Source organism: Tasmannia lanceolata, unplaced genomic scaffold (assembly GCF_043159265.1).
Source record: "Tasmannia lanceolata isolate RefF3 unplaced genomic scaffold, GAP_Taslan_0.1 ptg000012l, whole genome shotgun sequence".
Lineage (NCBI taxonomy): Eukaryota > Viridiplantae > Streptophyta > Magnoliopsida > Canellales > Winteraceae > Tasmannia > Tasmannia lanceolata.
This window is the reverse complement of record NW_027518689.1, coordinates 25,909,859-26,054,037: the sequence shown is the minus strand read 5'-3', so window position 1 is coordinate 26,054,037 and position 144,179 is coordinate 25,909,859. Positions and strand designations below refer to the sequence as shown.

The 144,179-nt window shown below is 39.6% G+C and overlaps 2 protein-coding genes and 1 long non-coding RNA gene across 3 annotated transcripts; 1 reads left to right on the top strand and 2 right to left on the bottom strand.

Moving 5' to 3' along the window:
• Positions 1–50,347: 50,347 nt before the first annotated feature.
• Positions 50,348–109,453, top strand: LOC143887137 (tryptophan synthase alpha chain-like). The gene is made up of 9 exons (XM_077391242.1): positions 50,348–50,549; positions 58,515–58,661; positions 58,744–58,809; positions 65,740–65,848; positions 86,101–86,177; positions 94,967–95,044; positions 102,614–102,691; positions 108,483–108,542; positions 109,235–109,453. Exons 1-9 carry the CDS (start codon positions 50,367–50,369, stop codon positions 109,367–109,369), a joined length of 933 nt encoding a protein of 310 aa, XP_077247357.1. The 5' UTR covers positions 50,348–50,366; the 3' UTR covers positions 109,370–109,453.
• A 19,168-nt stretch (positions 109,454–128,621) lies between these two features.
• LOC143888674 (uncharacterized) lies at positions 128,622–128,948 on the bottom strand. Its single transcript, XM_077393104.1, has one exon. It carries the CDS (start codon positions 128,946–128,948, stop codon positions 128,622–128,624), a length of 327 nt encoding a protein of 108 aa, XP_077249219.1.
• A 10,257-nt stretch (positions 128,949–139,205) lies between these two features.
• LOC143887524 (uncharacterized) lies at positions 139,206–140,754 on the bottom strand. The gene is made up of 3 exons (XR_013254222.1): positions 140,741–140,754; positions 139,911–139,985; positions 139,206–139,244 (listed from the first exon to the last, which is right to left on the bottom strand). It is a non-coding gene; the product is annotated as an uncharacterized LOC143887524 (long non-coding RNA).
• Between the last annotated feature and the right edge of the window lie 3,425 nt (positions 140,755–144,179).

The following is a 144,179-nucleotide window of genomic DNA, read 5'->3' as shown; positions in this document are numbered from 1 at the left end:
AGGGTCCGGATTTCATCTTAAAAGTTTTGGGTTTTTCCTATTATTTTTGATATTTTGCCTTTGGTGTTACTTTTCCTTTGCTTTTCTTCATCTGGGTCTTTTGATTTTCCTTGTATTATCAGTTGTCATGTTTGTTTTTGTATAATTGAGTTCTCAGAGGGCCCTTTTTAAATCCATTCGATAAGAGCCCTCAAGAACCATTATATTGTGTTTGGGTCTTGCTCTTCTTCTCTGGCAAATATAATTTCAAGTACCATTTAACCTGAGAAGAAAGAAAACAAGAAAACAAAAATGTTCATGTAAAAATATGGGACGGGCTTTTCACCATGCCAAAAAAAAAGTGACTGGCCTACGGCACTCCCAATGTTGTTCTAACCATCAGTTTGTAGCACTATTCAGGCCACTATAACATCTGCTACAAAATTTGGTGGATTTTCCTTACCTTTTACTTTGAGAAAAATAAAAATTTTCTAGCATTTTTAAATCGACCACCATATGTCTTAAAACGACCCAAAGACAAATGGGCTCAATTGATCCAAAAACAAAATAGGGCAGTGATAAATCGACCCCTATATGTCTTAAATCTACGGTCGATTTATCACTGCCCAAAATCCCGGGTCATATTTGTTCTAGTCGGGTTGGGTCGGGTTCAGGTCAGGTTCAGGTCGAGGAAGTTGAACTGGAGTCGGGTTTGGGTTCGGGTTCGTGTTGGATCGAGTTGATCCAACCCGCATAAAAACCCAACATTAAAAAAAAAAAAAAAAATTGACTGCTCGTTCTCTTTTATCTTTTGGTCCGTAAGCTGGGTTCTGTTTTATTTTCTTAGAACATAAAAACCTAATACGTAAAATGGGATCAAAAAAAAGTTTACGCCCATTTTTCTGGCCATAAAATTTGTTTTACACCCATTTCACGCCGAAAGTTACAGAGCCTTGTAAATTTAAACAATATTTATGGAGGAATTGAAGTATGAACCAGGGAAAAGTGGCAAGCTTTTGAAAGTTCGGCCGCTTTGGAGCTCCGAAGTGCTAGTGTTTTTTTTTTTTTTTTTTTTCCAGTTGGTGCCCTTCGCCGTTGGATTGGGTTTGTGGGTCAGGTCTATTGAGACCTTCTGTACCATATTTCGGATATTGATTTGTTGTTGCACCACCAGCACTGAAACCGTACTGCACAACAAATCCGGCGAGGCGAGCAAGTCCCCGATCACCCCTAACTCCGGGCACTCGCTCCAATCGGAGAGCTCATCAGTGAGCACCAATTTGGATACATGTTCCCGGCCGGTCATCAGTGAGCTCATCAGTAACCATCTCCTCTAAATCTCTCACAACATTGTCTCTATAAACGATACTATCATTTCCCTCGCACTTTAACCGAAATTTCTCCACAGAGGTGTCGGTCGAGCTGCCTTTCCTTCTTGCGATCCTTACTCTCTTGCCCCGAAAGGAACCTCACCACAGTGAGGCTCACTTGCGGGTGGTTGGCCATTCGGGAGGCAAAAGAAAGTGCCTCCAGATCATCGGCCCCACCCAAGAATATAAGGGCAATGCGGTACGAGAATTGACCTGTGGCGGCCCACAAGGGTGCTCTACTGAGACAACCACGATCAACGAGGATCCCGATAGAACAAGGTGCCTTTTCGAGAATGTTAGGGTTCACAATCGGTAAGGCCTTGTTTGTCGCACCCATCTGGCTGTCAATTGTCTGTTGCTTGTGGAAAGGGAATATTATGAGTGACACCTTCTTATCCAAAGCAAGCTTGCGTATATCTTCATGCATAGTCTTGAAAGGGGATACAATGGTGAATGGCTCCCCCCCTTGTGTTGCTCATAATTTAGAAAGGCATTAATAATTGGGTCGCCTTCCGATGTTGTGAGCTATGAACATGGGTGCGGCCCGGCCCACGAGTTGGACAAGGTGAATTACATGCACACAGATGGGGCTTTCTTTTGTGGAGTTCGAGGCTTCGAGTAGATTCATAATGCTAGGGACACTTTCTTCTCCATGGATGTATGTTAGTATGCGAAGTTCGGTGTGGGGCTTCGAGTGTTCTATTGTTCTCTGACTGTAAGTCATGAACTGCCTTGAATTGTTCGTGAGGATACTCACTAGAGGCTTCGCAATGCCAGTCACAATCACCGTCGACACCATTAGAGATGAAAAAAAAATATTATCTATGTCCTGAAAATATTACCACAAAATCCTTAAGTAAGATTCTATTTCAAAATTAACAAATTAATAAAAAAGGTTTTGACCATCCTAGCAACAATGTTAATTCGGATGATTAATTACAAATCAATACCAAATTACTGTATGAAAAACCATTTTAATGTTGAGGATCAGAGCTCCTTCTATGTTCCTACTAAGCACATGAAGTTTTTTTTCCCCATGATTTTGGGCCTCTTTGCTTTGCATTTTTGTTGCCCCTCTCTATCTTTGCTTGATTTCTTGCTGTCTTCTGACCTTATGAATCTTTTCTTCCCTATAGGTGATGTTATACGTTTGATGAGATATTATAATTTTGAGAGATTACAGATATTCTATTAACAAGTAATACATAATTATTATTCTTGTTAGTAGGATTAATGATGGCTTGAAAGATTCAAATAGGAAGGGCCTTCAACTAGTAATACATTATGTATTAGAAGGAGAGGAATGCTAGAGCTATTTAAAAATCGTGCCAAAGGCCCTATATTCTCCTGTACAAAGATTATCACCATCATTAGATCTTGGGTGAGGGTTCTCCTCCTTTAAAATTCTATTCTACTTCTGATCTCAACAGGTATTGGAAGGAGATACATTCCGAAACTGAGAGAGTGGTGCCCGCTTCTCCTGGATGGAGTCCTCCAAACGCTGGTTGGCTTAAAATTAGTTGTTTATAATTTCCTATCTTTGTCACTTGTTGGGTCTAACAAGTACCATGGAAATAAACACAGGTAAAATAGAGGTCCTAGTTTTAAGTAGATTGGAGTGAGAATAAGAGGTAATGAAAATAATGAATAATCTGCTTAGCCATGTAAATGAACAAAAAGGTAAAATATTAAGAAATAAGGTATATCGGTCCTCTACTTGACTGTTGATAGTAGGCTAGTGACAGATTAATGGTTGCCAACCTCATAGAGCAGTGGTACGGGTGTAATTACCAATATAGAGAGAAAGAGGAGAATGAGAGGAAAATGAGAACAAGCAACATTCCTAAGAAATCCAAGCGAAATTTAGGCTTTTTGTGGTTTTGGGCTTGGATATATTATAAATAGGAGACAATGGTGACACATCAGCAGCCATGCAATGCTTAACCAGGAGACATCTCTCGGAGTCTCTAGGGATTTCAATGTTATATTGGCAACCAAATAAGGAGTTTTGCTGATGTGGCACCCAAATACCAAGCAAAACCCCTAAGTCATTTTGGCTTTTGTGCAACCAAACACACCCTAAATGAAGATAGATGTTGGAGATACAAAACTGATGCCTTGGTGTAGAAGATTGCAGGGAAAGAAGACAAATGGGAGTTTTGCTTATGCGGCACCCAAATATCAAACAAAACCCCTAAGCCATCCTGGCTTTTGTGCAACCACACACACCCAAAATGGAGATAGATGTTGGAGATACAAAACTGATGCCTTGGTGTAGAAGATCACAGGGAGAGAAGACAAATGGTGAAAAGATGATGCAATTAAGACAAATTTTAATTTCTGACCATTTTTTAAGGGGAAGAGGGAACTTTGGAGAGGGAGTTTTGTAGGGTTAGTTATGAGTGGCATGCTAGTAAAGAAATGAATTTTTTCTATATTAGGATAAATACATAAGTATGGGTTTTCTGGGGAAGAAAATAGGTTTTAGATGGAGCGTCCATCGCAAAAGGCATTTCACAGATGGTTTGTTGCATGTGAGAGCAGCCACCTTACGAATGAAGACAAAACCTGCTGAAAAGTGAGCTGTGTGAGAGCAGCGACCTCATGAGCAGTATGCCTAATAGTGGACAATCTAATAGCTATGGTTTCTGTAGCTTCTAGAAAATAAAAGATTTACAGATCATTTAGTATTTATACTCAATATTAGGTTAAGTTTACCCTAAACACTAAATTGACCAATTTACCCTCAGAATATAAAAGATTTACAGATCATTTAGTATTTATACTCAATATTAGGTTAAGTTTACCCTAAACACTAAATTGACCAATTTACCCTCAGAATATGAAGTTTTTACAATAAGGGACCAGACAAAAATGCCCCCCCACATGGTGTTTGGGGTATTTCATGAAGCATTTATATATTATCTCTTGATACCCATTTGCAAATGAAAATATCTATTTTTATTTTTATTCTTATTCTTATTCCAAATAAAGAAACCCACATTTTAATGTAAGTAGTCAAAGCCTTAAATTCCTCTATTTTTTTAAAAAAATATGTCTTATTCATCTGTCTAAAACCTCTCTTCTTTAGAATGTCCACTATTACCCACACCGCTCACAGTTGGAATATCAAGCTTGCCAAGAACTCCCAGTGGAAAACATGCAATATGGGTAATAGTGGATAGACTGGCCAATTCAACGTATTTTTTGGCAATCAAAGTTAGGTTTACATTGGAAAGATTGACCGAGAGGTAAAGTGAAGAGATTCTAAGGCTCCCGGTTTGCGTTGTATTAGATAGAGATACCAGGTTTGTTTTGAGGTTTTGGGAGAGCTTACATAAGGCTTTGGGAATCAAGTTGGATTTCAATACCGCCTTTCATCCATAGATGGATGGTCAATAATAAAGAACTATTTAGATATTGGAAGACATGTCTAGAGCATGCTCTTTTGGCCTTTGGTGGTTCTTGGGAAGATCATTGGCTTTAGTAGAATTTGCATACAACAACAGCTAACAGGAAAGCATCCAGATGGTACCTTAAGAGCAATTATACAGAAGAAAATGAAGATCCCTTATTTGTTGGAATGATGTAGGAGAGAGAAAGATTTTAGGTCCTGAGATCGTACAACAGACAGTGGATAAAGTTCAGTTAATAAGAGAAAGACTTTGTACGGCCCATAGCAGGAAAAAGGCTTACATTGACAATAGAGGGCGGAAGCTAGAATTTGAGGTGGCAGATCTTGTATTTTTTAGGGTGTCTCTACCAAGAGAGTTATGAGATTTGGAGTTCATGGGAAGCCGAGTCCCAGGGTATGTCGGCCCATTTGAGACCTTGGATCGAGTTGGAGAGTTAGCCTATTGAGTTGCTTTGCCGCGAGTTCTGTCTTTAGTTCATAACGGATTATATGTACACATGTTGAGGAAGTACGTTTCAGACCCCAGTCATGTGATTGAGCCAGCTCCGTTGGAACTCAAAGAGGATCTGACCTATGAAGAGCAACTGATCCGCAATGTTGATTAAAAAGATCAGGTTCTAAGACACCGCATCATTCCCTATGTGAAGATCCAATGGAACAACCATCAGAGCGGGAAGCCACTTGGGAACTTGAGAAGGTGATAAGTAAAAAAGTACACTTATTCGATACTTAAGGTATGTTAGTGTTCATGTCAATTTCAAGGACGGATTTTTTATAAAGGGTGGGAGGATGAAATACCCCAAATCATATGGAGTGTATTTATGTCTGGTCACTTAATGTAAAAACTCCATATTCTGAGGGGTAAATTAGTGAATTTAGTGTTTAGGGTAAACTTAACCAAATATTGGGTATAAATACTAAATGATCTATAAATCCTTTATTTTCTAGAAGCAATAGAAACCTTAGCCCAAGTGGAGAAAACCCTAGAATGAGAGAGGAGTTCGAGGAGAATCCATTGCAGGAAAACTAAGACTAAGTTGAGAATCTGATTATTTTTGCGACGTTTTATAGTTTTCTGTTATTGCGTAAGAGTATTAGGTTATTTTTAGGAAAGAAAGTCATGATTTTCATTTTCATCCCATCGCCCAGCACGTTTTGATGATCTTGTTGGGATTTCCTCGTCAAAAGCATTCCAACAGGACTGACCTCGCACGATTCCGATGGGAGATGAAGTAGTTATGACCATTTAAAGACGAAAAGGCAAAAATACTGCTAATGGAGAAAAAACCAGAATCGCCTCGGTCGGTCTACCGAAGGAGTGGTTGGTCAATCGACGGAGAGATTATGTTTCTAAAAAATTTTGGTCGGTCGACCGAAGAAGGGGTCGGTTGACCAAGCAAGAGGTTCTGTTCAGGGGTATTTTACCCCAATTTGAGTGCCGTGGGCGCACTCCCTTGCGTCCAAAATTGATGTTAGATCACCTTAAGTGTACTTAAATTATGACAACCTGTGTTTGATAGAATTTTTTATTTTGATACCCAAAGGATTGGAAATAAACCCCTCTTTGAAGAGTTGTTCACAGTTTGTGAAGGCACCGAGAAAGGATTTTCTATAAGTGATTGTATATTTTATCTAGTAGTTTTTCTATGTGCAGCCCCTAGAACAAGTTATATGAAATAAATTGTAAGTAATTGTATTTGATTTCGAAATGGTTATTCCTTCGAAGTCAATTATTCACATGGGGCATACTCTAAGAGACTGAGACATAAAATGGGTGCGAATTATCCTATAGGGGGTGCGAATTATCCTATAGGGATCACATCATTATCCAAATTAGACATTGGATTCTTTTGTTTTGTGAGTTGAAACTTTTTGTTTCTCCACTTAAAGTGTAGGCTAAGGGGATTAGCAAAATTTAGGTTATTTATTCTTTTAGGTATTAGTTTTGGGCTTTGTATTCATCATTGCCAGGGTGATGGAGTCATCCCAAGCTCTCTTTTAGGAGGACTTGTTTAAGTTATGTAGCATCCCTTTCTCTTCATTTTAGAAGACTTTCTAAGTCTGCTTATCATATAAGGGTGTCTGTTGCTTATTTTTGTTTCAATGTTGTAACATGCTTTTGTTTAAATAAATAGCTATTGAATTATTTATTAGAGTAGTTATAACGATGGTTCAGATTGTACCAAAGTAGATGATATAGAAAAGATTGATACAACCTACATAATTCATAAAATTTTAGTTTCTCTTTGTCTGCTCCTTTTGGAATTAGAAGCTAAAAAAGCTCATTTTTCTTGCATCTTTTATCGTCTGATACTGCTTGAAGACCTCTAATTCAAGTGTCAACGTGATATCATGTTGGTGTAACCTTATTGTCTTGAATCCGTGAAAGATAAAATCACCAAAGGTCAAAGCATAAAGCTAGAAAGATACTTTACAAAAGCGAAGTGGACCTAAGGCCTAACAACATAGAAAGTTCTTCCACATTCTTTATCAAGATCAATTCTGGCAACACTAAACAAAACTCCAAAATTTGGTAAACCTAAAAATCACATTATTTTGGGCCTAATATGATTCATATCAGAATGGATTCAAAAAACAATATATGATATTATTATGATTCATATCAGTTGGTTGATACAGCCAATTTGACACCATACTGGCCCGATAAGGGTATGCACTCAGTTCAGGTGGATCTTGTAGCATATTTGACACGCGGGATTCAGATTGCTGCAAGCCCAATACAAGTTGGTGATACATATCGTTTGGGAGGTATTCCAAACAATGTTACTTATAGGAAGTTTTCCCAGTCTATTTTTTTTAATAGAGCTCGCCCAATCTTTGTAAAAAAAAAAGAATGGTAGAAAAATGCCATAATGGAAGGAAATATCAGTATTGTATCGCCCATATTGGCCAATATGTATCCTTATTAGTCTAGACTGATACGATATTTAGGGGTCGATATTCGTCGATATGGCAGATACATATCGTCTAATTGGTCGATACATATCATTTTTATCTTTGGTCGATATGGTAACCAATACCAATATTTTGAACCATGAACTCCATAACTAAGTTTTCTACCTCCGAGACCCAAGAATTATGTATTTGGCATATTATTGTATATTGGACAATATGTCCAGATCTCTATGATATCAACCCTATTATCATGTATTGTCTTATAGAAAATCCAAGATTTATTATCACATGGTGTCCTCATTCAAAAACTAGAACCAATAGTTTAAATTCTTGTTGGTTTTAATCTTCAATGTTCTCCAAATCCAGTCCATCCAATAGTTATTTAGCTTTAAAATCCTCCATCATTTTCTATATCATGTACACCATAGTTTTGTTGTGTTTCTTTTATGTGTCTTTCTATTTTGTTTTCACTTAAGTCCCTCACTAATGGCATCCTTGTAATATGTATCTTTTTATGTTAAGTAAAGGGACTGATGAATTTTCTCTACTCCTTTCTCTCTCTCTCTCTCCCTCTCCATTGTTTTTCTTTCTTTCATATTTTACGTGGTAATAGAGCAAGACAGCGAATCCTACAGGTGAATCATAAGATCAAGATAAGGTACACTGAGTTTTATTCTTCTTTAAAAAACTGTAAACCAGATCCGAGGGGTTCTCACTATGTCTGTACAGCCATATGTCTAACATCATCAATCATACGGCCACCAATCATTGAGGGGTGTACTAAAATTTCCTTCAGGTTGGTTGGATAGATCTGGCTTTTTAGAGGATTGTAGTTTTTTCCTTTTTTGTGGAATTTGTTGTGGTGTTTGACTTGTGGTCAGTAACTGAGAATCGGATGATGCTTTCGAGAGAAGAGGGTTACGATTTGGAGGGATGTCCTACGCATTAGAAATGTGTTTAGAACAGGTTGCAAGTTCAGAGTGTATTCTGGAAGGCGTATCAGGTTCTGGCATGATATTTGGTTCGCAAATGAGCCCTTGGGTTCACTATTTCCAGATTTACTGAGAGTGGCTGCAGACAAGAATGCTTTTGTGTGCGACTGTTTTGAAATTTTGAAGGAGAATTAGAGGATCTATCTTCCTTGTTTGAGGTGATCGAGAAATGCTATATTAAGAAATCCAGTGAGGATAAAAGATCTGGATTTGGAATTCCTCCGGAATCTTCTCTGTGAAATCTGTATATGCTAAGATTGTTTCGGGCGGTGATGATTCTTTTGTGGCTAAGTGCCCCCCTAGAGTGTCATTTTTTGGTTGGTCTGTTAGTAGTGGGCGTATCCAAACCACTGAGTTTTTGAGAAGAAGGGGTTTATGGTTGATTGATCACTGTCCGTTATGTCTGGAGGATGGAGAATCTATTGATCATTTGTTTATGCATTGTAAAGTAGGAAGGGTGATATGGGGTTTAGTCTTGGTAAGATTTGGTATCCAATGGCTTTTACCTCAATCAATCCCTATTCTTTTAGAATGTTGGGATTTTGTCCCTTGGAAAAAGAAAGGGTAGGTGCTGTGGAGAATTTGCCTTTTAGGTCTATGGTGGTCGGTATGGAAAGAAAGAAATGGTAGGGTTTTTGATGGAAAAGCCTGTTCAGCCTTAAGTATTTATCAGAGGATTATTGCTCTATCTATTCAATGGGCGAAGAGTCTTCCAATGTTCAGATTCGTGTCGGCTTATGATTTGTGGGAAAGATGGGATTTCATCTGTATGGAAGGGTTAAGAAGGCCAAAGGCAATTCAAAAGTGGGTTCCGCCGCCCGTGGGTTTCTACAAGCTAAATGTGGATGGAGCATCCTTCGGAAATCCGGGTTATTCAGGTTTTGGTGGCTTGATGAGGGATCATGTAGGTGTTGTGGAGTGGGCGTTCTCCGGTCCGAATGGGATTTCTGATTCGTCAGAGGCTGAAGTAAAAGGAGCGTATTATGGTATCCTTCACATTGAAAGACATGCCTTGGATAAGGTGATTGTGGAAGGGGATTCATCCAATGTTATCAGATGGCTTGCTGGTAAAGCTCCTCCTCCATGGAGATTTCTCAGCCTTATTGAGGAGATATCGGATTGGGTGTCAGGATCGGAGATTTCTTTTGCCCTTATTAGAAGATCGGCTGATGAAGAAGCTGATGGTCTAGCTATATCTGGGGTCATTAGGCAGGGTCTAGAGTGGCTCGATTATTTACCGCCTTAATTGTATTTTGTATGTTGTTTTTGTTTTTCTCTTCTTTCTGCTTTCCCTTTGTATTTCGAGGACCATCTCGGTTCCGCTTTATCAATATTTTCGCCATTTCAAAAAAAAAATCTTTACATCTAGTCCACCTGGACATGAATTATTGAGTTTAATTATTCTTCCAGGAAGTGTCAATTCATATGCAGGAACTATAGAAAAATAAAAACTCTCTTGCCTCTTAATAGGCGAATTACAACATTAAAAGCTCACAATGACTCCCTAAAAATAGCAAAAGAAAAGCCCTATGGAGTGCCTCTTGACAAGATGTAGAAATACGTGATCAAGGAGGTTTTTGCTTTTGAAATAAAACTTGAAGCTTAAAGAGAAATGGGATTTGATCTTTCTCAAATGTTCAAAAGCTTGTAGAGATAAGTTTTAATCATGTATATATAGTGTATTTGAAAATATGACCGTTTAGGGTAAAACTGTAAATTATTGGCTTCAAAAAGTCAAGCAGAAAACACCCCAACGGCTAGTTTGCTCGACCGCGGCAGTCGATCGGGCTGCGGCGGTCGCCCGCCCCTATCGGGCGCCCTATTCTATTTTAAAATTTCTTACCGTCGCGGTCGACCGGCCACATGGCGGTCGCCCGGCGAGGGCTAACTGTTTGCTCAAAAAATTTGACTCCAAAACCTATCCCGGTCGACCGACCCACGGCAGTCGCCTGTCCAAACCATATAGGATTGTTCTATTTTGAAACAGACACATATCTGCGGTCGCCCGGACTAACCCGGTCGACCAGCCTGAGTGAAATTCCATTTTAACTTTAAAATCCAGGGGCTTTTGGAGTGCCACTCTCTCATCATCTAGATCCATCAATCCTCATCTCAACAGACCTTGAAACTTGGTCCCCACATCTCTTCTAATACCCTCTCTTTCATATATTATCCTACTCATCCTTCATTTCATCCTATTATCTCACATCCGGTCATTACAGATTTTTTTATTGGTTTTGGGATCTCTTTACTCAAGAACTTTGTGACCCATGCTCTCTCACATCATATACAGCAGCAGCAGTAGCAGCTGAATTGCACTCAAATTTTGAAGCCTAAGTCCCTCTTCTTTACCGAATTTCGTTGGGGATCACATCTTTGAAGGCCGAATTCCTTGAAGAAGAAATTCTCGTTGTAGAATCCTTGGAGCTCGGATTTCTTGGTAGATTAATTTCTTCAAGTTTTGATTGAATTAATAACATGGTATGTCTTCTATGTTCTTATTTCCTTGCCTTAAATTTCTAGTTTATTTTGATTTTAGAATTCCAAGATTTTTTTTTTTAATAATTTGTTTCAAGATTTACATATTTTTGTTTGGTTAGTGTATAACCTGATGGATATTTAATTGAAATCTTAATTAAATAGCCGTCAGGACGATTAGGATTGAGTCCTGAATCCATTGGCTCTAGGTATTTTTCGAATCTTTTGGACAAAGCCATAAACAATTAAAAAAAAACTGTTTTAAAATAAAAGATCATAAACAGGATAACCCACTTTCAATTGAATCACACACCCACCTTTCACTTTGATAAAAACACCCCTCTGTTTTCTAAAGTGATATTCACAGCCCCCACTTCCAAGGGATATTTGCAGCCCAAATACTCATTTTTGTAACTAAAGAATCAACTTTTGCAGCCCACTTGACCCTCATTTGATAACAATAACCCCCATTTTCAAATCACTAATAAGAACCTTCCCTTTCACAATGATAACAACAGCCCATCTTAATTTGATATTAAAAACAGCCTAGCACTTCCATTTAATGTTAATAACCCAATTCAATTCATTCCCAAACAGCCCACCACTTTAATTGATAAACACAACCCAATATCTATAGCCCACTTTAATTGATAAACCCAACCCAATTTAAATAATAACCATAGCCCCTTTTCCAATTATCCCCAAACATCCCGTTAGAATCCAATCTCATCAATAAGCCCATTCAAGCCATTTTTGATAATCACAGCCCATTAATCATTAAAAGACAAGAAGTAATATGACAAAACAGGGTGGTGCCATGCCAATATCATTCTCGCCATAGTGTTGGTTGCCCGTTTTGTGAACCGATTTTGAGCCTCTAAACGACCGATTCAAGAAAATTGGTAAACTACAAAGTTGTAACCCTTTGAAATATCTTTCCAACGCATATTTGTATGTTAAATTTGGCTAAGCAGTTAAAGAGTTATGACAGTTTTAGTGGGCTACATTTTTTAGGTCTTTAAATGGTTAAGGTTTTGTCGAATTTGTGCAATTGTCAAAAGATGGTTGTGTTAATGTCATTCTCAAAACCAAAATCGAAACACACTAATCTAAAATACACCCAACCTAAAAGTCACAAATCTAAAATTCATCCATTTAAAATCCACCGATATAAATCCGTTAAAAGCCATTAACCAAAAGACCACTAAAAATCACAAGTGAAACTAAAGCTTCCAATTAAACAACTTAAAAGACACTAAACACACCAGAATATCTCCAGATAACTAAAAGCTTCAAGAAAACTCTAAAAGTTTCAACAAACCCAAATGAATTCGAGATTCCTAAGAGCCTGTGGATTCAAAATTCCTTTAGGAACCTTTAAAGCCCATTTTAGGAACACTTAGGTCAAATCGAATTTTTGGTCTTAGGGTGTCCTAGAGTTAGGGAGTTCAGCCTCGTCACGACCGATTGCTATTATTAGCAATTGAGTCATAGATCTAGTTACACTAGTTATCCCTTTTTTCATAGGACAAGCCTAATTACTTAGGATGTAGGTTCACCTGCATTAGTTTAAGGGATGTCTTGCACTTAGATATGACTATATAACATCTTAGATGAAGTCATAGGATAATAAAAGCTACTCAACTTGAACTAAATAATCTCTCTTAAACTGTTGAAACAGTCCATCCAATCTAGTCGGTGTCCTAGATGAATTAGGCATAAGTAGCTTAGTTTAGGTGCACCGAACTACGATCGACTCTGATTCCAGTAAGGCTGGGATACTAGGCAACTTTGGATGCTTTGAATGGCATACCGAGCCCGAGTCTGCCTACAACAAATGGTGGGTCTGCCTACCACAAATGGTGGAATTTTGAATATTAGTGTTTCTAAATTCCTAACTAAATTAATTAAAATATATAGGATTTTCCTCAAATTAGAATTTTAGGAGAACATTCACTTAGATTGAATCCAAACAAATTAAGAAAATTAAGATACACATTAGGGAATACATTGAAATTAGATTTTAGGATGCATGTCATATAGTTCACACATTGATTTAGAGTTAAATAAGCCATTTAAAAGAAATTCAAGAGAGTTAACTTTTGGAATTGAATACCGGATTATCGGGCAAGAATGGTGCTTGTGGTGGTAATTCCCCATACCTTCCATTCTCGTAATCAGGTAGTGAATCTAGATTTCTGGTCATTTACGAATCCTAGATCTCTTATCTTGGTGGCGACTCTGTCATTCTCTTTTGCGTGAAGTTCGGATTGCTTTAGTGATCCCAAGTTCATGGAAAGGACGAATTAAATTAATAATAAACAGCACACGCCAACCGCGTGGGTACGAGAGACCAAGAGAGAGGGAGGTGAGTCGCTGCCCCTCTCGCGGGATCAGGTCCCACATGGGAAAAATGGGTAACTAGTGTAACTAGATCTATGACTCAATTGCTAATAATAGCAATTGGTCGTGATGAGGTTGAACTCTCTAACTCTAGGATATCCTAAAGCCTAGAACATGACGTGGGCCCTAAAGGTTCCTACGATGGGAGACCACAATCCAACGGTTCCAAACACAAGGGTTAAATTAATTCAATTTATTGAAGATAATGATTTCGGATCTTTAAAAGTTTCTGACTTCTAAAATCTAAGGAATACCAATGGCTCTAATACTAGCAAGTTTCAGCCTTAATGTTGCATCCATGGAAGGGAATCGTGTTTTCCACCCTTGCATAATTTAGTACGTAAGTTATAGTATGTTATTGCCTAGCATATTTCTCAGGATTTCTGTGGACAATAGATCTCGGAGCCAATAACATACTATAATTTAAATGCGCAAATTATCGAGGATTGGTCGCAATTAGGATATGATTATGAACGCAATCTTGGCGGTTAAACTATCCTACCTAGGCCATTTTACAAAGAAAATCTATGACCCCTGAGGTTTCTGTTTCAACGGCTTAAGGAATGAATACATGATATAAAATTAAAATTTTCTGGAAGTTTTCATGATGTTTATGATTAATTTTAATTTTCAAGAGATTTTATCAATTTCATACCAAGTGGGTGATTTTACAAAGCAACTCATTGTAAACGAATTCCAAATAAGTTAAAAATTTTATAGTAACATTATATGGATGAATATAGATTACTGAGAGAATTTCATGAATTTTTATGTTAATTTACTAATAATTTCGGATTTAATAATATTGAGACCAGATTGTTGGAATTAAAAAAAAAAACTCTTAGCAATAAAACTCTAAATTAATTAAAAATTTTACAGTAATAAAGTATGAATGAATATAGCCTACTGTGAAAATTTCATAAATTTTGAATATGATTTATTATCAATTTCTGATTTTTAAATATTCAGGTCAGATTATGGATTTACACAGCATCCCCTAGTAAAAAAATTTCAAATCAATTGAAACTTTTAAAGTAACATGATATTAGTAATATAAGACTAATGTAAATTTGTCAAGGATTTTAATTATGATTTGATATTAATAAAAACTCTCACAAAATCTGGCTGTTTCAAAAGAAAACATAAAAAAGCATACCTAATAGAATCCTAAAATCATGAAAATTCATGGCAGATTATATCAGTCTCAAATTCTTTTATTATATTTAGAACTTATTTGGTATATTTTCCATTTTTCTTCTTGAAAAAATATCTTTTAAGAGTTTTCTATTTTTTAAATATGATTTTTAAGAAAATTATGACTTTAAAAGATGTCCCCTAACATTGTTCTGATATTCTAAGAAACACATCATCCTAAGGTAGCTATTTTTTCCAATTTCCTAAGATTTAGGCTAGTAATTCAAATTAAATCTCAAACTTCATTCCAATTCTAAAAATCCTTAGGTCCAACGTCCGATCTGATCCAATAGTTCTTTTAGTCTAATTGAAGAGATCCTTGTATTAAATTTTGAGATGAATCGGACTTGAAACACTCATGTAAAGCATGATTATGCGCCAACCTACATAATATTGAATTAAATAAGCGTATTTCTATTAAATACCAAAACCATGCAAAAATACATAAAAAATACAGAAAAATTCTAGAATAATCTGAGAAAAAAGAACCTTCCTTTGGTGATGATCCGAGCCGAATCCAAGAGCCAAAAAATCCGAGAAAATTTGCCAATATAGTGTAAGCACGATCCAATTCCCTTTTTTTCTTTTCCCTTCACCACCGTGGAAAGAGTGAGAGCGAGCGAGTGAGATGGAAGAGCCAAGAGAGAGTGAGATGAGAGAGCCGAGGGGGTGATGGGAGTGAGAGTCGACAGAGGTGAAAGAGATAGAGTCGAAAGAATTAAGAGATGAGGGAGGGATGTTAGAGGTTATGAGAGAGGGTGAGATGACAGAGAAGGTAAGGGACGATGAGAGGGAGCGAGAGGACGGAGAAAATCAGAGATATCTATGCGAAAAGATATATATGAGAGAAGGTGAGAGAGATTAAAAAACGTGGGATGTGGGGGCCAACAAAATTGGACGTTTCTCTTTTTATAAAGTAGAGAACCCGGGAATTTCCCAAAAACATGTGCTTTCTTAGAATAGGCGAGAGAGAATTGGGCATTATTAGCAAAACAAGATCAAGGATAATAATTTCCTCCAAGAAAGAGAGGCAAGTTTTCTTTTTTAGAACCTGTAGACACCCCATTTTGACCGTCCCCTAATCCCTCTATGTTTGTTCAAAAAACCTATCAAATAAGTGAAGTAGGACCCCAAATTGTACCCAAAGCTAGGTTAGGGTCCCACCGAGGTTCCCGCAAAATTCGTCGAGATCCGAGCACATTTGCTTGGCAAACGAGCTGAGATAGTATGTGTAGTGCAATGCAGAAGGGGGTGAGTTTATCCTGAAGGTGGGCGAATTTATCCTGGAAATAATGTGCATTGCCGACTAAAATAAAAGTTGCGGGTGCACCTCATCAATTTTCCACGCGCCCAATCAACTTGGAGTGCAGATATCAACCCCCAAAATTAGCTATAAATACCACCCTAACCTCATTTATCAGGATTAGAGTTTCTTTTAGAATTTTAGAGAGAGAGAGAGAGAAAAATTTCCCTAATTCTGAAGCCCTAAATTTAGTCCTCTAATCTCCTTCTTCTCCGGTCGTTCTTGCCAGAGCTTCGATCAAGCTCCGATCAATATGTTATTTTCATTTTCTTCTTTGTTCCCTCTTTAATCCATTGATTCCTCTCTGTTTCCTCTCACCTTAGTTTCCTAACCTCAAACCCTAACCCTAGCATTTGCATCTCTTAGCAAGATCTGTCATCTATGGCTATTTCTTGTACTTAAATCGTTAAAATTCTATCATCATTACTCCATTAAAGCTATTCTAATTCCAGATCTGTGTATTTTCCTTTGCAATCCTGAGATCCTGATCTACTAAACCTTTAGATCGAGATCATTTCTTATGGATTAGATCAAATCCATTTAGTTTTGGCTGAAGCATGAAGGTGTGAGCTCAATTCTCTCGTTCGAAGCTCATAGCAAAGAATTTAATGTTGTAATCTCCATTAATAATCTCATTGATTCAAGATTTCATCCTTTGATTCAGGTATTATCCTTATCTTCAAGATATCATTATCAAATGCAAGTATGAAGTTTTTAATTATTTAAGGATGTTTGTATAAGCGTGCTAGTTTTTTTTATGATTTTGTTTTAAAAAGATTAGTAATTCTGTTTTTTTAACAGATTTCTTTTGTTTTGATTCTTGTTTGTTTTCATTCATATTAAAGAGCTGAGGAATATAATCTTATTCAATACATGATCATCATCGTATTTAGTAGAATTTTGCTTATAAAATGATGGTGTTGATGTCTCTAATTCTCGACGAAAGCTTGGGTCACATTAGATGTACTGATTGTGATTTGAGGCTATATTCTTTGAAATCATGAGACATTGATTCATGGCTGCTAATATATAAATAGAGCACAAGCTTGATGTCTAGTTAGTGACGAGTCGGATCACTGAATGGTTGACTTGATCCTTCTTGTCATGTAAAGGTGTTAACAATAGCCTTCTGTTTTCGTGTATGTCGAAAGAGTTTTTTTTTTTTTTAGTTTGACAATTTAGACTCTACATTCAAATGAATTTGGCAAATGAGGTCTTACCATCAATCTATGATCCAAAGTGTCCATGGAAATATGGTTTTAAGCTTGCTGGAAAATAGACACATGTCCAGGCATTAAATGGGTAAATATTATCCTGGAAGAATTCCAAAATACTCATGATAGCTGAGGCATGTGTAGCCACCAACATGAATTGAATCAAGGCTATATGAGCATACATGCATTTGCTTCCTCTCTTTTTTTTATAAGCTCATGGGCCTACCTTATCACAACATATTAGTGAACATCTTGATTTTTTTTTATGACCCTATAAAAGGTAATTTTATCCTTTCACATATGAAGATACTGATGGAGGGATCTCATTTGAGAGAATCTTTCAAATGTAGTATTTCTGCCTCTAAATGTTTCAGCTAGAAAAATCATCTTTACAAATAAGGTAATGAAGAGGACTACTTCTTTCACATCTGTGTGTATATGGAATGGTAGTGTAAGCATTCGGTACCTAGAGTATTTGTTGTATGTAAATAATCTTCCAGTGCCCATAACCAGTGCCTAACTAGTCCAGTGCCTAACCAGTGCCTATCCAGCCCATGTACCCTTATGAATAAGGGCAGCCCTCACTTTGATTTGATATTTGTAGCCAATACACTCCCTTGATAATTACAGCCAACACAATTATGTGATCTTGTCAGCCTTAAGTCCCTTGATTTTGCCTTGAGGAGTACTATGTCGCTAGTCTCTTTTCTATTGGTATTTTGCATCCGTTTTGGGTTCATTTGTTTCAGCTGAGACACTTGTAATATATCATTCATACTAGTGCTATTATAGGAGCAAAGTGATAATGATGGTAGTATTTTAATACACTGCTAGTGTTTCAGCCTAGAAATGCATTTCTTCTTGTAATCACGTATGGTATACAACGGTTAATCTTTACTTTGAAGCATGGGGCTGCTGTCCTTGATGGTTTTTATACTCTACAGTCATGATTCATTTTTGCTTTGAAGCACATAACTGCTGTCCCATAAGATTATACACTTTATGGTTGTGACTTTGGTTTGGTAAAAAAGCCCATAGCTGCTGTCATATAGGTTTATACATTCTACACTTGTGATGATAATTCAGTCAAAGGCATATAGCTGTTGTTCCATAAGCTTTATACACCTTATAGTTATGACTTTGGTTTGGTCATTTAATGATAGGTGCTTGCACTATTGGGATCTTAAGTCAATGTATGACTACTGTTTTCTGATCATTCAGTAATATAAGTCATCTCTGTGCTGATCTCGTTGAATAATATAACTCTTTATTCTTGAAATGCCAAGTGCTTTTTCCAATTCCCATGATCGTTTAGTATTGGTATAGTTTTGGGTCTATGTTTTGATTTGTTATTCCTTTCTTTGGTTCCTAATACGTTCAGATTAAATTATGTTTCTTCTTGACTTAATCTCACACTTCTTTGTATAGAAAGTATTTTAGCAAGGGTTTGTTTTCTTTAAATACACTTATCCCAAATTTCTTAAAGAAATGAACTGGGAACTACAATTTTCGCTCCATTTATATTGGTATGTTCTTAGCCATATCAGTTTGAAGTAATGTTCTAATTATTGGATTTGTTCATCTTATGCAATAGCAACTCTTTTTCATCTTACAAAATTGAAATTAGTGAAGTTATTTTTTATTATGTTGAACTGAAAACTAAGATAGTTCATTTTGGATGTTTGTAGAAGATTAAGTTGTTTTGAAATGGTTTCCTTTATTTTACTTCTGGTTATCAAGTTTAAGATTGTGTGGCAACTCAATGTCAGTTTGTAATTGTCAACTTTATTTAGTTTAAGGCAATCTAATTTTTGTATACATATATATATTTCGGTCTATTGCCAATCTTTTTATACATTTTAAAGAAGCAGGAGCCGATCATTGGCTTAAAAATGTATAGACTCGTCTTATTTTTATGGTATAAATATAATGCTCAGTTAAGTGCATTAGCTATTTTATCTTTTGTTGCAAGAATGACTACAACTGCTATAACTAGTTTTCTAAAGTTATTGAAAAATAAGACGTAGTGAATTTTAGGTAATTGTTAGAATAGTACAGAGCCTATTTCAATGCATTTTTTTAATCAAGCTTTATTATTAGGGAGAGGTCTATAGCTGCTTTGTATTTAAGTGTGCATAAAAAGTAGTCGCCATTCTCGGGCTAAATAAGAAAAGGATTTGTATCACTTCATTTGATCCTATGTTTGTATGGCTATCATAGATTTTTTTTTTTTTTTGGAGAAGCATGCCAGTTGCCCTATTTATCATTGCAAGGCGAAGAAGGCGTTAGCCCAAGCCCATCCTTAGGGGACTTGCACAGTCTGAATAGCTCTCCCCTCTTTTTATTTAAAAGACTTGCCTAGTCTTCTAAATGTGTATTCCTTACACATTAGATCCCCTTTGTCATTGCAAGGGCATTGAAAGAGTTATCTAGAGCATTTTTAGGGAGATAAGCTATGTCTCAGCATGAAAGTCAAATCCTTTAGAGACAAGCTGTGTCTCATTAGAGAACCCACCCCTGTAAGAGACAAGCTATGTCTCATGTAGAAAAGAGTTATACCTTTTTGGAGACAGGCTTTGTTTCATTAGCAAGTCACACCCTTTAGAGACAGGCTTTGTCTCATTAATGAGTCGCCCATAGGAAACTATTAAAGTCTCAAGTAGAACACTTCTCTCTAAGTAAAAGACTAATTCGGTTTATTAGTGGCCTAATCCTTTAATCATTGCAAGGGCAGTGATAAGGACATTTGGAGCCCGCCTCTCTTTTAGGAGACTTGCCTATTCTCATTAGCACCTTGCCTTGTCTTTTTTTTTCTTCTAAAAAGCATGCTTTGTCTAAATAGCACCCCCTCTTAGAGTCACTAGTCTAAGAAAGTCAGTCTTAGCATAGGAGTCAGTCTTAACATAGGAGTCAGTCCTATCATCATAGGGGTTAGGATTCCATCCAACCTCTCGTCAAATCATGTGATTTTATCCAGTTCCTTGCAAGGTATAGGATGCTGTTCAACCCTTGCAGAGCTGTGATTCTGTTCATTCCCCGCAAAGCATAGGATGTTGTCCAGCCTTTGTGGGATATCAGGAGTCTGTCCTACCCTTATGATGATAGGATTCTGTCCTCTTGTGTCAAAACAACAAAAACATTCAAAAATCCAAATCATCTCAAAAATCTGAGTCACTATAGTCACTCCTGAAGCTCTTCTGTGGGGGTTCCAAACCCCCAGTAAAGTCATTCTGAATCCTCTGAAAGGGATTTTCATCTTTACATCGTGCATTCAACGGATCGATGAACTCTGGTTTATCCCCCAGCAGAGTCAATACAATTTGTAGTTTCAACCATCCCTAGTTGAGTCAATCACCTCTCAATCATTCCCAGCAAAGTCACTCTGAGTCCCCCAGAAAGGACTCTTACATTTACGTCGTGCATTCAACGAACCGATCAACTCCGGTTAATCTCCAGCAAGGTTGAATACCTTTAAATCTTCCCTAGCAAAGTTGACAGACAACTAAATGCCTCCCGATCGAGTTCCCCGAACTCAATTGTTTCTACACAACAAGTCGTGAAGCCTGTCCTTCGCACCTCGTAGACTCTCGTGTAAACCTTGGTTCTTGATATCATGTTTTCGATGAAGGATTCTTCCATCTTTGTCAACCAGCTTCAAAATCCCTAGCAAATCATCTCAATCAATTGAATCCAGTCACCGCGAATTCTTTCCCTCTCAATCGATTGAATCTCGTCACCGCGAATTCTTTCCCTCTCAATCAATCAAATCCCGTCACCACGGATTCTTTATCAATCGGATCCCGTCACCACGGATCCTTTAATCAATCAACCGGATCCCGTCACCACGTATCCTTTCATCAATCAATCGGATCTCGTCATTACGGATCCCTCTAAAAAAAATAGGGTAAGTCTGTTACCACACGGTAGCCCTCCAAACCAGGGTAAGTCCATCACCACACGGTAGCTATTAACCGCCAAGGTAAGTCCGTCACCACACGGTAGCTCTCAAACATTAGGGTAAGTCTGTCACCACACGGTAGCCCTCCAAGGTAAGTCTGTTAAAACACGATATCCCTAAAAAGCCAGAGTAAGTCCGTTACCACACGGTAGCCCACCAGGGTAAGTCATTACCACACGGCAGCTCTCGAACACCAGGGTAAGTCCATTACCACAAGGTAGCCTGCCTGGGTAAGTCCGTTACCATACGGTAGCCTCACAAAACCAGAGTAAGTCCGTTACCACACGATAGCCTCCCAAAACCAAAGTAAGTCCGTTACCACATGGTAGCCCGCCAGGGTAAGTTCATTACCACATGATAGCTCTCAAACACTATGGTAAGTCTGTTACCACACGGTAGCCCTCCAAGGTAAGTCTGTTACCACATGGTAGCCGTCAAAAGTAGCAATGGATGCTAGAATAGCATCCCACCTTGTAGGTTGTTCGTACCCATACGACAACCAGCCTTTTGGTCAACCCTTAAGGCACCATGCAAGAAAAGCATCCCACTTTGTAGGTTACTCGTACCCGTACGACAATCAATCTTCTAGCCAACCCTTAAGACACAAATATAGAATGTCGAAATGACATCTTCCCAGATCAAAGGCCTGTTAGAACACGTTATCCCATGTAATCAACTCCATTCAAATTCTAGATCAGATGACAACAATGCATCTGCTCTATTCTATCAAAATTATACATGGTTCTCCTTATCAAATATCGGATGCCGCACAGGCATCCCTTTCATCAACATTAGCACTGGATGTCAAAACGACAACCCTTGAGGTCCCTCCCCAAGTCAGGCACCAGACCTGACTTCAGATGACCCTCCTGGCCGTAATAAAAGACGTCCACCTAAGGCTCGTTTAAGTAGTCGTACTTTTAAACTCAAAACCGCCAGCGAGAGGTTTCCACTCAAGGACCTGACAACAGCAGTAAAGCCTGTACGCCTAAGGATCCGGTGAGAGTCTTGCAACCCTATCATTAGTCCCCACCGACAAAATTTTGTTGTCCCCATACTTTGGCATTCATGTGCCTTGCACCCTCTACCAAAGAGGGGCATCTGTAGACACCCAATTTTGTCAAGGTGGTACTAATGAACGGTTGTCGCGATGATGAGTCCCATGACGAGCCCAAGGCCCATGCTCTCTCTCTCTCTCTCTCTCCCTCTCTCTCTCTCTCTCTCTAGTTCATGAAATAGGAAACACTCCTCAAAAAACAATTTGTCCCAAAGTTAAAACCAAAATCCCGTTTCCACACGACACCCATCTTTTACGGCATAACCCAAAAATCATGTTTTTACACGGCATTCGTCTAAACTTAACTTTGAGCAAAAAACGTGCAAAAATTGCGTACACCATTTCAAAGTACGTAACTAGGTTCATAGGATTCTCCTCGCCACAAGGAGTCCAACAGATCTGACCGTGGGTGATTTGGGGTCCAAAAGAAGAAGTTATGGTCTTTCAAAGTTCCCAAAAACTCTTGAGAAACCTGGAAACCTGATTTCGAGCATGAAATTTAATTCATTGGATTTTCCTTGCCGTAAGGAGTCCAACGGATCTGGCCGTGCGTGATTCGGAGTCTAAACGAAGGAGTTACGACCCGCCGAAACTAAAATACCCCCAACCGACCTAGGATGGTCACCCAAATCGCAAATTACGATTTAAAATTTCAATTTGCGATTTTAAAATTGTAATTTGCGATTTGGATCTGAACCCTATATATAGGGGGGTGAGAGTAAAAATGAGATTCTAACTATTCTAGGAGTTGATTTTCAGTAAAAAAAAAAGCTCTGTTTTTCCATTACTTTCGAGAAAATACCGTCCGAAAACCCTAGTTTCCTTTCCAGACAGTGGGAAAGTAGAGAAATATTTAGGGAGCTTACACTTAGCGTCGCCATTCTGCCGAATTTCTAAGGACTCGGAGAGACACCACTCAATTAGCGTCGTTGTTCTGCCGAATTTCCGAGGACTCGAAGCTACACCACTCAATTAGTACCGTTGTTCTCCCGAATTTCGAAGAACTCGAGGCTACACCACTCAACTAGCGTCGTTTTTCTGCCAAATTTTGGAGAACTCAATGCCACACCACTCGACTAGCGTTGTTGTTCTGCCGAATTTTCGGAGAATTCGGAGCTACACCATCCGAATAGCGTCGTTACACCACCAACTTTTTGGAAGACGTCCCGCTTCATCGGTAAAATTACATTTGCTTCCCCGCTTTCTGCATTTCTGTTACAAAACCCAGCATAGGGTATTTATAGGGTCTCAGGTTCCTCTTGCCCCGAATCCTGTAATGTAAATCCTGTACCTCTCTTTGTAAATAGGGTTACGTTCCCTCTCCTTATCCCGCCACCCTATCTTTGGTTCCACCATAGACAAAGGAGATAAAGGCAAGAGCCTAGCGCTCCGACGGTGTTGGAAAAACTGAGGGAACCGAAGCCCACCTTTTCTTTCCTTTCCCCGTTTTGATTATTCCGATTGAGGCGGTCGCTTGTGATTCGGGAATAATGCCTCATGACCCAAATCACGTTGTACACACCCCTCTTTCATATGACATCAACCGATTTTCTTTATAAATCCACGTCTTTTTCAAAATAGGAACTAAGCTTAATCGCAATAAAGGATAAAAAGCCAAGGTTTTTTTATAAAGTTCTTTAAAACCGCCAAGTCAAGTCAAGAGACAGGGTACACTCGGTCGACTTTGTACATTCGACCCACATCATTTTGAGTGGGCTCTCGATCTACCGTGAAACGCCAGTCGACCGCCCCGAAGTAAAATCGAAAAAACTTGATTTTTCAACTTTGGTTTCCTACTTTCTTAAAGGGAGTTTTTTTTTTAAAAATAAAACAAGAAAATTGTTTCTTATAAGTAGAGCTATAACTCCCATGTTGAGTTTTCCCGTCAAATCTCACCGGAGATTGCCGGAAAACTCAAAACACACGAATATCATTCTTTTCTAAAAAATCCATTTCTGCTGAAACTTTCATATGCCATAACTCTTCATAAAAAATGATTTTAAAAAAGTACCCAAAATGAAAGTTGGTCTTTTCATCAAGACCTACAACTTTCATGTTGGCCACTCCTATGAATTCCTGCAGGAGATGGCCGGAAAATCACATTTTCAATCGGATAGTTAAAAAAGGATTTCAAGTTCAACTGAAAAACTTAAATTTGGTGTATCTCTTTATATACTCACAATTTGAAGATGCAGTAGCACGGAAGTTGTTCAATTTATTATTTCCCGAAAACTTTTGCATTCAGCCCTCCGGCGAATTCTCTCCATAAGTGGCCGGAAACATGAAAATCACAAATTTAAACCCTATTTTTCAGCTGAAACATAAAATTAACATCACTCACTCAATACTTTACCAAATTTCATAAAACATATATGAATTTGGATCTACAGAAACATTTCGACGACTTTAATATTGGACTTTCTAGCTAATTCTTACCAGAAAAGTTCTGAATTATCGAAGTTCAATTTTAAGCACAAAAAGACCCAATTTTACACCAAATTCATCTTACCTTTGATTGTTTTTCCACTGTCTCTTATCCACCTTGATTCCTTTCAACTTAATCCTTCAAAATACATGGAATTCTTTCAGATATTTGATCAAAACTTCCCAGCTTTTCTTCCTCCTCTTTCTTTCTCTATTTTCTTTATTTTTTTCTTCATTTCTGTCTTATTTTTCTTTCTTTTTCAAGTCTAAAAAATTTAGAATTTTAATCTTAACTCAACATATGGTTTTCTAGCTGTTGATCTCTCTCTCTCTCTCTCTCTCTCTCTCTCTCTCTCTCTCCCTACCTTGATGGTAGATGAATCATCATTTAATTTTTATTCCAAAAATTCCAATATTTCCCTAGGGTAAACCTAGTTATTACATTTTTATCCTTTATGTTAATTTCACCAATTTACCCTTATTTATTTGAGATAATGACATCCGCACCCTTTGACGAATGGGTGGGAGTGAGAGGGGCACGAAAAAGCCTATGAAAAAACAGGAAAAAAAATACTAGATTTGAATTAGAGTATTCTTTTTCATTGTTTTGGAGGATTTCTCACGGTCTGTCCATGCTCTCTCCACTCATGCCCTCTAAAGTTTCTCTCCCTTCTTCTTCCTCGGATCCTACTTCACAATTGGACCACGAATAGTCTGTGAAATAATTTTTCATGGTTGCCAAACATGCCCTCAGGGTTTTCTCAATTGCAAAAATGGAAGAGCACCACGATGAACCCTAATCTCCACAACCGAAAATCTCAACAGAGAGAGAGAGAGAGAGAGAGAGAGAGAGAGAGAGAGAGAGAGAGAGAGAGAGAGATATTGTGCGTGGGTGTGGTGCCAAGGAAAATTCGACTTCGACGGTTATGGTCAATTGACATCAAGAAAAAGAAAGAAAGAAAGAAATAGTTATGAAACTATCTCTCTAATTCGTTGATGTTGTTTAAAACTAGCAACTCATGTCAAGATTTTCTTCCCCATCTTCCCTTTTTATGAATGGTAAAGATTTATATTAAAATGAAATGTGAACCGCGGGATCAACCTGCGTCCGAGATGAACAAGAGAATACAAGCAAGAAAGAGAAACGAAGAAACAAAGAACACAAAGCATAAACCCCGTCAATGGGGTAGGAAACAAACATTTCCAAGGCGGACCTAGAAACTCCCTCCCCAGCTAGATGATCAACCTCACTATTTGCTGATCTTTTTACATGATGTAAAGAGAGGGACGATCCCGCCGCAGGGTCCAAAATCTCACCAATCCATTGTGCAAACCGTTGAGGATGGGAGAGACTCGCGTTCCATCATTTTATAACATAATCCTCGTCTTCCCCTTTCCCGTGAAAGAGAATACGGATCTGAAAAAAAATATATTAATAATAAAATAAAGATTCATACGAAAAGATAAAGGTAGCAAAAGACCGTCCTCCCTTTCACCCGACCCGATGATGCTCCTTGAGGAACAAAAGGAAAGGGAGGAACCTCATGAAATCAATGGGATGGGTGACATAGGAAAATACATCTTCATTTAAGTGCTATACCGATATATGAGAAGAGGAGAGACTTTTCCTAGCTACCCATCTCCCCCAATTTCAAAGAGGTCTTTCACCCTTTCCATACACCTCATGCACTCCTCCAGGTCTTCTTCCATTCTTCTTGGCCCCCTTTTTATAAGCAGTTCTCTCTAATTTTCTCAAGAAATAGAAATCAATGAAATGAAACACAATATATTGTCATAGATATGGTTGCAGCCATAGTTAGTAAATTGTGATATGGTAAAAAAGCGGGATGAAAATAATCATATTTGATATGGCATTGGTTAAAAACAATGTAGTAAAAATGGCCAAATACATGGAAACATGGGAAAAGAATTTAATACATTTAAAATTTTGCCATTTAAATAATATAGCAGAGGTAAATTAAGAAAGTTGGTCAAAAATGCATTTAATACTTTTAAAACATGTTTTAAACATTTTCCTAAAAAAGCAGAGGGTTTTTTTTGCTTTAAAAGTTCTAAACGAAGACTTGAATGGAGAATCTAAGAAAGGCGTATTTTCAAAAAAAAAAAAAAAAAAAAAAAAAATATATATATATATATATATATATATATATATATATATATATATATATATATATACCGTTTAAAACTAGGGTTTTAACTCGGGTCGGGTCCGGGTTTTCTTTATTCTTGAAACGTCCCACCGCAAGTAAGAATTGCTTGACAATTGTTTTCTTTAATCTCTTTTATGTCCTATAGGCATGTCAATTGCCTACTCTTGTAATTTGTAATATTGACTAATAATTCTCTTTATTTTGCTTACACTTCTTGTAACTTGTAAATTGTAACTAGGAATTCAGTTCGGGCAAAAATCAATATATGGTGCATTGGAACGTGCTGGTAGAATTTTAGTTGGAAGTGAAGTACCATGGATTTGATAGATTGGATTGCAAGAACCCTTATAAAATCAACAAAACACATCTCAATCTTTAAGATCTTTCTAACTAAAGCATATCAGCATCTCAATCTTTAAGATCTTTCTAACTAATGCATATCAGCATCTCAACAAAACACATCTCAATCTTTAAGATCTTTCTAACTAAAGCATATCAGCATCTCAATCTTTAAGATCTTTCTAACTAAAGCATATCAGCATCTCAACAAAACACATCTCAATCTTTAAGATCTTTCTAACTAAAGCATATCAGCATCTCAATCTGCCTGTAGTACCCTTCTCTCTCCACCAGAGAATTTAAATTTATCATAAAAAAAAAATTCATAGTTGCCAAACATGGCTTAAAATATTTCATTAAAACAATTTTAAAGCATAGTTTCTTTTGTGTTTCCCACTAGTTGTAATAGATTTTGGGAGTTTTGGAATTGTTATAAATTTTGACAGCTGGTTAAAACATGGTAGCGTCAATATCAGTAGCCTGAATAATATATGAGGAATCCTATCCTATACATACATCTACTACAATAAGCCAGAATGAAAAGAAGAGAGTTTTTTTCATTTTTTTGAAAATTACATGAGAATTACACATCACATTTTTTGACTTTTTTGAACAAATGCACCCATTCAACTCGTATAATTTCAATCATACCCCCTCCTTTATGCTTTTAACAAAGGCACCCATTAAATCATATAATTTCAATCCTACCCCCTCCTTTATGCTTTTAACAAAGGCACCCATTAAAGCCATATAATTTCAATCTTACCCCCCTCCTTTATGGTTTTTTAATAAAAATCTATAGGGTGATCTTAACCATCCGATTAAACATTTATAGATTGGAGGGCTAGGATCAGCCTATGGAAATGATTTTTGGGGCACAACCTATTTGTGTTGTGTTCCATCACATTGACGGTTTGGATCAACCTATGACGTGGTCCGTACAGTTCTTTGTCGGCCCGTGCATCGCACGGATTTTTTACTAGTATAAGTAAAGCGGAATCCTGTGAGCTGTGGTGGTGCCACGTGGCACCCCCTTCTGTATCCCGAATTAATTTTTTTCTGTATTTTCCGTCTATGTAAAAAAAGGGAATGCAAAAAAATTGTCTCTTTAAGACTCTGAAGTTGCCAAAACAGTTACGCATGTTTCCATTATTTAATTCCATAATGCCCCGTTAGCATTCTATCTACCCATTGCCATTCCCATTCCCATTATTGCTGATTTATTGCTGCCTAAACGGAACCGATTCGTTTGGATTTCTATTATTCTCATTTATTCCCAAATAAATTTTCTTTCAAGCGCTACTTGGCATAGGTGTTCCGTTAAAAAACAGGAATTCCTTTTGGTATTTGATGGGGTGTAAAAACACCAGACTATCGCAGGCCGCCACCTGTCCTGGACACCTGTGCTGGAGTAGGTGAACTCCAGCCTATCGCATGCCGCCACCTGTCCTGGAGTAGGTGAACTCCAGCTTATCGCAGGCCGCCGCCTGTCCTGGACACGTCATCGAGTTTCCCTCTATAAAAGGGGGTTCAAAGCTCAAACCAAGGGGTAATAAAAAACCTCCTCCCCTCAAAACTCTTAAACTAGCTCTACACTCCTGCTCATATACTGACTTGAGTGTCGAAGTGCCTGTCCGGAGTAACACCCGGGTTGGTCTTCTGACCTCGTTTGCTTCTGTGCAGAACACAGCTCCCTCACTTCACTCTAGCAGGACTCACCTCTTCGGGTCATCCAGCTCAGCTCTTACGTCACTGCTGTACCTGTTACCGATTTTTGGTCTAACAGATTGGCGCCATCCGTGGGACCCCAGAACCAAAAGCTGTTCAAATCCCTTACAAAAATGGCAGGGCGCAAGAGTGCGAGAGTACCAACCGCACGGACGACTCAAGGCGTGCTACCTCGCAGGACCCGGAGTGAGCGAATCGCCTCGCTGGGGGTGGCAGCCTCTGCTACAGCTGCACAGAGCCCGGCTCGTTTAGAACATCTCAATCCTATGCCTACTCCGGATCAAATTCAAGCTCTCTTCCAGCAGATGACGGCTCTGGTCGGTCAATATCAGCAACTGCTTCAAGCGCCTCCCCAACCTCCTCCAGAAGCCCCACGACCTGTACGAGAAAGGTCGAATGTCCACGGGGGAGAGTCAGCACGCCAAGGAGAAGACCGGGCTCACCACTCGAACCAAGTCCATCCCCCCAGAGCCAGGCATGCTCATACAGAGCCACACCGCCGCCACAGGCCGCGGTCCCGCTCTGCACAAAGGCACCGAGCTCATGAAGGCCGCGCACAGCAAGAGAAGCTCCGGCCTCGTCAAAAGAGTCTGGAAAGCCAGTCCGGCTCTGCAGCGAGCCCGTCAGTGGAGAGAAACAGATCACCGGACCAGTCGGACCGCAGAGCTGACCCGATGCTATGGAGGATGGAAGAAATGGATCACAGGATAGGAGAGTTGGCAAAGGACCAGAGCCGGCCTACTGTGCGGGGGTTCTCAAGTAGAACGCCGTTCACCGACGATGTCATGGGTGCCCCAGCACCCAGAGGATTTAAAATGCCAACCGTCCCGCAGTACGACGGGACTACTGACCCAGTGGACCACTTGGAGACGTTCAGAACAATGATGCTTCTCCACGGCGCGTCAGACGGCTTCCTTTGTAGAGCATTCCCGACGACACTGACTGGTGCCGCAAGGGACTGGTACTCAAGGATCAAACCAAACTCCATCAGCAACTTTGAAGGTTTTGGGGACGATCTGGTCCGCCATTTCATGAGCAGTCGCAGGCCAAGGAAAACTACAGCATCCCTGATGGCCCTGCGACAGGAGGATCACGAACCTCTCAAGACGTTCGTCCACCGCTTCAACAGGGAGGCACTCCAAGTACCTAATTTGGACCCCTCAACAGCAATGAGTGCGCTCCTTGCGGGCGCCAGATCCAATGATTTCCGCCGCTCAGTGGCTCGCCAAAATCCACACTCACTGGCGGATTTGATGGCCGGGGCTGAGGAGTACATAGCCGTCGAAGAAACACTGGCCGCCCTGGACTTGACTCGGAGGAGAACCTCTGAGGACAAGAACCCTACCAAGCAGCGTAGGGATGATAAGGCCCCCGCCTCCAGAAGAGAGAAGTCCCCCCAGAGGAGAGAAGAGAACTTCACGCCTCTCAACACCTCCCGGAAGCACATACTGGCTGCGATCAGCGATGAAGAGTTCGTGAGGTGGCCAGCTAGAATGATCTCCAAGGAAAATAAAAGAGACCAATCAAAATATTCTCGGTTCCACAGGGACCACGGTCACGACACAGATGAATGCTGGCAGCTCAAGGAAGAAATTGAGTAGCTGATAGGCTGGGGTTACTTGAAAAAATATGTCCGGAATGACGGCCGCCGACCAGATAGAAGAGAGAAGAGTCCTCCGGGCCGCAGCCCTCGACGGTCGCCGCCGCCCCCTGCTAGGAACAAGTCTCCTCTGCCATCCAGTTCACAGCCAGAGGCGCAGCGGTCTCAGCCAAGGGGAGTCATTGGCACAATTATGTGCGGACCGGCCGCAGGGGGCACATCAACTGCTGCTCGTAAAGCATATGCCCGCCGGGTAAACACCGTGCACATGCAGCAAGAAGATGAAGACGGAGAATGAAATCTCCTTTTCAGACGCAGACTTGGACAACTTGATACTGCCTCACGATGATGCCCTGGTTTTAACCATGCTCGTCGCGAACTGGGAGGTAAAGAAAATTCTTGTAGATAATGGGAGCTCGGCGGATATCCTGTACTATCATGCCTTCCAAAAAATGATGATAGGCGACGACCGTTTGAAGCCGGCGAACTCGGATCTGTTCGGCTTCTCAGGAGAGGTCGTGAAAGTAGAGGGGCAGATTGAACTCCCAGTCCTCGTCAGAGAACCGCCCTGTCAAGCGTCCACCATGGTCAATTTTCTGGTAGTGAGGGCCACTTCGGTCTATAACGCTATCTTAGGACCACCTGGCCAGAACCTGATTCGTGCGGTGGCTTCGGCATATCACCAGAAGATGAAATTCATAACACCAAACGGCGTGGGTGAAGTTCGGGGAGACCAACCCCAGTCCAGGGAGTGCTATGCAATGGCACTCAAAGGCAAAAATGCAGTGGAATCGCTGCCAATTGAGCTACTCGACTTGAGGGACGAACTCCGGGGGACTCAACCCGCCGAAGACCTCATCTCCATCCCACTGTGCCCAGACGATGATGAAAAAGTCGCTCTGATCGGCTCCTCTCTAAGCAGCAGCATCCAGCGCCACCTTACCGAGTTTCTTCAAGACAATGCTGATGTCTTTGCGTGGGTTCCTGTTGACATGCCTGGCATTGACCCGGAGATCAGCACTCACAGACTTGGTGTTGACTCAACCTGCAAGCCAGTGAAACAGAAAAGAAGGCATTCGCCTTCGAAAGACGTCTGGCAATAAAAGAAGAAGTGGAGAGGCTTTTAAAGGCTGACTTCATTCGGGAGATTCAATATCCGGACTGGTTGGCAAACATAGTCCTGGTCAAGAAGACAAATGGAAAATGGAGGACCTGCGTTGATTTCACTGATCTGAATAAGGCCTGTCCTAAGGACAGCTACCCGCTCCCAAAAATTGATCAGCTCATCGACGCCACCGCAGGTCATGAATTGCTGAGCTTCAAGGACGCTTTCTTCGGATACAACCAGATCAGGATGTATGAATCAGATATACCAAAGACCTCCTTTGTGAAAGATCAAGGGACCTACTGCTACCGTGTCATGCCCTTCGGCCTCAAGAATGCCGGGGCCACTTATCAGAGGCTCGTGAATAGACTTTTTCAGAACCAGATCGGTCGTAACATGGAAGTCTACGGTGACGATATGCTGGTCAAGAGCCGAAGTGCACAGGATCACGTATCAGATTTGAGAGAAACATTTCAGGTCCTGAAAAGACACGGCATGAAGCTGAACCCCACCAAATGCACCTTCGGCGTCAGCTCAGGAAAGTTCTTGGGGTTTATGGTAAGCCAACGAGGGATAGAGGCCAATCCGGAGAAGATCAAGGCTGTGGTGGAGCTCACTCCACCCAAAACTATCAGAGAAGTACAGCGGCTCACAGGAATGATAGCCCCGCTGGGGCGCTTCATCTCGAAATCCGCAGAGAGGTGCCTACCCTTCTTCAACGCGGTCAAAGGACTCAAGACTGCGCCCTGGACAGAGGAATGCCAAACCGCGTTCGAAGAGTTGAAGCAATACTTATCCTCTCTGCCACTATTGACAAAGCCGGAACCTGGTGAGGAGCTACTCCTGTTTCTCTCCGTAAGCCCTACGGCTCTGGCAGCTGTCCTAGTCCGTGAAGAGTGTTGCCAGCAAAGACCTATTTACTATGTCAGCAAAGTTCTCCATGATGCCGAAATCCGATACCAGCGGGTTGAGAAATTGGCTTACACGCTGGTAATGGCGGCCAGGAAATTGATGCCGTATTTTCAAGCCCATACTATAAAGTTCCTGACCGATCAGCCGCTCAGGCAAGTTCTCCATCGACCAGACATCTCGGGACGACTCGTAAAATGGGCCGTGGAGTTGAGTGAGTTCGACATCCAGTATGTGCCAAGGCCAGCGATCAAGGCTCAAGTGCTGGCAGACTTCGTAGCTGAGTGCACCATCCCCCAGCAGATCACCGAATCAGAAGTTGCTCAAACCCCAGTTGTGGAAAAGTCAGTCACCAGTGAGGAGCGAGCAGCAGATGGGACTGAAGCAGAAATCGTCCCCGCGCCAGCAGAGCAGGATCTATCAACCGCTGAACCTATCTGGGAAGTGTACGTTGACGGGTCTTCGAACAAGGGTGGCTGTGGTGCCAGTTTGATTCTCACCGGACCCGACAGCTTCACCGCAGATTATGCCCTAAGGTTCGGATTCCGCGCATCCAATAATGAGGCAGAATATGAAGCCCTCCTCGCCGGGATGAATCTCGCCGTTCAAGTCAAGGCCCAAAGGCTGAGAGCATAATGCGACTCCCAGTTGGTTGCAAACCAGATCCAAGGGGTTTATGAGGCCCGTGACGAATGCATGGTCAAGTATCTCTCCAAGGTCCGCCGGCTAGCCAGCAAGTTCCCAAGTTTTGAGGTCATCAGAATTCCCCGAACAGAGAATGCAAAGGCAGATGTGCTGTCCAAGCTGGCCGCCTCCGGATACACCACCCTCGGGAGTATATCTATGGAGTTCTTACAAAAATCCAGTATCGAAAGCGAGGCCGCTGAAGTAATGCAGGTGGAGCATGAGTCGTGGTGGATGGACGAAATCATTGAATACTTGCGCAATGGAAAACTTCCTGAAGACAAGAAGGAAGCCCGCAAGGTGATACAGAGAGCCGCCCGGTTTTCCCTCAGTGATGAGAGCCTGTACAAAAGATCGTACACCCTCCCATACCTAAAGTGTGTCCGGCCAGGCGACGCCGCTTACACCCTGCAAGCAACGCACGAAGGAATCTGCGGAGAACATCTTGGGGGCAAAGCCCTGGCAATCAAAGTGCTACTCAGAGGCCTGTACTGGCCCACCTTAAGGCAAGACGCACTGAATCTGGTTAGAAGGTGCGAGAGATGCCAGAAATTCTCTCCCACCATCCACCAGCCTGCAGTGGCGATGGCCCCGATCATCAGCCCACTCCCCTTCGCAGTGTGGGGGATGGACATCCTGGGCCCCTTTCCTCCGGCCTCCGGGAAACGCACGTTTGTGGTGGTGGCGATTGACTATTTTACCAAATGGGTGGAGGCTGAACCTCTAGCCCAGATCACAGAGCAAAACGTGCAGAACTTCTTCTGGAAGTCAGTAGTGTGCCGATTTGGGATTCCCCGCGTTCTGATAACAGACAACGGTAAACAGTTCGACTGCAAGAACTTCCGGAAGTTTTGCTCCGACTTAAAAATCGAGCAGAGGTTTACTTCAGTAGCTCACCCGCAGACCAATGGACAGACGGAAGTGACAAATAGAATCCTTCTTCAGGGGATCAAAAAGAGACTGGATGATAAGGCTGGCCGATGGGCAGATGAGCTTTATCATGTCCTATGGGCGTATCGCACCACTCCGCGCACATCAACGGGAGAGTCACCATTCAACTTGTCCTTTGGGACGGAGGCAGTAATACCCGTCGATGTGGGCACCCCGTCTCCTAGAGTCACCAACTTCAGCGAGCAGCTAAATAATGACGAGCTTCGTGCGAACCTCGACTTGCTAGAAGAAGCCCGGGAAGAATCTCGAATCACGGTCGCTGCCTACAAGCAGAAAGTGTCCAACTACCATAATTCGAGGATACGTCCCCGAGAATTCCGAGTGGGAAATCTAGTCCTCAGGAAAGCAGCTATCTCCCAACCAAAGAAGGTCAGAAAACTCTCCCCGACCTGGGAAGGGCCATATCGAGTAAAAGAGGTGATACGCCCGGGAAGCTATAAACTGGAAACACTGGAGGAGCACCTATTACCCCACGCTTGGAACTCCAAGAATCTCAGGAAATACTATCAGTAGCCAAACATCGGGCGTGAAAGGTAATACTGTAAATATAAATACATGTTAAATATGAATGATATGGAAACTCCTTTGCAGATCTCCGCGCCTTCTGGAAACCCAGTTCATTAAAACTCGGGTAGTTATATCTGGAAACCCAGTTCTTAAAACTCGGGTAGTTATATCTGGAAACCCAGTTCGCTAAAACTCGGGTACTTATATCTGGAAACCCAGTTCATTAAAACTCGGGTAAATATATCTGGAAACCCAGTTCGCTAAAACTCGGGTACGTATATCTGAAAACCCAGTTCATTAAAACTCGGGTACGTATATCTGGAAACCCAGTTCATTAAAACTTGGGTAATTATATCTGGAAACCCAGTTCATTAAAACTCGGGTACTTATATCTGGAAACCCAGTTCGCTAAAACTCGGGTACTTATATCTGGAAACCCAGTTCGCTAAAACTCGGGTACTTATATCTGGAAACCCAGTTCGCTAAAACTCAGGTCCTTATATCTGGAAACCCAGTTCATTAAAACTCGGGTACTTATATCTGAAAACCCAGTTCATTAAAACTCGGGTACTTATATCTGGAAACCCAGTTCGCTAAAACTTGGGTACTTATATCTGGAAACCCAGTTCGCTAAAACTCGGGTACTTATATCTGGAAACCCAGTTCGCTAAAACTCGGGTCCTTATATCTGGAAACCCAGTTCATTAGAGCTTAGACACTCGCCACTAGGAAACGTAGTCGCTAAGGCTAGGGTAATCGATGGTTAGAACACTATGGTTTACCCCCGCCAGGACCAGGTTCAACCTGAGCTCGAAATACTTGTCTAAAGTATTATCGACACAGCATAGAACCAATCAGTATTAACCAGAAACAGACAAGTAGAGAAGAAAGTGGACAATAAAAGTTTAACTTTCCATTCATAAAGTAGGCCTCGAAGGACCATTACAATAATAATGCCTCAGAAGGCTGTTACAAAAAGTTGGGCCTCTAAGGGGCCATTACAAAAAGAAATCGTCAAAAGAGAAGGAAATGAGGGAACTCAAGGCACCCCCTAGCTGCCATCCCATACTGGATCCGCCTCCGTGGCTACAGGTGCAGCAGTGGTCGCCGGCTCGTCACCACCAATCGTCGGCGGGTCGGGGAGAACCATTCCGGTCAAAACCACGGCCAGATTGGACTCCTTGACCTGCCCAAGGCAGTCAAAGAATCTGATCTTGTAGGCCTCACTGGACAGAGTCAGGAGTTCGTCCTCCTTTTCTTGAACGGCCGTCATCTGCCTCCCTCGGGCTCTCTCTCTCTCTGATTGTTAAGGGTTTCTGCTGCCTTCTCCTTCTGCGCGGCCAGCTGAGCGGCAAAATCCTCCTTGAGCCGCTTGTTTTCCCCGGCCGCCTTCTCGATGGACTTCTGCAGCTCTTTTGCCTGGTGTATCAATTTCCCATTCTCCTCCTCGGATTTTGTTATAGCCTCCGAAAACTTCCGGCTCTTCTCATGGAGGTCATTATAGTACAATAAAATCTGCAGACCAGCCAGTGTTAACACAGGAAATCGAAGTAAGAAATAAAGACAGGCAAGCACTCGAGGGACATCTCACCTGATAAGCGGACGAAAAGATGGCCTCATCAGCCGCGGCCGGAGGTTCGCTGAGAACTTGAAGTTTGTCATTGCTAAGGAGAACTTTGCTGAGGAGCTCCTTAGCTACCCGGCTCTCACCAAGGCCGGTGTCATCTTTCTGAACGGCCCAATTGGGCTGAAAAACATTGTCTCCGGGCCTCGCCGGGGGAGGACGGACTTCAGTAGATGTCCCTCCGGACTTCGAGGACCCCGCACCGTGGCCGTGAGCGCCAACCAACTTCACTGTACCTTTGGCTTTGGGAGGAGGCGGCGGCGTATCCTAGGTTTGGGCCGGACTCGCCATCTCCGCAACCTTTCTTTTCTGGCCCTGCTGGACCTTCCCGAATGCCCCCTTCCTCATTTTGTCTACTAAGGACTGTTGTTGCATCTCTGAAAGTCGACATAGACAAACAAAACTAGTCAGAAGCAAGAAAAAGAGGAAAAATAAGTTTTAAACATGACTAGCCACATACGTGCCGGAGTCGCAAGACTAAGGCCAAGCCCGACATGTAACGACCTGATTTCCGTCAAGTCGCTACGAGCAAAAGAACGCAAAAATCATGAAAATATATATATATATATATATATATATATATATATATATATATATATATTTTATAATCAGCAACCACGATAAAATCTTATTCCAAATTAAATATGTCTTACCATAACAATTTCAATACTCATACTTCAAAAGAAAAGTAAAGTTTTAAATTACCAAAGTCCAAACTAAATAAAGTCTTGATAGAAATAAAAATGGTAAATGACGCAAGACGTCAAAATGCAAAAATCCCAGAAGCGAATTCTCTGATCACACAGTCCCTTATCCCATGGTTCCTTCATTTGCAAATGCTCTGCCATCTAACGCCTCAACCCCTGTGGTGGAGTAAACAACGTCAGAGCAGGGTCCTCCAGAGACCGAGCAGAGTAAGAGAGACAATATAAAAAGTACAGGCAATATAATCCAGATCCTCAGCAATATATAGCAACAATAATAAAAACTAGAAAGGAATTACGCTATTGATTGCAATATAAATAACAGGAGTGACAATAATCCAAATTTATACTATGTATGCAACGATTATATAAATTGAGACAGCACATTCCCCAGGTACATCCGGCTTTTCCCCAGTTTATTTTTCTGTCAGTTCTTTTCTGACTTTCCCATTTATTTATTTTTGCCGGTGTCCTTGCCGCACGACTACCCACTACCCCTGTCTAAAGGTAGTGGCGTTATGGACTCGGATTTCGGTCTCGCATTTAATGCCGAGCCGTTTCGGGGATACTATCCCTTTTGGATGGTTTGCCAACGAAAGGTTGTACACGCTTCTCGCGTTGGCCTTTGGACCTTAGGTCCCGGGATGATACCACCACACCGTTAAGTTCCCCTTCACTCTCCCCCATGTATGATATGCAATTAGGAAATTAAAGTACATTACCTTTGTCTCTCTTCCTGCATTACTTCGCCCCCCCCGGGATGATACCACCACACCCTTAAGTTCCCCTTCACTCTCCCCATGTATGATATGCAATTAGGAAATTAAAGTACATTACCTTTGTCTCTCTTCCTGCATTACTTCGCATAAGATTTTAGAACAATTTATTTTTCATTTCAATTCATTTTATTCCAGGCAAGCAGGTATAAATTAACTAAGCAGGTATCAATAAGGCAAAATTTTATAAGTAGAGCTACATTGCATAGACAAATTATATTGAAAACTATTACAAGGCAAGGTCTAGCTGTCACCTACCTTTTTAAACCTGGAGATGTGTGAGATTAAGATGGCCCCTTTATGTGGGAGAAGGAAGTAGTAGGCCTGTAGATCAATTGTTTAAAAATATTATATGCATCACTGATGAGATATTAACCCTACACAAAATTTGTACTAAGAGGGCTACTAGTGTAGAACTGATTTATTTAAAATTATAAAAGAAAATCATTTTGTAAGATTTATTAGGAACTGATAAAACCGTGTATTACCACTTTTTGGGAAATTAAGAGTCCCTTATATAGTTTTCATTTGTGACCAAAAAAAAATATAAAAATGCTGGAACAGACACATGTCTTTTTAAAAAAAAAAAAAAACAAAACGAATAAACAAAAAGGCTGTCTCAAGGGTAAAACGAGGGGCATAAGCATATGAAGATTACGTTATTATTTTCCCCTTTTTTTTGTGTCTTGCTTCATTTCTTTACAGCCTTCTTCTCTTTTAACATAGTTGTGGTTTTTTTTTTTGCAGATTGAGCATGGAAAATTTCGTGTAAATGAGATGGGTAATGTATAGATTATTGTATTTATTTATTTATTTTTCCTTTTTGCATCTTGCTTTCTTAGTTGCAGAAACCCTAAATTCGTTTTAACGTAGATGTCGGTTTTCTGTAGGTTTTTGGAGCTCGAGATTTGGGCATGGCAAAATCGTGGAAGTGAAATGGGTTTTGAAGAATAAACAGAGAGTGTTTCAACGCATACACGGTTTTGGGGATGCCGTTCCATGGCTTCCAAAAAAATAGAAGAAGAAGTTGCCATGGGATTTCAAGAAATTAAAAATCAACATACCTCTCGGTTGCGGTGAATGGGGAAGACGAAGAATCAAGATGGGTTTTCCGGCCAAGAACCATCCGAGCCTCTCTTTTCTTCCTCTCTCTCTCTCACTGTATTCTTTCCCCTCTTCTTCTCTTGATTTTTGATCTTAACAATAAGGTATGTAACTTATTTGGGTGTGATTTTTAAGTTTTTCTAAGCAAGGATGGGTGTTACCACAAAATAAATACGATCATAAAGAAATCTTCATTTTTGCCCATTCTTCTCTGAAATTTTGAGATCGTGATTTTCTTCCTCATAATTTCCAACCATTTTTCCTTTTAACGTTACTAGCCTCTTAATTTTCATCAAATGACCCTAATTACTTCCCTTAATTATGAATATTGAATGGCTTTATGCAGTTTTAAAAATAATTTTATAACGATGGACTCTCCACTTGCTACGATAATCTCAACTCTAAATTTTTTTGATTCAATGGATTAGAATTTACAGTTTTTTAAAAATAATTTTATAGATATAGATTTAACAATGGTAGTCTTTACACGACCAGAACCTCTTCCCCGTGGAAATCCGAACAATGAATGGGTCCCTCACGGTCCAACACCTCTCGGAGTAAGGCAAACGTCCTCACATCCTTGCCCTCAAGAAACGGCTTGCGACTCATAGCGACTGTATCCGGGGTGCCCCATTCCAAAGGAACCAGCCAGAGCTCGCTAGACTCCCTGTCCTCGACGTAGAAGAACTTGTTTCTCCATAGGTGTATCGAGGAGGGAATGCCAGTGATCATTTTCACCTCCGGGCGTTGGCTAATATAAATCCAACCCCCACCCTTGTGCCTCTTCAATTGTACATACGCGCGGAATAGCGGCACAGACAAGTTCCTCTGAAGCCGGCCCTTGACAAGGTATACGAATCCCGTCAGCATCCTCCATGAGTTAGGCGCTACCTGAGCCGGGGCTAGCCCGTAGTGTCGAAGCACCGCGGCGAAGAAGGGATGCAGAGGGAACCTGAGTTCGGCCCTCAGCGACTCATCGTATATACAAATATCAGAGCTTTCGTTACAGGCCCTATCTCCCTCCGTCGCCTCCCTCAACCCGAACCTAGAGGGAACACAGTATTTATCCCTAATGACTGCCATTGTTGACTAATCAAGGTAATTCTCCTCGTCAAGAGCCTGTATGTTGTATTTAGGATTAGCGTCCATCCGGACCCTCGCCACAACCTCAACTGCCCGGCCAGGGAGAAACATTGTGGACGCCTCGCCGGCGTCACTACCAACACTCCCCCCTACTTGGAGATAACTATCCGTCGGGAGTGGAGTGGTGTTCAAATCCAAAATCACTTCGTCCCCGACCACCTCGTCATCACTACTTACGATATCCACGCTGACATCAGGAGTCGCCATTTGGGGGGTTGGTGTCCAAAGCGGCCTATCCTGGGTCCTAATCGACGACCTAGACCCTGAGCTACTAGAAGACGACTCCCCCGAACCGGACTCAGAACTAGAGCTACTACTTGACATGAAAGCAAGAAAAGAAACGAATGAGAGGCGCGATCAAGAAGATTACCGGACAGAACTGATATCCCCGGGTTCTGAACTGGTAGCTCCCGAATCCGCAGCCGTTCACAACCACGCACTATGCAGGCCGAACTGCCAGAAAGGAGGAGAAAGTAAAAAATGGAGAGTAAAAAGTGAAAAATGAAAGGTAAAACCCTCCTTTTATAAGTTTTACCTGAGGCGGTGTGCATTTAATGAAGGGCACACATTTCGAGGACATTTTACTGGTGCCACGTGTCTTCCATTTATGACGGACACACGCATCGAGGCAAAGGCGTGAGTGAAGACGTGCGTATCTCCAAGGAATTAAGGGCATCCGTTAAGTGCTCGTGCATCGGTCCGACCCAAGCCGTACTCGTAAAATCAGCCCGGCCCAAGCCGGACTGGATATGACGCTTCTCGCAAAACGACAAAAATCAGCCCGGCCCAAGCCGGACTGGATATGACGCTTCTCGCAAAACGACAAAAATCAGCCCGGCCCAAGCCGGACTGGATATGACGCTTCTCGCAAAACGACAAAAATCAGTCCGGCCCAAGCCGGACTGGATATGGCGCGTTCTACGATGCTTCAAAAATCAGTCCGGCCCAAGCCGGACTGATGACTTAGAACCAGACTGCCAAATTTCCGGACTCATCTCCAGGCCGGACTGCCAAATTTCCGGACTCATCTCCAGGCCGGACTGCTAAAATTCCGGACTCATCTCCAGGCCGGACTGCTAAATTTCCGGACTCATTTCCAGGCCGGACTGCCAAAATTCCGGACTCATCTCCAGGCCGGACTGCTAAATTTCCGGACTCATTTCCAGGCCGGACTGCCAAAATTCCGGACTCATCTCCAGGCCGGACTGCCAAAATTCCGGACTCATCTCCGGACCGGACTGCCAACTTTCCGGACTCCTTTCCGGACTCATTTCCGGACCCATTTCCGGACTCACATCCAGCAAATTTCCGAACAGGTTCCGCCCGTTCAGGAATGTAATTCACCACACTTCCCCAAGTCACTACAATGACTTGGAGAACTGGGGGGCAACTGATGGGGTGTAAAAACACCAGCCTATCGCAGGCCGCCACCTGTCCTGGACACCTATCCTGGAGTAGCTGAACTCCAGCCTATCGCAGGCAGCCACCTGTCCTGGACACCTGTCCTGGAGTAGGTGAACTCCAGCCTATCGCAGGCCGCCACCTGTCCTGGACACGTCATCGAGTTTCCCTCTATAAAAGGGGGTTCAAAGCTCAAACCAAGGGGTAATCAAAAACCTCCTCCCCTCAAAACTCTTAAACTAGCTCTGCACTCCTGCTCATATACTGACTTGAGTGTCGAAGTGCCTGTCCGGAGTAACACCCTGGTTGGTCTTCTAACCTCGTTTGCTTCTGTGCAGAACACAGCTCCCTCACTTCACTCTAGCAAGACTCACCTCTTCGGGTCATCCAGCTTAGCTCTTACGTCACTGCTGTACCTGTTACCGATTTTCGGTCTAACAGTATTGCTGGATTTCCTTCTTCAAATCTCTAAAATTACACTTTCAATAAGAGTCGCTTTAATTCATATTAATGGCTTTTAATGTATTTCTTCCTAGACTTTCTAAATGCAAACGGTCCTTTTTGCATTCCAACGATGTGTTTCATCTTCTTAAATAAATAATTTTCCTCCTATAACATCTAACCATTCTCCCTTCCCAAATCAGAAGACAAGCTATATTATGAGAAAATAGCAGACAACGTCTAAAGATGGTCTACTTCCCCCCCCCCCCCCCCCCCCCCCTCCATGTTTTGGTAACAAATTCACCTTTTGATTGGGATTATGTGTTTTTGTAGCTATTTTTTCGGAGGCATGCAACACCATGAGAATCAGGATTGACTATATCCAAGTGTTTCTCAGCGCCTAACGATGGTGTCGCTCTCCCCTCTCTTATATGTCTTTTTATTTCCTTCTTTTATTCCTTATTTTTACTTGTAGTGGTTTTTTGAGGAATTCTCTTGATTTCCCGACACTGCTCACTACCTCTCTGTTTCTGCCACCAGATAAAAACAGGCGATGTTGGCCGATTAACCCCTCACACCAGATGAGGGTCATTATCAAATGCAAGGGTCTCAATAAACCCATTGAAGCATTGAAAGAAAGATGTTGATTGAATCCAAGGGACTTCTCATTTCTTTCTCCTCTGTCCCAGTTCAGGTATTCTTCTTCTTCTACTTCGTTTTCATCTCATAACCTCCTTTGTTCCTTTTGTTCAATTTCATAATTTTTTCATGTATTCTTCTTCTTCTAATCCTACTTTGCTACAGGTATTCTTCTCCAACATTACCTACATTTCATTTAAGGTGTCTTGGATCGGATGTACACCAAAATAGCTCATCAGGTCTTTTTTAGATTGTGGTGTGTAAATCGCATCCTAGAGAGACCCGAGTTGCTATTCGTATGTGTATCAGGACTATGAAGACACCTTTACTAAAACATCTTATCTGTAAGAGTGTAACTCATGCTAATATTTTAGGTTATATTTCCCTTCCATAGGCTATAGACATGTATATAACAGAATTCTATTTCCTCCGGTACTATAAGACTTTTTAAACCATAGGCCACTCTTCATGCTATTTATCATTCATTTTTCTCTTAAACGCCCCCTGCATCGCATGGGTCTGCAACTAGTGCTAAGGAATGGCGTCCTCGCTAAAAAACAGCTACAAGGGCTCCCCAATTAGATAATCTCACAAAGTATATTTATTGTTATATTTGTGTCATTATAAATACACTTTGGTGAGATGGTCCGATGGAGGCATCTTTGTAGCTGGTTTTTGCCAGTACGCCCTTTAATTTAGCATTCCTTGTATAATCTAACCTAGATTGGTTATCCAGCTGCATGTGACCGCCAAAGATGTCGTGTACATAATGTGACAATTTTTTGATGAGTACTGATATTAGCACTACGCTTTTTGAATAAGTGGACAAACTGATCTTGTTTTTCCTTGTTAATTGGCTTCTGAGATCATTTTGGGAATTTTAATAACCTTTGACACCTGTTTAAATAATAAAAGACAAGTTGGGTTAGTGCAATTATCAAGACATGTTAGTGCCCGCATTAGTAGCCTTTTTTGAAAGGTCTCTCTCTCTCTCTCTCAAATGCTATAAAACTATGGGTCGGGTTAAGGCCCACCCTAACAAAACATGAGGTAGCATTACCTCAAACTTGACCTGACCCAACTCAAGTTAAGAAGGGTTAACCCTAACCGAACCTGCCTCTAAATCTGTCAACCCAAACCCAAACCCATCTCTAATAGACAAACCCAAACCCAAACCCAAATACTAGCTGTAGGTTCTTGTAGACATCTCATTTTTGCTATGACATAACCCAACATTAGCCATTTATTAGGGGTATTCTGATGATAATGACATATATAGATGAACGTGTTTAAAAATTATTTTTAAATTAATTTTTAAGATTTTTGAATTTGTAAAACATTTCAAAAGAGGCCATTTGAAATAGGGGAAATGATTTTAGCACTGCATGTTATAATATGTGCGCCCAAGCTTCTTGTCTTTTAGGGTTTAAGGGGCTCTCAAAAGGTTATTTACAATTCCCACAAAGCTATGCCAATGCCAATTAAAAACAAAACGACATTCTACTTTCATGACATATCAAACCATTGGAGTGCTAAAATCATTTCCCTTGAAATAGTCTCCTTTTACCACATTCTACCAAAAACCTCTTAGAAAATACTTGAAAAATAATTATTATCAAAATTCAGTTGGACATTTATAGTTCCAATTCGATGATTGTTCGGCCAAAAATATCTGTGTCCGACCAGAATTATTTGTAATATTTCAAAGATTTTTTACCATATTTTTAGTTCCACATCAGGTTTTAATGAAGGACGGGTACAAATCAAAGTGTTTGTTAATAGAAAAGGTGGGCGACTGTGTGATCAAGGTTAGGTATGAGAAGTAGGAAAACAAGAAGCTCTAGTCTCGCTTTGAAAGAAGGAATTTGTTGGAGACAAAGTTGGGTTGCTTAGGCAATTTGGAACAGGGCAACAAGATGAAAAAAGTTTCTTTACTTAGAGAGATGTCCTAAGCTCTTTCTAAGTTTAAGATCCTTAAGGGGCCGTTTGGATACACTGGATATTAGAATCCGGGATTTCTTCAAAATTGTAGCTAAGAGATAAGAGAAGAAGCGGACTGTGGACCCCGATCCCGAGAGGACGGTGAGCGAGGGACGCGAGATCCCCCAGTCAATCTTCTGAGACCTCCACAATGTGAAGGAGAGCTCTACCAAGGAAATCTCGAAACATGATGCCACTCACAGCATGAGTGGCGATATAAATGAGATTCCTCTCGATTCAAAGACTAGCCCGGAACCAAGATGCACCTATAACAAAGAAGAGTCGCCATCCAAGGAAGTAGGCCCTGGATCCCATGAAATACTCTGTTGCAACGGATAACCAGAGATGCAAAGGTCCGTGCCTGGTGACGAATGAGGAAGATCTGAAGAGCACCCCCAATTCGCCCAAGTACAAGCACTTGGTCTCTTATGCCATTTTTTAATTAACTTTGAAGACTTTTGGGCAAAAATCATATGAAATGGGAACAATCATCCCCGAGAAAACGTCTATCTAAGCATGCATGACCCGGGGATGAGCAAAGAAAATGAACATCCAAATCCTAACTCATTGCATCTAATAAAGCAGTAAACAACCACATGCAGAGCTATAACTAAACAGACAATGATAGATATAATGAGATAAGGAAAGCAGTAAAGATCTATATCTAGACAGATAATCAAGATAAGACAAATGAATAAACACTATAGCTAAGCAACCAAAGCAGTAAAGTAATCACACTAACATGCGAACCTATGCGAGAAATAAGGTTAAGAAAATAACAATCAGTCACATGCTTGAGAAGCAAACAAACTAGAAGAGACGCATGAGAAATCTGAGGCAAGCACACGACAAGCTAAAAAGATGAAAGAAAAGAAAAGAATCAGAAAATCATCGGTATGCGAGAACCAAAAACTGCCAGGAAAAAGAAAATGGAACACACGATAGGCTCAGAGGGCGATTCAAAAGGAATCAAGCCCAGCGATCCTAATCTGCTGAAGATCGGACAAGTCTCGCGATCGTCATGACCTATCGTTGGGCTCAGCGAGGACAATCCCTGTGAAGGGGTCACGCTACGTTATCGCCCGTCCCAAAACTCGATGAAACGTCGGAAAACCGATGAAAACCGGAAAACCATGATCGAAATCGAAAAATGGAATGAAAAGGGGACTCCGAGTGACCTGACGATCATCATCCTTGCCCATTTTTGTTTTTGTTTTGAAATGCTTGAAAATGTTTGAAAAATATTTATTAAAAAGGTTTGTTAAAAAGGTTTGTTAAAAAGGTTTGACTGGACTTGGGTGGACCCAAGCTACCTACGTACCATGTGGAAAGGGATCAAGCCAACGTAGTTCGAAACAGCTTTTTCGAAAAACATTTTGGTGTTTTTTATGTTTTTTGTTGTTTTTAGATTTTTGTTGAGAGGGGGTTTTGGCTCAGGAGGTTTCCGTCCGTCGTCGCCTAAACCCGAGAGAAGTGTTCCCAAAATCGATGGAATCCCGAAACTCGAATAGGATCCCGAGGAACGCGAAGAGAATGGTCCCGAAAATAAAGGAAACCCCTCAAACCCTGTGAAGACCCTGAGATGGGGAAAATGATAGGAAGGGCAAGGGGTTGGCCCAAGAAACATTCCGTCATCGCCGGGCGCTGGGATCCCGAAATGCGAAGAGAATCCCGAAGAACATGTGAAAAGTGATCCTGAACAAGGATAAAGAAGGAAAAAAGGATAACCCCAAACCCTAAAAGAGAAGTGCTGATGCATCCAAATGTATAAACCGAGACATGTACAAATCACAAATCTAATTGATGAGGGCAAAGCATATAGATTATGAGCATTCGAGACGAAACAAATCAATTTACTACATTCATTGAGATAAGGTACCACCAAGGTCAACAACTCAAATAGATAATAAGGATAGATAGCAAATCAGCAATGCAGAGAGAACAGTATGATATCGTGAATATTAGTCCCCTGAAATCTAAGGTCTAACCTCACAATCGCACTTCTTCATTGCAGCCAGTTATCCTATTCCCCACGATTTCTTATTCTGATTATAAGAAGCTGAAATCCCATGTAAGCAATAGGCTCATAAAACCCCATGCTCCCACTCAATTTGGTAGGTGGAGAGATGAACAAGGGTCCGAGTAGCTTAACAATTATCCACATACCAACAACCCCTTAAATCACTCTACATTAACTACGAGGACAGAAATAAAGACATAGCTTCAATTCAATTTGCTAAACGTGCTTGGTAGACAATGCTATGGATTTAGACGTGAATAACAGACCCAAAAACCAATATGTAGGGACAGTAGATTGATTTGGGGATTCTAAGCAACACACCAAAAAAATAATCATAAACCCATGACCATATATTATCACAAATGAAATCCAAAAATAAAGAAACCCAAAATATTAGCAACGAATGAGATTACCTACTTGGATGGTGGACAATTGCAATCACCAAATGCTTGCTGATTTCCAGGGAAGCTCTGTCAATCGGGCTCCTTCTCCTTCTTCTCCCCTTTTTTTTTCCCGTTCACCCTCCTCTCTCTCTCTGCAAAAATGACCGAACCCCCTACTCTTCCAGCTCCTCTCTTTTTTTGGGTTGTCCATACATTTGGATTTTTAATATCAAGGAATTAGGAGTGTTACTGGGTTATGAACCAGCCGTGAGGCAATAGCTCTGATACCATGTGAAACAACCAATTACCCTAAAAGCCCAAGCCATTAGAGTTGGTGATATTTAATCATTTATACTTGAACAGATTGTAACAAAGAATGCCAAACCAAATAAATGAGTAGGAAGAAACCAAACCAGAGCTGCTCCCGTAGCTCATCTTGCAAAACCACCTACTGAGATGATGATTGCAAAGAGATCCCGGCTATTTGCAGAGGTTGCAGGGGAGGGTGGATTGGATCTAGAATTAGGACTTTTGTAGTCTCGCTGAAGCTCTGTCGCTGACGGATGTGCAGCCGCCGGACCGGGTCTGAAATGGGGTTACCGGATTCCGGCAAGGATGGTCGGACCACGAAAAGGGTGATCGAAGAAAGAGGTTTCCAGTGTTAGAGAGGGTTTTGAGATGGGTTTGGTAGCAAGGGTGTTGGGTTGACTGTGGTGGGAGATGAGATGAAATGGGTTTGGGTTGGTGGCTGAGATGGTAGTGGTGGGTTTGGGTTTTAAGTGAGTGTAAACGACATGGGTTTGGGTCGGTGGCTTAGGTTAGGAGGCGGCTGAGGGTGGTGGTCCATGGTGATGAAGGTCGGAGATGGAGGGGTGAGAATGGCTAGCAATGGTCGGATTCTTGCCGGATTCCGGCTTGGATAGGGTTTTGAAGGAGGAGATGATGTGGGTTTGGTCGAGCGGTGGCTGGCCGGAGTTAGGACGAGTTGAGGAGGGTTTGAAGAGGGTTTTGATTGAGAAGAAGATGAGGTGGGTTTCCATGGAGGAGGCTTGCCGGATTCCGGTGAGGTTGCCGGAGAAGAGGAATAGAATGGGATTTAAAAATGAGGTGGGTTTAGGCCCTGCTGGGTATGGGTTGGAGAGATCTGGGTTGTAATGGCGGCTCGGTGGTGGAGGTGGCCGATGGAAAGTAGAGGTGGGTTTGGAATGGGGATTGCCGGTGGTGTGAATGGGATTTAGGTAGTGGCTGGATTCTCCTTTTCTTCTCCTTCTCCCTCTGTGCAATACCCTCTCCCCTTCTTCAACGAAAATCAAGAGACCCCTCTCTCAAATGATGGTGGCCGAGGATGGGGAGTGGTCGGAGCTCCGGCAACGTTGCCGGAGAAGAAGACCCAAAACCCCTTTTGTTCTTTCTCTCTCTCTCTCTCTCTCTGTAATTTCTTTCGAAAATGGAAGACCTCCCCCCTCCTCTTTCTCACGAGCTCTCCCTCGAGGTTTTATATCTAGGGTTTTGCCCTTCACTCTAATCCTAGCCATCCATTTACCACTTATTTCTCTTGGTTGTTTTCAGCCCTTGATCATTTTCTCTAGAGGGCATTGATATCAGCACACCTCCTCCCTGGTGTTTGAATCCGCTCCTTTTATCCCTTTTATCTCTGAAAATGATATTAGCCCCATCTCATTTTGATACCTTTGCAAATCATCTTGTCATCTAGTGTTTAAAGGGGCTGCGCTGATATAGATTGGAGCCCGGGGGATCCAAACAGAGGAGTGCCAATACCAAAATTCTGGGGCACGCTGTAGGTTGCCTAATTTTTGCAGAAATAAAAGGGAAGGTCGGGGCAATTGAACAGAGGATATCGATGGGGCTTCGGGATCACTCAAGCTTTTAGAATATTTCCAGAAATGATTTTCAAGCGGGCATTTTCGGATTTTTCAGGCTCTTCTGCAATTGGACCTCAAGTTCTAGAAATTTCGGGAATCGGTTTCAGGGATTTGAAAATTGAGTTCGGGGAATTTTGAATTCGATTTCAGGGATCGATTTCGGGATTTATTTGATTCTTTTTTGGGAATATTAGGGTCAGGTCAAAATGGGGTGTCTACACGGACCCACCGTCGTTTTTGACTTCTCGCCCTTCTTTCTGTCAGCAAGAGAGTGATAGATCCTCCCATATTTCCAGGTTTTAGAAATCTCAGGATGCGGGAGAGATTTTTAAAACCTGAATTTCTCACTTAAAACCCAAGAAACGACGCTGTTAGAACAACATACAGAAGCTTGATCATGAACCCTCTTTTACACGAACAAAACTTCGCTCCAGTACAGTTAGGAGGAAGTTCCTTCAGTACAAATACGTGGCCGAGTAAAATTATGGCATGTGTTGCTATCCTAAGAAATAGGGGTTAAGGGTATTTTAGTAAATACAAGCACACAAGTATATTCGAAGGTGCTGAAGGAACTTCCTCCTAACCGTACTGGAGCGAAGTTTTGTTCCTTTTACACTGTTTTGAAACTAAAAACCTGGATTCTAAAATCCGCGTAGTCAAACGGCCCTAAAGCTCTTGTGGAAAATCAATACAACCTTTCAACCCTCTAGTAGTTGATCATTGGAATATAGTGAATCAATTGGATTTTTTCCCATATAGCCTCCTTTATTAGCTCCTTTCCCTTATGATTGGAAGGAAAAATGTTTCAAAAAAAAAAAAAAATCTTGTCCCAAAAAGCTAGGGTAGAGGGCATCCCACCTTCAATTGATCTAAACCATTCATTTGATAGCCCATTAATAAAGGTTGAGAAGTTTGGCAAGTATCCCGATCCTTACATGTTACAATAATACATATTTTTGCCATATGAGATCATGGAACTTACCATAGCATAGTGGGGCGCCACCGTGCCATGCTAAAAATACTAGGGCTTACACCATATAAAAACTTCGATAATGGCATCAAATCCTTATTCTTTACACTAAGCCCGTGTAGTCTAGTATTTTTTCGAAAAGTACTGTATGGTCCACACAATAAGATAACTGTCTATCTGATGGACCACAGCGTAAGTAGGCTGTGCCTTGTGATACCAAATGTGAAGACTGTGTTTTGCTACAAAATCGTGACACCAGTTGTCAAAGATTTTGGTAGCTATAATTAGAAAAGAAAAATCCATTCTTACCAAGCCTCTCCTATTGTTTATTTTTAGAATACTTATAATGGCACTAACATGTTTTGATAACTACACTAACTCTCCTTGTCTTTTCTTTTTAATTGGGTTGTCACAGAATTTTGGTAATCGTAAATTCGTAATTAACCTTTTCAGCTGGTTAAATAAAAAGCCAAGGTGATTTAGTGCAACTATCAAAACGTATATTAGTGCATATATCAGTACCCTTTTTTTTGTAATTATAAATAACCCTCTTCTAAACCCTCTCTTCAAACAACAGTTCCGTTTTTTCTTCCGTACACTGATGGCTCTTGCGCTCCAAAACTCATATCTCTTGTCTTCAGGAAATTGTAAGAACCTTTTAATCCATCACCATAAGCCCACTTTTGTTGTTTCTTCCAAATCTTTCAGGCCTATGGCTTCTCTCAGCCTTGCCCAGACCGTAGGAATATCCGAAACGTTTTCTAGATTAAAGAAACAAGGCAAAGTAAGCATTTTTTTTTTTTTTTTGGGGTTTTCTTCTTTTTTATTCTCCCATATCAACCCTATTCTCGTTTTTGTTACTGGGTATTTCTTATCTTCGCTTTTTCTTGTTTGTTATCCTGTTATATCGATATTTCTTGCCATGATTTGAATTGGGTTGTTCTAATTTTTTTTTTTTTTTTGGTAAACTGGATGTGGGTTTTATGTAATGGGTAAAACTGGATGTGGGTTTTATGTAATGGGTAAAACTGGATGTGGGTTTTATGAGGGATGAGAATGTTATGATGTGGAAGAAAACATACAGAAAAACAAGAAACAATTTCCCTCGTCCGGGGGGAATCCCTCTACGCTGCTGCGCAAATTAAAATTACGATAATCTTCAGATAGTTTCTGCTATTACAAACAACATACATAAACCTTCTGAGAATAACTTCTCTAACTGACTCCTAAAAACTACCCACAACATCTAACTGCATGCATGACCTAATAACCTATTTGAACTGCTCAAACCAACCTAACTACTGCCACCACATCAGGGCTGACTACAACAACACTTAAAATATAACAACAGAGAATAAAAATAAACAAACAACTAGATGAAAGGGTTACAAATTAGGACACATATCATTCCGTCCCTCTCAAAATCAACCTTGTCCTCAAGGTTGAAAATCTGGGTATTGTTCCTTCAGCTTGTACCATGGCTCCCATGTGGCATCATCTTGACTTGCATTAGACCATTGCACAAGCACTTCAGTGACGGCTCTGTGTTTCTTCTTCACCATCCTTCTATCCAGCACAGCTATTGGCACCACTCGAATTTCACCTTGCTCATTCATTGGTGGAAGACCTCCTTGCAAAGGAACACCCTGTCCAAGCTTCTTCTTGAGATATGACACATTTAATACTGGATGAATTCGAGCTCCCTCAGGCAACCCAAGCTTGTAAGCAACTGTACCTATCCGCTGCATAACCTGAAAAGGGCCGTAATACCTAGGGGCAAGCTTCATGTTGGCTCGAAAAGCTATAGTAGTCTGACGGTATGGCTGAAGACGAAGGTAGACCCAGTCCCCAACTTGAAACTCACGTTCAGTTCGATGGAGATCAGCCAACTGCTTCATTCTATGCTGAGATTGGTGCAGGTTCTCCTTCAATAGTCGAATTATAGCAGTCCTGTCCCGTAACTGTTGTTCTACAGCTGCAACATTGGTTCCTCCTGGAGTGTATAATGTTACAGAAGGTGGGGTTTGTCCATAGACAGCCTCATATGGGGTGATCTTAGTGGCTGAATGAAAATTGGTGTTGTACCACCATTCTGCTAATGCCAACCATTTAGTCCATTGTTTAGGCCTGTCACCAGTAGTGCACCTCAAATAATTTTCCAGACAACGGTTAACCACCTCTGTCTGCCCATCTGTTTGGGGGTGATAGGAGGAACTCATTTGCAACTGGGTTCCTTGTAGACGAAAAAAATTCTTGCCAGAATTTGCTCAGGAAGATAGGATCACGATCGCTTACTATTGTTAGAGGCATACCATGCAATTTGAAAACATTGTCAATAAATACTTGTGCTACAGTTGCGGCTGAATAAGGATGGGCCAATGCAATAAAATGCGCATATTTACTTAGTCGGTCTACAACAGCGAAGATGACACTTTTCCCAAAAGAGGTAGGTAGACCTTCAATGAAGTCCATAGAGATTTCAGTCCACACGCGGTCTGGAATTTGTAAAGGTTGCAATAATCCGGGTTGAGCTATGTTTTCCCCTTTGTTTCGTTGGCATTGGTCGCATTCCATAATAAAGCGTTGAACATCAGACCGCATATTTTTCCAATAGAATGCTCTTCTTGCTCGCTTGAGTGTTTTTTGTACTCCCGAGTGGCCCCCTTCTGCACTGTTGTGCATTTCAGTGAGTATTGCCTCTCGCAAATTAGAATTTGGTGCCAAAACCATTCTCCCTCGGTATCGAAGTTCCCCAGCATTCAAGGTTTAACCTGGTCGGGACTGTGGATCCGCTGTAATCTGTTCTATTATTGTCCGAAGATCCGGATTATTTGCCCCATTCTTCTCGTACAGCATCCATCCAAGTAGGGTGTGGGGATGTGATGGCCTTTAGTCCTACCTCCTCTTCATGTTGTCTCGACAATGCATCTGCAGCCTTATTTTCTCTGCCACTACGATATATTATCTCATAGTCATACCCCAACAGCTTCGTTAACCACTTTTGCTGCACTAATGTGGTTATCCTTTGTTCTAGAAAGTATTTCAAACTGAGATGATCTGTTTTAATTTTGAAATGGTGACCGAGCAAATATGGCCTCCATTTATTTACTGCATACACTACAGCTAGCATCTCCTTCTCATATGTAGAAAGCCCTTTGTTTTTCTCAGAAAGTGCCTTACTAGTGTATGCTATAGGTCGCCCCATTCTGCATTAAAATTCCTCCTACCCCAGTCCCTGATGCATCACATTCAACAACAAAAACTTCAGTAAAATCAGGAAGGGCTAAAACAGGTGTTGTGGTCATTGCCTGTTTGAGTTTTTCAAAGGCCAATTCAGCTTATGGGTTCCATTTGAAGGCATCTTTTTTCAATAAAGCTGTCAGTGGTCCACTAATCTTTCCATAGTCACGCACAAACCTCCTGTAGTAACCAGTGAGCCCAAGAAACCCCCTCAGTCCTTTGATAGTCTTTGGTTTTGGCCATTGTAACATGCATGCAATCTTTTCTGGGTCAGCAGCTACACCTTCATGTGATATAATGTGTCCAAGATACTCCAACTTTTGACACCCAAAGTTACATTTTGACATCTTCGCAAAGAGTTGATGTTTGCGAAGTAACTCCAGAGTGGTCCTTACATGCAATAAATGCTCATCCCACGCTGTACTATACACTAAGATTTCATCAAAAAACACAATTATGAAATGGCGCAGATGGGGTTTGAATACCTCGTTCATTAAACTTTGGAAGGTTGACGGTGCGTTAGTCAAGCCAAATGGCATGACTAGGAACTCATAGTGCCCTTCATGTGTTCTGATTGCAGTCTTTGGTATGTCTGGTCCGTATACTCTGACTTGATGATAACCGGAAAGTAGGTCAAGCTTGGAAAAATACTTCGCCCCACGTAATTCGTCTAATAGCTCATCTATTACCGGGATTGGAAACTTGTCTTTTACAGTTATTCGGTTTCAGGCCCGATAATCTACACACATTCTCCAACTATTATCCTTTTTCCTAACTAATAACACTGGAGAAGAAAAAGGACTTACACTTGGTCTCACTATTCCAGCCTCCAACATCTCTCGCACCAATCGTTCTATTTCATTTTTTTGAATGTATGGATAGCGGTATGGGCGCACATTTGGAGGTTCAATCCCTGGCAGCAAGGGTATCCGATGGTCATGATTCCTTTCTAGTGGAATGGTGGTGGGTTCCGAGAAAACATCACCAAATTCCAGAAGTAGTTGGCTCATGGCAGGTTCATGATGGCTCTCTTCCTGCTTGTAGTCCAAAGAGAAAAGTTGAGCAACAGCAGCAGAGGACGGTTTCTTCAGTATCTTCTCTATTTGTTGTTGGTCAACTAGCTTAACAGTACCCCTTTAGCACCTCGTAAAACATGCTTTTTTCCATTAGTAGTGAATTCCATACGCAGATGTGCAAAATCCCACACAATGGGGCCTAATGTGGCCAACCATTGTACACCCAACACCAAATCACAGCCGCCCAATGCTAGGAGCCGTACGTCAGTCACAAAATTTGTTCCTTGCATCGTCCATTGGAAACCCTTACACACAGCAGAACTGGTTAAACGCCCGCCGTCTGCAACAGTAACCTCGAAAGGATGAGTCTGTTGCATTTCACAGCCTGTTCTTTTTGCCACCCTCGGATCTAAAAAGTTATGTGTGCTTCCTGAATCTATGAGAATCACCACAGGTCGGTGCTTAATGTATCCTCTTATCCGCATAGTTTGTGTAGTAGAAGATCCCGCTAGTGCATGGACTGAAATTTGTAACTCTTCTTGCGCTTCTTCATTGTTTTGATTGTTTGAATCTTCATCATCATCTTCCGAATCTCCGGCTTCAAGCAGAAATAATTGGCGTCTCTTACACCTGTGACCCGGTGTGAACTTTTCATCACAATTGAAACATATTCCCTTCTCTCTCTTCTCATTCATTTCAGCATGTGTTAGTCTGCGAATGGGTAAAGAATTAGGCCCAAAGGCTGGTTTTGAGGCTGCATTCTGATTCATTGTAGGCTTGACAAATGTAGATTTTTGCCTCTTGGCCATACTTTCAACGTTTTCTTCTTGCAATTTTGCTAGGCCAACAGCCTGATTGACGTTAGTAGGCTTGAACATCAACACTCCAGGCCGTATCTCTTCCTTCAAGCCACTTGTAAAGCAGCTCACATAAAACTCCTCAGAGAGACCTTTGGTACGGTTTGATAGCTCTTCAAATTTTTATTGGTACTCTTTGACAAACCCTTTCTGTTCGAGTTTGGTCAGTGCTCCCACAAAATCCTCATAGACACTTGGCCTGAAACGTTGGCAAATGGCTTTAACAAACTCGTCCCATGACACCCTACCTTGCATCTTTTCAAACCATTGGTACCACTGAAGTGCCTTCCTCTCCAAGTGAATTGAAGCTAATGGTACCTTATGATCATCAGCGATGTGGTTAAAGTTAAAGAACTGCTCAACCCTATATATCCAACCCAACGGTTCTTCTCCTCCGTCAAATTTTGGAAATTCCACTCTTGCATATTTTGTATACACCATACAATTTGCTGTTGTTGGACCTGTGTTTGAATTATGTCTCCTTGGCTTTCATGATTTTGGACAACCGAGGCAGCGAGTTGGTTGTACTTCAGATCCATAGCGGCTATAAGTTGTCTCATCTCCTGCAGAACATCTGCTTGCTTGTCTGTACTTTCACGAATGTGACGAATCTCCAATTCCATCTTCTTTGATTCCTGTAGTCTAGTTCCTTCAGCCATCGATTATTAGCAGAAACATGCCAAGATCGTCGCTTTGATACCAAAATGATATCATCTGGAAGAAAACATACAGAAAAACAAGAAACAATTTCCCTTGTCCGGGGGGAATCCCTCTACGCTGCTGCGCAAATTATAATTACAATAATCTTCAGATAGTTTCTGCTATTACAAACAGCATACATAAACCTTCCGAGAATAACTTCTCTAACTGACTCCTAAAAACTACCCACAACATCTAACTGCATGCATGACCTAATAACCTATTTGAACTGCTCAAACCAACCTAACTACTACCACCACATCAGGGCTGACTACAACAACACTTAAAATATAACAACAGAGAATAAAAATAAACAAACAACTAGATGAAAGGGTTACAAATTAGGACACGTATCAGAGAAAAAATAGTGATGCATGTTTGAGAATTTGGTGATCGAATTGTATAAGTATTTATGTCGATTATTTTAATTGTCAGGATGTGTTTCAGTGTTATTTCAAGTTTGTTTTGTTGTCGAAGTGTTTTTTGGTGACAATAGGAGATTTGCGACTACTCCTTTAGTGTATTAATATTTCAATTGTTTATTAGTTGTGTTTGATAGTACTGTAAATAAATTGATGGCAGAAAGAACTATAAGCATTGATATGCTCGACATTCGATTGTTTGTTAATGATGTTTGGGGTTCAATTGTCTATTTGTTATTCTCAATGACCTTGTCGTAATAGGACGGTGGGAAAAGTGATGAAAGCAAAGTTCTTGAACAGGCCTATAATTCAGCAAAGATTATTCAAGAGAAGAAAAAGGTCTACCAAGATTCAGTAGTAGGCTTCAAGCCATCCAAAACATCATGCTAACATCAATAGTGGGCCATATAGTGTTTGTCACCAAAGTTGGCAAGTTTGGTCATTGTGTTTTATTATGTAGTGTTTGAGAGATTCTTATTCAATTTCTAGGCAAAATTTGAGCAGATTTGGTGGGCACGATGTAATGAAAACGTAAAAAGTGTTTTCAGGACATCAATATATATGACAATTTGAGCCATTTCAAAAAAAATAAATATATATGACAATTTGAATTTTTATTTTTGGCTGCTCCTAGTCCTAGGTTGAGCTAAGGTTAAAGTGGATCTTGCATCAATGGTTAGGATTAAACTGGATTTTAAGGCATTTTGGCACACACACATGTACACACACACATATTCCCTTCCGGTTTGGATTTTGCTTTCTTTGATCATGTTCTGATAAAATCTATTGCCTTTTTATCGTTATAGCATTGTTTGTAAAGATCTTGTGGATTGTTCAATTCTCTAGCAAGTTCTTTACTTTTGGTGGGTCCCTTGTAGTTTTTTTTTGAATTGTAGGGTCCCTAATAGTTTATTTGCATAAAAAAGTATAATCAATAAGGTTGAGTCAGTTGATTTGTATCTGTTCTCCAATCATGTCATAGAAAAAGGATGTTGGGAAAGTTTAGGCACTCATATATTAGCTATCTATACTTTTATTAGTTGATATTCATCTATCTTGAGGGATTTTTACTAGAACGAAATGTAGGCAACACGAATACAATCAAGCATCGCTTTAAGCTATGTTTGTGAAAAGGAACTGAGTGGTAAACTGTCATGGAAGGCTATTGATTCGTTGGTAATATTTACAATTTTGTCAAATTTCCCATGACCAGCTGGTCTCTATTGATGATTGCAATCTCTTAAATTAAATATTTGGCTCTCTTGTTTAGAGGTAAGGACACTAATTCTGTTGCCAATGGATGATGGTTCAATGGACTGCAGAGTCCATGTGCTGGATCTTATTGTTTAGGAATTGCAAGTAAATATCATAGTGGTCTTTGTATTTGTTTCTGTTGCCATGTGCATCTAATCAGTTTTTTTTTTGAAAGAGTTAGCCAAATTATATTAATGAAAAGAAAAGAGCAAGAACAAAGCAAGGGTACTCAGGGAGGAAGTGAATCAAAGAGTGCCGAAGACTCCATGAAAACCCCCGCCTTAGCAAGACCATCCGGCGGAGCGGCGAGCATGATTGAAGGCCACAGAGAGGGGTTTCACCAAATCAAACATTTTGTCAAATAAATTGTCAAATCTCCGTGGTGGCTTTTGAGGACCCCTAAGCCATCGTATCACATTCAGTGAGTCCCCTTCCACTATCACATTATCAATGCCTTCTCTCGATACGAGTCTCAAGCCATGGTGCACTGCCTGCGCCTCGTATTCTGTAGCATCTTCCTCACCTAGAGGACCTGCAAAAGCTCAAAATACCTCCCTCAGTTCATTTCTTAGAACTCCCCCAATTCCAGCAGGACCCCGGTTCCCCATGCTAGATCCGTCACATTATCAATGCATCTAATTGTTTTTGGTGAGGGTTAAATGTAAACTTCTCTCAAGGGGATGGTGTGCTGTCCAACTAATGGAGAAATACATGGAGACATCCGAAACATGTCATGGACCAGAGAAATACATGGAGCCTTTTTGGCTTTAGAGCAACCCCTAGTGACAAGATTCTAGTCTGCATTTCTGTGTAAATTGTCGTCTTCTTTCTTTTTTTTCAAGAAGGGATGAACATTAAATTTAAGAACATAATATTTTTGGGCTACTGATATTGGCACTACCATTTTTTAATAATTGAACAAATTCAGCCTGTTTTTTTCTTTTATTTTTGGTTCTGACAGCTTTTTGGGTACTGTAATAACCTTTGGCAGCTGTTATTATAATAAAAGACACCATGAGTTAGTGCAATTATAAAAACATGGTAGTGGCAATATCCTTAGCCTATTTTTATTGCATGGATTCCAATCCATGTCACTTGATATGGTAATTTATTCTGCATATATCTGTTCCCGGTTAATATGAATTTGGACCTGACTTTGCTTGGTGTGCTTTGGCATTGATATAGTGTAGTCTCATCTATATGATGACCCAGTTTCTTTCAACTGAACATAGCATCTAACAAGCATGTCTTAAACACATAGGTGGCGTTTATACCTTATATTACTGCTGGTGATCCTGACCTTTCAACAACAGCAGAAGCACTGAAAGTGCTTGATTCTTGTGTCTCGGACATAATTGAACTGGGTGTGCCTTACTCTGATCCTTTGGCCGATGGCCCTGTTATCCAGGTTTGAATGTGCGGTACTTTTTTTTTTTTTTTTTTCCTGTTGTTCTTGCTCAGGTGTTTTAGTTTTTTTCAATCATTTTTAGGCTGCTGCGACTCGTGCTCTAGCCAGAGGGACCAATTTCAATGCTATTATTTCCATGTTAGAGGAGGTAGGTGGCCATTCTGATCATCACATTTATGATCGAAGTTGTTTTTATATGCGTGCGTGCGTGCGTGTGTGGGATTTTCTAGGCAATTTCACGGAAAGCCATTTGGTGGCTGACACTCACTTTCTAGCAGATATGTCATATGTCTTATTCATTTAATTCATCTGAGGTGGCTGTTCTCTCCGGCAAAAGTCAGCCACGAAATGGCTTTCTGTTATATTGTCTAGCAAATCCCTATTTATTTGTTTGGTTAGCTCTCTCTCTCTCTCTCTCTCTCTAGATACATAAATGGATGCATGATTGTTTGAAAGCAAGATTTCACACATGAACTGATTGGTCGCTGTTTTTTTCTTTTTTGAATGGTGAACTGATTGATCACTGTTAAAGTAAAAGAAAGAAGAATATTCTAGAATATAGGGAAGAGAAAGAAGGAAAAAGAAGAAAGAAAGATGTTGCAGGGTTTGGTAGACACACCCCAAAAGCCCATACCTTTCACACACACACACACACACACACACACGTGTGCACATACATGAAACACTCGACTACTCGCTATGTAAGTAGTTGCCTGGTTGTCACAAAACATTGTCATTGTCTTGCCAACCATAAAGCCGATCTCTTCCATAAAAGTCTCCAACCACATTAACTCACATGCATTATCAGCTGTCCCACAATATTCTACCTTTACACTAGAAAGTGCAACCACATTTTGCTTCTTTCTTGTCCAAGTCCCAAAATTCCCTCCAACTACTATATTCTATAGGCGAGCATCTCTCGAAAGGAGATCTTGTTTCAATTTGTATTAGAAAAGATTTACACTCAAGCATTGTTTTAAATTTCCACCAAAATTGGCACAAAACGACTAAATGTTTTCATTTCCTTCCCAACCAAAAACTATGCCGAAAGTGATATGTATACAGAAACCAAAACTGTAAGTATATTAGTGGCATACTTTATCAGCATATGTTACATATTTATATTTATATTAATTGCATGTTGAAATATAATATATGTGTTTTTTATGTATATTTATATGAATGACATGTGAAATGTGGTATTACTAAATTATCAAAGATGCACGACAATGCATGTCATTATATATTTATATGTTCAAGGTTGTTAAACGATTATGCATGCTTGTATTGTTTATGTGATGTTTTCTAATGTAAGTGTGTATTTGTGCTTATTCTAGCATATCTTGAAGTTTCATCTTAAAATCCTATAATTTGTATATGTTTTCATACATTTTCCGTTATTTGATAGGACTTCCACTGAAATTTACAACATAAACCGAAATGTTGCCGTTTCCATGACGACCGAACTGAAACCGAAATTTAAAATCTTGCTTTCAAATGATTGTTGTTTTTAAAGATAATTCCTCTACATGGTGTGTAACAACCCGGATTTTTACTGCACGGATCGCTACAGGCAACAAAACATATTTATTGCCTGTAATTACACAGCGGAAGGTTAAAGTTGAAATACAGGTGTGACAACCCAAGAGGGGGGGTGAACTGGTCAATTAGAAATTTTAGGCTTAATTAAGGGAAGATTAAAAATTAATCCATTTAAGTAAGCACTAATTAGTCCAACCCTTATTCAAATAGGTTTATCAATAAAAGCTAGGATTTAGACTTTCTAATCATGCCCATTTAGCTAATCCTTGTTTAAATAAATATTATAATGCTTAGGGTTTAAACATTTCAATCAAGTGCATTTACTAATCCTTGTTCAATCAAAAGCACAAATAGAAGTTAAGTTAAAGATTACCAATCACCACACGTGCAAGAGAAGGAAAGGAAGAGAGAGAGAGACAATGAAAACAGGATTTATAGTGGTTCGGTCTATCACAAGACCTACTCCACTCTTCACGTCCACGCGCGAGTTCCACTATCTCGATCCTCCTTCAAGGCCGGATCAATGAGCCATTACATGACCAAGTTTTTCCATTCTCAAGGGCCAAAGCGAAGCCCATCTGCACGAAGCCTTCGGCGAGAGGACACACCATCATACGTCGTCTTCACCTTTCTTAACGGGCCGAAGAGGAGACCCTCGTCTTCACAATTCTTAACGGGCCGAAGAGAAGACCCTCAATGAAGAACAAAGGAAATAAAAACTCTCGTGCCTCTTAATAGGCGGATTACAACTATAATAGCTCACAATCACTCCAAGAAAATACAACTGTAAAGCCCTATGGAGTGCCTCTTGAAAGAATGTGAAACTACAAGTTCAAAGAGAAATGGGAAGTTGAAGCTCAAAGAGAAATGAGATTTTTCGTTTCTCAAATGTTCAAAAGCATGTAAAGATAGGTTTTAATGATGTATATATAGTGTATTTGAAAATATGACCGTTTGGGGTAAAACTGTAAATAACTGGCTTGAAAAAGTCAAGCAGAAAATGCCCCAACGGCTAGTTTGCCCGACCGTCGCGGTCGACCGAGCCACCTCGGTCGCCCGTCCCTATCGGGCGTCCTTATATATTTTCAAATTTCTTATCGTCGCGGTCGACCGGCCCCATGGCGATCGTCCGGAGAGGCTAACTTGTTAGCTAAAAAATTCGGCTAAAAAACCTATCCGCGGTCGACTGACTCATTGCGGTCGTCCGCCAAACCCAACCTGGATGTTTTCTGGATTTCCAGAAAATCAATCCACGGTCGACCGGATTGTCCCGGTCAACCAGCTCGATAAATTTCAAGATGTTCTGGACTTCCAGGTTCCATCTCGCGGTCGTCCGGAAAAGCCCGGTCGATTGGCTCTGTGTGAAATTCCATTTTTAACTTTAAAAATCAGGGGCTTTTGGGCCATGGTCTAGGGCTTAAGTCCTAGGTTTTCAAACACATTTTTGAGTGTGTATGGTTTTTCAAAGATGTAAAAAGTTAAGTATGAAAACCATTTGAAAACCTTTTGAAAGTGCATTTAAACATAAAATCAAGAGGACTCCAAATACATTCTAAAAATGAATACCATGAGCCTTCTTGGAATGTGTCGGCTCCTTTGCACTTTCTAGGACTTCTTCAGCTTGAGTGAACATCTTTAACTTGATATGGCTCATGTGACTTCTCCTCCAATCTTCAATGCATGTTGAGGTACATGAGGTGTCACCAATGGCTAGTTCAACTCCAAGCTCCTTCTTAACACTTGTTGGGAATTTGTGGAATCTTCATGATGAGCTTCTTGATTTGAACATCGTCAAATGAGGATGTCTTCACTGTAGGTGCAAGCTCTTGATTCCTTTGCTCCTTGATCCACAGCCATGTGTTGAGATGAGTTGTGTAATGGCGATTATGACATGAAATTCCTGTATATAACACAACACCTCAAAGCAACACATTAGTCCATAAATGCTAATCGATTTGGTTTGCTAGCATCAAAACAAGAGGTAAGGTGAATGATTAGACCCATGGGAACCCTTGGGCTTACAAAAGTACATCCTGAATTTACAGAATTTCCAAGTATGACATATTTAAAACCTTTGTACATCTGAGGAGATTGACTAGGTTCATCATTTCCGTATTTCCTCAAGTTGCTTGCACACTTCTCTTAACTAAGGTTCCTCATTGACAAATACTCCCGCATCCAAATTTTCAAATCCTGGTGGGAAAAAGTGGGTTAGGAGAGCAAGTATATAGAAGCTTCGACAAGTAGCTGAAATTAATAATAAGAGACAGTTCTATAAAAAATATGCGGTATTTTGTATAGAACATAATGTGAATTTAAAACTAATACTAATAAGATTTTTTATAGAAACAATTTAACCACATAGTAAAACAAACCATTTAAAGCCCAATAGTTTCCAACTGTTTCTATTTCTGAAGTTTCCTTTAACGATCCGTCTCACCCTCGTATTGTCCGCTTTGGACTTGGCCCGCTTCTGCTTTTGGGTAAGTCGACGGCTCAGAGGTACAAACACATCACACAAGAGAGACTATCGTACATTTATCTCTTCCATTTCTTTCATTTCTCATTTTCGTTCAAACTTTTCGTGCATATGAAATCCAACATTTCATTTCATTTTCCAGAAAACACATTTCATCATTTTGAAACAAATATGATTTGATATTTTCCAAATGTAAACAATGAATATTCGAAGTAAAACAGACAAGAAATATCTGAATAAAACAACATATAATCATATCCCCATCACTTTCATTGAGATAAGATACCAGTCGAGTCTAGCTATCACCTGCTTTATCAAACCTGAGAAGTAGGAATTTGAAGATGCTTGACCTTGAAGATGACAACGATCAGGGAGAAGTGATTCTCCTAGCCTTTTCCTTCTTCTCCCTCTCTTCCTCCATTTTCTTTCTCTTTCTTCATTTTCTCTTCCTGGCTGCTCTATTTATAGGAAAAACTGAGGGGAATTACATGGTGTTCCCTTAATATATCTCAAAATACAACGAATTACGGAGACCGATGATCAACAATAGGAGCATGCATAATTTGGTTCACTACACTTGCAACAAATATAATACCATGATGTGTAACAATTATATAAATAAGCCTTCCAACAAAGTATTGATCTATGCTACGCTCCTGAAAATTTATCTCCTATATCCTTTACTAGCATGATATTATGATTTACGGGGGTACCAATAGGCTTAGCTCCTAAAATACCCATTCTGATAATAAGTCACTAATATGCTTCCCCAGTGACAAGCTGATATTGAACATTGATTTGTCTACTTCAATCCCAAGAAAGTACCTCAATAACCTAGATCCTTGGTTTGGAGTTGCTCCTTGTAAATACCTCTTCAAAGCGTCAATATCCATATGATCATTGCTTGTGATGACATTATCATTAAGTTAAATAGATAGATAGATAGATCGATTGATATACAGATAAATCTATTAAAAAATATCATTAAGATAAATAGCTAGGATCACAATGCTAGTACCTTGTCTAAAAACAAATACAAAATGATCTACATAGCTTTGGCGTCCCAATAGGCTTAGCTCCTAAATACCCATTCTGATAATAAGTCACTAATATGCTTCCCCAGTGACAAACTGATAGTGACAAGCTGATACTGAACATTGATCTGTCTACTTCAATCCCAAGAAAGTACCTCAATAACCCGTATCTTTGGAGTTGCTCCTTGTAAATACCTCTTCAAAGCGTCAATATTCATATGATCATTTCTTGTGATGACATTATCATTAAGACAAATAGATAGATAGATAGATCGATGGATATACAGATAAATCTATTAAAAAATATCACCAAGATAAATAGCTAGGATCACAATGTTAGTACCTTGTCTTAAAACAAATGCAAAATGATCTACATAGCTTTGATGAAGCCCATACTTGGTGATAATGAAGCTAAAATTTTCAAACCAAGCACGGGGAGTCTGTTTGAAACCATAAATTTCCTTTCTCAATTTATCTAACCTTATCTAAGCCCCCCAAAGCAACACACCCCATAGCCCATATAAAAATTCTTCTTGAAAATTTTGTAACATCTATATGCTGCAATGGACAAGCTTTATTTGCAGTAATAGAAATTAATTATTTGAACTGAGTTAAGCTTGGGAACATGTATTGTGTAAGTGTATTAGTGCCAAACATTTGAGTGTACCCTTTAGCTAATATCAAATTGACTTTTAGCCTTTCAATTATACCACAAAGAAGATACTTAACCATATGGACCCACTTACAATCCACGGCATGCTTTCCCACTATCAAATCATCAAAGTCTTATGTGTTGTCGTGTGTAAGAGCCGTCATCTCCTCATCCACCAATAATTGGTAATGACTTTTGAGTTTTGACATGACATAGGCACAGTGGCAAAAGAAAGAGATAATGCAAAATGCTTGTAGGAATATGAAAAATTATCAAAGGAAACCAAATGGGCAAGAGGATGATGAGTAGAGATCCATTTACCTTTGTAAATGGAAATTGGAATATCAAGACGGCCAGGAGTGAGAATTGAACTAGGATATATAGAGTCATAGACAGAGGTTAACTGATTTTCTTGCCGACTCAAGATATTTGGTGCTTCTTTTACTCTCATTCTCGTATAAACCTACAAGGGCTCCTCATTGGGTATATTATTCGGAGTAGAGGAAACATGTACTGGGTAAAGAAGGAGATAAAGGAGTGCCAAGTGGAAGAGGAGCGAAATTTCCTACTAGCAAATCTCTCTCTCTCTCTCTCTCTCTCTCTCTCTCTCGTGCGCGTTCACACATGCCCCTGTGTGCTCATACACACATTTATGTGTCTCAAAGTATATGGGGACATGTTTGCGTACTGCTTTTGCTTGTACGTTACACCTTGCTAGGGGTCTAAACGGATCGAATTCGAAGCGGATATGGCTATATCCGAATGCGAATTCGATTACAGTATACACTATCCGATTTCGGATTCAAATTCGACGGATATTTAATATATATTACCGAATTCGATTACGGCGGATTTTGTTCGAATTCGGATAATATCCATATCTGTTTATCCGGTAAATTGAAACCGTCTATCTTATCTTCGATGGCTGGGATCTTACCATCCTTGATTTCAAATAAATTCGGACATAAGGATACGGATGCGGATATTCGGGATAAACGGATGTACTTCTCGGATGCGGATGTTAAACGGATCGGATGTACCATTTACTAGATTCACATATGCTAAGAGCCGGATATCTCATAAACGGATTCGGATAATACGCTTGAAACGGATTTGGATAATATTCGCTTTAAACGGATTCGGATGCGGACGGTAATCGAATTTTCGAATATCCATTTACACCCCTACACCACGCATTATCATGTTGTTCTATACTTCCATTACATCCTTTTTACTATAATTTCTATTGTATGCTGTACGCTTTAATTTTTTTTTATCCATTGGACGTTTATGTAAAACCTTTTGATCTGGTGCATTATTTATAAATTCTTATCAAATTCTGACGCCGGGATCTCATCATTGCCTAAGCAGGTGGTCCCTCAGGTATCCGCTCCAATTGCATTGTTTTTATATTGCAACCCAATAATTAAGCGCGGGACTCAGAATTTCATGTCTACCATAAGAAATATTGGCATACGTGGTAATGTACAACATTAACTGAGATAATTACTTAGATTGAATATTGAAGACATTGATGCTAGTGTTCTTGGGTTTGGCTGTTCATATTGATGTCCATTTTGCTGGAATGATACATTCAAATCCAAGAGACAAAATATCATGATTTTCTAAACTAATAAATCGAAAAGATGCATGGTTTCTGGTGGGAACTTGTCTTGCTTATATATGGGTTTGGAACAACTGTGGATTATATCCATCATATTAGCAAACTTCACTTTAGTTTAACTTCACTTAGACCAACTGTGGATTATATGAGCATTTGTATGCGACTTGATGATTTTGCTGAAATCTCTGTTATATTCTTTGTCTAATTTCTCAAAAGGAGCTATTTTATGCATTTTAGGAACTAGCCAGTCTAATTTTTTTTCCTTATTGTATCTGGAGCTCTTATTCATCATCTAGCCAAAGGAAAAAGTCTTTGGGAGATCATTGTTGTTCCTTTTTAAGGTTGCTTTTGCTTGTAGATCAATTTCTTCCTCTCTTTATCTCTTTTTGAGATTTCTTTCACTTGATATTCTGCCTAAAGAGTGGACACATTCAATTACTATGAGAAGAGTACATACTCTAGCCATTTTTTTAAACTCTAGTCATCTGATATGTAGTTTTGACACATAGCAGGGTATGAAAAACTATGAGACACTATTCATTTCATATCATTACAAATTCCTTTGTGAATTATTGAACAAAGTAGTTAAAATTAGTTGTTACTAGTTCAACTGCTGAAGTTGTAGTTGTGTACGGAGCCTTGGCACATATGACTTGTTTACTTATGTAGATTCAAACTCTTCTTAGAGAAATGGTGGTAGGAATTAACACTCCTGATAGATTACATCGCGACAACCAAGCTGCAATGCATATCACCTAAGCCTTGCATTTCATGAGAGAACTTAGCATATAGAAGTTGATTGTCACAATTTGCGAGAAAATAGCTACCAAAAAGATGATCACTATTGCATTTATCAAATATGAGACTCAGCTTTCTGATATTCTCACCAAGGCAGTTATTCACAATCGACTCTGGATTATACACAAGCCGCCGTTATCGATATGTAAGCTCAAGTTTGGAGAAGTGTTGAAATGTAGTAGTTTATCATTAGTTTATTTCTATTTTTGGTTATTTTGAGATTACTTATGCGGTACAAAGATAGATTTGTCTGTGTTATCCTCTCCAAGTTTATAAAAAGGGAGACTAACCACAAACCCTATTCCACGAAAACCTCTTCTATTTTATTCTTCTTTCCTCTCAGTCTTCTTTCTTCTTCTTTTTTGAATGTCAAAATAAATTTATTAAGATTGCAGACCGAGATGGTCAATATACAAGAGAACAAGAGATACAAAGTAATAGGAAAGAAAGTTCACTACGACTAGGGGGAAGACAAAATCCACAGTACAATCATGGAGGGAGGTGATCGAAAAGTGCTAACTCTTCCCTAGACACCCCTTCTCTTGTCAATCGACCAGCATCCCAATTTACGGATCTCCTCAGATGCTGATAAGAAATATTAACCCCCCCCTCCCCCCTCCCCCCTCCCCCACCCACAACCACCACCACCACCACACACACCCACACACACATAGGAAAGGTCATGGATCTCCTCACATTCTTTCTTCTCTCTTTATGTTTCTTCATCAACCACTATTAAGTTTTAGTACATTACATCAAGTTTTTGGGTGCTTTCTATTTTTACTTTTAGTGATATCATGCTTTATTGTTGTTGAACTCTTAGCTCAATTGGCATGGTTTTAAATTTCAGTTTCGGTCATCAGCATAACAGAAAGAAATTGGGAAGAACTAGTGGAGGTTTTGAGAGGGTTCATGGAGGACTGGGTTTTGGCAATAGGAATGAGGCAGGAGAAAATATTTTGGGGTTTGTAGTGGCATATGATTTGATGTTAACAAATACTTTTTTCAGAAAAGTGATTCACACTTGATAACCTTTAGCAGTGGCACCAATTGTAGCCAGATAGATTTTATCCTCACTAGGAGAGAGGACATAGCTTCGTGTCAAGATTGTAAAGTCGTACCTGGGGAGTGTGTAGTCACACAACATAGGCTGGTGGTGTTGGACATATGCATCAAACGTTGGAGGAGAGAAGATAGAGATGTTAGGCATCCGAGGACTATGTGTTGGGATCTCAAAAGGGAAAAACAAAAGATGTTTAAGGATAGACTGCTTAAAGAAGGACCTTGGAGTCTTGACGAGGGGACTAATATTATGTGGAATGGAATGTCTAGTTATATCAGGAAAGTGGCTAGAGAGGTACTTGGAGAGTCTAGAGGAAGTGGACCGCCGTCTAAAGACACATGGTGGGGGAACGAGGAGCTTCAAAAGGCGATTAGGTCTAAAAGGGAGTGTTTTAAATGCTTGCATAAGTGTAGAAATGAGGAGAACATTGAGAAGTATAAATTGGCTAGAAAAGAAGCTAAGAAGGCAGTAAGGGAAGCTAGAGGCAAGGCATATGAGGATTTGTACTACAAGTTAGGGACGAAAGAGGGTGGAAAAGATGCCTACAAGCTTGCTAAGATGAGAGAAAGGAAGAGAAGGGACTTGAATCATATAAAATGCAACAAAGACGAGAATAAAAGATTATTAGTAAAAGAAAACGAGGTTAAAAAGAGGTGGAGAAGTTACTTCGATAAGTTGTTTATTGGAGAACCTGTATCGAATTTGGGAGAACTTGATAACGCTTTTGATGATACAGACCAGAGGTTTGTTCGTAGAATCTATGGGTGTAAATGAGCCAAGCCGAGCTGAGCTTGGCCCAGCTCGGCTCGACTCGTTAAACTCAACACCTGAGCTCGGGCTCGGCTCGGTCAGGCTCGCGAGCGGCTCATGAGCCTTACCGAGCTCGCTAATGGGCCAATTGGGCCCCAAAATCCTACATATTTTGGGCTATTTTGGACCTGTCCTGGACAATCAAATGATTCAAATTAAATAATTACATTAACCTATAAGGGATTTAGGGTTATAACTTATAAAATAATATATAATATATATGTGTATATATAATATATATTTAAATATATTAAATTCTTAAAGAGCCTCAACGAGCCGAGCTGAGCCTGGCCTAGCTCGGGCTCGGCTCATTAAGGAATCGAGCCGAGCTTGAGTTGAGCCCTTACCGAGCTGAGCTCGAGCGAGCTTCTGAGCCCGAGCCCAAACTGACACCCTTAGTAGAATCCGAACATTAGAGGTAAGAGTAGCGTTGAAAAATATGAAATTAGGTAAGGCTAGGTGGCTGACGATATTCGGTGATGTAAGTTTGGTTTGGTTAACTAGATTATTTAACAATATTTTGAAGACTAAGAAGATGCCTGATGAGTGGAGGAAGAGTACATTAGTACCTATTTATAAGAATAAAGAGGATATTCAGAGTTGCACCAATTACTGGGGAATTAAGCTAATGAGTAACACCATGAAGCTTTTGGAGACGGCAATTGAGCATAAACTAAGAAAAGAGACTAAGGTGGCGGAGAATCAGTTTGGCTTCATGACCGGACTATTGACTATGGAAGCTATCTTCTTGATTAGGTGGTTAATGGAGAGATTTAGAGAAAATAAAAAGGACCTACATATGGTTTTCATTGATTTGGAGAAAGCGTATGATAGGGTTCCCAGGAGTATTATGTGGTGAGTCCTTGAAAGGAAAAAAGTGCCTACTAAATATGTTGATGTGATTAAGGATATGTACGATGGAGCAGTAACTAGTGTCAGAACCACTGATGGCACGTTTAGTAAGTTTCCAATTATAATAGGACTGCACCAAAGATCAACTTTAAGCCCTTATCTTTTTACGCTAGTTATGGATGAGCTTACGGAGGGTATCCAGGATGAGGTGCCGTGGTGTATGTTATTTGCAGATCACATAATATTAATCGACGAAGCCAAAGCAGGAGTAAATGCTAAGTTAGAGTTATGGAGAACTACTCTGGCATCCAAAGGTTTTAGACTGAGTAAGACTAAGGCAGAGTATATGGAGTGCAACTTTAGTAATGTAAGGAGGCAGGACAAGGATGCAGTAAATATGACTGAACAGGAGATACCTAAGAGGGATATCTTTTGTTATCCTGGTTCAATTCTATATAAGGAAGGAGAGATTGAAGAGGATGTTAACCATAGAATAAGAGCAGGTTGGTTGAAGTGGAAGCTTGCCTTAGGAGTTCTGTGCTACCGTAAAATTCCTACCAAGTTGAAGGGAAAGTTTATAAGATAGCTGCGAGGCTAGTCATGCTGTACGGCTCAGAATGTTGGGCCACCAAGAAGCAGCATGTGCATAAGATGAGTGTAGCGGAGATGCGAATGCTTAGATGGATGTGCGGCCACACAAGTTTAGATAGACTTAAAAATGAAGACATTCGTACAAAGGTGGGGGTGGCACCAATTGAGGAGAAGAAGAGAGAGCACCGCTTATGATGGTTTGGACATATCCAACGTAGGGTTTTGGATGCTCTAGTCAGAAGAGGCGACTTGTGCCAAGTTGATGGAGTTAAAAGAGGTAGGGGTAGACCAAAAATAACTTGGGTAGAAACACTGAGGAAAGACTTGATAGCTGGGAACATAACAGAGAACATGACCTTGGATATGATAGAATGGAAGGAAATGATCCACGTAGACGAACCCAACTAGACCTGGGATTAGAGCCAGGTAGATTCCTTTCACCTTCTTCTTGAAATTTTTCTAAAGGATTCATTTAGCCAACCCCAACTAGTTTGGGACAAAGGCTTTATTGAGTTGAGATGAGTTGAGTTGGTCATTAGCAAAACAGAAACATTTTTGTTTCAGTCCGAAATTTTAGCCGAAATCTTGTAAAATCACAAAAATATTTTAATATGAAATCATGACCGAAATCCAGGCAAGATTCTTCACCATTAGTTTTTCTTTTAACATTTTGTCGTTTTTTTGAAATATCTTAAAGGAATCTCATCGTTCTTCTCTTTTCTACGAGTGGAGTTGATTTTTGCCCGAGTTTCTGTCGACATTTTGACAGAAACTTTGCTATTTTTATCTGAAAAGTTACTTGTTTCACATATTTGAACCAAAACATCAAGAAATCTCGAAATTTCAGGTTTCAGGTTGGTATTGACAGGTTGTCATTGGTCCTAGACATTGGAACTATCTTGGCACCATTGATATGCTATTCACAAGGGGGGATTTCTTCACCACGAGTTGCTTTTTTGTTTATTGTTATTTTTTCTCTTGTATGGTGAAGTGATTTTTCATGAATTTCAACTGATCTTTCAGTTTTCCAGGGTTGCTGATTTGTGAAGGACGTCAAGAATGAAAGGGGGTGGTAACTTTGAGGCTATGAGAATTCGTCTTTTAAATCTTTTAGTATTTTCCCAAAGCCTAGTGGATCTCATTTCGGTAGTAGCCGAAATCGAAACATTTCTTTTTGGCCAAAATTTAAAACCATGCATGTGCCCATTGTTTCAACCCATTGGGTGTAATTCCTCCTCACCTATCAAAAATTAAAAAAAGAATAAAGACGCTTTTATAAACATATTTTGTAATAATATTTATTTTAGTGTTATCATACAGTTGTATCGATACATATGCTGTGTTTTCCATGGTTTCCGTGTTTGAGACATCATGTCCATGTCTATCTCGCACTTGTGCTTGTATCTAACCACCCGCATGTGCTTGTGTATAAGTTGCATTCATTATAAGTTGTCAGGTAGGTGGTTCTAACTCATTTGTTAGTCAGAGGTTTTTCCTTGCAAGCTTGGGTACTTCTTTCCTAGAGTTTAGACAATGGATATGACACAAACCCTTCTTCACGATATCATTTCTTGTTACCACGGCACTATCAGGGCAGTTATCATTCTCAATATAGACCAAAGATTACCATTCAAAAAAACATATTGACAAAAGATTCCTCTTTTCTGTTTTCCTTAATTTCTACGAAAAGTTATTGTAAGCCCAATGGTTCCCACCTTGGCATTCCCATCATATTTTGATGATTCCAATACACAAGTGATTTATATCACTAATGTGTTTGAATGTCTAAGTTGTAGATCATAATGGTGCTAAGACAAGATTGCTTGGATTGAGGCCAAGAAGCTCTCATTGGACCGCTTATGAAGGCCAAAGACATTGGCGATCCAAGAAGAATGAAGACTTGAAAAATCCAATTGAAAATCGAAGTCATATTAGAATGTATAAGATCCAATCTTAGTATTAGATTTTAAGAGGCATAAATTAAGTAAATAAACACACCCTAAATGTTTAAGTGATTGTCCTTGTGGTGTTCCAACACGTTGGAACCCTCATAACAATCCCAACTTGGTGTAAAGTTGGAAGCCAAATCAAATATGAAACAGAATTGAAAATCTGCCTGGAAATAGGCTTCTCGGAACTCCGAGAGAATTCTCGGAGCTCCGAGATTTGGTCCAGTAGCTTTTTCCAACTTCTGTTTGTATTTTCGGAACTCGAGATAATTTCTCGGAACTCCGAGAATTTCTTGGAACTCTGAGAAAATCTTTCGGAACTCCGAGAACACTATAACGGACCGTTGGGAACTTTGCCAGAATTACGACTATGCCCCTCAAACGGTCATATTTGGTTTTTCTATATATATGGGTATTCCCACCTTCCCAATTATCAATCCTAACACTCTAAAACTCTTTTTGAACATCCTACGAGTGAATTAAAGCTTGTTTTATGCTTCTCATCCTCCAAGATTAGGATTTGGATCATAGGCTCAATTTGTACATCTTATTCAAAGTTTGTAAACCCTTGTGAGGGATTTTTTTTGTTCTTTATTTCTTATCAAGAAAATTTATTCGGGCGAGTGTTCGGAGAAGCGGAGCCCACTCTCCGTGGTGAGGATTGCCTACAAGGTTAAAGCAATTGGAGTTGTAATCGGCACCGATCTTCGCCGAAGTTAAGAAGATCAAATAGTAAAGCCATCAACGGGTTTGGTTGGTGGAGTGGAGTAGGCCTCGCGTTGGAGGACCGAACCACTTTAAATCTTGGGTGCATTCTCTCTTATCTCTTGCTCTTTATTTGCATTGCACCTAGGATTTAACTTGTGTGCTTAATTTTCATTTTTGATCTCTTAACCTTCAAAATTGGGTTAGAAGTTTTCAAAAGATTAAAACTTGTTAGCAACTTAATTTTACCTCCTCATTAGTTGCCGTACTCGGACCACCCTTGGAATTTCACTTAGTATCAGAGCCTTGGCTCTTAAAAGATTTTTTTTTCTTAAAATCTTTGGTAAATTTTTTTAAAAATTTTTAACAAGGGAAAGATCATAAGATCTTTGGCAACTTTCTAATTGTGAAAATGACAAATATAAATAGAATCGGACTTCAGGAAGGCCATTCCACAACTAGACCTCTTTTCTTTGATGGGTCCAACTATGGACATTGGAAGACAAGGATACGTATCTATCTTCTTTCGATAGATGTGGAGCTTTGGCATATTGTAGAAAATGGCTACACTTTGTCTTCCAAACCATTTGAAGAATGGAATGTCGTAGATAAAAGGCATGCAAATTTAAATTACAAAGCTATAAACTCTTTGTTTTCGCCTTATCTACGGAGGAGTTTAATGAAGTAGCTCTTTTTGATTCCGCCAAGGTTTTTTGGGATACTCTTGCCGTTACCCATGAGGGAACATCACAAGTTAAGGATTCCAAAATAAACTTGTTAAAGAGCAAATATGAAATGTTTAGAATGGGTCAAAATGAAAGTATTTCCGAAATGTATACCCGATTTTCTAAAATTTCTAATGAATTAGCTAATCTTGGTAAATCTTATCCTACTGATGAGCTTGTGAGTAAGTTGCTTAGGTCTCTTCCTCTTTATTGGGATCCAAAGGTCACCGCCATCCAAGAATCTAAAGATCTCAAGACGCTAACTATGGAGGAGCTTGTGGGATCTCTTATCACTTATGAGATGCTCCTCACTAGCCGTCAAGAAGAAAAGAAGCCGAAAGAGAAAGAAAGAGAAAGTCGATCTCTAGCTCTAAAGGCCTCCAAGACGGACTCATCATCAAGTGATGCGGATAGCGATGAGGAAGAAGCGTTAAGGAAATTTAAAAGCTTATGGAGAAAGAAGCATAAAAAGGATAAAAACAAGAAGAAAGAAGAAAATGTAGTAGGAGGATTAAGGTGTTATAATTGCAAGAAGACGGGACACAAGAGACCGGAGTGTCCACTTCTCAAGTCATCTTCCTCAAAGTACAAGGGAAAGAAAGATTGGAAGAAGAACAAGGGTCTTGTAGCCGCTTGGGATGCTTCTAGCACCTCGGGAAAGAGCTCAAGTGAAGGGGAAGCTAAAAAAGATGATCTTTGCTTCATGGCATTCACCCATGAAGATGAGGTAAATTCTAACCCCTCTTGTAATTCATCAAGTAGTGATAGTGAAAAAATATCTTATGATGAATTGTGCTTTACCTTGCATTCTCAAATTTCAAAAAATAAAGTTCAAAAGAAATCTATTTCAAAATTAGAAAATGAACTTAATATTTTGAGAAATGAATCTTCTTCCAAATCTCAAGCACAACTTGAAAATTTTAAACTTGAGATTGAAACCCTTAAGGGTATTTTGGATGAGAAAACTTGCCAATTAGCACAATTTCAAAATGTGGCAAGCTCTTCCAAATCTTATGAAGATGAATTTAATGATTTTTTAAATCAAATACCACATCTTCATAATGAAAATGAAAGGTTAAGATTATGTCTCCATAGATTCCTAAATGGTGACAAAATCATTGACATAATCTTGAAAAAGACTAGTCATATACCTAATCATGCATTTTATGATAGGACTAGTCCATCTAACCCTCATGTTAGATGTCATTATTGTGGAATCAATGGTCATTACCAATTCCAATGTGCATCTAAAATTAGGGATTGTGGTGGAACCAAGAAGGCTTGGGTTCCCAAAGCCCCCATATGATTCTATTCATATGTGCTTAGATTAGGGGCTAGCAATTAATAATTTGTATATCTTTATCTTTGATTTTTAAAAATCCCCTCTTGTATTGAATTTTTATTCCCAATAGGGGGAGTTTTATGTTTGTCTTTTTCCTTGAAAAAGGGGGAGCTTAAAATTGTAAATTTCATCCCTTTGTTTTTCTTTTACCCCAATCTTTTTGATTGATGCCAAAGGGGGAGAGAAATCTAGTGTAAGGAATATATGCATGCTTTTATTGGAAAATCTCTTGTGCTTGTCATCATAAAAAATGGGGAGATTGTAAGCCCAATGGTTCCCACCTTGGCATTCCCATCTTATTTTGATGATTCCAATACACAAGTGATTTATATCACTAATGTGTTTGAATGTCTAAGTTGTAGATCATAATGGTGCTAAGACAAGATTGCTTGGATTGAGGCCAAGAAGCTCTCATTGGACCGCTTATGAAGGCCAAAGACATTGGTGATCTAAGACGAATGAAGACTTGAAGAATCCAATTGAAAATCGAAGTCATAGTAGAATGTATAAGATCCAATCTTAGTATTAGATTTTAAGAGGCATAAATTAAGTAAATAAACACACACCCTAAATGTTTAAGTGATTGTCCTTGTGGTGTTCCAACGTGTTGGAACCCTCATAACAATCCCAACTTGGTGTAAAGTTGGAAGCCAAATCAAATATGAAACAAAATTGAAAATCTGCCTGGAAATAGGCTTCTCGGAACTCCGAGAACACTATAACGGGAAGTAATTTGTGACCGTTGGGAACTTTGCCAGAATTACGACTGTGTCCCTCAAACGGTCATATTTGGTTTATATATATATATATATATATATATATATATATATATGGGTATTCCCACCTTCCCAATTATCGAATCCTAACACTCTAAAACTCTATTTGAACATCTTAAGAGTGAATCAAAGCTTGTTTATGCCTCTCATCCTCCAAGATTAGGATTTGGATCATAGGCTCAATTTGTACATCTTATTCAAAGTTTGTAAACCCTTGTGAGGGATTTTTTTGTTCTTTCTTTCTTATTAAGAACATTGTATTCGGGCGAGTGTTCGGAGAAGCGGAGCCCACTCTCCGTGGTGAGGATTGCCACCAAGGTTAAAGCAATTGGAATTGTAATCGGCACCGGTCTTCGCCGAAGTTAAGAAGATCAAATAGTGAAGCCATCAAGGGGTTTGGTTGGTGGAGTGGACTAGGCCTCGCGTTGGAGGACCGGACCACTTTAAATCTCGGGTGCATTCTCTCTTATCTCTTGCTCTTTATTTGCATTGCACTTAGGATTTAACTTGTGTGCTTAATTTCCATTCTTGATCTCTTATTCTTCAAAATTGGGTTAGAAGTTTTCAAAAGATTAAAACTTGTTAGCAACCTAATTTTCCCTCCTCATAAGTTGCCGTACTTGGGACCACCCTTGGAATTTCAGTTATTCTTCACAAACACCTTAATGACAGACTCTGCCACTTGACTCACTCCAAATGGAGAGCCTATGGGTAGTATTCTCCAATGAAGAGACAATGAACTTCTGATTCTCTTGTACAAAAATTGATTAGGTGCAATGGAAATGAAGACTTGTTTCTACAAAATGGAAATCCATCATCTAGAAACAAAATTGAATCACATGATTTCACTATAGTTTTACTTTCCTTCGTGGTTATATTTAGCTGTTGTAGGTTGTTTCTTCGTCAGGATATTATACAAAATCTACAGAAAAGCTGCAATCTGTGTCTAGTTGGTTTGGAACTTGAAGTGAGTCCCGGAAGGAACGATTACTATTGTGGGAATGGGCCTCTAAAATCTGCAACTTCTAGATGAGGATTACAATGTTTAGATGAGGATCTAAGGACGTGAAAATTTGCTCCTGAGTTTTGCACCAAATGATAGAAAATGCTGTTGTTGAGCAATATTCAAAGTAAATTCTTTCTTACCAGTCCACAACAGAGAGTTTTTACCTTAAAAATCCCTCAAATCTAGAGTTCATGACTTGTATTATCACTACATACGAAAGTCAGATTTCCACTCTAATTCATGGCATTGAATTCTTTTTTCCTATTGCCAATGACACTGAGAGATTTCCCTTGGTAAAGGTGTTCACTCATTGTGAACAACCAATTACTCCAAAAGCTTAAGCTGTTAGAGATGGTGTTATTTAAACTTTTATACTTCAACAACCCCCTCACATTTGGCGCCTCTTTTTTGGGTTGGTCGTACACGTGGATTTTTAATATCAAGGAGTTGTTGAGTTTTGAACCCAGACCTGCCGTGAGGCATTAGCTCTAATACCATGTGAAACAACCAATTACCTCAAAAGCTTAAGCTGTTAGAGATGATGTTATTTAATCATTTATACTTAAGCACTCATAATTAAAGGTTATTGCTTGGGAAGAATTTAAAATAAGAGACCGATACATCATCTTAGAAACCAAAACATGTTAGATGCATAGCACACCAAGGCATGTAGATCATATAGTTAGTCATTGAGTTGCATGTACAGACCTGCATGTTGAGATTATACTTCTAGAGCTTTAATTTTAAATCTTTTTCCTAATTCGAAGAAATATTCTTGTTGCCAAGTTAAAAGAAAAGACATCCCGAGGCTGGCAAAGGCGTAGGGAAGAGAAATATCTAAGTCCAAGGGGAGAGGCATTCCATCACTTCCTGGACCTTTAGAGGGTGTTACACAGATCTTTTGTGCACTATGGAGCTATGGATCTGATATTCTCATCACTTTAGGTATCGTTGTAAATCTACTTCATCAAAGGAAGATTTCAAATTTCTGATACGAAGAAGGTGCTAAATTTAGCTAAAAAACTTTATCTGCTTTACTCCTCTAGCCTAAGATAACTCTGTATCTTAGTTTGTTAGGCAAAAAAAAGAAATGTATCTTTTTATGTTAATCAAAAAAACTAAACCTCCCCGTTTTTTACATACCTTATTTTTAATTTTAGGTTCTTATACCTACCGTTTGCATGTGTCATAGACAGACTAAGCTGATTGGTTAGAGCTTTTATTTATAACATTATATTTACTTGCAAGCTTTGCTGCTGTATTATCTTTAAGGACTGCTATGACGACTTTATTTATTGTACTACAAAATACAAACATATTGACAACCTTTATTTATTGCACCTGCAGGTGCATGTGTCAAGTTGTCAACATCAAGGCTGTTGTAAAAACAATTTTCCATATTGTTAAGCACAACCAAAATATGAAAAAAAGAGAAAAACATAACAATGCTCTTAAAATCAATCATAGATATTAAAAATCTGACCAAAGAAAAGTAGGCATATGTTGGAGTGACCTATGTGATGATTTTTTTATAGACTTGTTTTAAATATAAAGGGATACAAATCTATTATACATTAAACAATGACTGCTGCCGCATTTATTATTCTTAATTTATGCATTTTGGTATTATCCTGCTTTAATAATTGCACAAAATCAGCTTGTTATTTTTTTATTTTATTTTTTAAAATCAGCTTGTTATTATGTGTGTGTATGTAGCCGTGTCCCCATTTTTATTCGCCATGTCCCTGTTTCAACATTTTGGGAGGTCACTGTGTTCGTATTTGTTGGAATATGTAGCATTTAGGACTTTGTACATTCCTTTATGTTTTAGTATAAAGATATGAGTCAGGGGGAGATAACCCTAACTTATTTTCTCTGTCTAAACTTTCGGCTAACCCAACTCCAGGCCCAGTTTCATCCGAGGCACACCGGCATGCTGTCTTTTTCCTCCTGAGAAGGAGTCATTCTCTCCGAGCCAAAGGCACCAGTCCCTCCCTCCCTCCCGCCCGCCGCGTAGCTCCTGGTCCTGTACCCCCGCGCAGCAACTCCCCACACATTTTCTACCTAGGAACGAGGATTTGCACCCCCCCAAAATTTTCCAGGAAAATATTTTCTGACCCCCTCCCCCCACAAAATCACTTTCCTGGAAATAAGTTTCCAGGGCTGTGTTTCGCCTCGCATTAGAATTTTTTTTTCCAGCCCCCAATTCCTAGGTTTGTTAGTAAGCCTCACACCCCAAGTTTTTCAACCCACATCATTTTTCCTCCTTGGTAAACCGTACCACTCTTTTCTCCCTGTTATCATGTGTTAGATCTTCATCTCGTACCCTACTTTGATTCTAGTTTGTCTTTGCGGCTCCCCTCTGTGTCTCATGGCTTCCCTCTTGTCAAGCTTCGTCGATACCCGTCATTCTTGGAGCCGCGTCTAGCTTTCTTGGCGTATCCTAGTTTGCCCACCTATTCTGTTATCTCCTGTTATTCGTCTTGGTTTGGATTGTCTGTTTCTTTCTTGCTTGTTGTTATGGAGGAGGTGCTTGACAATCCTTCCACAGGAGTGCCTCCTGGTGTTCATCCGACACCCTCTTTGGCGTCTTCTTTGTCATCATCTCTCTCTGTGGATGAATCATTCCCACATATCATTTCTGTTAAGTTGGATGGGGCAAACTACGTTACTTGGAAAGCAGCCGTCGAGAAGTATCTTATTGCCCGTGGGAAAGCCCACGTCATTCGTCGTGATCCTCCTACAACGGATCCCACCTTTGATCGATGGGAACAGGAGGATGCTCTTGTTTGTACCCTTCTGTGGCAGAGTATGGCCCCTCACGTCTCTGGGCCCTTGATGCTTCTGCCTACTGCGAAACGGATCTGGGATCAAGTTACTCTTCTTTACTCTGGCGTGGCAAACATTAGTCGGATCTGCTCTACCTATTCTGAGTGGGTGCGTTTCCGCCGTGGTGATCTTCCTCTTGCCACCCATTACAGCCAATTCGTTGGCCTCTGTCAGTAGCTTGATGTTTACATGCCGCTTACCACGGATCTCACAGAGGCTGCCCGTCAGAGGGATCAGATCCGTGTTGTGCAGTACCTTGAGAGTTTGGGTCCAGAGTACATGCATCTTCGTCAGTAGATTATCGGTTCTGGCGCTATTCCTTCCCTTACTGAGGTTTACTCCCGCGTCCAGCAGCGCTCTCTTGGTGATCTAGTGATATCTGTTCCTATTGATGGTTCTACTCGCGACCTATGATGGCAGTATTCGCCCGCCTCGTGGTGGAGCCTCCTCTGGTCGTGGCCGTGCCAGCCGTGGTGGTGGTCGTTCTGGTGGTGGCTGTGGCCGTTCTTTTTGCACTCACTGTCAGCGCGAGGGACATTATATTGACCATTGCTATACCCTGCATCCCGAGCTTCGTTAGGCACGCTCGGCTCACATGGGTGCTACTACTGCTTCGGCTTCAGATTGCGCTCCCTCTGCTTCTGTTCCTGCACCAGCTGATTCCACCTATACATTATCCCGTGCCGATTATGAGGAGTTCCAGCGTCTGCGGCTCAGTTCTCGTCCTCCCTCTGCAGGTTTCGCCCAGCCAGGTAGTTCACCCACTACCCTTCTATCTAGCTCAGGGTCATGGATCATTAACTCCGGCGCATCCAATCACCTGACTGGTAACTCTTCTCAGCTTCATTATTTTCGCTCTTTCTTGTCTCCCTCTCAGTCTATCACCCTTGTTGACGGGTCCACTACACCTATCACTGGTGTTGGTCATATCTCTCCTCATCCTGCTCTTACCTTATCTTCTGTTTTATGTGTACCAAAATCACCATTTAGTTTACTTTCAGTTAGCCAAATTACTAAATCTCTTCACTGTTTTGTCTCATTTTTCCCATCTTACTGTTTGTTTCAGGATCTCTCGACTGGGAAGACGATTGGAACGGGTCGTGAGGTAGATGGACTCTATCGTCTTGACTGCCGGCCGCCTATTGTCTTACATACTTCTGTGGATACATTTCTGTGGCATTGTCGCCTGGGGCATCCATCACTTTAGCGGCTGCAGCAGACTTCTCTGGTTCCTGGACCTTTTTCTAGTTTTCAGTGCGAGTCCTGTGAACTCGGGAAGCACCGTCGTGTGTCGTTTCCGTCCCGGATCGTTAGTCGAGTGTCTAGTCCATTTGAATTAGTCCATTATGATGTATGGGGACCCTCTAGGGTCGCGTCTAGTACTGGCTTTCGTTATTTTATTGTGTTTATTGATGACTTCTCACGCATGACCTGGTTATATTTACTGAAGAGTCGATCCGACGTGTTCTTTACTTTTCGCACATTTCATTTTGAAATTAATAATCAATATAATTGCAATATTAAATGTTTTCGTACTGACAATGCTAGAAAATATTTTTCTGATACTAATGGCTTTCAATCCTATCTCTCCCAACATGGGATTTTACATCAGTCTTCATGTGCGTACACCTCTCAACAGAATGATGTTGCTGAGAGGAAACTTCGTTATTTGCTTGAAGTAGGTCGCACTCTTCTTTTTCAGATGGGTGTTCCTAAGGCATACTGGAGTGATGCCATTCTCACGGCGTGTTTCTTAGCAAATCGCCTTCCTTCCTCTGTCTTAGAGGGTGCCTCTTCTTTCGAGATTTTATCTCCTAGTAAGGAACAGTTTCCTCTGACACCTCGTGTATTTGGATGCGTTTGTTTTGTTCATCACCTTGGACCTGGCCGTGACAAACTCGATCCCCGGTCTGAGTCTTTCTGGGGTATTCCCGTACGCAGAAAGGCTATCGTTGCTATAGCCCTCGTCTGCGTCGCTGGTTTGTCTCAGCCGATGTTACGTTCTTTGAGTCTGAGGCATTCTTCCAACATGGCGCGGCATCTTTCACCCCTTCTCTCGAGTCCGAGGTCTCGCTTCTCTTACCAGATCTACCTGCTTCTCTTCCGTCATCTCCTATTTCCGTGCGGCCAGCTTCTGCAACTTCTACTTCTTCTGCCACGTTGGAGAAGCCAGCTCCACCTAAAATCACACAGCAGTATCAGTGGCGCCAAGTTACAGATAGGTCTCTTCTACCTCCTTTCGCACAATCATCTTCTGAGCCGATGATCCCTCTCTCCCGCTCTCAGGTATCTTCTCTTCTGCCTTCCTTTGTTGTTTCTGATTCTCTTATTGCATCTCGTACGAGATCCCGTTCCACTGCACATCCTATTTCGAATTTTGTTTCTTATGATAAGCTCACCAGTACCTTCCAGAGCTTTGTTTCCTCCTTGTCTTCTATGTCTTTACCACAGTCAATGGCTGAGGCTCTTGACCATCCTGGCTGGCGTGATGCTATGAACCTAGAAATGGGCGCTCTTCATAGTAATGATACATGGGATCTGGTTTCCCTACCCGCTGGTGCCCGTCGTGTTGGTTGTCGGTGGGTTTTCTCCATCAAATACCTCCCTGATGGTACTGTCGAGCGCTTAAAAGCACGGTTAGTCTCGAAAGGATACACTCAGACTTTTGGTGTTGACTACACTGAGACCTTCAGTCCCGTTGCGAAAATTCCCTTTGTCCGTGTGCTCCTGTCTCTTGCTGTTAATCATAGCTCGCCCCTTCATCAGCTGGATGTGAAGAATGCCTTCCTCCATGGCGACCTGACTGAGGAGGTGTATATGGAGCAACCACCAGGGTTTGTTGCTCAGGGGGAGACTTCCTCCTACGTGTGTCGCCTACGCAAGTCACTCTATGCCCTCAAACAATCTCCGCGTGCGTGGTTTGGGAGATTCAGTGAGGCAGTCATGCGCTTTGGCATGAAACAATGCGCAGTGGATCACTCAGTCTTTAGTTATCACTCTTCAGCTGGGTGTATTTTGTTGATAGTTTATGTGGATGACATAATCATCACAGGGAGCAATTCACAAGGTAAACAACGTTTGAAAACATTCTTGCAAAAGGAATTCTCTACTAAGGATTTGGGTCAGCTCAGGTTTTTCTTGGGGATAGAGGTTGCTCGTTCTTCTAGTGGCTTGTTCCTATCACAGAGAAAGTATGTCTTGGACTTGCTAAAAGAAACAGGCAATCTTGGAGTTAAACCAGCTTATGCACCCATGGATCCTAATGTGAAACTCGTTCCAGAAGAAGGAGAGTTGTTGGAGGATCCTGGCAGGTATCGCAGGCTTGTCGGTAAACTTATATATCTCACAGTTACTCGGCCAGATATTTCATATGCTGTTGGAGTTGTCAGTTAGTATATGAGCTCTCCACGTACTTCTCACTGGGCTGCGGTGACACAGATTCTCAAGTATTTGAAAGGGGCTCCAGGGAAGGGATTGATGTTCAAAAGACATGGCCATATGAAAGTTGAAGGCTTCTCTGATGCAGATTGGGCTGGATCCCCAGCAGATAGATGGTCCACCACTGGGTATTGTACATTTGTACGTGGCAATCTTGTTTCATGGAAGAGTAAGAAGCAGGATGTTATAGCTAAGTCCAGTGCAGAGGCTGAATACAGGGCAATGGCACAGACAAGCACGGAACTTATTTGGCTACGTTCACTTCTTTCTGAAATTGGCTTCATTTCATCTTCTCCTTCGCAGCTTTATTGCGACAACAAAGCTGCAATATACATTGCTAACAATCCAGTCTTCCATGAGCGCACCAAGCATATTGAAGTGGATTGTCATTTTATCCGTCAAAGAATCCATAAAAGAGAGATTTGCACTGTGTTTACTCGGTCAGGGGACCAATTAGCTGATATGTTTACAAAGTCCTTAAATAAGTCAAAATTGAGTGATATATGTAACAAGCTAGGAATGTATGATACCTACATTCCAGCTTGAGGGGGAGTGTTGGAATATGTAACTTGCCTAAGGGCATTTAAGACTTTGTACATTCCTTTATGTTTTAGTATAAAGATATGAGTCAGGGGGAGATAACCCTAACTCATTTATTTTCTCTGTTTAAACTTTCGGCTAACAGTATTGACACGTGACACCCATTTCTGTGTCCACAAATCATATGTTTATAGGCTTAGAAAAGTACGGCAAACCGCAGACCAGTGACTCCCCCATCAATATATCACCCCAAAACCAAATACCTTTCCCATCATCTACCGTAAACCAAGTTTCTGACAAAAATTAGCTCTAGAGAAACAAATGGACTGTCTTGTACCCAAGCGTCTACCATTAGGTAGGCCAAATCTATTACTCACTGAATTCCACCAGGACAATCCAAATGGCTATTGTAGATAACAAACCAACTGTGCTTGCTATTGGTTACAGCAATATCAAGATCAAGAAAATAGTAGAATAAAGGACAGCATGCTAAAATTGCATGACAAAGTGATACCTGCATGAGAAAATCATAGAAACAACAGCATCAACATCCAAAGGAGACCAACTTGTTCTTAACATTTGCGAATACATGGAACCCATCTTTAGCCATTTTTCCATTTTAAAAAGTAAAAATTGAATAAATGATCATGCAAAGAAATGTTGCATAGTTTTATGAGTTGGTCTGTTTAAGAAGTAAGTGGAATATAACAGGCAGTCAGCTGGATCTTTTTTTATTGTACAAGTTTATTCTTGTACCAAAGGAGTGAAAACAATGATAGATTAGTCAGAGTTGACAGAGAAGTCGTATTAGGTTCATTATACCCAGTCAAAGGTACCAATCTGCAACAATTTGAAGCACAGTTCTGACTTCGAAGATGATCTACTGTCATTATAGATCACGGTGCTTTGTATCTTCAGGCGAGAGAATTTGTCGATCACTTATTCACTCACTACATAGTAGACAATATGCTCTGAGAGAACTCTAAGTCTCTTTGGGATTTATTGCGTGCTCCCTAATCACTTTGCGGATTTATTTGAAGCATGGAGTTTCTCTACGTGACCTGACAGAGGAAGGACTTTGTGGATCTTGACCTTTTTGCCTATTATTTGGGCTATTTGGATGGAAAGACATATATGCATTATTTTTAAGGGCAGAATCTATGATTTGTGGACACGGACACGGGTGTCGGACACAACGACCTCCCAAAATGTAGAAACGGGGATACGGGTACCAACGGGGACACGACGAATAGAAGGGAGAACATGACTATATTTACACACATAATAACAAGCTGATTTTATGCAATTATTAAAACATGGTAGAGCCAAAACGCAAAAAAATAAGAATAATAGGTCTGGTAGCTGTCATTGTTCAATGTATAATAGGTCTATATCCCTTTATATCTAAAACAAGTAAAATAAGTCTGTAAAAAAAGCAACACATAGGTCACTCAAACATATACCAACAACTTTCCTTTGGTTAGATTTTTAATAGTTATGATTGATTTCAAGTGCACTATTGTGTTTTTATCCCTTCTTTCCCTTGCTTTGAGTGTGCTTAACAATATGAAAAATTGCTTTTACAGCAGTCTTGATGTTGAGAACTAGCCTTGATGTTGATAACTTCAAACATGCACATGTGTTGCAGTATATAAAGGCTGTCAAGAAGTTTATAGTGCAGCAAATAAAGTCGTCTGAACAGTCCTTACAGTTATTACAAACAATGCAAAAGCAAAGCTTGAAAGTAAATAAAATGTTATAAATAAAAGCTCCGACCAATCCGTAGCTCACACATGACCAATCACCTCCGTCTGTCTTGGATGTTGACACATTCAAACTACAGGTTTAATAACTTAAAAATAAAGATACGATATGTAAAATACATGCATGTTCTTTTTTGTGTAACAGAATAGGATACCTTTCTTTTTGTGTTTAGCATAATAGGATACAGTGCGTAACACAGTAGAAAACCAGTGGACATGTTGAACCCTGTGTCGATACATGTCCGTGTTGACATGGGTCAAAGGTAAAAATTGCCATGTCCACGAATCATAGTTATATACTAATGGACCGTAGAGATGGAAGTGTTATGAACTGTTAATATAGAGAGGGAGGAAGGGTGGTTTGGGTTTTGATTGTTAAATGAAACTTCAAACACCGATAGTTACCGTGCCTTTGCTAGTTACCGTGCCTTTGCTAGGTTGTTTGAACCTGATAGTGGAATTTAGATAATGATAATCAAGGTCAGTTCTCAGGTTGGATCCTTCTTTGGCTCTCTTAGTTGGCGGGCTGGGTTCACCGTGTAACTGCATTTGACGAGCACATTTTGTTGAATGGCAATGGAAGGAAAGCTCACTAATTGTGAAATGTTATTGAAAAGTGTGTGTTTTATGGTTTATGGCTACTGTTGAAAGATCTTTGCATAGGAGACTTCGTTAAAAGGTATATAGAACTGTAATATTGTAGTTGCTGACTGTTTGATGGTTTGTGAGTGCTTTGTGATTGTATGCTATTATGACTGTGCCATACTTAAGGTGTCACCTAGATCTAGAGCTTTCTTATCTTTAATACACTTTCAGAACTATCATGTAAAAAAAAGTAAGAAAAAGGATTCACCTGAAACAATGTCAACTTTACCAATAAACCAATGGTCAGATTGGTGTATAACACTTTGCACTTTGCAGGACTTGTGGTGCCAGATGTTCCTCTGGAGGAGACTGAAAGTCTGAGAAAAGAGGCTGTTAAGAATGATATTGAGTTGGTAAGTCCCTCCCATTTGTCTTTTCTCTTATCCCTGCTCTTCTTTTCGAATCTAGCCCGATAGTTTGGCTTGCAACTAAGTAAAGAGTTTGAATATAATAGGACTAACTGTAAGGTTTCATAGCTTTTGATTTACTAATTGTGTAAGTACTTGCTTCGATGCTTAAAAGTTAAAACTGATAAGGAGGAGTCACTGTGATGCGATAGAATAAATTCTTACCATTGATTTCTGTTATCAGAGCTAGACTTGTTGCATTTGAAAAACAAGTTAAGGAAATTGCACCAAAGCATAAATCAAGAAAATATATCATCCATGCTCAACTTGGAGACAACCCCAATTGAAAGTTAAGGAAATTGCCTTGGTAGGTGCACAGTAATTGCTATGGCTCGTTTTCATTTTATCTTTCAAAAAAAAATTGATATGGCTCGTCATTAATAACTATTTAGAATTAGAAATCCAAAAATAAAATAAAAATAAATAAGACCTTTCTCTTATTTTAAATATAAAAACAATTTCAGGAAATCGTACCAAAGCATAAATGTGAGTCAAACTAAACAAAAGTAACCTATAAGCTCCTCCTCAAGCTGGAGCATAGATATCATCCATGCCCAACTTGGAACAGATACGGCGAAGCTGACAATGAGAAAGTGCCTTTGTGAATATGTCTACTACTGATATTTGGACCTCAAACGTGGAGTGTATATCAATTTGCTGGTGACTTTTTCACAGAGGATGACTACCTATTTGATTGTGCTTACTTTCCTCATGAAACATTGGATTACTAGCAATGGAAGTAGTCACTTGATTATTACAAAACATTTTCATTCGCCTGCCAAACTAAAATCCCAACTCTTCCATAATTTTTTTCAGGCCACATCAACTTAAACGTTATGAGAGCTATTGCACGATACTTTGCCTTTGCACTAGATGTTGCAACCACATTTTGATTCTTGTTGTGCCAGGTAACTAGATTAGGTCCTACAAAAGGTACAATATCCCATTGTACATTTGTCTGAAGGCGATCCTGCTCAATCTGCATCTGAAAAAATTCACTCAATCTACTATCAAGGCAAGCTAATGGAAATGGAATGTTCCATGATATTTTGTTGGCCATTTGATTGGTTCCCCCCGCAAATCTCATGACTCATGTCCTTTATCATGGGCAAAACTGTGAAAAATAGTATTCACAATGGAAAGGAAAAAAAAGAAATAGGGTAAATGACACCAATTTATTGGCAAAATTGTTATGAAATAATAGCTATATTATTATTGAACTACCTTTGCCATCCATTTTGTTTTTGTACCTTTGAAGCCATCTCTTTCCTTTGAATCATTTCATTGGCTTTTGTAATTTGTAAGCTTGTTGCGAGTTTTACAAGCTGATGCAGGAGCGGTTATATTACCTATGAAGAGCTAGTCTTCTTTCTCTATTTCTTTTAATAAAAGAGGTTTTCTTTTATTTTCGTAAGGGGTTTGGGTGCCCTTTTCATGTTTGTTGTGGTTTTATTTTGAGTTTGCTTTTAGTCCATGGGGTTTTCTTTTCAAATTCATTTTTTGGGGTTTTAGTGACTCAAAAGGGTGGGGACTATCCACTCAGCAAATTACAACTTAAATGACCATTTAATAACCTTTAGACTATCATTTAAGTTAGTTTTTATGTTTGTCACTTAAGAAGGGGTTTGTAGGGCTGAGTAGATTATTCTCAATGGTTTATATTGCTTTTAGATTTTTTAGACCATTACAAGGATGCGAGAGTGAGAGTGGGGGAGGGGAGGGGGTTGGCTTAGTGAAGGTTTATTGTAACTCAAGTGATTACTTCAGCTTTTAGAATGGAAGAAGAATGGTTTTCTCCCTCAAGTGGTTGTACGAAACGAAACGAGCACCATTAACTCCAAAAGCTTAAGCTGTTGGAGAAGGCGTTATTTAATCTTCTATACTTTAACAATCCCCCTCAAGTATGGCCCCTCTTTCTTTGGGTTGGCCTACACGTGGCACATGTGGCCCCACTTTTTGGGTTTACCATTGCATGTGGATTTTTTACATCAAGGAGGTTTGAAACCAGGCATTTGCTCTGATACCATGTGAAACTGCCAGTAACTCCAAAAGCTTAAGCTGTTGGATAAGGCCGTTATTCTTTTATACTTCAGAAAATGACCTTGGTGCATTTCATTCTCAACTCTCTACTCTATTTTCTCCTTTTGTTTTCCTGCAATGAGGCAATCCAAGGGAAAGACATGGGTAGAAAGTTACCGAAACAAGTGTGCCAATATCAGATGCCATTTTGTATGCATCATTATAATCTTTATCTGCCACGTGTAGAGCTGCTCATCGAGTCACATGAGGATAGTTCTGACTTCTGAGTTATATCTAACCCTCGAGGTCAATAGGGATGCCCAACATAGAATCATCCACCTCTATTAAAGGGGGAAGTCATTTACGGTTTTAATCTCAGCGTAGGCCTGCAAATGCATTTGCAAATTCCTTTGTAAAACACACAATTGTTTTCAAAAAACATTTTGATAAACCCTTTATCAAATCAGGGAAAGGGGGTTGGGTTGGTGAAGGGTTATTGTAACTCAAGTGATTACTTTAGATTTTAGAATTGAAGAAGATTTGTGGTTGTACGAAACGAGCACCACCTTGGTGCATTTCATTCTCAACTCTCTACCCTCTTTTCTCCTTTTTTTTCCTGCAATAAAGCAATCCAGGTAAAGAGATGGGTAGAAAGTTACCGAAACAAGTGTGTCAATATCAGATGCCAATTGTATGCATAGGTGCCTGAATTTTAACTATGAGGATTGTTGAGAAGGGAGGAGATGAGAATGAGAGAAAGAAAGAGTGAGTTGGAGATGAGCTCCACTCCTCTCACTTATGTATTTATATAAAAGAGACATAGAGTACAAAGACCACAGTGTCCTTAGGCACACCTACACTTCGAACACTCCCCCTTGAGCTGGAATGCTGGAATGTAGATATCATACATTCCTAGGTTGTTACAACTATCGTTTAGCTAAGTTTTACTTATGGGCTTGGTAAATACATCAGCTAGCCGATCCACTGATCTAGTGAAAGTAGTTCATCTCTCTTGTTTTTTGGATTCTTTGACGTATGAAATGACATTCCACCCTATGTGCTTGGATCTCTCATGAAAAACCGGTTTGGTGGCAATGTGATTGTCGCAATAAAGCTGAGCTGGTGATGAGCAAGAGAAGCCAATCTCAAATAGGAGGGATTGCAACCGCCACATGCATGTGACATGGCATGATATTCTGCTTCTGCTCTCTACTTGGGTACCATGTCTTGCTTCTTACTTCTCCACGACACTAAGTTACCTTCAACAAATGTACAATACTCAGTGGTAGACCTCCTATCTGCTGGTGACCCTACCCAGTCTGCATCACAAAATCCTTCCATCTTTTCATGCCATGCTTCTTGAATAGTAGGCCTTTTCCGGTGCGATTTTCAAGCAACGAAGAATCTGAATTACTACTGCCCAGTGGGAGGCACGCGGTGCGCTCATGAACAGGCTAACTAACCCCCACTGCATATGAGATATCTGGGCGAGTAACTGTGTGGTAAATAAGCTTCCCAACTAGCCGTCGTTACTTACCTGAGTCATCTAACATGTCTCCCTCATTTGGATGCAGCTTTGTATTTGCCTATTTGGGTCCATGGGAACAGCAACTGGTTTCATACCCATAGAACCTGTCTCATCCAACAGATCTAGTACATACTTCCTTTGCGAGAGGGAGAGACTACCATAATAAGCTACCTCAATCCCCAGAAAATATCTTAGACGCCCAAGGCCTTTTTGTGATAAATTCTTTCTGAAGGAAGTCCTTCAACCTCTGTATGCCAGCTCTGTCACTCCCAGTAATGATAATGCCATTCACATAGACTATGAGAAGGACATGCCCAGCAGCAAACCACTGACTAAATACTGAGTGGTCAACCGCACATTGCTTCATGCCAAATCACATGATAGCATCACTGAATCTCCCAAACCATGCTCTAGGAGATTGTTTGAGCCCACATAATGATTTGTGCAACCGGCACACTGAGGAGGACATCTCCTCTTGACCAACATACCTAGGAGTGCTCCATATATACCTCCCGAACCAACTCTCCATGAAGAAAAGGCATTCTTGACATCAAGCTGATATAAAGGCCATTTTGGTTGACGGCGAGGGTGATCAGCACTCTCACAGATGGAATTTTGGCAACTAGGGAGGTCTCTGTGTAGTCAAACCCGAAGGTCTGTGTATATCCCTTGGCAATCAAGCGCGCCTTAAGGTGCTCAACTATTTAATCTGGCAAGTATTTGATGGCAAAGACCAACGACAGCCCCCCACAAGCTGAGCACCATGAGGTAGAGGAACTAAATCCCAAGTATGATTGGCCTGAAGAGTGACCATCTCAATATCCATAGCAGCACCCCAACCTGGGTGAGCAAGAGCCTCAGGCATAGACTGTGGCAAAGAAACAAAATACAAGGAAGACACAAAACTACGAAACAAATGGGTGAGATGATCATAAGAAATAAAATGAGAAATAGGATGTGCAGTAGAACGGGAACGAGTACATGAAGCTACAACCACATCTAGAGAGGAAAGATGAGTTACTTGAGGTAGAGGAGCCGGTATCTCTAGCTGAGAAGACGATGCCTCGGGCATAGGATGGGGGGCATTGGGCCTTTGTCGTCGCTGATAGACCTTCAGAGGAGCTGGAGGAGGGGCCGAAGTCACATGCAATGGAAAGGAAGGGGAACCTGAGGGTCGGGTACAATGGGATTGCTCTCAGCAGGAGCAGTAAAAAAAGAGACGGACTTAAAGAAGGTGGCATCTGCTAAAACAAAGAGCCTATGAAGTCGAGGACTGTAACACCGATAACCTTTCTGGGTACGAGAGTAGCCCAGAAAGACATAGCTCTCCGCCTAGGGTTTAATTTATTGAGACCAGGATTAAGGTTGTGAACAAAGCAAACACAACCAGAGACCCGTGGATTAATGGTAAATGGATCCCCTGAGGATGTAAAATGGAGAAGGGAGATTTACCATCTAAAACCGAATGTGGGAGCTGATTAGTCAGGAAACAGGCTGTAAGGATGACATCGCTCCAATAAGGTTTAGAAACCTACATTTGAAAGAGAAGAGTGCGGGCCATATCGAGAAAGTAACGGAGTTGCCTCTTAGCTACACCATTCTGCTCAGAGGTGGAAGCGCAAGAGGACTGATGAATAATGCCATGGGTGGATAAGAAATCGCTAAAGGTAGCAGAGAGGTACTCCCTAATGTTATCAGTGCGCAAACATTTAATAGAACAATCGTATTGGGTAGTGATCTCAGCATAGAATGTGCGAAAGCATGAAAGACCTCAGAGCGGTCTTTAAGTAAAAACAACCAAGTCTTACAAGAGAAATCATCCATAAAAATGATAAAATATTTATATTCAGAATGAGACATAGTCCTCGAGGGACCCCATACATCAGAGTGCACTAAATCAAAAGGACGCGAGACCCTAATAACAACTCTCGAGAGGGGAAAGACATGATGGTATTTCCCTAGTTCACAGAACTCGCAGTGAAAGGATTGAATAGGAGAAGAAATTTCCCTAGTTCATAGGACTCGCACTGAAATGACTGAATAGGAGAAGAAATAACAGGTGATTGTAATAGCTTCTGGATAGATGGGTGGTCGAGACTGCAATGCCACAGATACAGATCGACTGAGCTATGCGTATCTCAGTCGAGGCGAAAGAGCCCATCCACCTCACGACCCGAACCAATTATCCGCCCAGTCGAGAGATCCTGAAATACACAATAAGAAGGAAAAAATGAGACCGAGCAGTTAAGATTTTTATTGATCTGGCTAACAGAAATCAAATTGAAAGGAGACTTAGGGACACAAAACAGAGGACAGAGTAAAGCCAAAATGTGGAGACGTAACACCAATACCCGATATGGGTGAGGTAGTCCTATCATCAAGAGTGATAGAATGGGACGCAGAATGAAAAGGCTTAAATGAACTAAGGGAAGAGGAAATACCCGTGATATGTTTCGACACCCCAGAATCAATGATCCAGGAGCTGGAGGTAGTAAGAAGAGAGGCAGATGAACTACCTGGCTGTGCAAAACCCGCAGTAGGCGGTCGACTGCTCAAATGTAGGCATTGAAACTTCCAATAGTTAGCCTTAGAGAGGAGGAAGGTATCGTCAGGTGTCGCTACTGGACTAGCAGCAGAGGATGTGGATGCATAATGAAGGTTGGCGGTAGTGACCCGGAGCTCGGGATGTAAGGCATAACCAGTATCAACATGATGTCCCTCCCGCTGATAGTGAGTGCAATAAGGACGACCACGCCCACCGGTACCACGGTCGCCGGCAAAATCACGGCCACCACCATGGCCAAAGGAACCACCGCCATTACCAGAATGATCACAACTATCATATGCCGCAACTGCAGAGCCATCAATAGATACAACAGTGGAGGAGCTACCCTGGAAGCACTGCTGGGTATGGGAATAAACCTCCGTGAGAGATGAGATAGAACCAAAGCCAAGATCTGCTGTTGAAGAGGCAGAAAGTCAGGGCCGAAGGTCTCAAGGAAATGAACAACACAGAGTTGGTCCCGTTGTCGGACGAGGGCAGTCGGATTAGCAGTGAGGGGCATACAGACATCGAGCTGCTGGCATAGAGAAACGAAGTGATTGTGTTGGGCAGCTAGAGGTGTATCGCCGCGTTGGAGGCACATCCACTCTGAGTATGTGGCACAAATGCGAGTAAGGCTATCAACCCTAGAATAGAGGACAGTTGTGTGGTCCCAGATGTCCTTAGAAGCCCTCATGCACATCATCGTGCGAGCCACATGAGGGGCCATGCTCTGCCAAAGGAGGGAGCGGACCAAGGCATCATTCTGCCGCCAACAGTCATAGGAGGGATCCGTGGAGGAGGAGGGGGGGAGGGGGTTCACGCTCAATGAGTGCTACCTTACCTCGAGCCAGGAGGTAGGTCTCAACCGCCATATGCCAAGTGAGATAATTGGACCCATCGAGTTTCTCCGAGGTCATCTGTGGGTAAGAGTGCTCCACAGAAGGAGAATAACTAGAAGTATAGTAACTAGAAGATGGAGTCATAGGTGGAGGATTCGAACTGGCAGCAGGAGCCGACTGACAGGAGGTTCCATGTAAACAGGAATAAAGGAGACTCTCAACCACAACAGCGGATGATAATTAAGAGACGGAGCAAAAACAAGTATCATAGGACGGGCCTGGCCATGATACCGTGGCTCCGTTGGAGAGACATATGAGAAGGAGACATATGAGATCTAGTCAAAAAAAGAAGAATGGAGGCTAGGAGATGAAATCGGAGCCATGGAGACTAAAAAAAGAGGCATGGAAGAGGATTTGAACCATGAAGGAGCGAGAAAGAATGTAAGATAAGAAGTGGAAGACCCCTTAGATAAGAGAGTTAAGGGGGAAAAGCACTATAGAAGGAGAAAATAAGGTTGTGATGTGAAAACAAGGGAAATGAATAGGGGTTTAGGGTCTGATGAGGGAATGGGACGAGGAGGCGAGGGCTTGGGAGAGAGAGAGAGAAGAGGGGGTTGCTGGGTGCCTTACGGCGAGGAGGAGTGGGGCTGATTAGGGAGTATGGTGAGAGGGGTGGGGGCTCAAGGTCCCATGGTGAGAGGCGGTGGGATTGGTGAGGCAGTAAGGCCAGAGGGAGGGGGCTCGAAGTTGAGGGAGAGGGCTGTGGGGTCTTACGGTGGAGGCTAGGAGGTCGTGGGGAGCGTAGGGTCAGGGCGAGAGTGGAGAGGAAGAGGGAGGTGGTGAGAAGTGGCGATGGCTAGGGGTTGAAGGATTGAGGAGGGAAGAGAGTGGAAGGAGAAGCAATGGTGGTCCCTAGGGGGGCCAAAACCCTAGGGCTCTGATACCATGTTGAGAAGGGAGGATATGAGAATGAGAGAAAGAAAGAGTGAGTTGGAGATGAGCTCCCCCTCACTTATGTTTTGATATAAAAGAGAAATAGAGTACAAAGATCATAGTTCCCTTAGGCACACCTACACTTCTAACAAGGATAACACTTTTTTGTAAACAATTCATAAGAGCAAATTAAAGATATCAGTGTCACAAAAGGACTCATTAACTCTTATTTAGGGCTTAAGCAACCTCAGTTAGTTAGTCCTTACCATAGTTAGCAAAACTCCATTTTAAACGGCGTTTGTTTTATTGGTGTGCCGTTTAAAACTTTTACAACGAATAAAACTCCGTTTTTTTTAGACAAACGTTTTAAACACGTTTATTATGCGTTTTTAACGTTTTAAACACGTTTTTTTTGCCAAATCACGTTTTGCTAACAATGGTCCTTACTAAGGAACAAATTATGCCATTTATTGGTCTCCCATGAAGAACATAAATGCATAATTAACATATTTTACCTGTAAAATGGAACCCCTACGGGTTTAAGCAATTGAGAATGTCACTGCTCACCACACCAACTGCTATGTGATATGGTCATCCGTCCATCATAATAATAAAGGTTACTTTTAGCACTATAATTCGTCATCAAGAATCTGAGGCTGTCACCTCTACGATTCTGCCATATAGTCTGGTATAACATAAATAATTTATCTGGTGAATTCTCTAGTTGAAGCTTGCAGATTTTTATGAGTTATTTTTTTTATCACTGTTACATACTCTTGTATGAGTGGAATGTGAGGTGATTTATTTTATTTAGTGTTCTCCAATTTGTTTTTGAGTAGCACTTGTCATCTTAATGTTTTTGCCATGGAAGGTGCTGCTCACGACACCCACTACTCCTAGAAATCGAATGAAAGCCATTGTTGAAGCTTCAGAAGGATTTGTATACCTTGTAAGTTCCTTAATAAAATGAACTATCATGTTCTTTCTTTGATTAGGCTGTCAATTTCAGTGTTCTAGATGATCTATTTCTGGAGTTAAGATTATTCTAAATGAATCGTAGTTGTGGGGGTATACGTCAATAGCTTTATTTGTTCATTTTTGGTATTTGATTATTATTGATTTCATATTTAAATTCCTTCTGGATTTGATTAGCAAGATGTTTTGATCTTTCTCCCAGTATTTGCAATTCCACTGCTTAATATTATTTGCACTGTTACACGGATTCTTCTAAATGGGCAAAGAATCCGTGTCGGACACGTCCTCGATTCCAATACTTCTAGATACTCTGAGACAATTCTGAATCTCTTTTATCTGTTGATTCTGAATATTAATACCACAACGTTACAATTACCACAATTTTTTGAGATTTACCCATTATAATATTAAGTTTCTTAAATGAAAATAAAATATTATATCTACTTAACCTATTAAAATAGTCAACATTTTACCTGTTATAATCATACTATTATGTAAAAAAATAAAATTTGAGAATTGATTAAAATATTTTGGCGAATCTACGAATCATTCTTTTAGAGGTTTGCCGAATCCGACACTCGATACCCGTGTCTGATTCTGACACTCGTATCTGTACTGATGCAACATAGATTATTTGCCATGATATGGTCAAAACAGTCTTTCAAGGTACATTTCAAAGGAGCAATGCTCCTTTCTATATTTTGTTTTAATCTTCTTGTTATGGTAAGCTCTTCTGTATCCTGGAGCATCATTTCATATTCTCCCTTTCCATGAAATTGCTGCCTGTTTAAACCAAACATCAGAGCAGTGGACATGGTCAACCACTCCACAAGTTCATAATATTTTCACGCTGAAGTCTATAAATATAAATCTCAAACTCTTGATTGTTTTGGCACCAAGTTCTTAGAATGGGTAGCTTTTTAATAATGGTTTGTGACTTCCATCTATCAAAATGAGTTAACAGAGAAATAATCAAAAGTTTGTTTTGTAATGGTAAATCATCAAAAGTTTTTAGAGAGGCACATACTCTCTTTTTTAGAACAATGAGGTACAAACCCTTAAAAACATACAACAGGTTGTGCCCGAATTGTAGTTGTCGGAAATGCTTAGAGGGTTGGAAAAGAAAAACGAAACCCGAAATAAGAATTTAGGGAAATAATGTAGAATAATTCTTTCTACTATGATGCTGTGATATGGATTTATGATGATAATATTTCCACACAAGGCCTGCCACTGCCACGACCTGGCTCAGCGCAGCCCGTGTGCACCCAAAGCTCTCCTTTCTTAAAGATCCCAACCTTAAGAAATGAACAACCACTTACGTATATTGAAAAACTTTAGCTCCCATCTTTTTGTGACTAAAATTTTGAAGAAGCTTTTAAAGTTCAGGAAATGGACAAAGAAAGAAAGGGCAAAATTGAAAAAAAAAACTTTCCCACCAAATTTTTTGAAATGTCCATTTAAGGATTTTAAAGTTAACTGCTATCACAATGGTCAAACCATATTAGCTGCAATAGAGATATCCACACGAACTGAATTAAGTTTAGAAACCTGGGCAAATCTCTCACTCTAGTCAATGGCAAAGGATTGTGCGTACAATTTAGCTACCCTTATGAAAGAGATTTTAAGTAAATTGGGCATAATAGATATTTGTGCACCAACTTCAGGGGGAGTGTTAGTAAGTTTAGGCCCCATATTATTTATGTAGTGTAACTGTTCAAATGTGTTGCCTTTCAAAAAAAAAAAAAAAACTGTTTGTGTTTACCTTTCGTTTATTTACTTTAGTTGATAGAGCCCATCAGTAATGGCATGTAATGCCAGTAGTCTCTCTCTCTCTCTCTCTCTCTCTCTATATATATATATATATATATATATATATATATATATATATTTAGAGGGAGAGAGAGATATTAATATATATACATATAATTGAGATGGGACGTGGGGTTGAACTATTCACTCCAGAGCTTCCTTTTCCTCCCTCTTTTCTTCTTTTCTCGTTCTTCTTCTCTCACAAACCCCATATCTAGGATCCCTACTGGGGACTTATGCAACATTATATAACGGGCTTCAAAGACTTTTCTGGATCATGGTGACTAGGGGATTCTATTTTGGAAGTTTTGGATTTGTGGAGCCATAGACCAAGATCGGTAAATGGTAAGTCAATGGGACCTGCTTGTGGAATGCATCGAAAGGAAGCTCGCCTCGTGGAAAAAGAAGTATTTATCTTTTGGGGAAGAATTATCCTAATCAAGGCTGCCATGTCTAATATGCCTGTCTATTTCATGTCTATGTACAAAGTCCCAGTCACAGTGGCTCAACGGATTGAAAAAATTCAAAGGGATTTTCTTTGGGAAGGGAAGGAGAACGGTAAAAGACTAAAACATCTATTGAAATAGGGCAAAGTGTGCAAATCTAAAAGGAAAGGTGGGCTTGGGATCAGAAGAATTAGACTGCGCAACAAATCTCTGATGGGTAAGTGATTGTGGCGTATTGGGGCTGAAAAAAGATGCACTGTGGCACGATATCATCGGAAACAAGTATGGGAGAACTTGGGGCGATTGGGTATGTCAAGGACCAACGTCGGGCAAGGGGTCGGGGCTTGGAAATCAATATGTGGTGTACATTCTGAGTTTTTCCCACTCATAAGATTCAGGTCGGTCGCGGTGACTCGGTAAGATTTTGGATTGATTTATGGTTGGGTGACACTCCTTTAGCTGAATCCTTCTCGAATATATTCATATTAGCGACAAATCGGGAGGATTGGATTTCGGATTATGTGATTAGAAAGAGGAGGAAATTGCTAATCTCATAGCGTTGCTATATAGATTAGATTCATGTTACCTTTCAAACAATGAATCGGATTTGTAACGACCCAAATCATAGATATGGTGAGTGTTGACTAATTGCCTATGACGTACCCAATCTCACAAGCACCAAGTTTTACGTAAACCTGGGCTTTGATACCACAACTGTAACATCCCAAATCTGACGGGTCGCTACGAGAAACTCAACCTGTTCAAACTTACCATGCATGTTCTTAAACATAAGCATTCTAACTACTATCATGACCATCTAAAAATGTTATTCCATAGTTTAAAAGGAAAATCCCATTACAATTATTCAATTTCAAATGTCTAAAATAGAAGACATAACCTAAAGTCTATCAACTAAACGCTTCTCCAAACTAATAATTTAAACTGAAGAGATTGACGTGGCTCGTCATCTCCATTCTTTATTTGACTCCATTGCCCGCCCCACGAACTAGATATCCTCGTTCGCAAACGCTCCTCCTACATTCTTCGATCTTGAGATAAAAACCGAGTGACAGGTTCATAAGAAATATCTATTAAATGACAAGTACAACAAGGAAAACTTTATGAAACCAACAAAGATAAATAAAATGTAGAGCGTAAGATAACGAACATAAATTTTGAAAATTTTATTATCAACTTATCTGAAGTGCCAGAGTTATCCCAAGGCACTCCAGCTCCCATTAGCCTGTTACCTTGGCTTACACGGTCGGTTCCGTGCGAACTTGTTACGGTAGATCCTACCGCCTAGAGACTCGTGGTTTTCAGAGGATTCCGTCATAAAAAAGAGGTTGCACATGACTCCCATGTTGTCTAGTCATTTATCAGGGATAGCTCCTGGCCTCCCTTCACCCGTACGCATTAATGATTTTATTTCTTTCTCTTCTTATGTCTGTTCTTAATTACATGTGTTTTCGTAACTAAAAATTTCTGTCGCTTTTCGTAAAATTATAAAAGCATTACTTTATTTAAAAACATAACGAAGGCATAAAACAAAAACTCCTAGAGTTGAACACAAAATGGAATAAAATTGCATAAAGAAAACAACAACATACTTATCATATTCCGATTATTGTAATTGATAACCATACAAGATGAGTCTAGCTATCACCTGCCTTTAACTTACGAATGAGGGTGAATGGAGCGGTCTCTGCTAGGGAGAGGAGTGAAATAATCCTGAAGTCAAAGAATGGAGTGTAACAATGTCAATTTATTTAAACCTAAGTTTTCCAAACACTCACACCTTCTCTATATAGTGGTCCCACGTATACGGGATACAATCGCTCCCCTGTTTGTGCATGCAAAAGTACGTACGTAAACATAAGTTGTTGTCCTGTTTTTGGGCGAACAAAATGCACACATATAAGTACTAGTTGCTGCCCTGTTTTTGGCATAAAGTTAAACACTTAAAACACCTAATTGTTGTCCAGATTTAGGTGTTAAGATCACATGACCAATCGACTTAGTGCGGTCCCGTTTTTGGAACGAGGCAAAAACATGTATGCACATTATAAAGCTATCGAAAATAAAAATCATTTGAAGAAGATGACTAATTATATATATATATATATATATATATATATATATATATATATATATATATATATATATATATATATATATAGCTAATGAAATTTATTTGGAGAAAAATGATAGATCAACTACGTATATTTATTAAGATTTGTTTGAAGAAAGTGATATATCATTCATCTGTTTCTTATCATATAGTTAAATTATTCAAGAAATGACAAATCAACTACCTATATATATATATATATATATATATATATATATATATATATATATATATATATATATATATATATATATATATAACGAAATCCTTTAAAAAAAATGATAGATAGGTCATCTATAAATATGTAGTTAACTTAAATCATTTGAATCAATGACAGGTCAACCATCTATATACATATAAGGCACCTATAACAACTAAATACTTGTATAATTTTATTTGATCCGAAAGACTCTTGAACATAAATTTTTGCATATAAAATCTTTTGTTATTAATGGTCAAACGAAATATCTACGCACCCACATATAAGATGCATAGAACAACTACATAGTACCATTGAAAGACATACACGAAAATTTCTTGTGTATAACCCCTTATACGTACGGTGTTGTTGGAAAGAGACATGCATGAAATCTTTGGTGTATAGGTTCATATAACTAGTGCTGTTAGAAAAGACATATATGCAACTTTTGGTGTATAACCCAATAGTATGTATATATGTGTGTGTGTGTGTGTGTGTGTGTGTGTGTGTACATATTCAACATCACGCCAGACTCATTTCATTAGCAATGAAAATTATGGTTCACGCCTTGACACATGTATATTAGGTCCAAAAGAAGAAAAATATAGTCCTTGTGATTCCAAATACGATTTGAAGATGCCTAGGGGTCTTTTCTTTTCTCTTCTGAACTTCTCCTTCTTTTCCTTATTTTTCTCTCTCTTTCTACTGATGGTGTGTGTGAGATAGAGGGAGAGAGTTTTGGACGTTTTCCTTTTTGGTTTTTCCTTCTTAAAGGCCACTATTGCTGATTAGTGTTTACATAATTTATCTTTGTTAGTTTTGTAGTTGTTATCCTTTTCTTGTTTTTGACTTTTTATTGGCTGATATCCTTGCAAAGCTATCTTCAGATCTTATCTATAATTACGTGTTTTTTTTAATTGATTTAATTACATCACAAATGGTAAGTGCGGCCCACCAAGTGCACGATTTCCCTTGAGGGGAAATCGTGAACTCCTTGAAAGCTAGTAGCTTTCTTTCCCCTATTTTATCTCTATTATATCTTATCTAAAATTTCAGATTTAGAGAATAATAAACCAACCCTCTTTTGATATGGACACCCCCCCAAATCGTGTGCCAAAATGGCACACGCCTTTCTATGTAGGAGTCGTGCACTGTATAAAATTTGGGAAGAAATCTCTTCCTAAATTTTTGGGGTTTCCATATCTACCCTTTACTTTATGTACAAATACCTAACGTACCCCCTTTTATATTATTAAACGGAATTATTTCTTTTCACTATGATTTTGAAATAATAATACGCCCTTTAGTGGGCCCTACTTGTTTTAGTTTAGGTTCTTAAATAAAATTTTAAATTCCTTAATTAAGGTGGTTGTTACAGGATCGCATCTTGGGGACCCCTCAGACTCAAGGGTTTTCTCGGTTAGATCATTTTTTTCGAAATTAACGGAAGGACGTGGTGCGGTGTCTCGTAAATTTCGTATATGGTGCCCATCCATTTCCCCTTGAATTCAGGCATTCGTGTGGACTGCTGCACACGGATGCATCAAAACCTGTGACTATCTCAAGAAACGGCGTCTCCAATTGGCCAGTCGGTGTGTCTTTATGTCGATGGGAGGAGGAAACGTTGGACAATCTTTTACTGCATTGCTCATTCGCTTACAATGTTTGGATGAGTATTTTCGATTCTTTGGAATGTCGTGGGTAACTCAAAAAAGCATTACTAATGAAATCCTGAACTGGAATGGGGCATTTCATGGACAATTGGGAGAGTCTTTATGGAAGTCCATCCCATGTGCTATTATCTGGAATATCTGGGTGGAAAGAAATAATTGGATCTTCAACGATGTATCGCGGGGGTGGCAACATACTGTCCTTGAAGTGAAACTGGTCATTATCGCTTGGTGGAAAGCCAGGGGTGCCTTGCTGTATTCTACCGGCTCCACTGAGGAATTGGCGCTCAGTAGTCTCCAAAGGACAGAGGCGGCAAATGATCACACCGCCATGGTGCCCACGCCCTAGGGTTGGTTCAAACTTAATTTTGATGGCAGTTCGTTCGGCAATCCGGGGAGCGCAGGTTTTGGGGGCGCTGTTCGCGATGCAAATGGCCTGGTTCTTATTCCAGACCTGCGGGGATCTGTGATCCTAATGAAGCGGAGGCCAGGGGTCTTTTTTTTGGACTGAAATGGTATGTCACACACAACTTCCCTTGATCGTAGAAGGAGATTCCTTCAATTCCATTGCTTGGGCCACGAATAAAAGTTGTGGATCGTGGAGAATGTACCGAGTGCTTGAGGAGATACGGGACTTAGCGCGCATTATCCAACCTCAGTTTGTCCACCTGAGGCGATCAGCAAATTCCTTGGCTGACGGTCTAGTCAAAAGTGGTGTTGATTTGCCATCTATTACTGCAACCACTTTGGATATTGGTGCATTTTAGCGCCATCTTATAATATACATGCTTTTGGGACACCTTGTCCCTATCCTGTACTTTGACACTTTGGTTATGGAATGATATTTTTACTTTTCAAAAAAAAAAATCCATTATAACTGCCCGTGTAGTGGCTGGCTGGTTGGGGATAACCTGTCTGTGTAGCTTCTCTTTTCCCTTCCTCTTTATGTGCTCCCAAGCTGAATTTCATTAATAATATTTCTGTTGTCACTCAACAAAGAATAGTAGCATTTTTTTATTTCTTGGCTAGCAAACTCTCTGATTTCATGCTGTAATTGTGATCTGTTCTAACATTCTCTGCCCGGTTTTATCTTCGACATTATTCTGCTGTTAGTTACTGATATACTCCTGGATCTTTATTTTCGCATTGCACAATTTTCTTTCTATGGACTCTCCTTACCATCTTACTTGTCCCAGAATATTTCGCATGATTTTTTGTACCATATTCTTTAATTTGGATGGCTCCAATTGTTTTCATAGCACTAACTAGAGTTTTTCTTGAATAGGTGAGCTCAATTGGTGTTACTGGTGCACGTGGATCTGTAAGCCAAAGAGTTCAATCTCTTTTGCAGGAAATTAAAGAGGTCTGTCCCCATCTTTGCCTAATCCTTTTCTGCATCAAATTTTTTATTGCCTTATGGAATCATTTAGCTTGTAAAGCTAACATGTTATTTTTGCTCATTTGGAGTCTCAACTGAATGGGTCTACACCATAAATTGACTTTGACAATGGAAATATTTTTTTTGGCCCCATGTTTTGTTTTTCCGTAATCACACATAAGCTAGAAATGCTTGATTTCAGACACCTACACATTGAGATTCGCTACTCTGTGGTTCTTAAGCCTCCGAGAGAGTTGGTTATACTGAGCACACATAAGATTTCCGGACTTGAACAAAAACAGTATGTTGAATTATGTATACAAAATCTGTCCTAGCATGTATTGATAGCTACTGATGATTAAGGGCCTCTTGGGATAATGGGATGCCTCTAAAAATTATTTGCCGTCTCATATGAAAATAGTTTTGAAGTTGAAGAGATTATTTGCAAATAATGGTTGCTAAAATTTTGGATGTGATTTAGTTTATAGCTTCCTAAGAGGTCTAAATGTTTCATTTGCAAATAAGATTAAGTTTAAAGCGCAGTTTTTAAAAAAAATCCCAATATCCGAATCACAACCCCGAAAGGGAAAGAAGCTTGACTCACAACTATAAAATACTAAGTGTATTTCTTTTTGAAAATTTTAAACTCCTAACTACATCATGTCTTATAAAAACCACCACTAATATTATCATAAAACTAAAAGTCACATAACTAAAATTCTTGAATTAAATAGACCAACTACTACTTAGGGATATGAGAACCCGTCATTCCCAAGAACTCATCGAACTCTCCCCATCCTATGCTACTTTATTAGGTTTCTTCATTTGCAAAGGCTCCGTCCTCTTCACCTACAAAAGCTGTAGTAAACTGAATTAGAGCAAGCTCACTTAGCAGCTCACACAATAAAAGAACCAAAATGAGATTGCATTATAATAATATTTCTTATGAATAATGAACTGGCATGTCACGCCCCAAGCCACTCACAAACACATTAATTTATAATCACAAGGCTTAGGGGTGCGACATCGCCACATACCTGTAAAATTGCCTTCACAAGCATGCAAGGCTAGCAATAAACAAAATCATGCTCAACAAACTAAATCCAAATAACCATTCAACGTCAAAGTAAATAAATCCATTACAATCCATATTTAATTTCTCTCATTCCAATGCTAAAGAAAATAAAATAAATGAGTCTAAAGCTCTCTAATACTCACTAGTAACCTGATAAAGCAAATAATAAAATCTTCATATAATCCTCCCTCGCTGCTCCAACGTCAAGCTAGAATCACACCTCAGGATCTGAAATTTGTTAAATATGGGTGAGGTAAACGCGCTCACGTGATGTAATAAGAAACTATACTAACAGATATGGCATCAAAGCAAAAGTAATCGAAATATGGTAAGGCATTCAATAATAACAGTAGTTGGTAGTTTAATGAGCATCAATTTCAGAAATAAGGCATCATTCAATTTCAATATTCGATATGGGTGTCAAATTCTATAGGTCAGAGTTTCTTAAGACATCGATAATGCTATGTTTATTGATTCGATATCTGTCTACTATATGACAGTAATTACACTGGCCAGTGGTATCAAAGTGCCAAAGATATTATGCATTCCCGCATTGGCTAAGGGTCCAGAAATAAACTAGCATCTCAAGAAAAACCGATTCAATATTCAGAAGGTTAGGTATTCAATAGCACGTGATTCAAAAAGGTTCATAATGGGTGTACAATCTTAATCTATAAGGTATCATGGTTTTCAACATTCAATGAGGTGCAATAATCAATAATTTGAATTGGTTTTCAAATAGTAAAGCATGTGAACAATAAAAATATTGCCAAAAAAGGTTTGGCATCCATCAGTATAATCCCTTATTATTGAAGCTCGAAATCCTTTTCACAGAGCACCTTGGTTACCAAGAATCAATAGTATCAATATTCCCTATGAGTCCCATCATTAATATCTACCCTATAAGGCATATATATCCTTCCACTGACACAAGACACCCTTTGGTGCTCAATCAGAAAAGAATCAGTAAATCGTCCTAGGATTCTTTTTAGTATTTTAGAATTATCACTATTATAAAGTTTCCAGAGCTTCTTAAAACTATTTTTAACAGAAAGAACACGTTTCTGGCATGTCAATAGAGTACAAGAGCGTCGAGAACGGACAAGAAACGAAGAAGTTAGTTTTCACAAATTCCTGCGATCGGACGCCCGAACAGACCTTCGAACGCCTTTGAGATTTTCCAAGGAAGAACCCCTCTCGGGTTCCTGTGTTTGAACGTCCGCTCAAAATATTCGGATGCCCGAAGACACAGACTGGGTTTTTCTGCGATAATTCCAGATTCGTGCCCTATTTTTCTAAAACTTCAACGGACCATAACTTTCTTGTTTTAGCTCCGATTTGCGCGTGGTCGGATCCGTTGGATTCGTATCGACGAGAGGAATCCATCTAATCCAATTTCACGCTCGAAAATTCTCAGATATAATTACCAAAATTAATCTAAGCTTTTAGGGCATAAGTCCAAAACTCAATTCTTAGGGTTCTATACACGTTCTTAATCTGTTAGGGATCTATAGTTTCATCCCTTAGATTATCGTATATCATCCCGACATCTTAAAATTATTTTTAATTCTTCGATTTCTTGTTTTAGTTTTCTTTAATTACACCTACGAATTATAAATGTGGGTTTAAATTCTTACCTCGATTCGTGTCTCCGATTTCTTGGCCTCGATCTTCGTCTCCTTCGATTCGCTTCTCTCTCTTTCTTCTATGGCTGCAGAAACGATTAGGGTTGGAGTTATATTCATGGTTTTAAATTTCGGCCGAAACGAAATATTTCGGTTTCGGCCGCGACCGAAACGAAATTTACATGAAGTCATTTCTTTACAAGATTTCGGCGAAATTTCACCGAAATTCCAAAATTTCACCGAAATTCCAAAATTTCGCCAAAATGTCACCGAAATTTCGATTGATATTTCATATTTAGCCTTTTTACAAAATTTCCACCGAAATGTTATAATTCCCACCGAAATTTATGAAATATTCACCGAAATAGCCAAAAATTCCACTGAAATCGCTGAAATTTACACCGAAATTTTAAGACATTTCGGTCGAAATTAAAAAAGAAGAAGAAATCAGTCATATTTTTACATGATTTCGGCCGAAATTTCGGCCCGAAACCGAAACATTTCTATTTCGGTGGTGATCGAAACCGACGCCGAAACCGAAATTTAAAACCTTGGTTATATTCTGTAGAACCCTAAATGATGTATTTATAATTTTCTATTAAAAGTCCTAACCCTAATGGGTTTCCAAAAGACAAAAACACCCTCCCCTTTCAAAGTGGCACGAAATTTCAAGTAGGGGTATTTTGGGCATCAAAATTTCGGATGTTCACATGGCATAGACATGACAATTAATAAATTAGCATGAAAACGAAAGTAACAATATGAATGCATATGAAAGAAATATCACAAGTCATGGTATATATAAATATACCGCAATCCCAGTCATGGTATATATATAAATATACCGCAATCCAAGTCATGATATATATATATATATATATATATATATATATATATATATATATACCGCAATTCAAGTCATCGTATGTTTAAATATACGGCAGCAATGTCCTGGTATATAGAAACCACAAATCCAAGTTCTCGTATATATAAATATACAGCATCAATGTCCTGGTATATAGAATATACCGCAAATCCAAGTGTTGCAAAGTAATTATTTCCAACAGTTATTTACTAGTTCTAATATATAAACAAGGGGAGGCAAAAACATCATCATAGGAAACACGATTAAAATACCAAAATCATTCTCGAAACCATTTTTATATGAGTCAACTATCACTTGCCTTAGTATTTTGAGAGTAAGATGAAGTGAAAGGCTTCTACTTATCAATCCCAAAGTGAACCTGTAAAGATTGCATGTCAAGGGTGTCATTCAAATTGTTCAAGTGCTAATGATTTCTCTCTAAACTGATTTATTCGTCTCAACCTATTAGTTTTCACTCGTAAAATTTATTTCCCAGCTACTTCTTGTATAAACCTATGTATAACCTATTATACTAAAAAGTCACCTTTTGTAACTATATAGTATTTAATTTTTTTCCTAATAAAGACTCACCAAAACTTTAAAATATAAATTTCTAAGTGCTGATTTTTCAAAGACCATGCACAAAAATCCACCCATGTCACACGCATGGTTTATTTCTCATAAAAATAGTCATAATTTAACTTGTTTATTACATATAGTTAGGGTCTTCACATCTTACATAATTTATATACTATATATAACACATATAAGTGCCGCTTTTTGTGAAAGATTAATGTTAAAGAATCAAAACTTCACCAAAGAGGACTGTTTTTATAAAAATAGTTGATTTATAAGTCGAAACACACTAACAAGTGATGTTTTCCCATGAAAGCATTGCCCTATTATGATAATCATACATGTAAGGGGTTGTTTTTGTTAAAAACAGTTGATATATTGTTTAAAAAACGTACACATAATGCTGATTTTCCCACAAAACAGTTGATACATGATATTTATTTAACTTATATAAATCTGATTTTCAAAAACAATCCTTATAATTAGTATCTAACCTTTTTAGGTGCTGATTTTTGGTGAAAATCAGCCCGTTAAGGCTTTTATAACATACGTACCATATATTTCATGAAAAACATCACGTATAAATTATATAACAAATATATGAAGGATTCCTTACAAAACAGCCCACACATCTCACTGTTGTGTGCTGATTTTATTGAAAAACAGTGATAAAACCCTATGAAAATCACACGCATGGCCTTTAGCTTTAAAAAACAATCCCTTAAAAACTTTAGATTACTCCAAACAATGTTTTACGTATGGAAAATATGATATCTATATAGGTTTAGATCAAATAACTTAAAAGGAAAACCAAAGACAAGATTTTTGATTAAAAAGAAAGCCAACAAATCAAGAAAACATAACTAGAAACCCTAATTAGAATAAGTCACGAACAAACAAAAGCAAACACACCCAATTAGAACAAGAAATACGAAAGACGGGTTTTTCGAGCATTTACTCGAAAGCGAAAATCGACTCGAAGATTAAACCCTTTCTTCTTTTCTTCTTCTCCTTTCCTCTCTTTTCTCTATTTTTTTTCTTTCTTTTCTTTCTTTCTTCTTCTCTTCCTCTCGGTTTCTCACTGCTATGGGTGTGCACACAGTGTGCAAAAGCACACAAATTGGCTTTTTAATAGCCAATGAGTTTTGTGTTTGAAGTGTGTTTCCCAATTAGATTCAATATTAAAGTTAGTTTCCTAATATAACTCTTTTACAATTAGCAAGAGTCCAAGTTATTTAAGTCTCTTTAAATTCCCGTCTTTTATTTAACTGAAACAAAAGAGGAAATTCAAATTGAGTCAACATGTGGCCCACTTACTATTTATAGTAACAATGGATGTACTATTTCCAGTAAAAACAAACTTACTATTTATAGTAAGTGCGAATCCGACGGTCCGAACGGCTCCAAATCGAAGATCTAGACCGTTGATCTTTGATCGAAGGATCTATGACTAAGATATAATTAAAATTGTTAACTTTTCCGACACTTGGTGGTGCCGGGTATTACAAATAATTATATTTGCAATTAAAGGCCAATTTTGTGGCATCTAAAGGGACCCTAAATAATAATGTAATCAAGAATTTTTCTTGTCTTTGCGAAATATAAATGCCAGATATTGTTCCTTACTCTTTGCAGGCGACAACAAAACCCGTGGCAATGGGCTTTGGCATATCAAAACCAGAACATGTGAAACAGGTTAGTCACAATATGAAACCTTCTCTCAATCTTTCAATTACTACACTTCGTCTGCATTCGTCAACCTTTCAAATTTTTTCCATGAATTGCTCAGCATCTATATATAATTTTTTTTTGAAATGGAGCATCTATATATAATGTACACTAAACATATTCCTTTCTTTTATTATTCGTTTTCTTTCTATGGGAAATTTTTATTGGAAAACTTTTTACATAGAAAAATTTTGCTGGTATTTTTCCTACAGTACACCTCTTGCATAGCATGGGTGGGGCCCATCATTGTACTACACATGTTTTGATAAGGTGAGGCCGGTCATCATTTTACACCCATTATACACCAAGTTTTGATATAGGGCATGCCATCTCTACTCAAACCCATGCATATTGTGGGCCCCACATTTTACACCCATGAGTGGGTCCATCATGTCCACCCACATCCATGCATAGAGTGGACCGACCATTCTACACTGTGTTATTATAGCGTGGGTCCCACCAACTCCACACAAACCCATGCATCAGGTGGGCCCCACCATTTTACTTCTTGTTTTGATTGAGTGGGTCCCACTAGCCCATGCATCGTGGGCTCACCATTTTACACCTCATGCTTTGATGGGGTGGGGCCATCATCTCCACCATGCATAGCATGGTCCGAGAATGCTAGTTATTTATATAATCTGCTTTGAATCATACAGGTAGCAGAGTGGGGAGCTGATGGGGTGATTGTTGGTAGTGCTATTGTGAAGCTGTTGGGTGAAGCGAAATCTCCTGAGGAAGGATTGAAGGAACTCGAAACCTTCACCAGGTCCCTAAAGGCTGTACTTCTTTGACAAAATTTTTTGTAGGATTCTACTAACTCTTGTTTTGTCATGTCCCTTTTCTAGTTTGTCCTCTTAGACATTTATCTATATTTTATGTAGCAGTAACATGTTTATTAATAAAGAAAAAGACGGTACATTAGGGGAGAGCTTTACACCCTCGTTTTGTAAGGGTGTTGGTGTGTCAGTTTTGTAAGGGTGCTGGTGTGCCAAAGACTGCACCAAGGACTGCTGCTCTCCCACTTGGCTAGGGTGCAACTTGGGTCGGGCCCGAACCTGATGGGTTCAACCCAACTTTGGCTAGGGTTGGGTTGGGGAAAGCCAAGCCGAATGGACTTTCAAGAAATTTCTCCAACAAGCTTGTGTCTCCCATAATCAATCTCCTGTTGCTGTTTCTCCTTCTTCTTCTGTGAGAAACAAAGGTGGTGAAGATGAAGAAGTCATTAAAATCAAGGAACCTCCCATTTCAAATCCCTCTCTTGATATTCCAATCGATTCTGTAACTATCAGGAATTACTCAAGTGCCGTCTCAATCTTGCATGTGCTGCTTTCGCGTTGACTCGGGTATGTGTTTTTATTTTCTGTAATTGCTTCCGAGTTCTGTGAGTTCTGTGGATTTCATTTTGGGGGGGTTTAGAGTGGCTTACTGAAATGGGTTTTGTGTATGATTGATGAATATTTGTTGTTGGAATCAAGTTTTAAATTTCTTTTTGGGTTTTTTGTTTTGGTCATCTTAGAAACTGAAATTTTTTTAGGTTTTAGGAAGAAATTTTTTTCAGCCAATATGTCACGCCCCCAAGCCACACACACACACACACACACACACATATATATATATATTCACAACACAAGGCTTAAGGATGCGACAACGCCGTACACCTGCAAAGCAAGCTTCACAAGCGTACAAGGCTAGCAAAGCAAATATCAAAACCATCTGCAATAATCTAAATAATCAAATTTAAATGTCTTACATTCATCCAATGATCAAATCTCAATTTCTTTTCAAATCTCTCATCTAACCCAATATCCCACAAAATCAAAAGTAACGGAATCAAATGACATAGTCTCAATAATCCTAACAATACTCACTGTCTAAAGAATGTAAAGTACTGAAAGATAACAAAAATAAAAATCAGATATCACTTCCACGCCTCCTCGCCAAGTCCACGAGGATCAAACTCAGAAAATATTAATATAACCACAGTCAGCTGAAAAGCTCAGTACATAATAATGCACTACAAAAGTGGGGTCATTGCATGCTACACAGAAAAGGTTCACAACTAAATGAAAAAGATTTAAGCCACAAGTGAAGTAAGTAACACAAGTTCCATATTGAGGAGTAAGGTTCATAAAGGCATAGGTCAAAGTGTCACAACTAAGTAGTCACACTATTCAAAAGATCAAAGGCCAATAATGAATAAAGTAGGTACAAGCTACACAAGGCATGGCTAATCACAAGAGCAATAGCTTAGAAGTAAAGTTCATAAAGATGTCTTATAATGTTACAACGAAGGGAGTCACAGGTTCAGAGGGTCACAGAAGGGAAACTCATATAGGTACGATATCACCCCGAGATCATCGGCTTAGTCCAAAAAGCAAGTTATTTTCACCCTGACTGCCCACGGGTCCACAAAGCAAGTTTTTTTCACCCCAACTGCTCACAGGTCCAAAAAGCGTGTTATTGCTTACACCGACCGCCCACAGTGTCGGAACTAGTTCCTGGGTTCACATACCTGTCGATAGGGCCAACGTTTATTCCCATTGGCGGGATTACAGTTCTTATGTTCACATATAGGCTAATGCCCATGCCCCACTGACGGGGTCTTTTCTGAGTTCACACAACCTAAGCCTCTCAATAGGTGTTCAAAGTTCACACAGTTCAAAAGGTGTTCAAAGTTCAAAGTGGGTGTTTCACATTAGTTCCAAAGTAGATTCATACAGTAGAGGATGTCTGATAGTTCAAAGATTCATATAGTTAGAAAAACTGAGAGGGGTTTCACAAGTCCAAATTATTCCATCTGAAATATGTACTAAATAACAGGGTTCAATAGGGTTCATACGACATTCAAAGATAATAATTCACATGGATTTTTCATAAGGTTGTCAATGTAGATTGTCGCACAGTAGTCAAAGTTCATAAGTGTGAAGGAATCACAAATGGGTTTTCACAAAAGTTTCTTATATTGGGAAAAGCATTCAATGTAAGTCTCTTTGCCATAAGATTCAATAGATTTCAAATAAGAACGGAATTAGCATGCAAGACCCAAGTCAAGTCTAAAGTTTATCAATGGCTTCAAAGATTCAGAGAGTTTAGGATTCACAATCAACAATGGCATAGTGTTTGAAAGGTAAATCGCAGCACTAAAGTAGTACGAAATTACGTACCTCGAATATATATCCCTTCAACAATTTCTAGGGCACAATACCTATCCCAAACAATGGCATTCATATCAATAAATAGGCTTAGGATAGTGGCCAAAAGCAATGGTTAACACCTCCCAAAATTAAGGAACATCTTCAAAATTTCATGGGTTCGGAAGTCCGACACTATTCATCGGACGCCCGGCACTATTCATCAAACGCCTCTGCACACTTTTGGGTTCTCGGTTTACTATTCATCGGATGCCTGACACTATTCATCGGACGCCCGAAGCACTATTCATGACTGGTTTTTGTGAAAATTCCAGATTCGTCCAGATTTGCCCAAAACTTCATCGGACCATAACTTTTTCGTTTTAGCTCCGATTTGCGCTGGTTGGATCCGTTGGACTCATATCGACAAGAGGAATCCATCTAAATCAATTCCACGCCCCGAATCGGTACGAATAATTATTGTAAAATAATCTAATCTTTTAGGTTAAGCTTTCTAAAACTAAAATTCTATGACATAACGGCCAGATCTTGGGTTTGTTGGGGATCGAAGGCGATACCAAACCCATGGAATCCAAGATCAGTCAAAGGGTTCTTATTCTAAGTCATATCGATCACAAATCATATCTTTTAAATACCTTTTTTTTTTTTAATGGCATTTTAAATACTTTAATCCTTGTTTTAGTGTTCTTAATAGGTTAAATCTTATGTAGAACACAAATCTTACCTTGATTCGCATTCTCTCTTCGTGAATCGCGTTCTTCCTCCCTTTCTCCTCATAAACCTTCTCTTAGGGCTACAAAGACAGTTTAGGGTTTTTAATCTCTCTTAAAGTTGTATTTATAGGCTTTTCTAAAGAAGCCCTAATTCTAATCCAACTCTAATGACAATTACCGTTGATTCTTAATGGGGACGAATTTTAAAGGGAGGGTTATTACGGGTATTTACACAATATCTTGTAAAAGCAACGAAAGGTATGAAATCATGGTTGAAATCCAAGCAAGATTCTTCATTGTTGATTTTTTTTTTTGGTTCTTTTTAGAAATATCTTGAAGGAATCTCGTGGTTCTTCTCTTTTTCCCCAAGTGGGGTTGATTTTTACCCTGGTTTTTGTTGAAATGTCTTTGTTTTAGGTTGCATGTTTCGCACCGTTTCTATCGAAACATTGATGAAATCTCTAAATTTCAGGCAAATTTTGAAATTTCGTCAAAATCTTGTATTTTTCTGAATCTAAGTGAATTTCATTTCAGTAGAATCAAAATAGTTTAATTCTTTGATAGGTGACAAATCAGAGCAAGAAGCTTTGAGCAATGTTTTGATATTGAATGTTGGTGCTTGGCATAGTTGCAGCAAGTGGTAGTGTTTGTGGCTAAGGTTGGTGCGTCTCCAATGCAGAAATCCTTTCAAAATTGTGGCAAAGTTGAACAATGTGAATGTTGGGAAGTGGTGGCATCTTGGTAAGCATTGGACTGTGGAAGTCTTGGAACTCATCACCTTGAAAGTCCATGAAACATCCAAAGAGAACAACATGTGTGGGGGTTCCATTTCCAAAGAGTGTATGCATGGCTTTCTCAATGTTCCGTTTGAGACATCATTGAGCTGTGTTGGTGGCATGGGCTGCTTTGTGAGCTCGGTAAGCAAGCTGGCAAAGAATAGCAGTTTGAAGGTTGGATTCCCCCTATCATATTAGTGTTGCGCAGCAGAGGTGTGATGGCATGAAGGAAATTTGTCCTGTCAAAGTTAGTGCAAGCATTGATCAAAGTACGTAACTAGGTTCATAGGATTCTCCTCGCCACAAGGAGTCCAACAGATCTAACCGTGGGTGATTTGGGGGGTCCAAACGAAGAAGTTATGGTCTTTCAAAGTTCCCAAAAACTCTTGAGAAACCTGGAAACCTGATTTCGGGCGCACCGAATTGCTCACACCACTTCAAAGCATGAAATTTAATTCATTGGATTTTCCTTGCCGCAAGGAGTCCAACGGATTTGACCGTGCGTGATTCGGAGTCTAAACGAAGGAGTTACGACCCGCCGAAACTAAAATACCCCCAACCGACCTAGGATGGTCACCCAAATCGCAAATTACGATTTAAAATTTCATTTTGTGATTTTAAAATTGTAATTTGCGATTTGGATCTGAACCCTATATATAGGGGGGGTGAGAGTAAAAATGAGATTCTAACTATCCTAGGAGTTGATTTTCAGTAAAAAAAAAAGCTCTGTTTTTCCATTACTTTCGAGAAAATACTGTCCGAAAACCCTAGTTTCCTTTCCAGACAGTGGGAAAGTAGAGAAATAGTTAGGGAGCTTACACTTAGAGTCGGCATTCTGCCGAATTTCTGACGAATCGGAGCGACACCACTCAATTAGCGTCGTTGTTTTGCTGAATTTCCGAGGACTCGAAGCTACACCACTCAATTAGCACCGTTGTTCTCCCGAATTTCGAAGAACTCGAGGCTACACCACTCAACTAGCGTCGTTGTTCTGCCGAATTTTGGAGAACTCAAGGCCACACCACTCGACTAGCATTGTTGTTCTGCCGAATTTTCGGAGAATTCGAAGCTACACCATCCGAATAGTGTCGTTACACCACCAACTTTTTGGAAGACGTCCCGCTTCATCGGTAAAATTACATTTGTTTCCCCGCTTTATGCATTTTTGTTACAAAACCCAGTATACGGTATTTATAGGGTCTCGGGTTCCTCTTGCCCCGAATCCTGTAACGTAAATCCTGTACCTCTCTTTGTAAATAGGGTTACGTTCCCTCTCCTTATCCCGCCACCCTATCTTCGGTCCCACCATAGACAAAAGAGATTAAGGCAAGAGCCCAGCGCTCCGACGGTGTTGGAAAAACTGAGGGAACCGAAGCTCACCTTTTCTTTCCTTTCCCCGTTTTGATTATTCCGATTGAGGCGGTTGCTATGTGATTCGGGAATAATCCCTCATGACCCAAATCACGTTGTACACACCCCTCTTTCATATAACATCAACCGATTTCTTTTGTAAATCCACGTCTTTTTCAAAATAGGAACTAAGCTTAATCGCAATAAAGGATAAAAAGCCAAGGTTTTTTTATAAAGTTCTTTAAAAACCGCCAAGTCAAGTCAAGAGATAGGGTACACTCGGTCGACTTAGTACATTCGACCCACATCATTTTGAGTGGGCTCTCGATCTACCGAGAAACGCCAGTCGACCGCCCCGAAGTAAAATCGAAAAAACTTGATTTTTCAACTTTGGTTTCCTACTTTCTTAAAGGGAGTTTTTTTTTTTAAATAAAACAAGAAAATTGTTTCTTATAAGTAGAGCTATAACTCCCATGTTGAGTTTTCCCACCAAATCTCACCGGAGATTGCCGGAAAACTCAAAACACACGAATATCATTCTTTTCTAAAAAAATCCATTTCTGCTAAAACTTTATATGCCATAACTCTTCATAAAAAATGATTTTCAAAAAGTACCCAAAATGAAAGTTGGTCTTTTCATCAAGACCTACAACTTTCATGTTGGCCACTCCTATGAATTCCTGCAGGAGATGGCTGGAAAATCACATTTTCAATCGGATAGTTAAAAAAGGATTTCAAGTTCAACTGAAAAACTTAAATTTGGTGTATCTCTTTATATACTCACAATTTGAAGATGCAGTAACACGGAAGTTGTTCAATTTATTATTTCCCGAAAACTTTTGCATTCAGCCCTCCGGCGAATTCTCTCCATAAGTGGCCGGAAACATGAAAATCACAAATTTAAACCTTATTTTTCAGCTGAAACATAAAATTAACATAACTCACTCAATACTTTACGAAATTTCATAAAACATATATGAATTTGGATCTACTGAAAAATTTCGATGACTTTAATATTGGACTTTCTAGCTAATTCTTACCAGAAAAGTTCTGAATTATCGAAGTTCAGTTTTAAGCAAAGAGACCCAATTTTACACCAAATTCATCTTACCTTTGACTGTTTTTCCACTGTCTCTTATCCACCTTGATTCCTTTCAACTTAATCCTTCAAAATACATGGAATTCTTTCAGATATTTGATCAAAACTTCCCAGCTTTTCTTCCTCCTCTTTCTTTCTCTATTTTCTTTATTTTTTTCTTCATTTCTGTCTTATTTTTCTTTCTTTTTCAAGTCTAAAAAATTTAGAATTTTAATCTTAACTCAACATATGGTTTTCTCTCTCTCTCTCTCTCTCTCTCTCTCTCTCTCTCTCTCTCTCTCTCTCTCCCTGCTTTGCTGGTAGATGAATCATCATTTAATTTTATTCCAAAAATTCCAATATTTCCCTAGGGTAAACCTAGTTATTACATTTTTATCCTTTATGTTAATTTTACCAATTTACCCTTATTTATTTGAGATAATGACATCCGCACCCTTTGATGAATAGGTGGGAGTGAGAGGGGCACGAAAAAGCCTATGAAAAAACAGGAAAAAAAATACTAGATTTGAATTAGAGTATTCTTTTTCATTGTTTTGGAGGATTTCTTACGCTCTGTCCATGTTCTCTCCACTCATGCCCTCTAAAGTTTCTCTTCCTTCTTCTTCCTCGGATCCTACTTCACAATTGGACCACGAATAGTCTGTGAAATAATTTTTCATGGTTGCCAAACATGCCCTCAGGGTTTTCTCAATTGCAAAAATGGAAGATCACCACGATGAACCCTAATCTCCACAACCGAAAATCTCAACAGAGAGAGAGAGAGAGAGAGAGAGAGAGAGAGAGAGATTGTGTGTGGGTGTGGTGCCAAGCAAAATTCGACTTCGACGGTTATGTCAATTGACATCAAGAAAAAGAAAGAAAGAAAGAAATATTTATGAAACTATCTCTCTAATTCATTGATGTTGTTTAAAACCAGCAACCCATGTCTAGATTTTCTTCCCCATCTTCCCTTTTTCTGAATGGTAAAGATTTATATTAAAATGAAATGTGAACCGCTGGATCAACCCGACGTCCGAGATGAACAAGAGAATACAAGCAAGAAAGAGAAACGAAAAAACAAAGAACACAAAGCATAAACCCCGTCAATGGGGTAGGAAACAAACATTTCTAAACGAAGACTTGAATGGAGAATCTAAGAAAGGCGTATTTTCAAAAAAAAAAAAAAAAAAAAAATTATATATATATATATATATATATATATATATATATATATATATATATACGGTTTAAAACTAGGGTTTTAACTCGGGTCTGGTCCGGGTTTTCTTTATTCTTGATACGTCCCACCGCAAGTAAGAATTGCTTGACAATTGTTTTCTTTAATCTCTTTTATGTCCTATCGGCATGTCAATTGCCTACTCTTGTAATTTGTAATATTGACTAATAATTCTCTTTATTTTGCTTACACTTCCACTCACTTGTAAATTGTAACTATGAATTCAGTTCGGGCAAAAATCAGTATATGGTGCATTGGACCGTGCTGGTAGAATTTTAGTTCGAAGTGAAGTACCATGGATTTGATAGATTGGATTGCAAGAACCCTTATAAAATCAACAAAACACATCTCAATCTTTAAGATCTTTCTAACTAAAGCATATCAGCATCTCAATCTTTAAGATCTTTCTAACTAAAGCATATCAGCGTCTCAATCTGCTTATAGTACCCTTCTCTCTCCACCTGAGAATTTAAATTTATCATAAAAAAAATTCATAGTTGCCAAACATGGCTTAAAATATTTCATTAAAACAATTTTAAAGCGTAGTTTCTTTTGTCGTCCCGTGCATCGCACGAGTTTCCCACTAGTTGTAATAGATTTTGGGAGTTTTGGAATTGTTATAAATTTTGACAGCTGGTTAAAACATGGTAGCGTCAATATCAGTAGCCTATATAATATATGAGGAATCCTATCCTATATATATATAAGTAAAGCGGAATCCTGTGAGCTGTGGTGGTGCCACGTGGCACCCCCTTTTGTATCCCGAATTAATTTTTTTCTGTATTTTCCGTCTGTGTAAAAAAAGGGAATGCAAAAAAATTGTCTCTTTAAGACTCTGAAGTTACCAAAACAGTTACGCATGTTTCCATTATTTAATTCCATAATGCCCCGTTAGCATTCTATCTACCCATTGCCATTCCCATTATTGCTGATTTATTGCCGCCGAAACGGAACCGATTCGTTTGGATTTCTATTATTCTCATTTATTCCCAAATAAATTTTCTTTCAAGCGCTACTTGGCATAGGTGTTCCGTTAAAAAACAGGAATTCCTTTTGGTATTGCTGGATTTCCTTCTTCAAATCTCTAAAATTACACTTTCAATAACAGTCGCTTTAATTCATATTAATGGCTTTTAATGTATTTCTTTCTAGACTTTCTAAATGCAAACGGTCCTTTTTGCATTCCAACGATGTGTTTCATCTTCTTAAATAAATAATTTTTCTCCTATAACATCTAACCATTCTCCCTTCCCAAATCAGAAGACAAGCTATATTATGAGAAAATAGCAGACAAGGTCTAAAGATGGTCTACTCCCCCCCCCCCCCCCCCTCCATGTTTTGGTAACAAATTCACCTTTTGATTAGGATTCTGTGTTTTTGTAGCTATTTTTTCGGAGGCATGCAACACCATGAGAATCAGGATTGACTATATCCAAGTGTTTCTCAGCGATGGTGTCGCTCTCTGTTAGAGTAATTAGGTCAAGCAAGAGGTTGCTTAAAGCATAACACCCAAGGTATCTAATTTGGAATACCAAGTTTGTTGCCTCCAGCCCCTATATATAGATACACTAGGGTTATAAGAGGTTAATGGGTTCTAGCCCAAGTAGGCCCACTACACCGGTCCATTATCTAATTGGGCTTATATTAGAACATAATAGGGTTATATTACATACCCAACAATCTCCTCCTATGTTCTACATATAGCACAATCCAATAGATAGTTAATGTGATGTCCAAACAAAATTATTGAATCATCCATATCTCCATATCAATAAAGATTTGTAATCCAACTGAAAACAAGAATACTTTATGATTAACCAAGAGTTTGAGATACAATCTAAACTCAACCAAAGGTAGTTTCACATATAAGTGAACCCCACTGATCTTAGACGAATTCATTCATGGGGAATGATTCTCATCGAGATCCAAAATAAAGTTTCACAAACAAGTGAACTCTATACATACTGAAATGAAAGCATAGTCTTCATGACTTTAGACGATTTACTCATCAAGTAAGTCATCATCATCAAAGTCTAAATAAAGACAAGCTCCTCATTTTTCACCAATCCCTGTGAATTATCAAAATATGGATTTCATGAGAATGAATCCAATCAGTTGTGTAAAACATGAATTACACATGAAAGTATCTAGTTCTACCTTAAGAAGAACTTTGTACAATCTCATAATTCACGAAAGTATCTAGTTCTACCATAAGAACATAGTACAATTTCTTAAATGGCTGAAAAAGTATCAGTATCACTTTCACCATAGGCATCATTATCAAGTTTCAATAAAGAACAAGACCTAAATAGCTTCTTTTGCAAAGTACCATTCCTAATTGTCAAGTTTCAATAAAGAACAAGACCAAATAGTTTCTTTTGCAAAGAACAATTTCATGTTTCTTTTTTAATGTTACAGTCATCTTATCCATATTTGAGTTAAGTTGTATCATCAAGTTTGGAATGTACAACCTTTCCCAAAAAGGACATGTCATCAAATGTGGAATGACACACAACTGTAAACATCATCGAAACATATCAAGTGCCTATCTTGGCCAAAAGGGAGATTCGAAGATTCAAAATAACATGGATGTAGGTTAAGTCCTGTCTATACAGACTTTAACCCCATCTCCTCCACAGTTTTGAATATTCGATCTTTGGTCAGCCCCTATATGAGAGCATCGGCCATATTATCCTTCGATTTCGTATCAATCAAAGTGATAATCTCGTGTTCTTGAGATAATTCAGCATGGTATTTTCAGCCCAAGATATCTCCTCTTACCATGAAAGATTGAGTTCGTCACACCATAGTTGTAGCTTGAATATCACAGAACACACTGAAGGATCTAATCCTTAACGGGGTCAGTGAAATGTCCATAACCATAATTATATTCTTTTTCTCTTCTACTTCATTTGCAACTGAAGTGAGAGCATAAAGTTCCAATTCGACTTCCACACAACAGCAGTAGATTTGATGTCTCCTAATTCTGATCCCCATGACGTATCAGACTATTCTTCCAGGAAAGGAGGATGGCCATTATAACATAGAGCATATCCTTGAGTACCCTTAAGGTATCTCAACAGCCTCATAAGGGCATCCCAGTGCTCATGGCCAGGATTACTAGTGAAACGACTCAGCATTCCAACTGTAAAGGCTATGTCTGGCCTAGTGCAACTCATAGCATACATGAGACTACCAATCAGTTTATAATAATCTAACTGATTCACACTGTCTCCTTCATTAGAGATCAGCTTCTTGGTATAATCAAATGGTGTCTCAATCGGTTTACACTCACTGTATCCCCATGTAGAAAGTAGTTTTTCAATATAATGGGCTTGGCTAAGAGTAATCCCTTGCCTTTCAAAACTTACTTTCATACCAAGAATGGTGTCAACTACACCAAAGTCTTTTCATGTCGAATTCTTTACCCAAGGTTAGATTCACATTACTCATCACAGAGAGAGAGAGAGAGATTGAAAACAAGAATCAACATCTACATACAAGCAAATAATCATGAACTTATTCGACACAAAATGATAGTAAAGGCATTTATTCGAGTAATTTGTCAGAAACCCAAAGCACTTTACTACTTTGTCAAATTTCTGATGTCACAATTTAGGTGCTTGATTATGACCATAATAAACTTTGTATAATCACATACAAATATCTACTTACAGCCCATAGCCTTGGCCCCTTTTGGTAAATCGACTAGCTGCCAAGTTAGATTTTCTAACAGAGAGCTCATTTCATCATGAATGGATTCTGCCCACAATATAGAGTCCCTAGATCTCATCACGTCCTGATAGGATGATGGATCATTCTCCAATTGGTAGGTCACAGAGGCCTCACCAAATTCTTGGGTCCTCTATCACATGGAGGAGCATATAGAGATTTAGGATGTGATTTGCAATCAAAACTGCCTCTCCCCAAATGCAACTAGGCATGCCAGCTGACATTAATATGGAGTTTAACACTTAAGTTAACGTCCTGTTCTTACCCTCAGCTATGCCATTTGATTGAGGCGAGAGAGGAGCAGTAGTTTCAAGGAGTACGCCCTGAGAGGCACATAATTCTTTAAACCTGTCAATGTGTATCTTCTCCTTCTCTATCACTCCTAACTCTCTCACTTGTCAAATGTAATGGACATATATAATGGTATCTTATGAGTATTAGTAAGTTAGACCATTTTCTGATAGTGCACATGTCCCAATCGGTTGTGTAACAACTTAGGAGCAATTATCGATGAACTATCTTAACTAACAGTCTCATTATCTAAACTCAAATCAAACATACCATTTATCAAATATGCACAATCAAAATAGTATGAGTTAACAATCAAAAGTTACTCTACCACACATAAATGAAGTACATATGCCAGCATAGTCAAACAGACTAATAGAAATTAAATTCTTTAGAAAGAGTGCACCTGATTGGCGAATCGCAAGAAGCCAATCCGAGAACCGAATCGAACCGCGAAGAATTCGACCAATGAGAATTTGTCCACGAAATTCCGTTCCCAACAGCAGCTTTAACACACCAAAGGAAGTCGGCCCCAAGACAAATTCGGCCCAAAAAACTTGCACTGAAGTTTCAGTCACCGAAGTTAGACCCAACCCAAAAAAGGTGTTCTTCTTCCTCAGAGCCGAAACTAAGAGACGATTGCTCAACACCAGCCGGCGGCAAGTTGAGGCCGGCGGCAACTCCACGGAAAACGGCGAAAAATCCGTCTGCCGTGAGACAAGAGAAGAAGAGGGTCTATTGCCGAGTTGTCGATTCCAATAACAATTCCAAACAGTAGTGGCTGAATCGTATATGGGGGCTTGGGCAAAAAAGGAACGAAAGAGATGGTTTCACTGGTGTATGCAACCCGAGTTGCAAGTTCATGAGAAAGCCAAAGATTCTCAACGTTGGCTGGATTGGAATCTTGTACCAAATCAGCAACGGTCTTGGGCCAAATTCCACCGACCAAGAGAGAGAGAGAGAGAGTAACCCCCAAACGTCTCAAAAAACGAAGGTAATTGCCATCCCTGTTTGTTGCTTGAGAGATGGATTTTCTTCAAAAAACTCCAAAAAAGGAGGCGATCTCTGTTTGTTGCTTCGTCGGAAAAACAACAAACCCACGTTTGAGTGCAGAGAGTGATGCAATCTCAACCGTTCGGATAGAGAGAGAGGCATACGGCGCTATTTCCCTTAGCCACTGAGTTTCTACTCGACGAGGGTTGCACCAAGGTGGAAGAGAAACCGGACCACGCCCAAATCTGTTTCCTGTGGGAATAAACCCAACCCCAAATCTATTCAAGCGAGCAGAAAACCCACGACCAAACTCCCAACAGCGGGAGACAAAAAAGCACGCCCCAAACAAATTTCTGTGGGAGAAGAAACCCACGCCCCAAACAAAATTTTGAGGGAGAAAAAAACCCACGCCCAAATCTTGAGAGAAAATAACACACATCCTCTTTGATGATGGGTGAAGACGATCCCAAGCTGAGAACCAAGAGACGCCAAAATTAGGGTTTGATCTATAATGCTTCAAGATTGTTAGAGTAATTAGGTCAAGCAAGAGGTTGCTTGAAGCATTACACCCAAGGTATCTAATTTGGAATACCAAGTTTGTTGCCTCCAGCCCCTATATATAGATACACTAGGGTTATAAGAGGTTAATGGGCTCTAGCCCAAGTAGGCCCACTACACCGGTCCATTATCTAATTGGGCTTATATTAGAACATAATAGGGTTTTATTACATACCCAACACTCTCCCCTCTCTTATGTCTTTTTATTTCCTTCTTTTATTCCTTATTTTTACTTATAGTGGTTTTTTGAGGAATTCTCTTGATTTCCCGACACTGCTCACTACCTCTCTGTTTCTGCCACCAGATAAAAACAGGCGATGTTGGCCGATTAACCCCTCACACCAGATGAGGGTCATTATCAAGTGTCGAATTATAGCAGTCCTATCCCGTAACTGTTGTTCTACAGCTGCAACATTGGTTCCTCCTGGAGTGTATAATGTTACAGAAGGTGGGGTTTGTCCATAGACAGCCTCATATGGGGTGATCTTAGTGGCTGAATGAAAATTGGTGTTGTACCACCATTCTGCTAATGCCAACCATTTAGTCCATTGTTTAGGCCTGTCACCAGTAGTGCACCTCAAATAATTTTCCAGACAATGGTAAACCACCTCTGTCTGCCCATCTGTTTGGGGTTGATAGGAGGAACTCATCTGCAACTGGGTTCCTTGTAGACGAAAAAATTCTTGCCAGAATTTGCTCAGGAAGATAGGATCACGATCGCTTACTATTGTTAGAGGCATACCATGCAATTTGAAAACATTGTCAATAAATACTTGTGCTACAGTTGCGGCTGAATAAGGATGGGCCAATGCAATAAAATGCGCATATTTACTTAGTTGATCCACAACAACGAACATGACACTTTTCCCAAAAGAGGTAGGTAGACCTTCAATGAAGTCCATAGAGATTTCAGTCCACACACGGTCTGGAATTTGTAAAGGTTGCAATAATCCGGGTTGAGCTATGTTTTCCCCTTTGTTTCGTTGGCATTGGTCGCATTCCATAATAAAGAGTTGAACATCAGACCGCATATTTTTCCAATAGAATGCCCTTCTTGCTCGCTTGAGTGTTTTTTGTACTCCCGAGTGGCCCCCTTCTGCACTGTTGTGCATTTAAGTGAGTATTGCTCTCGCAAATTAGAATTTGGTGCCAAAACCATTCTCCCTCGGTATCGAAGTTCCCCAGCATTCAAGGTATAACCTGGTCGGGACTGTGGATCCGCTGTAATCTGTTCTATTATTGTCCGAAGATCCGGATTATTTGCCCATTCTTCTCGTACAGCATCCATCCAAGTAGGGTGTGGGGATGTGATGGCCTTTAGTCCTTCCTCCTCTTCATGTTGTCTCGACAATGCATCTGCAGCCTTATTTTCTCTGCCACTACGATATATTATCTCATAGTCATACCCCAACAGCTTCGTTAACCACTTTTGCTGCACTAATGTGGTTGTCCTTTGTTCTAGAAAGTATTTCAAACTGAGATGATCTGTTTTAATTTTGAAATGGTGACCGAGCAAGTATGGCCTCCATTTATTTACTGCATACACTACAGCTAGCATCTCCTTCTCATATGTAGAAAGCCCTTTGTTTTTCTCAGAAAGTGCCTTACTAGTGTATGCTATAGGTCGCCCATTCTGCATTAAAATTCCTCCTACCCCAGTCCCTGATGCATCACATTCAACAACAAAAACTTCAGTAAAATCAGGAAGGGCTAAAACAGGTGTTGTGGTCATTGCCTGTTTGAGTTTTTCAAAGGCCAATTCAGCTTATGGGTTCCATTTGAAGGCATATTTTTTCAATAAAGCTGTCAGTGGTCCACTAATCTTTCCATAGTCACGCACAAACCTCCTGTAGTAACCAGTGAGCCCAAGAAACCCCCTCAGTCCTTTCATAGTCTTTGGTTTTGGCCATTGTAACATACATGCAATCTTTTTTGGATCATTAGCTACACCTTCATGTGATATAATGTGTCCAAGATACTCCAACTTTTGACGCCCAAAGTTACATTTTGACATCTTCGCAAAGAGTTGATGTTTGCGAAGTAACTCCAGAGTGGTCCTTACATGCAATAAATGCTCATCCCACCCTGTACTATACACTAAGATTTCATCAAAAACACAATTATGAAATGGCGCAGATGGGGTTTGAATACCTCGTTCATTATACTTTGGAAGGTTGACGGTGCGTTAGTCAAGCCAAATGGCATGACTAGGAACTCATAGTGCCCTTCATGCGTTCTGATTGCAGTCTTTGGTATGTCTGGTCCGTATACTCTGACTTGATGATAACCGGAACGTAGGTCAAGCTTGGAAAAATACTTTGCCCCATGTAATTCATCTAATAGCTCATCTATTACCGGGATTGGAAACTTGTCTTTTACAGTTATTCGGTTTAAGGCCCGATAATCTACACACATTCTCCAACTATTATCCTTTTTCCTAACTAATAACACTGGAGAAGAAAAAGGACTTACACTTGGTCTCACTATTCCAGCCTCCAACATCTCTCGCACCAATCGTTCTATTTCATTTTTTTGAATGTATGGATAGCGGTATGGGCGCACATTTGGAGGTTCACTCCCTGGCAGCAAGGGTATCCGATGGTCATGATTCCTTTCTGGTGGAATGGTGGTGGGTTCCGAGAAAACATCACCAAATTCCAGAAGTAGTTGGCTCATGGCAGGTTCATGATGGCTCTCTTCCTGCTTGTAGTCCAAAGAGAAAAGTTGAGCAACAGCAGCAGAGGACGGTTTCTTCAGTATCTTCTCTATTCGTTGTTGGTCAACTAGCTTAACAGTACCCCTTTAGCACCTCGTAAAACATGCTTTTTTCCATTAGTAGTGAATTCCATACACAGATGTGCAAAATCCCACACAATGGGGCCTAATGTGGCCAACCATTGTACACCCAACACCAAATTACAGCCGCCCAATGATAGGAGCCGTACGTCAGTCACGAAATTTGTTCCTTGCATCGTCCATTGGAAACCCTTACACACAGCAGAACTGGTTAAACGCCCGCCGTCTGCAACAGTAACCTCGAAAGGATGAGTCTGTTGCATTTCACAGCCTGTTCTTTTTGCCACCCTTGGATCTAAAAAGTTATGTGTGCTTCCTGAATCTATGAGAATCCTCTTATCCGCATAGTTTGTGTAGAAGAAGATCCCGCTAGTGCATGGACTGAAATTTGTAACTCTTCTTGCGCTTCTTCATTGTTCTGATTGTTTGAATCTTCATCATCATCTTCCGAATCTCCGGCTTCAAGCAGAAATAATTGGCGTCTCTTACACCTGTGACCCGGTGTGAACTTTTCATCACAATTGAAACATATTCCCTTCTCTCTCTTCTCATTCATTTCAGCATGTGTTAGTCTGCGAATGGGTAAAGAATTAGGCCCAAAGGCTGGTTTTGAGGCTGCATTCTGATTCATTGTAGGCTTGACAAATGTAGATTTTTGCTTCTTGGCCATAGTTTCAATGTTTTCTTCTTGCAATTTTGCTAGGCCAACAGCCTGATTGACGTTAGTAGGCTTGAACATCAACACTCCAGGCCGTATCTCTTCCTTCAAGCCACTTGTAAAGCAGCTCACATAAAACTCCTCAGAGAGACCTTTGGTACGGTTTGATAGCTCTTCAAATTTTTCTTGGTACTCTTTGACAAACCCTTTCTGTTCGAGTTTGGTCAGTGCTCCCACAAAATCCTCAGACACTTGGCCCGAAACGTTGGCAAATGGCTTTAACAAACTCGTCCCATGACACCCTACCTTGCATCTTTTCTGGTACCACTGAAGTGCCTTCCTCTCCAAGTGAATTGAAGCTAATGGTACCTTATGATCATCAGTGATGTGGTTAAAGTTAAAGAACTGCTCAACCCTATATATCCAACCCAGCGGTTCTTCTCCTCCGTCAACTTTTGGAAATTCCACTCTTGCATATTTTGTACACACCATACAATTTGCTGTTGCTGGACCTGTGTTTGAATTATGTCTCCTTGGCTTTCATGATTTTGGACAACCGAGGCAGCGAGTTGGTTGTACTTCAGATCCCTAGCGGCTATAAGTTGTCTCATCTCCTGCAGAACATCTGCTTGCTTGTCTGTACTTTCACGAATGTGACGAATCTCCAATTCCATCTTCTTTGATTCCTGTAGTCTAGTTCCTTCAGCCATCGATTATTAGCAGAAACATGCCAAGATCGTCGCTTTGATACCAAAATGATATGATCTGGAAGAAAACATACAGAAAAACAAGAAACAATTTCCCTCGTCCGGGGGGAATCCCTCTACGCTGCTGCGCAAATTAAAATTACAATAATCTTCAGATAGTTTCTGCTATTACAAACAACATACATAAACCTTCTGAGAATAACTTCTCTAACTGACTCCTAAAAACTACCCACAACATCTAACTGAATGCATGACCTAATAACCTATTTGAACTGCTCAAACCAACCTAACTACTACCACCACATCAGGGCTGACTACAACAACACTTAAAATATAACAACAGAGAATAAAAATAAACAAACAACTAGATGAAAGGGTTACAAATTAGGACACGTATCAGAGAAAAAATAGTGATGCATGTTTGAGAATTTGGTGATCGAATTGTATAAGTATTGATGTCGATTATTTTAATTGTCAGGATGTGTTTCAGTGTTATTTCAAGTTTGTTTTGTTGTTGAAGTGTTTTTTGGTGACAATAGGAGATTTGAGACTACTTCTCCTTTAGTGTATTAATATTTCAATTGTTTATTAGTTGTGTTTGATAGTACTGTAAATAAATTGATGGCAGAAAGAACTATAAGCATTGATATGCTCGACATTTGATTGTTTGTTAATGATGTTTGGGTACAATTGTCTATTTGTTATTCTCAATGACCTTGTCGTAATAGGACGGTGGGAAAAGTGATGAAGCAAAGTTCTTGAACAGGCCCTATAATTCAGCAAAGATTATTCAAGAGAAGAAAAAGGTCTACCAAGATTCAGTAGTAGGCTTGAAGCCATCCAAAACATCATGCTAACATCAATAGTGTGCCATATAGTGTTTGTCACCAAAGTTGGCAAGTTTGGTCATTCTGTTTTATTATGTAGTGTTTGAGAGATTCTTATTCAATTTCTAGGCAAAATTTGAGCAGATTTGGTGGGCACGATGTAATGAAAACGTAAAAATTGTTTTCAGGACATCAATATATATGACAATTTGAGCCATTTCAAAAATATATATATATATATATGACAATTTGAATTTTTATTTTTGGCTGCTCCTAGTCCTAGGTTGAGCTAAGGTTAAAGTGGATCTTGCATCAATGGTTAGGATTAAACTGGATTTTAAGGCATTTTGGCGCACACACATGTACACACACACATATTCCCTTCCGGTTTGGATTTTGCTTTCTTTGATCATGTTCTGACAAAATCTATTGCCTTTTTATTGTTATAGCATTGTTTGTAAAGATCTTGTGGATTGTTCAATTCTCTAGCAAGTTCTTTACTTTTGGTGGGTCCCTTGTAGTTTTTTTTTGAATTGTAGGGTCCCTAATAGTTTATTTGCATAAAAAAGTATAATCAATATGGTTGAGTCAGTTGATTTGTATCTGTTCTCCAATCATGTCATAGAAAAAGGATGTTGGGAAAGTTTAGGCACTCATATATTAGCTATCTATACTTTTATTAGTTGATATTCATCTATCTTGAGGGATTTTTACTAGAACGAAATGTAGGCAACACGAATACAATCAAGCATCGCTTTAAGCTATGTTTGTGAAAAGGAGCTGAGTGGTAAACTGTCATGGAAGGCTATTGATTCGTTGGTAATATTTACAATTTTGTCAAATTTCCCATGACCAGCTGGTCTCTATTGATGATTGCATTCTCTTAAATTAAATATTTGGCTCTCTTGTTTAGAGGTAAGGACACTAATTCTGTTGCCAATGGATGATGGTTCAACAGACTGCAGAGTCAATGTGCTGGATCTTATTGTTTAGGAATTGCAAGTAAATATCATAGTGGTCTTTGTATTTGTTTCTGTTGCCATGTGCATCTAATCAGTTTTTTTTTTGAAAGAGTTAGCCAAATTATATTAATGAAAAGAAAAGAGCAAGAACAAAGCAAGGGTACTCAGGGAGGAAGTGAATCAAAGAGTGCTGAAGACTCCATGGAAACCCCCGCCTTAGCAAGACCATCCGGCGGAGCGGCGAGCATGATTGAAGGCCGCAGAGAGGGGTTTCACCAAATCAAACATTTTGTCAAATAAATTGTCAAATCTCCATGGTGGCTTTTGAGGACCCCTAAGCCATCGTATCACATTCAGTGAGTCCCCTTCCACTATCACATTATCAATGCCTTCTCTCGATACGAGTCTCAAGCCATGGTGCACTGCCTGCACCTCGTATTCTATAGCATCTTCCTCACCTAGAGGACCTGCAAAGGCCCAAAATACCTCCCTCAGTTCATTTCTTAGAACTCCCCCAATTCCCGCAGGACCCCGGTTCCCCATGCTAGATCCGTCACATTATCAATGCATGTAATTGTTTTTGGTGAGGGTTAAATGTAAACTTCTCTCAAGGGGATGGTGTGCTGTCCAACTAATGGAGAAATACATGGAGACATCCGAAACATGTCATGGACCAGAGAAATACATGGAGCCTTTTTGGCTTTGGAGCAACCCCTAGTGACAAGATTCTAGTCTGCATTTCTCTGTAAATTGTCGTCTTCTTTCTTTTTTTTCAAGAAGGGATGAACATTAAATTTAAGAGCACAATATTTTTGGGCTACTGATATTGGCACTACCATTTTTTAATAATTGAACAAATTCAGCCTGTCTTTTTCTTTTATTTTTGGTTCTGACAGCTTTTTGGGTACTGTAATAACCTTTGGCAGCTGTTATTATAGTAAAAGACACCATGAGTTAGTGCAATTATAAAAACATGGTAGTGGCAATATCCTTAGCCTATTTTTATTGCATGGATTCCAATCCATGTCACTTGATATGGTAATTTATTCTGCATATATCTGTTCCTGGTTAATATGAATTTGGACCTTACTTTGCTTGGTGTGCTTTGGCATTGATATAGTGTAGTCTCATCTATATGATGACCCAGTTTCTTTCAACTGAACATAGCATCTAACAAGCATGTCTTAAACACATAGGTGGCGTTTATACCTTATATTACTGCTGGTGATCCTGACCTTTCAACAACAGCAGAAGCACTGAAAGTGCTTGATTCTTGTGGCTCGGACATAATTGAACTGGGTGTGCCTTACTCTGATCCTTTGGCAGATGGCCCTGTTATCCAGGTTTGACTGTGCGGTACTTTTTATTTATTTTTTTCTGTTGTTCTTGCTCAAGTGTTTTAGTTTTTTTTAATCATTTTTAGGCTGCTGCGACTCGTGCTCTAGCCAGAGGGACCAATTTCAATGCTATTATTTCCATGTTAGAGGAGGTAGGTGGCCATTCTGATCATCACATTTATGGTCGAAGTTGTTTTTATATGCGTGCGTGCGTGCGTGTGTGGGATTTTCTAGGCAATTTCATGGAAAGCCATTTGGTGGCTGACACTCACTTTTTAGCAGATATGTCATATGTCTTATTCATTTAATTCATCTGAGGTGGCTGTTCTCTCCCGCAAAGTCAGCCACGAAATGGCTTTCTGTTATATTCTCTAGCAAATCCCTATTTATTTGTTTGGTTAGCTCTCTCTCTCTCTCTCTCTCTCTAGATACATAAATGTATGCATGATTGTTTGAAAGCAAGATTTCACACATGAACTGATTGGTCCCTGTTTTTTTCTTTTTTGAATGGTGAACTGATTGATCACTGTTAAAGTAAAAGAAAGAAGAATATTCTAGAATATAGGGAAGAGAAAGAAGGAAAAAGAAGAAAGAAAGATGTTGCAGGGTTTGATAGACACACCCCAAAAGCCCATACCTTTTACACACACACACACACACACACACACACACACGTGTGCACATACATGAAACACTCGACTACTCGCTATGTAAGTAGTTGCCTGGTTGTCACAAAACATTGTCGTTGTCTTGCCAACCATAAAGCCGATCTCTTCCATAAAAGTCTCCAACCACATTAACTCACATGCATTATCAGCTGTCCCACAATATTCTACCTTTACACTAGAAAGTGCAACCACATTTTGCTTCTTTCTTGTCCAAGTCCCAAAATTCCCTCCAACTACTATATTCTATAGGCGAGCATCTCTCGAAAGGAGATCTTGTTTCAATTTGTATTAGAAAAGATTTCCACTCAAGCATTGTTTTAAATTTCCACCAAAATTGGCACAAAACGACTAAATGTTTTCATTTCCTTCCCAACCAAAAACTATGCCGAAATTGATATGTATATAGAAACCAAAACTGTAAGTATATTAGTGGCATACTTTATCAGCATATGTTACATATTTATATTTATATGAATTGCATGTTGAAATATACTATATGTATTTTTTATGTATATTTATATGAATGACATGTGAAATGTGGTATTACTAAATTATCAAAGATGCACGACAATGCATGTCATTATATTTTTATATGTTCAAGGTTGTTAAACGGAGGATGAAATAGTCGCCCATTTTTTTTTACTTGGACAGCTCCTCCTAGTGTTAAAGAGAAGTCGTACACATTGGTTGTGTTGGTCAATTTCAAGTTCTCCACTATTTGCATGGTTGTGTTTGTAAGAAAGCTTCAAAGGGCCCTTCTTCTTATTGGAGCTATCCAGATTGCGTTCAGCCCACTAACGCCCTTAATTAACTTGGGTGATGTTATTGCATTCAATATTGTAGTGGGATAGGATTTTTGCAGGCAGGCAAATGGTACTACATTGTCAAATAGTTGTATAAGTCACATTTGGATGATTATTTCAGATTCTGCAGTGATAGTGATATTTAGTACTGAAGAAAGATGACAATATGTTTTTTTTTTTACATGTTATTGCTTGGGCTTCTGTTGGAACATATTGAATTCTTTATGCTCAGCTAATTGTCGGACCGATTCCATGGATGATATTTGCCTCTCATCTAAGTAAACGTTGTTTATCTATCATTTCTTGTTGCAACTATGTATGTGTTGTTTATGTGGTACCAGGTAATGGCGAAGGATAAGTTTTATGTGGTTTTCAAGGGACGACAGGTGGGCATATTCGAGAGTTGGGCAGACTGTCACCTTCAAGTGAACAGGTATAGTGGAGCATCTTCGCGCTCCCATGCCACAAGGAAGGATGCAGAAGCAGCCTTAAATGCATATATTGAGCGCCATGAGGATTTGAAAGACAAGCGTGAAGAGGACATCCACAGTGTTCCTTGGTTTTTAGGGTTAGCCATTGGTGTGGGGTTAGTACCTATGACAGTAGCATTTTAGACTTTTTTCCACTTGTTTATGAGGTAATGTTGACTCGCATTATGATTTTATATGCAGACTAGGCATTAAAATGGTTGCTGATGCCAAAATTACTACTGGTGAGGCACACAGCCTCCCTGACCTCAAAGATGCCGTGTTGAACATTGATGTTTTCGCCAGAGGTGAGCTCATTGATGCTTTTGTTCACCTGCACGGGCATCAGAAGGAAGCCGAGGCCTTCCTTTCTCTGAACGAGATGGATCGAGTGGAGATGTTGGGGCGCATTCTGCGCCGTTTGGCTTTGTGATGTTTATCTATTTTTTGTTGAACCGTTTATATATGAACTAATGTGTGTATATCTATATTTTGGGTGTACCAAGACTTTGGTAGAAATGTTATAACTTATGTTTAATTTTTGTTGGTAGATCATACTATGTACGTGTTGTTTATGTGATAGCATTTAACGCCCCAAAAAAATCTTGTGCAAAATTTGTTTAATATGGGCAAGTGAACATCGATAGAACAACTTTCCTGCATATTTTCCCTCGCTTTCTGGGCAAGTGAACAACGAGAAAGCAAGGGAAAATCACAATTTCTTTTCTTTTCCTTTCCATTTTGCCACGTCAGATTCCTTTCCTTTCTTTTCCTTTCCTTTCTCGGGAAAACAAGTGAACAGAGCCTACAGGAAAAGGCTGTTAATGAAGGATTTGTAAAAAGTTGGGGAGAGCCCTTATGCTCAGTCTCGATTATGGCCATTTACGCCTGAATACTTGGAGTGGGCCTCTTACTAAATCGCCCCAATCTTTATGTTCTTTTATGATCCTAAAACAGCCTATCCTTCACAGGATGATAATCCTTATTTCATTCTACCTCGCCTATGAATACGAGCGTTGATGTAATGGCCAAGGCTTATGCCATCCTTCACTCTCTCCTTGATTTCTCTTATAAAGAGTGTCGACGGATGTTAAAGTGGCATGAGATGGATGATGATAGAGCTATGGTACTGTACCTTTGAACATGTAATATGCCCAAGGGCATAGTTGACTTTGTACTTTATATTCCTTTAGTATAAATACATGAGTGAAGGGGAGATCTCTCCAACTCACATTTTCTTCTCTCATTTTCTCTCAGCATGGTATCAGAGCCCTAGGGTTTTGATCCCCTATGGATCACCTAGCTTCTCTCCCCCCGCCCCATCTTCTTCTTCTTCTTCTTCTTCCTCCCACCCCTAACCCTAGCTGAACCCTACCACCCACCTTCTTCTGCTGCCACCCCCTGGTTCCCCACCACCACCACCCCACGCTCGTCTTCCGCCGCCCCTCCACCTCGTCTTCCACCACCACCCCCGCTAACCCTCAATCCTCAACCCTTTTTCTTCTCTTTGTCCTTCCCTCCTCCACCATCTCCAAACCCTTAAAATAACAAAAAAAACTAACCCTAATGTCCTAAATATTTCCTCTTCCTTTTTCATTGTTTTTTGGTTCGCGGCTTCGATTTCGCAGCTTCCATGGCCATTTCTCTCGGATCTTCTCTCCCTTTTGAAGCCGCACTATGATTGTTTCATTCCTTCTAGTTCTTTCTATCACCCTTTATTTTTGCTGTTGTAGTGGGTATTACTGTTTCTTGTCTTTTTCGTCATAGATCCACCCGTCATTGAGGATCCCTCTACCGGCCTGACCGATGGGGTACAAGCCACAAACCCACCGAAGGCTATCTCTTCTTCTAGTTACTCATTTCCTGTGGAGGGTTCTTTTCTTCAAATGGCCACTGCTAAACTAGAAGGGACCAATTACTTGTCATGGAAAGTTAACGTTGCGACATATCTCCTTACTCGGGGCGTGGTTAGTCTTATTCGCAAGGATCCTCCCTTGTCGACCGATTCCACCTATGCTCGTTGGGAGCAGGACGCCGCCTTGATTCACACGCTTCTTTGGCGGAGTATGACTCATATTGCTGCCACAATGATGCTTCTTCCCACATCAAACCAAATTTGGGATCATACTGCGCTACTGTATTCTGGGGTTGACAACCTCACCCGTATCTGTGCCACGTATTCTGAGTGAATGCGCCTACATCGTGGTGATATGTCCCTAGCTACTCACTATGGTTAGTTTGTTTTCCTCTGCCAACAGCTTGATGTATTTATGCCCCTCACTTTTGATATCGTCGTTCTTCGCTGCTAGCGAGACCAGCTTCGAGTTGTTCATTATCTTGATAGTCTGGGCCCGGAGTTCATCCATCTTTGTCAGCAGATCATTGGCTTTGGTTCTATTCCCTCCCTTACGGAGGTATATTCTCATGCCCAGCAGTGTCTCGGTGATTCGTCATCGATTGTTCCGCTGATAGCTCTATTCTGGCGGTCTATGATGGTGGTAGTCGCCCTGCTCGTGGTGGTGGTTCTTTTAGCGGTGGCAAAGGACGTGATCGTGGAGGTGGACGTGGACACTCGTTTTGTTCTCATTGTCAGAGAGAGGGCCATCATATTGACATTTGTTACACTCTTCATCTCAAGTTTCGCCAGGTTCGCTCAGCGCACCTGACTACTACTAGTTCTTCTAAGAGTCTCCCGTCCTCCACTACTGCTAGTAGGTCAGCTGGTGATTCATACACTTTATCTTGTGCTCACTATGAGGAGTTTCAGCGTCTTCGACTGAGTGCTCGACCGCCTACTGGAGGCTTTGTCTAGCCAGGTAGTTCACCCACTACCTCTTCTCTAGCTCCGAGTCATGGATTATGATTCAGGAGTTTTAAACCACATGCTGGTAACTCTTCTCAGCTTACCTCGTTTATATGTTTTCCATCTGACTCTCAGTCCATTACCCTTGCTGATAAGTCCACTACTCCCATCACTGATGTTGGTACTATTAGTTCTCATCCTAGTCTTCCTTTATCTTCAGTTCTATGTGTGCCTAGATCTTCCTTTAGTTTGCTTTATATTAGTCAGCTTACTAAAGTCTCCATTGCTTTGTCTCGTTTTATCCTTCTTATTGTCTTTTTTGGATCTCTCGACTGGGAGGACGATTGTATCGGGTCGTGAGGTGGATGGGCTATATCGTATTGACCGTCGGCCGCCTGCTGCCTTGCATAGAAATGTAGATGCCTATCAATGGCATTGTCGTCTTGGCCACCCCTTACTTCAGCAGACGCATATTGTTCCAAGCTCTATTTCATCTTTTCAGTGCGAGTCGTGTGAACTCGGGAAGCATCATCGTGTGTCTTTTCCTTCCTGGGTCGTTAGTAGAGTCTCTAGACCTTTTCAGTTAGTTCATTCTAATGTATGGGAACCCTCTAAGGGTAGCGTCTTCAGCTGGTTTAAGTATTTTATTATCTTCATTGATGACTATTCGCGTATGACATGGTTGTTTTTACTTAAAGATCGTTCTAAGGTCTTCTTTGTTGTTCGCACTTTTCATGCTGAAATTAAAAAAACAATATAATTGCAATATCCAATGTCTACGCACCGACAATGATAAGGAGTATTTTTCTGGCTCGCATGGCTTTCAGGATTATCTGTCCACTCGTAGCATCCTTCATCAGTCCCTGTGTGCATACACCTCTCAATAGAATGGTGTTGCTGAGAAGAAACTCTGTTATTTACTTGAGGTAGCTCGCACCCTTTATAGTTTTACATCCTCATCAGAACCCCTTTCCTCCCCCGGTGTGTCTTTGACTGTGTATGTTTTGTCCATCATCTAGGTCCAAGTCGTGATAAACTTGACCCTCGCTCTGAGCGCTGTGTTTTCATGGGGTACTCTCGTACACAGAAGGGATATCGTTGCTACAATCCTCGTCTTCGTTGCTGGTTTGTGTCTACTGATGTTATATTTTTTGAGTCTGATCCCTTCTTCACTCAGGTGTCTAAGTCTCGCTCTTCTCTTCTTGACCCAAAAGTCTCACTTCCGCTTCTGGTTCTTCCCGATTCAGTTGTAGTCCCAATTGTGCTACCACCTCACCTGTGGCTGCACCAGCTGCGGATGCTCCCTCTATTACCCCTTCAGCGCTGCCTGTTCGTCCAGCTACTACAAAACAGTATCAGCGACGTCGCCACAACGTTGAGCCCACGCCACCTCTCGAGCTTCCCCTTTTCAGCCGGTGATCCCAGTCTCTACTTCTCAGGTATCATCTCTCCCTTCCTCAATTGAGCTTTCTGATTCTCCTATTGCTTTGCGCACACGTTCTCATTCCACTACGCATCCTATCTCTCACTTTGTTTCCTATAATAATCTCACCCCTATCTTCAACAGTTTTTGTATCTTCTCTGTCTTCTGTATCTATATCACAGTCTGTGGCTGAGGCTCTTGCCCACCCTGGATGGCATAAGGCTATGGACCTGGAAATGGGTGCCCTTCACACAAATCAGACTTGGGATCTGGTTCCTCTACCTTCTAGTGCTCGTCCTGTTGGTTGTAGATGGGTGTTTTCCATTAAATATTTGCCAGATGGTACTGTTAAGCGCTTGAAGGCGCGTGGTTGCAAAATGATATACTCAGACTTTCGGTGTTGATTATACTGAGACATTCTCTCTAGTTGCGAAGATTCCATCCGTTCGTGGACTCCTTTCTCTGGCCGTGAATCATGGTTGGGCCCTGTATCAGTTGGATGTGAAGAATGCCTTTCTCCATGGCGACCTAACTGAGTAGGTGTATATGGAGCAACCTTCAGGCTCTGTTGCTCAGGAGGAGATGTCCTCCTTTGTCTGTCGTCTGGGATAATCACTATGGTCCCAAGCAATCTCCACGCGCATGGTTTGGGAGTTTTAGTGAGGCAGTTATGCGCTTTGGCATGAAACAATGCGTCGTAGACCATTTGGTTTTTAGTCATCACTCTTAAGCTCGTTGCATTTTGTTGATCATGTATGTTGATGATATTATCATCACGGGCAGTAATTCAAGAGGTATATATCAATTGAAGATCTTCTTACAGAAAGAATTTTCCACTAAGGATTTGGGTCGTCTCAGGTACTTTCTTGGGATAGAAGTAGCATATTCTTCTAGAGGCCTTTCTCTATCACTAGGGGTGTAAATGAGCCGAGCCGAGCCTGGCCAGGCTCGACTCGGCTCGTTAAGCTCAAAAGCTCGGCTCGGCTCGCGAGCCTTATCAAGCTCGGATTATATTAAATTCACACGCCTCATCTTCCCTGGACAGCCCTATCTAGTGTAATTTGACTACTCTTTTTACACTACGGCGGGTGGTCTAAGTAACAAATGGGATTCCAAAAAAGAAGTGACATATTTGCCTCCCCCTTTCACTCCTTGGACAACCCTTTTAGTGTATATATTAATATAATATATATATATTTATTTAAATATATTAAATTCTTAACAAGCTTTAATGAGTTGAGCCGAGCCGAGCCTGGCCTAACTCGGGCTCGGCTCGTTAAGGATTCGAGCCGAGCTCGAGCGAGCTTCTGAGCCCGAGCCAAAATTGACACCCTTATCTATCACAAATGAAGTATGTTTTGGATCTATTAGAAGAGACAGGCAATCATGGAGTGAAGCCAACATTTGTACCCATGGATCCTAACGTGAAGCTTGTTCCAAAAGGAGGGGACTTGTTGGAAGACCCTGGCAGATATGGAAGACTGGTTGGTAAGCTCATATATCTCACAGTTACTCGCCCAGACATATCTTATGCTGTATGGGTAGTCAGTCAGTACATAAGCTCTCCACGTGCCTCTCACTAGGTCTGTTGTTTAAAAGGCATGGTCATGTGAAAATTGAAGGCTTTTCTGATGCGGACTGGGCTGGATCTCCAGCAGATAGGAGATCAACCACTGTGTATTGTACCTTTGTAGGAGGTAACCTAGTGTCATGGAGAAGCAATAAGCAAGATATCATAGCCAAGTCCAGTGCAAAAGCCGAGTACAAAGCAATGGCACACACAAGTACTGAACTCAGTTGGCCTCTTCTCCTTTGCAACTGTACTGTGATAACAAGGCCGCAATACACATTGCTACCAATCTAATTTTTCATAACCGCACGAAACACATTGAAGTGGACTGTCATTTTATTCGTAAAAAATCCAGAAGGGAGAAATAACACTGTGTTTACTCGTTCAGTGGATCAGGTAGCCGATATGTTTACAAAGTCACTAAGCAAGGCTAGATTGAGTGATATTTGTAAAAAGCTAGGAATGTATGATAAATAAATTCCAGCTTAAGGGGAGTGTTAGAACATGTAATATGCCTAAGGGCGTAGTTGACTTTGTACTTTATATTCTTTTAGTATAAATACATGAGTAAGGGGGAGATCTCTCCAACTCACACATTTTCTTCTCTCATTTTCTCTCAACAGTTGAGCACTTGAGTTTTAAGCGGGAAGGCGCGGGTGCGAGTATTCTCGATTTTGAATGCATTAAAGGGTTATTATGCCCTGCTCATGAGTGGTGTATGGAGGCTCTACGTACAATCTCTCTAGATGGTATGTTTAGCCAAACTGCCTAGGAATCTAGACAAATTGCTAGAGTTCTGATAAACCACACAAAACCAATAGGTCTTCACAAAATATGACAAAAAGAGATTAAACAAGAATAGATTTGATCAAAAACATGATCAAAGTAGGGTAAAACCATAATTCCAAAAGATAGAACTTGTAACTATTCATGGACCTCTAGAAAACACGTCAAAACTTGCCAAACTTTTGAGATGAATGAAACCCTATAGGGCCGACTATTGATGTTAGTATAATATTTAAAACCCCCTTTGTCTTGCATTTGGATCTTAGTCGATCCTATTTATTCTCTCAAATAATTTTGCTCAATTAGCATCAGTTATCAAATATTTTTTGCTAAATTAGCATCAGTTAAGTAAATGCTATGTTTTATTTGCATATAAAGTGGTTACTATTAGGATAGGTAAAATTCAAAACCTATTGCAAAATGTAAAATTTAGTAGAATACAGAAAATAAATGGTAAAGATCTAAGTGTCGGCATGTCACACTGAACCCAAGGAATGTCAGAGTCAGGACAGGTACTACACCCATTCAAAATAAGTAAAATAAGCAGTGTAACATAAATGATGCATGATGAAGAAATCCAAAAGGGTATGGTTATAATAATACATAAGGACAACTTCTGAAACGATTTCATTGTTATGTATTCGACTCGTGGAAAAATTCTGCTAACTGTTCTTACAAGTTGTAACCAGCTAGAATCTGAAAGTTGGAAACCCATTCAAAGAATCAAAATAAGTAAAATAAGCAGTGTAACATAAATGATGCATGGTGAAGAAATCCAAAAGGATATAGTTATAATACTAAAACATAAGGGCCACTTCTGAAAAGATTTCATTGTTGTGTGTTCGACTCGTGGAAAAATTCTGCTAACTGTTCTTACAAGTTGCAACCAGCTAGAATCTGAAAGTTAGAACTAAAAATTCATTTTTTACTTACAGGAATCTGTGTTCTCTGCTATGCATAAAGCTGATCTCGTCTGAAAAGCCTAGTTGGCAACCATCAACCAATACAATTTAAGTTTACAACATTGCTTCTTATTGAAACACTAATAGGCAGAACAGCAAAAAAAATCGGCAGATAAATTTAAAGGCCAAAAAAATGTGAACAAGGTCTTAGTCCTATAGGTCTCATAATTCGAAAAAATTACTAATTTTTGAGTGCCAGATTCCATAAATAATATTATTAATATTTGTTTCAGTAGATCGCAATCACCCAGCAGCACCTGAATCAAGTAAAAAATATTCTGTTTAAAAGGGAAAAAAAAAAAAAAAAAAAAACTCCCATTGTCACAACTATAGATAGAAGCAGCTACAGCGAGCGAACAAAAAAGACCAGCCTACCATGCTGTCTTCTCTACTTAGGTTTCACCCATCATTTCTTTTAAATAATGAAAATTGCAAGTAAATGCGGCATATCACAGAAATCACCAATACTGTGAACACTTTCAAAATCAATCAAACACCAGATTCTCTTAAACAGAATTTTTCTTTTCTTCGTAATGACGAAAAACAAAGGCCCAGATAGTGAAAAAGTAGATAGATTTTGAATGTTACCATTTCAATCACTTTGTTTTTTATTTTCAGGCTGTGCAAAAAAATGTTTGGCATTGCGAGCCCAGATATTGAAAAAGTAGATAGATTTTGAATGTTACCATTTCAATCACTTTGTATTTGATTTTCAGGCTGTGCAAAAAAATGTTTGGCCACTTCCGCTTCCAGTATGGCTTCTAGCAGAAATATAGAAAGCATAAGTCGGGACTGTTTTCTTCATAGCAGAAATATAGAAAAGATCACAAGCAGACTCACATATACCAATGATCACAAGAGCATCAGAAAATGGTGAAAACACTTGGCTTGTGACATTCACTGCACTCAAAAAAGAAGTACAGAAAAAATAATAAAGGAGGAACGTCTAAAGCCTACCTACATCTAATATAATGCATGAGCCCTAACCTGAATTAACATAAAACTTAGCCATGATGCCTCTTTCTTAGAAGTAACCTAGTGTCAGGCAGCCTACTAGATTGACTGTTAAATACAAGGTCACTGTTTTCTGGCACGAATCTATCAGCTCTACCTTAGATTGCATTTACAGTTGCAAGGGTAAAATTTTTTCCAAATTCTATCTTCAAGGACATAAAAGCATGGATTGTGAAATGACTGAACCTGAATCAGACGGAACTAGTTTAGGCTACTGAATTTTTAAATGAAGCTAAAATAAATTTTTATCTTACAGAAATGTTCCAAGCCCACAACATATTATGGCTTTATATAAAGCCTATGCACACTAGTCCCAGTTTATTTTTCGAAATTCGCCATAATTCTCTTCATTTGTCAAGCTCAGATAATACTAGGATCTGTTCATGATTTACCAAAAACAGTTAAATAGGAACATGATCAAATGCGTTTTTTACTCTAGGAAAAAAAAATAGTAACACAATGAGGTGGAAATAAAAGTGGTAAAAAGTACTAAGGTTATTACCTTTGCGATTTGCTATTAACCCAGTGCTTTCAGCAGAGACAGGAAGAAGTGTAAAAGGACCAGCATCGTCATTGAGCATCTCCATATCCCCACTATTCTTTAAAGAGACAGTTTTTACAGCTGGTGATTCAGCTATCCTCCCATATGCTGTTGCCTGGATGTGCAAACTAGCCAAACCTATGGGAGTTGTACCATTATCCTTGCAAAGGAAACATGACGAAAATAAGATGGATTTAAAATGCAGAGAAATTCCTATAAAAATAAATGCACCACATAATATGAGAGGTCAAGTAAAACCTTGGAAATGGTTTCTTTTGTGCTCTGCTCTTTGTCAAGCTTTTCAGTGGTATCAGTCCCTGGTACTCAAGGAAAACCTAGTTACATTCATGGATTTAAATTTCGGTTTAGGTTTCGGACAATAGCCGAAACCGAAAATTCGGTAAAAATACAAAGCAAATTTCATTATTGTACCGAAATTTCGGTATTTTAGGCCGAAATTTTGTAAACAAACATAAAAAATCACATTTTTTCAAAATTTCGGTTTCGGTCCCAATCGAAATCTGAAATTTCGGCACAAATTTAAAACCATGGTTATATTAGAAATTCACAAAATAATTGGGCCAATGTGTCCTGGAGTTCTTTGTGCACCTAGAAGGTAAAAAAGAGCATTGTTTAGGTTGTGTATGCTTCCAAGGGATGGTTGCTCTTTAAAATAAATACCATATGCCCAAGCAATACTATTATTTTGTGGCCTTGAGTTAAACACAATGTGATCACCAAAGGGTTAACAAATAAAATATATTATTTATTTTTGCTCCATAGTTATGTGTCATGTATGAGACATCGGATATTGCAAGAGAGGCAACAATTTTTACATTATAGTAAATACAATCAATTTGAATATAATGAACAATTAATTTTCAAAAATCCATGTGTCAATCTAGAAAAAAATACAATATTGTTGATGAATAAGTAAATCCTACATTCCATTTCAAAAAAAAAGAAAAAAAAGCCCTACATTTACCAATACTCCGCCAACCTTCAAAAAAGGAATGCATATGATCATGGCTGATGATTATTTGTAAAAGGATGTGAATAAATTTCAGGAAATTATTTATAAAAAGATGTGAATAATTTTCAGGTCCCTTTGAATAAGCAATTAATGCTACAAACTTAGAAATATGCTGGGAAAATCTATTGTTCCAGTGCAAATGAAACAAGTCAAAAGCTGCAAAACAAAACAAAACAAAACCGATTCTAACATTAAATTATCAAATAAATTGCAAGGTTAAAAGAATAGGAAAAATAATGTTCCTCCTCTGCATGATAATTATTATCATAATTTTTACACCAAAACATTTTCTTGACAAGTAAACTCGAGAAGTATCAAATGATTGAAACAAGTGTGAGGCAAGAAGAAGAAGAACAAACATAATGTTTATGCAATTTGTAGTTCAAGTTAGTATATTTATTATTGTTCACTATTTAATGAAGATTTGTTTCATTTTGTACATATTATCTCCTATCAATATATCTTTAGGTGGATCCATTTTCTAAACACAAATAGAAGAATGAAGTTTGTACCATCAAGCTTTTATTAACCCAGAATTTATCTATAACCCAGGCGAGAACTTAAAATTTTGTTGATGAAAAAGATAATAATAACATAAGGACACCACGCCTAGCCTTAAACCCCAATAAAAAAGAGTAAAGAACAGAACCTCTACTATTTGATACTGAGGTTGGGGATACCCAGCAAATCACATCTCACAGCTCTCCTACTCGCTCTAGGAAGCTCTTCCCAATCCCGGAAACAGTCATTGGATTTGGATTCACAAGCATAGCTGGCTTATGAATCTGCCGCACAGTTGCCCTCTCTGAATTGATGAGAAATCATAGTATTTAAATCAGAAAAAAGAAATTTGATCGTATTCCAGCAATATAACATGGACCCAGGCAAATTACCACTACCTTGGATGAAATTGATTAGAACATGTCAACCCAAGTCTCTCTCTTACCTACGATGTTGCAATATCTTAACACATCAAGGAGACTGCTAGTTTCCAGCTAGCATATTTGACCATGTGTGCTATAATAATGAGAAAGGCTGTAACATCCAGTCCCACCAAGGGTAGGGAAAATTAATAAATTTTAATTCAATCTTGGCCATAGATCCTTTGATCAAAGATCAATGGTCTAGATTGTGATTTGTAGCCTTTCAGACCGTTGGATCGATTACCGGATCCCTCTGAACTCCCCTGAACTCCACTTGAATGGATGACATATCACGTCATTTGATTGTCGATCTCCCCTGAACTTCAAGAGATCAAGAAATTTCGGGAAATCGATGGCTCATAGTGTATTCCCGTCATTTTATTTATAGCTTGAATTCAGGGCATCAAATCTTGTCTGTTTGACTTGATTTTGTGCTTATTGGATGGTTTTTTCGATTATCTATCCAACGGTCCCAAGATTATGCGATTTGGAAGCGATTTGGCGAAGTTATAAGCCTTTTCCGTTAAGGTGGGCCCTAATGACGGGATTTGTCCTATTAAGCCACTTATTAATTTAAAAACTCTTAAAAGCTTTAGTTAGCTTCTAAATTTGTAAATACAACCCTTATAGTGTTATAATCAAGTTGGACTCTTGCTATTAGTGAGAGACTTAGATTAGGAAACCTATTATATGTTAGAAATAAACAAGGAAGCACATAGAAAAAGGAAAAAAAAAAATATTGCGTGAACTCTCAATTCACGCCCGCTTGCGCACGCCCAAAACTGTGGAAAAAATGAGGGGAAAAGAGGAGAACAATGAAAGATGGGTTAGATAAAAAATATTAGAAATAAGAAAGAGATTTACAAAGTAACACATTGACACCATTGGTATATAAATTTTACAGGGCACCTTTCTGCGTGATTCGTAGAGAGACCACAGTAGGACGGGGAGTGAGCAACAGGTTTTGGGAACGATAATGGCAACTTGATAATCAAATCAATCGGAAGGGTGGGTGGAGGAGTCACTATAGTCAAATATTGAAACCGTTCTTTCTTTCTCACAAGAATCAGCTTAGATATAGAAAATAACGAAAAATAAAACAGCTCTTGGTCTACCCGCTGTGATTGAATCACTAACCGCAGTTGTGCTAGAATCAGATCTGGGTGGAAGGTTTTCATGTAACATTAGAGCCGCTATTGAAGGAATTGCTGGGGAAGGCGTCATCCCTCGAGTTGAAATCTTAGTTTGAGTTATTTAGTCCAGTTAGACATTTAGTTATGGATTTAGATATTTTATCTGGTTGAACAGATGTAATAGACCCTTTAAAAATTTATGGAATAAGATTGCCCATGTTAGTTCTGTTATTTGAATGCCTCTCATGTATTATGATCAAAAAAATTCCTTGTATTTTCTTTTCTTTTTCGCGTAGCGACCTGATGTGGAA

What these genes read in the sequence shown, in the direction of transcription:
- LOC143887137 (XM_077391242.1), top strand. Translation starts at nt 50,367, where the DNA reads ATGGCTCTTGCGCTCCAAAACTCATATCTCTTGTCTTCAGGAAATTGT. An exon ending in GATTAAAGAAACAAGGCAAA is followed by an intron (nt 50,550 to 58,514) that starts GTAAGCATTTTT and finishes TTAAACACATAG; the next exon opens with GTGGCGTTTATACCTTATAT. An exon ending in TTATTTCCATGTTAGAGGAG is followed by an intron (nt 58,810 to 65,739) that starts GTAGGTGGCCAT and finishes TTGCCTAAGCAG; the next exon opens with GTGGTCCCTCAGGTATCCGC.
- LOC143888674 (XM_077393104.1), bottom strand. Translation starts at nt 128,948, where the DNA reads ATGGGGAACCGGGGTCCTGCGGGAATTGGGGGAGTTCTAAGAAATGAA.